At 47.2% G+C, this 143768-nt stretch overlaps 3 protein-coding genes and 2 pseudogenes across 6 annotated transcripts; 4 read left to right on the forward strand and 1 right to left on the reverse strand.

Moving 5' to 3' along the window:
- Window positions 1-25233: 25233 nt before the first annotated feature.
- On the forward strand, window positions 25234-31076 carry LOC129397506 (tubulin beta-8 chain-like). The gene is given in 4 exon segments (XM_055110849.1): window positions 25234-25385; window positions 25464-25574; window positions 26070-26150; window positions 26153-31076. Coding segments are annotated over 3 exon segments (1107 nt in total). The 5' UTR covers window positions 25234-25385; window positions 25464-25513; the 3' UTR covers window positions 27118-31076.
- A 1750-nt stretch (window positions 31077-32826) lies between these two features.
- On the forward strand, window positions 32827-91366 carry LOC117977884 (uncharacterized). Of its 4 annotated transcripts, XM_063602691.1 has the most exons (8): window positions 32827-33435; window positions 37167-37713; window positions 42227-42292; window positions 47147-47342; window positions 53941-54028; window positions 84909-85018; window positions 86063-86194; window positions 89489-91366. In XM_063602691.1, exons 6-8 carry the CDS (start codon window positions 84909-84911, stop codon window positions 90027-90029), a joined length of 783 nt encoding a protein of 260 aa, XP_063458761.1. In that variant the 5' UTR covers window positions 32827-33435; window positions 37167-37713; window positions 42227-42292; window positions 47147-47342; window positions 53941-54028; the 3' UTR covers window positions 90030-91366. The 4 variants fall into 4 exon arrangements, 2 of the variants coding, with proteins under 2 accessions (XP_063458761.1, XP_054966823.1); XM_055110848.2 differs by lacking the exon at window positions 42227-42292 and having other exon boundaries at window positions 32829-33435; XR_010111500.1 differs by lacking the exons at window positions 42227-42292; window positions 84909-85018; window positions 86063-86194; window positions 89489-91366 and adding an exon at window positions 54685-56109 and having other exon boundaries at window positions 32854-33435.
- Window positions 65300-70822, forward strand: LOC129397524 (putative uncharacterized protein FLJ46235; annotated as a pseudogene).
- On the forward strand, window positions 72326-73872 carry LOC117977883 (putative uncharacterized protein FLJ44672). The gene has a single exon (XM_055110850.1). The coding sequence runs from the start codon at window positions 72744-72746 to the stop codon at window positions 73443-73445; it is 702 nt and encodes a 233-aa protein (XP_054966825.1). The 5' UTR covers window positions 72326-72743; the 3' UTR covers window positions 73446-73872.
- On the reverse strand, window positions 74013-77982 carry LOC129397505 (protein capicua homolog; annotated as a pseudogene).
- Window positions 91367-143768: the final 52402 nt, after the last annotated feature.

The following is a 143768-nucleotide window of genomic DNA, read 5'->3' on the forward strand; positions in this document are numbered from 1 at the left end:
GTCTTAAAAAAAATAAAAATAGGCCAGGTGTGGTGGCTCATGGCTGTAATCCCAGCACTTTGGAAGGCGAAGGTGGGTAGATCATCTGAGGTCAGGAGTTCGAGACCAGCCTGACCAACATGGAGAAATACCATATCTACTAAACAAAATTACAAAAAATTAGCTGAGTGTGGTGGCGCATGCCTGTAATCCCAGTTGTTTGGGAGGCTGAGGCAGGAGAATCGCTTGAACCTGGGAGGCAGAGGTTGCCGTGAGCCAAGATCACGCCATTGCACTCCAGCCTGGGCAACAAGAGCGAAACTCTGTCTTTAAAAAAAAAAAAATCCTCCTTCCCTTCCCTCTTACCTTGCTGCCTAGGTGTCCATTCTTCATCGGAATCTTCTGTGTCATCCACCTGGAGTTTGATGGCCTGCCTTCGGTGACACATGAAAGCTGGTCGAGTGGCTCTGAGACCTGAAAAGAAGCAAAAAATTTTGCTCTGAAACGGAAGAGCTGGGAGGAGGAACAAAGGGCAGTGGCAATGGAAAGCACCACAAAGCCGGTGCTGCTCAGTCTGATGAGCTGGGAGAGTCTTGAACAAGGTCAAGATGTGACCTCTGCATGGTCAGTATCCACACACAACCCTGCACTGATGCAAAAGAACAATATTTCCCTCCAGATTTGTCTCCGTGCAAAAGGGAATTGTGGGCAGATGCCGCCACCTGATAATTAAAATAATATAGGGACCAAAGACCTGTTTTATATCGCCCAGGCTGGTCTGTGCCCAGCACTTCCTGTTACCTATAGTAATCAGTGCATTATAGTTCATTTTCACATTCCTATAGCGAGTTTTCCCCCAGTCTCCCATTTCTGCCCATTCTTCCTTGGTGAAGTATATGGAAATGTCTTTGAAGGCATCTTTGACCTAGAGGAAGTAACAGATTCCATCAGTGATTTACTAATACACATCGAGCTGGTCCTTTTCCTCTACCCTGTGTGTAGGGCATAGCCTGGGGCCTCTGGGAGTCTCTGTGAAACATAAAGACCTTCCCTCCTTCTCCAGATTGTGTCCTGTTTAACTGAGCAGACACTGAGCATTTTCCTAGCTCTCTGCTGACACAGAGCAGTCGCTGATGCTAGTGTTCTTTTCTCCCCCATGTCCTGGCCAGGACCAGCTGCCCCCATTCCATGCACATTCAGACAGAGTCACCCAAGGGTACAGGCCAGGAGTCTGCAGCACTCCAGAGATCAGCTCCTGCTGGGAGTCTGGCTTTGCCTCCCCGACTTCTCACCATGGGCTTCCGCTCTGTCCTCTCTGTGTCTCCTTCTGGGCTCTCCTCTTGGGACCTTTCAGGGCTCATGGTGCTGGGACTGTCTAGAAGGCCCTGCTCCAATCCTGCGTGTGGGAAGGGCCCCTGAGTCTCCCAGCTCCTAGGCCAAAGGCTCCTGTGGAAGGAGAAGGTGCTGAGATGGGGCAACAGCCCTGAGCACTACCCAGAACCAGGCTCTGTCTTCTCCATCTGGCTGGGGTGTTCAGAGCAGGAAGACTGGGTTCCTGGTGAGGTCTCGAGCACCCCAGGGAGGTCTGGGGGTACTGATGGGATGGGAAGGCCTCCGCTGGCCATGAGCTGCCACCTAATGTAAGCTGAATTTTGTTCTTTTAGTTCCCCTGCGCTTGGCTCATTTGGAGAAGGGTGGCACAGGTGCCTGGAGGGTTGTAGCTACCGGTGTTTGAGGGGAGTCCTGAGGTGTGAGAGCCAGAGGAGTCCCAAGGAGACCTTGAGGCCCCCTGACTGCTGGGACTTGGGTCACACTGAGGAGCAGGGTTCTGTTTTAGCGAGGCAAAATGAACATTTTGCATAGACAGGATTTGGGGATCTCTACCTGGGGATTCTAGAAAAATCCAGGAGTAAAGCAGTCTGCATCTCTAAGGGGAAGCTATCTCTCAAGTTGAGATTTGGGGTCCCTCAGGCTGAGGGGATTTGAGATGTCTTAGACTGAAGAAATTGGGATTTCTCAGGTTGAGGGAATTTGGGGTATCTCGAGCTGAGGAGCTTTGGTATCCCTCAGGCTGATAGTATTTGTGGTTTTTCAGGATGAGTTTAGGGGTCTTTTAGGCTGAAGAGATTTGGGGTGCTCTAGTTGACAGGATTTGAGATTCATCAGGTTAAGGGGATTTGGGGTTCCTCGGGATGAAAGGATTTGGGATATTTGAAGCTGAGGAAATTCTGGGTCTCGGGTAAAGGAGATTTGGGTCTCTCATTAATGGGTTTTAGGGTGTTTGACACTGAGGTTATTTGGTCCTTGAAGCTGACGGGATTGAGTTGTCAGGCTATTTAGGTTATCTGTGGTTGGGGAAATTTGGTCTCTCTGAGATATTTAGGGTTCCTCAGGCTGAGGTATTTGGGGTGCCTTAGGGTGAGGGAAATTGTGGCTCCTCAGGCTCAGAATATTTGGGGATCTAAGCATTAGGAGATTCGATGTTCCTCTGGGCGAAGGGATTTGGGGTGTCTGAAGCTGAGGTACTTTGGGGGTTTCATGCTGAGGGGATTTTAAATCCCTCAAGGTGGCAGGATTTGGGGTCTTTTGAGGCTGAGAGGATTTGGAGCTTCTCAGGGTGAGGGGATCTGGGGTCTCCTAGGCTAAAATTTGAAGGTCTTGGGATGAGGGTTTACAAGGGTTTCACGCTGCACGACAAAGGCTCCCCATGCTCTTCACAGTCTCCCGTTTTCTCCTGCCGCGGTGTTCACCCTGGCCGGGCGTCTTCTCGGAGCCGCTCAGGAGGTGAGACGCGGTGGGCGCCAGCCTGTAGTGCTGCCAGCCAATCAGCGTTGAGACCAAGGCGAGCCCGCCAATCGGCAGTCAGGAGGTGCTAAAGGGAAGGGGAGTAGGGCGGAGCCTTGCCTGTCAGTCATGGGCACAACCCGGTTTTGGGCTCAGGAGGTCGGGGAGGGGCCTGGCTTTTCCCGCCCCTGGGGAAGGTCCCACCCCTGGGGAAGGTCCTGCCCCACCCCGCTGGGATTGCGTGCAACCATCTGGAATCCTCCCGCGCACAGGCGCAGTTTCGCGGTTTTATTACTTGGTTTTCCCCAACGCCGGTGTTTGCGACTGAGCCGGGAGTCGGGGCTGCTCCTCACGTCCCTCCTCAGGCCTGGGTCTTCTGAGGGGACACTGTGTCTTTTTGAATTGCCAGAGTTCTTGCACTGACTCTCATCTGGGAGGTAACTGTGGTGTAAGTTGGGTATTGTCAGCTGGCTTCGTTTCTGGATGCTTCAGAGGGCCAGGGTTCTGTACAGGACCCTTACGGGTGGGTGAATTGTGCTTGGTTTCACAGATGTTGTATTAGCTGGCCAATTTTGGTGTTGTAGTTAGGGCTGTGATCCAATAGATGGTGCTTAAGAGGAACGGCTGCTATCTCCAGCAGCAAGGTTCTTTTGTACTTCGTGTTCGCAGGTGTGCTTTGCATTGAGACGGGAGAGCGATAGCCCCTCATCAGCTCCTGGACCTTGAGGGGAGCCTCCTGTGATCACTGGCGCCTGCCTGCGTTTCTTTTGTTAGGTGTTCTGAGCTGCGGGGCTCCCTAGGGCAGAGGCTGCATAGGTCGCCCCCTTTCTGGACTGGCCCTCTGGAGGGAGGCATGCCTCGCTCCCTCGTTGCCCAGGATCCCACATGTCTCACCTCTCTCAGTGCTCTGAGAGTGGGGGCTCCTCCTCTGTTCGAGTGCTGGCCACAGATCTCCCCCTCGGTATCCCTAGCTACGTGCCACAGCCCTGGGGACACCAGGAAGTCCTATGGCTTGGGGTTGGGCTCTTGCTGCGCTGGGGAATCCAATGTGCTCCTGGGTCACGGGGAAGGTACTCAGGTGGAGCAATGCACTCAGGCTGGGCTGCAGAGGCTGCACTGTGCACCTACTCTTGCAGAGTGGCTAGGCATGGGCCCTGGGAGGGGCCAGTGGACAGGAGGACTTGCAGAACGGAGGCACCCAAGTCCCACAGGGAAGCTGCCACTGCTGTCTCCTGGCTCAGACGTCAGCTGCTGCCAGAGTCTCCTTCAATTAAAATTGATTTAATTAGCTTATTGTTCTGCGGGCTGTACAGGAAGCATGATGCTGGCACCTGCTTGGCTTCTTGGGAAACTTACACTCATGGCTGAAGGCGAAAGGGGAGTCAGCACTTGACATGGCCAGAGCAGGAGGAAGAGAGAAAGATGGGGAGGTGCTATACACTTTTAAACAACCAGATCTCACTGTACAGTTCCAAAGACGGATGGTGCTAAACCATTCATAAGAAGTTTGTCCTGTGATCCAATCACCTCCCACCAGGCCCGACCTCCAACACTTGGGATGACATTTCAACTAAGTTTTGGACACAGATCCCAACCAGATCATTCCATTCTATGGAATGCTACCGTGTAATGCATCATCTATTATCATTAATTCAAAATAAATTAAAGACTGAAATGTAAGACCTAAAAGTACAGAACTCCAAGAAGAAAAAAAATAAAATCTTTATAACATTGTAATGAACAATTACTTCCTGGATATGACACCAAAAGTATAAGCAACCAAAGCAAAATTAGATAGATGGGAGTACATCAAACTTAAAAACTTCTGTGTAGCAAAGGAAACAATCAACAGAGTGACAAGGCAACCTATATAGAAAGGGAGAAAATATTTGCAAATCATATAACTGGTACGGAGTTAATATCCAGAAACTTATAAAAAAAAGTCTTATAACTCAACAACAAACAATAACTTGACTAAAAAATCAGGTGGGGTGCAGTGGCTTATGCCTGTAATCGCAGCACTTGGGAGGCCAAGGAGGGAGGATTGTTTGAGGCCAGGAGTTTCACGTTAGCCTGAGCAACATTTTGAGGCCTATCTCTACCAAATTATGTTTTTTTAATTAGCTGGGTGTAGTGGCCCATGCCTTAAGTCCAAGTTACATGGGAGGCTGAGGTGGGAGGTTAACTTGAGCCCAGGAGTTCAAGACTAGCCTGGGCAACATAGGGAGATCCCAACTGTACAAAAAATTTAAAAAATTAGCTGGGTGTGGCGGCACTTGCCTGGAGTCCTAGCTACTTGGGAGGCTGAGGTGGGAGGATTGCTTGAGCCCAGGAGTTTGAGCCTAAAACGAGTTATGGTCACACTTTTCTGTAATGTCACAGAAATGGGATCACACATTATGTGATCTTTTCAGAGTGGCTTCTTTCACTTAGCGATGTGCATGTCAGATTCATCAATGTCTTTGCATGGCTTCATAGATCACCCCTGTTTCTCGCTGAATAGCATTCTATTGCATGGATGTACCCAACTTGGTTATTCATTCACCTATTGAAGGTCATCCTGACCCCTTAAAGTATTTGGCCATTATGAAGAGATCAACTGTACATAACAGCATATTGGCTTTTGTTTGGACTTAAGTTTATAAAGTTGTTATCTAAATACCTAGTAGTTGGCCATGCGCAGTGGTTCACACCTGTAATCCTAGCACTTTTGGAAGCCGAGGTGGGTGGATTGCCTGAGCTCAGGAGTTTGAGACCAGCCTGGGCAACACGGTGAAACACCTTCTCTACTAAAATACAAAAAATTAGCCAGGCGTGGTGGTGTGTGCCTGTAGTCTCAGCTACTTGGGAGGCTGAGGCAGGAGAATGGCGTGAACCCAGGAGGTGGAGGTTGCAGTGAGCCAAGGTCGCACCACTGTACTTCAGCCTGGGTGACAGAGCGAGACTCCATCTCAAAAAAACAAAAAACAAAACAAAAACAAAACCAAATAAACAACAACCAAAAAAAAAAAAAACCCAAAAAAACCCCCCAAAACCTAGGAGTGCTTCTATGGTGAAGCATGTTTAACTTTAATATAAACTGCTGTATTGTTTTCTGAAGTTGCTGTATCATTATGCATTCCACTATCATTGAATGAGAGTTCCTGTTGCAACTTATTTTAATTTTATTTATTTATTTGTTTTTTTGAGAGAGAGTCTTGCTCTGTAGCCCAATCTGAGTGCAGTGGCATGAACATTGCTCACTGCTGCCTCTACCTCCCAGGCTCAAGCAATTCTCCCACCTCAGCTGGGATTACAGGCATGTGCCACCAGGGCTGGCTAATTTTTTTTTAATTTTTGTTAAAGATGAGGGTCTCACTATGTTGCCCAGGCTGGTCTTGAACTCCTGGTTTCAGTTGGTCCTCCTGACTTTGCTTCCCAAACTGATGGGATTACAGGCATGAGCCACTGTGCCCCGCCTCCTGTTGTAATTTTTATTGCATTAAAAAAAGATTTTAGTCAGTTTAGTAGATGCTCAGTGGTATACCATTGTTGCATTAATTTGCTTTTCCCTCTTGACAAGTGCCATAAGCGTTCTTTTGGATGCTTGTTTGCTGTCTTATATCATTTTTAGTGAGGTGTCAACCTTTTAGTTGTGTTGTTTTCTTGTTGAGCATTAGAATTTCTTTGTATATTTTGCATATAAGTCCTTTTCAGGTTTGTTTTATAAATATTTTCTCTCAGTCAGTGGCTTTGTTTTTGATTCTTGTAACAGGATGTTTCACAGAGTAGACATTTCAAATTTTAATAAAGTCCACATTATCAATTTCTTTTTCTTTTATGGACTAGCTTTTGCTATTGTATCTAAAAATTTACCACCAACCCAAATCCATGTAGGTTTTCTTCTATAACTTTTACTATTTTATATTTGGAAATTTAAGTCTATAGATTATCTTGAGTGATTTTTTGGTTGACCCGTGAAGTTTGTGTCTTTGTTCATTCCCCCACTATGGTTTCTGTTGTGCTGTCACCACTTGTGGAACAGACTTTTCTTTCCCCATTGAATTGCGTTTGCCCCATGACAAAATCAGTTAACTGTATTTATTCGGGTCTTTTGGGTTCTCTATTGCGTTCCATTTATCTTTTTGCTTATTCCGTCACCAATATCACTCTTCATTACTTTAGCTTTGTGGTAAAGATAACAATAGTAAGTTATTGTTTCTAAACGAGGACTATCTGCATTTATTTATATATTTTTTATTCCTCTCAACCATGATTCAGTTTCCTGAATGCATATTTGTTTGTCTTTTGTTAGATTTATACTCAATGAATTGAAATTTTAAAGAGTATCATTTACAATAGCACACCCAAAATTTAATTCATTAAGTTCAAATTATTCCTATACATTATTGGTGATATAAAAAAAATCAGCTAGGGCTGGGCGCGGAGGTTCTCGCCTGTAATCCCAGCGCTTGGGTGGCTGAGGCGGGAGGATTGCTTGATCCTTGGAGGCGGAGGCTGCAGTGAGCCAAGGTCATGCCACTGCCTCTCCAGCCTGGGCTACAGAGCAAGCCTCCGTCTCTAAAATAAGAAAGAGAAAAAGAAAAAGAAAATCCATTGACCTTTGTCTACTGGCCATCTTCTTTACTTGTTAAAAATCTCCATGCGTTCTGATCAAGGCATGTGATGGTGGGCTCGATGTCAGTTGAAATTTCCAAAATCATGGCCCGGAGTAATCTGGAGGCTGAATTTCAGAGATTCCCGAGGGCTGCCGCGAGGGGGCGCCCAGCGCCTGCTAAACTCGAGCGCTGCGCGCTTGAGCCGTATCTGATCCGCAAGGCGGCGTTGCGGGGCGTTTACCGTGAGGACAGAGCTTCCTCCCCTCAGGACGCGGCTGGGAGAGGCTGCGGCCTCGGGAGACATGGGGACACTTGGGGCCGCGTCCACAGTGAGACAGGGAGACGCTGCTGCAGCTTCGGGACACCTGGGGCCGCCCAGGCGAAGATGAGGAAAAAGCTTCCTGTTGCCGTTGAGTGTAGCGGCGGGAGCGCGGCCGTGTTTCCCTGTCCGCCGTTTGTAGCGGGACCTCACTTTATATTAATAAAAGCGTCCCCTCATGAGGGCTTGGGCTGGTCACCCCCAGCGCAGGCCAAGATGCAGGTTATGGATGTGAGTTTGTTTCTGGGGAGAGACCCTGGTACCAGGAGAGGAGACGCGGTCAGGAGGTTGGGGACGGGAAGGCGCCACAGCCTGAGGCCAAGAAAACAGGCGCCCCCGGATCAGTGCTCGTTTTTTTTTGTTTGTTTGTTTTTTGTGTGTGTGTGTGTGTGTGTGTGTGTGTGTGTGTTTTGAGACCGAGTTTCACTCTTGTTGCCCAGGCGGGAGTGCAGTGGCGCCATCTCAGCTCACTGCAACCTCCGCCTCCCAGGTTCAAGCGAGTCTACTGCCTCAGCCTCCCGAATAGCTGGAATTACAGGGACCCGCCACCACGCCCAGCTAAGTTTTTGTATTTTTAGTAGAGATGGGGTTTCACTATGTTGGCCAGGCTGGTGTCAAACTCCTGACCTCAAGTGATCCACCTGCCTTGGCTTCCCAAAGTGCTGGGATTGCAGGCAGGCCTGAGCCACCATGCCCGGCTGCTTTTTTTTTTCTAAATTAAAAAAAATTTTAGGCTGTCTTTGCTTTGATAAAATACATAGGAGTATTTTGTGTGAAGTTGCTGTAACTGCTGGGGAATCCAAGAGAAGGGATAAGTTAAACTTTGCTATTGCAATATTCCTAGAAGAAGGAAATTATTGTAAACTATAAACAACCACATTAATACCTTGTCAGTAAAGCAGAGACATCAAACTTCATTATAGAGGCCAAACCAATCCAAATCCAGGTCAGTGGAAGCTGTATACCAAGCGCCCTGCTGTCATGTCAGTATTGCGGCTGTCATATCAGTATTACAGGTGTCATATGAGTCTTAGGGGTGTCATAGTACTCTTGTGGGTGTCATCAGTATTGCGGGTGTCATGTCTGTATCGTGGGTGTCATATCACTGTTGCAGGTGTCCCTTCAGTCTTATGGGCAACATATCAGCCTTATGGGTGTCATATCATTATTAAGGGTGTCATATGAGTCTTAGGAGTGTCATGAATCTTGCGGGCTTCACATCAGTTTTAAGGGTGCCATAGCAGTCTTGCAGGTATCATCTGCATTGTGAACGTCACAGCACTGTTGTGGGTGGGTATTACGATATGCCATGATATGTTATACCAGTATGACACCTCTTCTGAAAACAGTTATACCTAGACATAGTGCTTTGTTTGTTTGTTTGTTTGTTTGTTTTGAGACGGAGTCTCGCTGTGTCGCCCAGGCTGGAGTGCAGTGGTGTGGTGGAGTGGTGTGATCTCTGCTCACTGCAAGCTCCACCTCCTGGGTTCACGCCATTCTCCTGCCTCAGCCTCCTGAGTAGCTGAGACTGTAGTCTCAGCCACCATGCCCGGCTAATTTTTTTGCATTTTTAGTAGAGACGGGGTTTCACTGTGTGAGCCGGGATTGTCTTGATCTCCTGACCTCATGATCCGCCCGCCTCGGCCTCCCAAAGTGCTGGGATTACAGGCCGGGAGGCGGAGATTGCAGTGAGCCGAGATTGCACCACTGCACTGCACCCTCGGTGACAGAGCGAGACTCTGTTTTGGGGGGAAAAAATAAACTCATACATGGAAAATTCCAAAACATTGCTGAAATAAATTCAAGAAAACTTTTGGCGGAAATTCACAAGCTGATCCTATCATTTATATGAAATTTCAAGGGATGCAGAATAGCCAACATAGTGTCAAAGAAACCAACTCAGAGGCTCACATTTCCAAATTTCAAATCTTACTAGAAAGCAACATTAACAAAAACAACATGATTTTGGCATCATCAATGGAATAGATCAATGGAACTGAATTCTGAGTCCAGATAAACCCATACTCCTATGAGCAATTGTTTTATTTTTTGAGGCAGGGCCTCACTCTGTCTCCCAGGCTGGAGTGCAGTGGCACAATCATGACTCACTACAACCTCTATTTCCTGGGCTCAAGTGATCCTCCCACCTCAAACCTCCCAAGTAGCTGGGACTAGAGGTGTGCACCACCACAGCTGGCTAATTTTTTTTTATTTTTTTCAGGTAGGGTCTTTCTCTCCTGCCCAGGCTGGCCTCAAACTCCTGGCCTCAAGTGATACTCCTCTCTTTGTCTCCCAAAGCATTGGGATTACAGGTGTTAGCTACCATGTCCAGCCTGCTGATTTTTAAAAATGGAATTTCTTTTTCCTTTCTTTTTTTCTCTGGGCATGGTTTTGCTCTGTTGCCCAGATTGGAGTGCAGTGGTGCGAACGCAGCTTATTGCAGCCTCAACCTCCTGGGCTCAAGCAATCCTCCCTCCTCTGTCTCCTGAGTAACTAGGACTACAGACGTGCACCACCACACCTAGCTAATTTTTAAGTTATTTGTAGAGAGAGGGTTTCCCTGTGTTGCCCAGACTGGCCTGAAACTCCTGGGTTCAAAAGATCCTCCCACCTCAGCCTCTCAAAGTGCTGGGATTACAGGTGTGAGCCACCACCCCTAGACTGGAATTTTTTTCATAATTACATTCTCACGTTGTTTGTTTCTAGTGTCTAGAAATATAGCAGATTACTGTGTATTGAGATTTTGTGTTGTAACTTTGCTTACTTTACTAGTTTTAATAATATTTTGGGGGTTCTTAATGATTTTCTGTATGTAAGATAGATCATGTGATCTGTGAGTAGACAGTTTTGCTGTCCCCTTTCACATATGAGTGCTCTTTACTTCTTTTTCTCTCCTATTTGTTGTGGATGGAACTTCCCATACAGTGTTGAATACAGTGATGAAAATGAGCATTGATGCCTTGGTGGTGATCTTAGGAGTAAAGCACTGGGCCTTGACAATGGAGATGGTGCTGGAGGCCGATTGTTGTGTTTAGAAAATTCCTATCTCAAGGTCAGGGGTCAGGGTCAGTGGTCAGGGTCAGGGGTCAGGGTCGGGTTAGGGTCAGGGGTCAGGGGTCAGGGTCAGGGTTAGGGTCAGGGTCAGGGTCAGGGTTAGGGGATAGGGTCAGGGTCAGGGTCAGGGTCAGGGTTAGGGTTAGGGTTAGGGTTAGAGTTTAGGGTTAGGGTTAGGGTTAGGGCTTTGAATAAACTTATATGGTAGCCAAGTTGTGGTTACAGTGGGCCTTGGGTGAGACCAAGTTCTATGCCTACTTCAAGTGTGAACCAGCACAGTCTCAGTGGTGATGGCCTCAGGGGTACTTATGTTACCCCAACTCCAGCTCCACATGCCTCAGCACAGAAAGAGAGACTGCTGGTTTCAGAGAAAGAAAGGGAAGAGAACAAGAATCTCTACTTGATAAATCAAGAGAATTTTTCTTAATGTTAATCCAAGGCCACCAAAGCAGTACCTCTACGTGTTTGCTACTGTGTTTTTGGGCTTGGGACCTAAGTGTCTTTGAACACCTGGAAAATGTTCCCAAAACTAATTGGCATAAAGAAGCCCAGACTGTGAAGACTACAATAAAGACTGAACTCTTCAATGCCCAGATATGGATGAACATCTACAAGTATCAAGGCCATCCAGGAAAACATGACCTCACCAAACAAGCTAAATAAGGCACCAGGGGCAAATCCTGGAAAAATAGAGATATGTGACCTTTCATACAGGAAATCCAAAATAGCTGGTTGAGGTAATTCAAAGAAATTCAATATAATGCAGAGAAGGAATTCAAAATTCTATCAGATAAATTTAACAATGAGATTGAAATAAAAAGAATAAAGCAGAAATCCTGAAGTTAAAATGCAATTATCATACTGAAGAATGCATCAGAGTTACTTAGAAAAATTGATCAAGGAGAAGATAGATTTAGTGAACTTGAAGTCAGACTATTTGAAAAGACAAAGTCAGAGGAGACAAAAAAGAATGAAAAATAAAGCATGCCTACAGAATCTAAAAAATAGCCTCAAAATAGGAATCTAAGAGTTAGTGGCCTTAAAGAGGTGGTAGAAAAAGAGATAAGAGCTAAACATTTATTGGCCCGGTGCAGTGGCTCACGCCTGTAATCCCAGCACTTTGGGAGGCTGAGGCGGGTGGATCACAAGGTCAGGAGATCAAGGCCATCCTGGCTAACACGGTGAAACCCCATTTCTACTAAAAATACAAAAAGAAATTAACTGGGCGTGGTGGGGGTGCCTGTAGTCCCAGCTCCTTGGGAGGCTGAGGCAGGAGAATGGCGTGAACCCAGGAGGCGGAGCTTCCAGTGAGCCGAGATCGCGCCATTGCACTCCAGCCTGGGCTACAGGCGAGACTCTGTCAAAAAAAAAAATTAAACATTTATTTAAAGAAATAATATTAAAAACAATTCCCCAACATTTGATATCAACATTCAAGTACAAGAAAGTTACAGAACATCAAGCAGATTTAACCCAAAGAAGACCACCTCAAGGCGCTTAACTGAACACCCAAAGGTTAAGGATAAAGAAATGATTCTAAAAGCAGCAAGAGAAGAGACACAAATAACATTCAATGGAACTCCAATACATCTGACAGCAGACTTTTCAGGGGAAAATTTACAGGCTGAGAGAGTGGCATGACATATTAAAAAAGCTGAAGGAAAAAAAAAAGACTTTTACTTTAGAATAATGTATCTGGCAAAAAGTCCTTTAAACTTGACAGAGAAATAAGAACTTTTTCCGACAAACAAAAACTGAGGTATTTCATTAACACCAGACCTGTCCTACAAGAAATGCGAAAGGGAGTTCTGAGCCTGAAAGAAAAAAAGTGAATGAGCAATAAGAAGTCATCTGAAGGTACAGAACTCAGTAGTAATAGCACATGGAAAACCACAGAATATTATAACATGGTAATTATGGTGTGCAAAAATCTCAAACAGAGTAAACAATAAACCAATAAAAAATAACTACAACATATTTCCAAGACATAGACAGTAAAATAGGGAAGGAAGAGAAACAACAAAAAGTTTAAAAGAATGGCAATAGAGTTAAAGTGTAGAGTTTTTATTAGTTGCTTTGCTTGTTTCTTTGTTTATGCAATCAATGTTAAATTGTCCACAGTCTAAAATGATGTGTTATAAGATATTATATTCAAGCCTCATGGTAATTTTAAATCAAAAAAGCGTACCACAGATGCACAAAAAGTAAAAAGCAATAAATTAGATAATATTAAAAGATAAATCACCTTCACTAAACGGAAGACAGGAAGAAAGAAAAGAACAATGAGAGGACAAAAATCAATCAGAAAACAAGTAACAAAATGGCAGGAGTAAGTGCTTATCAATAATAACATTGAATGTACATGAACTAAATACTCCAATCAAAAGACAAATAGTGGATGAATGGATAGAGAAGCAAGACAATAATCTATGACCTACAAAAAAATACTTTACCTGTAAAGATACATTTAGACTGAAAATAAAACAATGGAAATAGTTATTCCATGCTGATAGAAACCAAAAAAGAGCAGAAATAGCTTTACTTATACCATACAAAAATAGATTTCAACAAAAGACTGTAGGAAGATATTAAGAAAGTCATTATATAATAATAAAGAGATCAATTCTTCAAGAGGATATAATAAGAAATATATATGCACCCAACACTAAAGCACCTAGATAAATGAAGCAAATATTATAAGAGCTAAAGAAAGAGACCTCAATACAATAATGGCTGGACACTTCAATACCCTACTTTAGTCATTGGATAGACCTTCCAGACAGAAAATCAACAAAGAAACATCAGACTTAATCTGCACTGTATAACAAAGGAACCTAATAGATATTTACAGAAAATTTCATTCAACAGCTGCAGAATACACATTGTTCTTCTCTGCACATGGGTTATTTTCAAGGATAGACCATATATTAAGTAACAAGTCTAAAAACATTAAAAAAAATTGAAGTAATATCAAGCATTTTCTCTGACCACCATGGAACAAACTAGAAATCAATTAAAAAATGAATTTCAGAAACTATACAAACACTTGGACATTAAACAATATGCTCTTTAATGATCAGTAGGTCAATAAAAATGTTAAAAAGAAAATGGAAAAATTTCTTGAAACAAATAATAGAAACATAGCATAGCAAAACCTGTGGAATATGGTAAAAGAGGTACTACTATAAAAGGAAAATTTATAACTGTAAGTGCCTATATAAAAATCAGAAAAGCTGCAAATAAATAACCTAACAATACATCTTAATTCACTAGAATAAAAAGGCCAAACAAAACTCAAAATTAGAAGGAAAGAAAGAATAAAAATTAGAGCAGAAATAAAATGAAGAAAACAGTGCAAAAGATCAATGAAACAAGACGTTGGTTTTTTGAAAAGTAAAACAATTAATGAATATTTAGACAGCTAGCTAAAAAACAGAGATGATACAAATTAATAAAATCAAAGGTGAAAAAGGAGACATTACAAGTAACATTTCAGAAAATCAAAGGATCATTAGTGGCTACTATAAGTAATTGTATGCCAACAAATTAGAAAACCTAGAGGAAATTAATTCTTAGACACACATAACTTACCAAGAGTGAACTAGGAAAAAATCCAAAACCTGAATAGACCAATAACGAGTAACAAAATTAAAGCCATAATAAAAAAATGTCTGTAGGACCAGACTGAAAAATAGAGAAGGAAAGAACATTTCCAAAGTCATTCTTTGAGGCTAGTATTACACTGATATCAAAACAAGACAAAGACACATTTAAAAAGAAAACTACGAGCCCATATTTGAGAATATTGATGCAAAAATTTGCAAAAAACCTAGCAAACTCTATTAAACAATACATAAATAGGTAATTCATAATGACCAAGTGGAATTTATCCCAGAGATACAAGGATGGTTCGACATGCAAATCAGTCAATGTGATATATCATATAAATAGAATGAAGGGGCCAGGTGCAGTGGCTCACACCTGTAATCCCAGCACTTTTGGAAGCAGAGATAGGCGGATCTCCTGAGTTCAGGAGTTCAAAACCAGCCTGGCCAACATGTCAAAACCCCATGTCTACTAAAAATACAAAAATTAGCCAGGTGGAGTAGTGGGCACCTGTAATCCCAGTTACTTGGAAGGCTGAGGCAGGAGAATCGCTTGAACCCGGGAGGCAGAGGTTGCAGTGAGCTGAGATCATGCCATTGCACTCCAGCCTGGGTGACAGAGGAAGACTTCATCTCAAAAAAAAAAAAAAGAATGAAGGATGAAATCCATATAATCATTTGCATTATGCTAAAAAAGTATTTGATAAAATTTAATATTCTTTAATAATAAACCCTTTGAAAACTGGGTATGGAATGAACATATCTCAACATAATAAAAGTCATATATGACAGACCCCCAGCTAGTATCATACTAAGTGGGGAAAAACTAAAAGCCTTTCCTGTAAAATCTGGAAGATGACAAGAATATCCACTTTTACCACTGTTATTCAACATAATTCTGAAATTCCTATCTGGAGCAATCAGACAAGAGAAAGCAATAAAAGGCATCCCAATTGGAAAAGAAGTCAAATTATTGTTTTTGCCAGTGATATAATCTTATATTTGGAAAAACGTAAAGACTCCTCTGATAGGGTTTTAATGTGTGTCCCCTCCCAAATTTAATTCTCAATGTTGGAGGTGGGCCAGGTGAAAGGTGATTTAACCATTGGTGTGGATTACTCATAAATGGCTTAGCACCATCCCACTTGGTACTATCTTCATGATAGTGAGTGAGTTCCCATAAGACCTGGTTATTTAAAAGTGTGTAACAACTTGCCCCTCTGTTTTTTTGCTCCTGCTTTTTGCCCTATGATGTGCAAGATTCTGCTTCAACTTTTGCCATGACTGTAAACTTCCAGAGGCCTTCCCAGAAGTGCATACCAGTGCTGTGTCTTCTCTACAGCCTGTAGAGAAAAATAAATTACCCAGTCTCAGGTATTTATAGTGATGGGAAAAAAGCTTAATACAGAAAATTGGCACAAAGGAGTGGAAAATTGTTATAAGAATACCTGAAAATGTAGAATCAGCTTTGTAATTGGGTAAACAGGCAGAGGTTGGAAGAGTTTGTAGGATTCAGAAGAAGACAGAAAAATGAGGGAAAGTTGAGATTTTCTTAACTTTGAATGGCTTTGACAAAAATGCTGATAGTGATCTGGACGGTGAAGGCTGAGCTGAGGAGGTCTCAGATGAAAATTAGAAACTTATTAGGATCGAAGCAAAGGTCATTCATTGTTGTCTTAGCAAAGTGGTTGGCTGAATTTCTGTCATGCCCTAGGGATATATAAAAGTTTGAATTTGAAAGTGATGATTTAGGGTTTCTGTTGAAAAAATGTCTAAGCACTAAAGCATTGAAGATGTGGCCTGGCTGCTTCTAACAACCTATGCTCACATGTTGGAGCAAAAAAAAGTAAGTTGTAATTTATTTTTACTTGCAAGGGAAGCATAGCGTAAAAGCTTAAAAACTTTGCAGCCTAGTCATGTGGCAGAAAAATAAAAAGCTTTTACAAGAGAGGAACTTGAGCAGGCTGTGGAGCAATCACTTGTTAGAGATATTTGTATAACTTAAAAAAAAAAAAGCAAGTGTTGATAGCCAAGACAATGGGGAAGAGGAATTGAAGGCATTTTAGAAATCTAAAAGGCAGCCCCCCATCACAGACCCTGAGGCCTAAAAGAAGAGAATAGTTTCTGGGATCAGGCCCAGGAACTGCTGCCTTGGGTAGCCTTAGAACATGGCTCCCTGCATCCTGGCCACTGCTCCAGCTCCAGGTGTAGCACAAATTGGCCCAGTTACAACTCCAGTCACTGCTTCCGAGGGTGCAAGCTATAAGCCTTGGTAGCTTTCATATGTTGTTAGGCCTGTGAGTGTACAAAATGCAAGAGCTGAGACTTGGGAGCCTCCACCTTTACTTCAAATAATGTATAAAAAAGCTAGGGTGTGCAGGCAGAAGCGTGCTGCAAGGGTGGAGCCCTCATGGAGAACCTCTACTAAAACAATGCAGCAAAGAAATGTAGGGTTACAATCCCCATGTGGGTTCCCCACTGGGGCATGGCCTAGTAGATCTGTGAGGAGAGGATCACTGTCCTCCAGATCCCAGAATGGTAGATCTAGCTACAGCTTGCACTTTGCACCTGGAAAAGCCAGAAGCACACAAAACCAGCCAGAGGCACACAATACCAGCCCATGAGAGCAGCTGTGGGGGCTGAACCATGCAAAGCCACAAGGTCTAAACGTCCCAAGGCATTAGTGTGCCCTGGAAATGGGACATAGAGTCAAAAATAATTATTTTGGAGCCTTAAAATTCACTAACTCCCCTTCTGGGCTTCAGACTTGTATGGGTCCTGTGGCCTCTTTTTTTTAGCTGATTTATTCCTTTTAGAATAGGAGTATTTACCCAATGCCTATGCCCCATTTGTATCTTGGAAGCACTTAATTTGTTTTTTATTTTACAGGCTTATAGGAAGAATAAACTAGCTTTGTCTTAGATGAGACTTTTGACTTTTGAGTTAAGGCTGAAATGAGTGAAGACTTTGGGGATTATTGGGATGTCATGATTGTATTTTGAAATATGAGAAGGATATGAGATTTGGAATGGCCAGGGGCAAAATGATATAGTTTAGGTATGTGTTCCCACCAAAATCTTATATTAAAACGTAATCCTCAATGTTGGAAGTGGGCCTAGTCGGGAGGTGATTGAATCATGAGGGCAGGATTTCCATGAACAGTTTGGCATCATTTCCTTGGGTGCCATTCTCACAATAGTAAGTTTTCATGAGAGCTGGTTATCTACAAGTGTGTAGCACTTCCCCCCTGCCCTCACACTTACCATGTGATGTGCAAGCACCGGATTTATTTTTCACCTTGATTGTCAGTTGTCAGAGGCTTCACCAGAAGCAGAAGCCAGTGCTATGCTTTCTGTACAGCCTGTAGAACCATGAGCCAATTAAACCTATTTCCTTTATAAATTAACCAGTCACCGATTGTTTTTACAGCAATGTGAGAATGGCGTAATATTTCCATCAAAAAACTATTAGAAGTAATAACTTGAGTAAATTTGCAGAATACAAAATTAACATATACAAATCAGTAGGATTTCTATATGCCAACAGTCAACAAACTGCAAAACAATTCAAAAAAGTAATCCTATTTGCAATAGCCACAAATAAAACAAAATGTGTGGGAATTTACCAAAGAAATAAAAGTTCTCAACAATTAAAAATGTAAAACACTGATAAAAGAAATGAAAGAGAAGACAAAAAAATGGAAAGTTATTTCTATGTTCACATATTGGAAGAATCAGTATTTTAAAAAATGTCCATATGATCCAAAGCAATCTATACATTTCGTGCCATCTCTATCAAAATAACAATGACATTCCTCACAGAAATAGAAAAAAAATCTGAAATATATATGGAACCACAAAACACCATAATAGTCAAAGCTATTCTGAGTATATAAACCAAAACTGTCGGAATCCCATTACATGGTTTTAAATTGTACTATCAAGCTATAGTAATTAAAACAGCATGACACTAGAATAAAAAGACATAAAGACAAATGGAATGAAATAGAGAACTTAGAAACAAACTCATACAGCTAAACTAATTTTCAACAAAAGTGTCAATAACATACAACAAAAAACAAGAGTTTCTGTAATAAATAGGGCTGGGAAAACTGGCAAGCCATAGGCAGAAGAATGAAACTAGAACCCTATTTCTTGCAAAATACAAAAATCAAATTAAAATGAATTAAGGACTTAAACCTAACACCTCAAACTATCAAAATTTTACAGGAAAACACTGGGGAAACTCTTTAGGGCATTGGTTTGGGCAAAAATTTCTTAAATAATGCCCCATAAGCACAGACAACCAAAGCAAACATGGACAAATGGAATTACAGCAAGTCAGAAAGCTTTTTTAAAGTGAAGGAAACAATAAAGTGAAGAGAAAACCCACAGAATGGAAGAAAATATTTGTAAATTACCCATCTGAAAAGCAATTAATAGCTACATGATATGGTTAGGCTTTGAGTCCCCACCCAAATCTCATATTGAATTGTAATCCCCAGGTGTTGAGGGAGAGACCTGGTAGAAGGTGATTGGATCATGGGGTTGGTTTCCCCCAGGCTGTCCTTCTGATAATGAGTGAGTTCTCATGAGATCTGATGGTTTTATAAGGGGCTCTTCCCCCTTTGCTTCACATACATGCTCTCTCGCCTGCCATCATGGAAGAGGTGCCTGCTTCCCATCTGCCATGATTGTAAGTTTCCTGAGGCCTCCCCAGCCACGTGGAACTGTGACTCAGTTAAACCTATTTCCTTTATAAATTACCCAGTCTCGCCAGGCGCAGTGGCGCATGCCTGTAATCCCAGCACTTTGGGAGGCTGCAGCGGGTGGATCACGAGGTCAGGAGTTCAAGACCAGCCTGGCTAAGATGGTGAAACCCCATCTCTACTAAAAATACAAAACTTAGCTGGGCATGGTGTCAGGTGCCTGTAATCCCGGCTACTCAAGAGGCTGAGGCAGAGAATTGCTTGAACCCAGGAGGTGGAGGTTGCAGTGAACCGAGATCATACCAGTGCACTCCAGCCTGGGCGACAGAGCAAGACTTCATCTCAATACATAAATAGATAAATAATCCAGTCTCAGTTTTTTTATAGCAGTGCAGAAACAGACTAATACACTACAATATATTGAGTTCAAAACATTCTACAGAAAAAATATAATCAATTAAAGAGTGGACAAAAATTTAAATGGACATTTATGAAAAGAAGACATACAAATGGCAAATAGGCAAGTGAAAAGGTGCTCCACATTACTGATCATTATAGAAATGCAAATCAAACCCAAAATGAGATATCATTTCACCTCAGTTAAGGTGGCTTTTATCCAGAAGTCAGTCAAAAACAAATGTTGCTAATAGCCAAGATTTGGAAGAAACCTAAATGTCCATCAACAGATGACTGGATAGAGAAAATGTGGTACATATACACAATGGAGTGCTATTCAGCTATAAGAAAGAATGAGAGTCTGTCATTTGCAGTAACAGAAATGGAACTGAAAGTCTTTATGTTAAGTGAAATAAGTCAGGCACAGAAAGAAAAATGTCACATGTCCTCACTTATTTGTGGGTGCTAAAATTTGAAATAATTGACGTCATAGAGAGTATAAGGGTGGTTACCAGAGGCTGGGAAGGGCAGTGGGGGAACAGGGGGTTAGTGGGGATGTGAAATGGGTACAAAAAATTGTTAGAAAGAATGAATAAGACAGTATTTGATAGCACAACAGGGTGATTATGGTAAAAAAATTTAATTATATATTTTATAAAAACTAAAATAGTATAATTGGATTGTTTATAACACAAGCTATAAATGCTTGAGGGGACGGATACCCTGTTTTTTATTATGTATTACTCGTTACATGCCTGTATCAAAGTATGTCATGTACCCCCATAAATATATACACCAACTATGTACCCATAAAAATTAATTAAAAATTACAGTTAAAACCAAAGGGAGGAGAGTCTAACGAGGCAGGTGTGACCCATGGCTTGAACTAGCTTTTCAGAGTAACTTTGGAATGTCCTTATCCAAGAAGGGGGGTCCATTTAGTCAATAGGGGCTTAGAAATTAATTTTTAGTTTGTAAGTGGAAAAAAGAGAATTTTTAATCCTGAGCCATAGCTCTCAGTCAGTCAGTCCCTGCAGGGAACCCTGTTCTTTACTCTGGAGATAAACACTATTTTTATTTTCCACTGAATAACACCACATTTCAAAATGAGGGGAAACATCTTGAAACTAAGAGGTATGGCCTTATTAAATTTGATTTGGTTTCCATTGTAATTAATTTAATCACATGTGTTCTAGAGTTTGTCCTCAGTCTTCTCCTACTTTAGGCTCATGATCTGTTGAATTTGCTCAGCTCCCTGCTCAACAGCAGGAAATCAGAATTATTTAAAAGCCTCATTGTGGCTGGGAGCAGTAGCTCATGCCTGTAATCCCAGCAATTTGGGAGGCCAAGGTGGGCAGATCACTTGTTATCAGGGGTTTGAGATCAGCCTGGCCAACAGAGTGAAACCCCATTTCTACTAAAGATACAAAAATTAGCTGGGTGTGGTGATTCATGCCTGTAATCCCAGCTACTTGGGAGGCTGAGGCAGGAGAATCACTTGAACCTGGGAGGCGGAGGTTTCAGTAAGGCAAGATGGTGCACTGCACTGCAGCCTGGGCAGTAGAGCAAGACTCTGTCTCAAAATAATAATAATAAATAAAAATAAAAATCTCATTGTGTTTCAAACAAAATTTCTTTTGCATATCAACTGTGTCAACTTGCATATTAACTATAATCATTTTGTTTACTTTATATCCAATCTTGAGAAATCTTTGAGGACTAATTTCACTCTTTTCTGCCATTTTGGTAAACATACCAAATGCCACCATACAAAATGCACAAAATTCCTGAGAAATACATTTTCTCCTTGAGGAGTAGACTTGCTGTGTTAGAGGAACTCATGGTTATCAAGCTTCTAGTTTAATAAACATGACTAGAATTCTCTATCTTAATATGAGTAGCTAGGTACTCACAAGGCATCTAGAAGGTTAATACCTATAGTCTGGAAATAGCCACATTTTTTTACTGGCCACAGATTACAATTGCAGAATATTTATGGCCATACAAGACATCTTCCACCAAGCCTGAAAAATGTATAAATGTCCTAGGAGTGCAGCATTTTTTGTTAAAGATAATATTAACGAGCTAGCTTAGGTTAACGGGTTAATGGTCACTGTTAAAACCAATAGCCCCGACTTTAGTGAGTACATCTGCACCTTCCAAGTTTAATTATAACTCTTTCTCTTTATAGTTAGAGTACAGACACTAACAAAAGACAATGCATTCCTGCTCTTGTTTTCTGAGGATGTCCAACTCTGTAATGGAGTCATTTCTAATAAACTTGCTTCTTTCACTTTGCTCTCTGACTCACCTCAAATTTTTTCCTGCACAAGATCTAAGAATCCTACTCTGTGGTCTGTATCAGGAACCTCTTTTCCAGCAACATCTTTCAGCAACACCATGAAGGGACACCAAGACAAGACCCCCACTCCAAGGAAAACAATCCACATAGAATCAATCAGCTGGCAAGTGGGCTGTCTTTTAGAGTCGCGAAGCCATTCAGGTTGGCAAGAATGATTACCCACTGTTACTTAAGTGAGAGGCCCTAGGGTATAATATTAGGGTGAGAGACTTAGCCCAAAGTTAGAGACCTGGGGGTGTCATACTCAGATTAGAGGCCAAGCCCACAGGGTTAGAGGCCCTGGGGAATATTGAGAAGAATGGATTTGGCTAAACAAGATGTTTGCCACTTTCTCTTTTTGGACTGTCCACCTTGTGCTCTTTGTCCCTCACCTGAGTGCTCTGCATATTGTTGCCTTTCTGCTCACCGCCTCCGTTTTGCAGTAGCCTGGAGGCTGCCCCAGGAAAGAGGCCCCAAACAGTTTAGCTTTTACTTTCCTCAGCAATCCTCTGACTTTTAGCCTTGATGTCTTAGAGCTATTGCTGCTGCCACTTTTCTAGTTGGCAAAGCTAATAAACTAACATTAGAACAGCACCTACAGGTTTTTGACCCCACACCAAGGGAAGGTGGTCCTAGAAGCTAAAGGGCAGCAGTGGATAATAGGAGAATATTTATGAAAGTGTGAGGCCTTATTGCTAGACCGACCCTCCAGACATAACCCTTAAAGCCTGGCAAACCATAAACCCAGCTACTTACCTGTCAGAGTCCACAGGTGCTCCCAGCCTTTCTGGCATACAGGTTGTATTAGTCTGTTCTCACGCTGCTAATAAAGACATATCTGAGGCTGGGTAATTTATAAAAAAAGAGGTTTAATTGACTCACAGTTGCACATGGTCGGAGAGGCCTCACACTCATGGCAGAAGGCAGGTGAGGAACAAAGTCACATCTCTTACATGGCAGCAGGCAAAAGAGCTTGTGTAGGGAAACTCCCCTTTATAAAACCATCAGCTGTAATCCCAGCACTTTGGGAGTCCAAGGCAGTGGATGACCTGAGGTGAGGAGATTGAGGCCAGCCTGGCCAACATGGTGAAACTCCATCTATACTAAAAGTACAAAAATTAGACAGGCATGGTGGTGGGCACCTGTAATCCCAGCTACTCGGGAGGCTGAGACAGGAGAATCGCTTGAACCCGGGAATCAGAGGTTGCTGTGAGCCAAGATCATGATAATGCACTCCAGCCTGAGCAACAGAGCAAGACTCTGTCTCAAAAATAAATAAATAAATAAATAAACCATCACATCTCATGAGGCTTATTCACTGTCACGAGAACAGCATGGGAAAGACCCATCCCCCGATTCAATTACCTCCCACTGGGCCCCTCCCACGATATATAGGAATTATGGGAGCTATAATTCAAGATAAGATTTGACTGGGGACACAGCCAAAGCATGTCACAGGTTATGAAACAAATTTATTCTAGCAGGCCAGACGTAGGAGAGATGAGCCCCTTGACCATCCCAAGGCAGAGTGGTTAACAGATGCAAGTTGTTGTATGCATCAGGAAAACAGGAGGGCTAGATATGCTATTAGTAGTCAGCACAAGAGAATCAAGGCACAAGCCTTGCTGGCCTCGACCTCAGCTCAAAAAGCTGAGTTAATTGAACTTACTAGGCCCCTGCAGTTGGAAAGGATTTAAAAGTTAACATTTACACTGATTCCAAGTATGATTTTTTAGTGCTTCATGCTTATGCTGCAATTTGGAATGGGTGGGGACTCCTGACCCCAAAGGGCTTTTCCATACAACATCATTCAGATTTTGAGCTTGTTAGAATGCTGCTTTGCTGCCAAAAAGTGACTATAATTAATTGCAGAGGAGATCAAGAGAGACTGACCATGTAAAAGGAAATGCCCTTGTAGATGCCGCAGCCAAGGCCCCTGCACTGAAAGGGCCAATGAAGCTTGTGGGCGTGCTGGTCAGCATACATAGAACTGGGCCGGAATACCCTGAAGAAGAACAAAAATGGTCCAGGGATTGCATTTCAGTCCAGGGCCTCTCGGGCTGAATGATGGTAATAAATTACTAATGCCAAGTACCAATCACAGGAGTATAACTCAGCACTTTCATGATTCTTTTCACCCTAGAAGGGATTCTTTGTTTCTGTTAATGTCTCATTTGTTTATAGGGGTAAATCTTTTCAAGACACTAAAACAGGTGACTCAGCCCTGTGAGCTCTGTGCCTGACATGACCCAAACGGCCAGCAATTTTCTCCTTCTCCAGTTAAACCTGTCCAAAATTGAGGAACCTATCTACATGAGAACTGACAACTCTAATTTACCCTGAAGCCTTTCTGCAGGAGATTCAAATATTTGCTAATGCTTACTGATACCTTCACTGGTTAGATCGAGGCATTCCCCACCCCATCTGAAAAATGTTTACCAGAAGAAATAACTCCTCAGTTTGGGTAATCCAAAAGCCTGCAAAGTGACAATGGCCCATCTTTCACAGCAGGCATAACCCAACACCTATCCTCAGCTTTAAGAATCCAATATGACCTTCACTCTGCTGGAGACCGCAGTCCTCTGGAAAGGTGAAAGGGCTAATCCTAAAGAAGACTCTAGCTAAATGAGAGGCCTGACTATCTCTAACACCCATAGCTTACTGCGGGTTTGAACTGCTCCAAAGTAAAACGTATAATTAAGTCCTGTTGAGTTAACATGTGGAAGGCCTTTCCTAACCACAGATCTCCTAATAGATGAAAAGACTCATCAATTACAAAAATATGTCATCAATCTGGGACAGGTGCAAAGGCACTCTGTGAATATGGAAACAAGAGTCTTCCCCTCCCACATGGGAGGAAAATTCAGTTTCAGCTCAGCTAGGGATTTAGTCTTACTAAAGACGTGGGAGGAAGTTCTTCAGCTGAGCAGCTTTCCCCAACGTGGAAAGGACCATAGCAAGGACACCTGAGTTCTCCAACAGACGTTCAACGCCAAGGGATTCACAGGTGGGTGCACCTGTGTGGAAGTAAAGCTGTTGCTTATTCTGGGAGCCCAATCGGAGGCTGGGGGAGGTGGACGCGGGGCTATTGAAGCGTTAGCGGAGGGCGGGCTGGGTCGCTGCACCTCTGCTCCTCCTTCTCGCGCTTCTGTTGCTGCCCTAATCCTGCTTTGGCCATGAGGGAGATCGTGCTCACGCAGGCCAGGCAGTACGGGAACCAGATCGGGGCCAAGGTTGGCAGCCGGGGCTCTGAGGGCCCAGCCCGGGCCTGCCGGGTGGCCGGGGAAGATGTTGGCAGTGGTGGGAGCGGTGCCCCTGCATTGTGGCCCCTGGGCTCCCTGCCGGGGATGGTGGAACTGGGTGGCTGGCGAGGTGGCTGGGGTGGACCCCAGGGACAGGGCGGCCTAGGGATGGGGGTGCGGATGAGGGTGGGGGTGGGAGAGGGGCTGGGGCGCCTCCGTGACTCAGCCCCGGCCTGTCTGGCCCCTCCTGTTCTGGGAGGTGATCTCTGATGAACATGCCATCGACTCCGCTGGCACCTACCACGGGGACAGCCACCTGCAGCTGGAGCGCATCAACGTGTACTACAACGAGGCCAGCGGTGAGACCCTCGTCCTTCCCCCACTGCCCTCCTGGGAACGTGGCTCTCCCCTCGCTCATGCCCTCCCGCCCCACGCAGGTAGCAGGTACGTGCCCCGCGCTGTGCTCGTGGATCTGGAGCCGGACACCATGGACTCTGTGCGCTCGGGTCCCTTCGGGCAGGTCTTCAGGCGAGACAACTTCATTTCCGGTGAGCTGCGGGCGAGGACCGGGGTGCGGCTCCTTAGCCAGGGCAGCTCAAAATCTAGGAACACCCCAAGGTCATCCTGTGGGAACTGTGGCGCCAGGGCCCCTGAACACCCTCCTATCCGCCGAGTCGAGTCGCTCAATCTGCCTGTCCTAAACGGGCTTCGGGAGGAAGGCCCGGGTGTCTCCTCAAGGTGAGGAGCTACTGATGTCCTTGCCGGGAGCTGAGCTGGGGTCGTGGCTACTGCCTTTCCTGAGAATGGGCAGGAGCCACCTGCAGCGAGGTCTGTGAGCCTGTCTCAGGTTTGACTCCTGTCTTAATTTCTAACAGGGGAAGCTGCTGTCCTGTAACTCTGGGGGAGCAGGTTTCATTTGCTCCACCTGCAGGGCGAATGGTGCTTTCACCTCACATGTGACACTTGGCCCTTTCTGCATTATGGTGGTGACCACTGATGACCGTATACCTGGCCGTCGAGTGACTGGCTGTACTGTCTTACAGGTCAGTGTGGGGCCGGAAACAACTGGGCCAAGGGACACTACACCGAAGGCGCAGAGCTGATGGAGTCAGTGATGGACGTTGTCAGGAGGCTGAGAGCTGTGACTGCCTGCAGGGTTTCCAGCTGACCCACTCCCTGGGTGGGGGGACTGGGTCTGGGATGGGTACCCTTCTCATCAGTAAGATCCGGGAGGAGTACCCAGACAGGATCATAAACACATTGAGCATCCTGCCCTCGCCCAAGGTGTCAGACACCGTGGTGGAGCCCTACAACGCCACCCTCTCAGTCCACCAGCTCATGGAAAACACGGATGAGACCTTCTGTATAGATAACGAAGCGCTATATGACATATGTTCCAAGGCCCTAAAACTGCCCACACCCACGTATGGTGACCTGAACCACCTGGTGTCTGCTACCATGAGTGGGGTCACCATGTGCCTGCGCTTCCCGGGCCAGCTGAATGCTGACCTGTGGAAGCTGGCCGTGAACATGGTTCCGTTTCCCCGGCTGCATTTCTTCATGCCCGGCTTTGCCCCACTGACCAGCCGGGGCAGCCAGCAGTACCGGGCCTTGACTGTGGCTGAGCTCACCCAGCAGATGTTTGATGCTAAGAACATGATGGCTGCCTGTGACCCCCATCACGGCCACTACCTAACAGCAGCTGCCATTTTCAGGGGTCGCATGCCCATGAGGGAGGTGGATGAACAGATGTTCAACATTCAAGATAAGAACAGCAGCTACTTTGCTGACTGGCTCCCCAACAACGTAAAAACAGCCGTCTGTGACATCCCACCCCGGGGGCTAAAAATGTCAGCCACCTTCATTGGGAATAATACGGCCATCCAGGAACTCTTCACATGTGTCTCAGAGCAGTTTACAGCAATGTTCAGGCGCAAGGCCTTCCTCCACTGGTACACAGGCGAGGGCATGGATGAGATGGAATTCACCGAGAGCAACATGAACGACCTGGTGCCTGAATATCAGCAATATCAGGATGCCACGGCGGAGGAGGAGGAGGATGAGGAGTGTGCTGAGGAGGAGGTGGCCTAGAACTCTCCTTTTCTAGGTAAAGGGGGGAAGCAGTGTGGATTCTTTCCTGTGTTCTGACAGCCATGTGTCACTATGCGCTTGTTCATTTGTGTCTTCACATCTCCTGCTGCATTTTAAAGCATTTGTATAGTATGCGGTTTTGCCTAATAAAGTGTTCTCACAGCATCTGGTTTCACCTCCATCTTCCATGGGCCCTCTGGCTACTGCTGCCAGATGCACACAGTTGTCCTGCAAGGCGGAAGCTGTCTGGGCTTATCACATGCCCAGGAACAAGCATTCCAGTGGCTCCAGGAGGGCTCGGCATGGGCGGTGGACATGGCAGGCAGGCTTCACGCAAACTTGGGGATGCCCTGGGCCTTGGGCAGCGACGTGGTGGAAAACTTGTTCCTGAAGAAAAGCCTTGGCTTATCCCATGTACCAAACTTCTAGGGGACCAGCTGGCCATGTTTTGGAACTTTGTCCACCAGGGTCGCTGACCCCTTTTAATGTCCCCAAAGTCCCATCTTGGAGTAGGAATGTGGTCAGACAGCTGGCTCTGAACCAGCAATGAAGGGTGTGCAAGTTGGACCCCAGCCACTCCATCACCACGATGGCCTGGGTGTGATTGTGTGGCCTCATTCTCTTAATGAGGTGGGCATGGGATATCTGGCAGGGACTAGGCAGGAATCGAGCCCAGTGTTTGCTAACATGCACTGAACCCTATGTAGAAGGGGATTAGGTCCTGGGGGCTGCAGATGTGGTTGCTGGGCCTGTGACATGCACTGAACCCTATGTAGAACCCTATGCAGCCCCTTGAAACTTCCCAGGATGGCTGGTTTTGGGGGTTTATCACCTTATTTTTCTCCCTCTGGTTTTAGCCACTGTAGGCCAGTTTGTTCACAGTTTGTTCACCAACTTTGGCTCATTTCATTACCTTATCAGAGGTGGGAATTCTGAGGTCCCTAAGCCAGAGGCTTTCAGGGATGTGGCTCCCTCTGCCGCCCTGGCAGGGAGGGCGCAGGGGTCCCAGGTGGAGCCTCTGACCTAGAGCCTTTGGCTCTAGAGCCTGGAGCCTTACCGCAAGGCTGCCTGTGGGTTTGGCGTCGGGAAACAACCCAGCCTGGAGCCCAGGCTGCTGGTTATCTGGAGACAGCCTCCCCGTAAGATTTCTCTGAGACAAGAAACAATTATGCAAATTATCCTAATTCTGTTTGAAAGAATAGAGAGATTGATTGCAGAGACAAACCATTTAGGCAGGCAATGTAGAAGGTGTTTCCACGGCTAATCTGCCTTCAAAGGAGAGGGATTTTGTTTGTAAACTTCAGACCCAGAAAATTGATTGTTCTGTCAACTTTAGATAATTATCTGTCCTCCCTGAGGCCCTAAGCTTAGCAGAAATGTTCTTTCTCTGAATCAGTACTCAGCTTTGGATCTCTGTTGGGTTCCCTGTGGAGTGCTAAATCAGAGATTCCCCCAAAGCAGTGGATCAGGAGCCTTCCTCCAGCCACAGTGCCCATCCTGCCTGCAGAAGAATGGACAGAGGGATGGGAGGGCTGCAGAGCTGGCACTGTGTCCCTGGAGGGGCTGGTGGGGACTCACTGTTCGGGGGACAGGGGAGGCAGAGTCCACACTCAACTGCTGCGTGGAGATGGGCATGAAGGGCAGGCAGGTCTGGCCTTGGCCTTGCGGTTTGTTTCCATTAAAGACCTTCAAGACCAGAAGGGACCAATAGGGCCGGACTATGCAGGGAGAGAAGAGGTTCTAGGGAACTGAGTTCCGAAGTCTTCGTCTTCTCACTGTGCAATGGGGTTCACCTATAAAGCAGGCTGCTTGTCCTCGGGAGAGCTCATTGTGGAGAAACATCACTGGACAGAGCCCCTCCTTATCTGCATCAGACTCCTCTGGTCTCCCCGGTTGCCTTTTTCTCTGCCCCTAAGGGCACCTGTCCCTGGAGAGGCTCTCAGGACAGTATCCGGGACACCCCCTGCCTGGACACCCCTTGCCTGGCACCCCTCCTCTCCACAATGTCGTCAGAGAGCTCCACCTGCCCTTCTAGCCCCCTGGTCCAGCACTGCTGGTCATGAGGTTTGGGCCCTGTGACCTGCCCAGATCCAAGCTGTGGGGAAAGTTTGCTGAGACCAGTTTGGGGAACAGAGGGGCCTTGTTGTACCATTTGTTCTGGGCACAGGGGACCTCCTGCATCGTCTATCTCCTCCATGAGATGCTAGTTTCAGGGATTCCTTGGGGACACTGGAGAGCAGGGCTGGCTCAGGCAGGGGCCTGACCATAGTCCAGACAGTGCAGACCCTACCTGAGGTGCCACACAGGCCCTCATCAGTCTTCTCTTCACACAGTGGAGTCACTCCTGTGCCTCCCCTGTCTGCACTCCATTGAGCCGGGAAAGGCCTGCAGTAGCCAATGCCCACATTTGAGTTTCAAATGTGAATATACCCAGGGATTGCAATTTACCAAAAGATGAAGGAAAAGGCCTCTCCCAGTACTTGGTCAACATTATTCTGTGGTATTTTTCAGATGAAATTAGCATTTAAGCCAGTGTACTTTTAGTAAAGCAGATTATGCTCCATAATGTGGGTGGGTCTCATCCAATCAGTTGAAGGCCTTAAAGGAAGAAATACTGACCTCCCAGGGGAAGAGGGAATTCTGCCCCTGGACTCAAGCCACTCTTCCTTGGATTCTAGCCTCTGTAATTACACGAGACAATTCTGGACATCTCCTCCTCTCTTTTCTGTTTCTCTGGAAAACCCTGACTAATGCAATTCTTGTTAAGCTGCTTTTAAGAAGTGTGAAGAAAATATTAAAAAGATGTAACTAAGAATTTTGAGTGGACGATCTAATTATTTCACACTGGCTGAGATCTCCCTGATGTTGACATTGCAATGACACTGTGCACTTCTTGGGGTAAGAAAAAGTGCAGTCTCAGTATCCCTCCCACTAAATAGGAAGGCAAATTGCCATTTCCCGAAAAGTCCAGAATAGTAAGTAGGTTGACGAGTAACTCTTGAAGTTACATAAGACAAATCAGTTGCAACAGAGGATCATAAACCCCTCGTGTACGGAAGGAAAACAAGTTTGTCAATGTGCAAACTGTAAGTCTAAGTTCCTACTTCTGTAAAAAGTAGAGTTTCCTCTTCAAAGACTTTCCTTCCCATCTCATTAGAAATAAATAGTAACTTCTCTTAGAAGCAAAATTTATTCAAAGACCTGTGCTAACATTCTTAAATATCTGCTAGCCCTAATAAAGAAATCAATGTACTTTATGTTCTTAGCTCCCACAATTTAGCCTAAATATTTGCCCTGGCATGCTTATACTAGTCCAAGCAAGCTTTAGGTCATTGCCTGTTCCTCTTCTTTATTCGAAGGTGTTTTTACTTTTTTCAGCATTCCACAAGTTACTTCCTCCTTCCTTTGTTCTCCTCTGCCTTTTCCTCTCTAAAAAAGTTCTAAGTTGCTAGCCAATCGGAACAAATACAGAATGTGAGGTCCCGTTCCAGCCGCTGGAAACTGGACACAGCAGTAGGGTGGATGCCTCAGGTTATAAATGACCCTGTCTCCTTTGCTCAGTATACTCTTGTGGCAAAACTGCTGGTGAGTGTACCCTTTCTGCAGAAATTAAAAAAAAATAAAAATGGCCTTGCTGAGGAAATTAAATTTACATTCAAGTGCTATTTCTTTACCGCACTGGGAACAAGCATGTCAAACAATTTCAACCCTGCTGGACCGCATCAAGTGAGGGCCGGGATGGAAAAGCGGCCGTGCCGAGGTGCCCCGGAAGCAGCCTCCAGAGTGTGCGTCAGAGTTTCTGGCCATTTCAGCTAAGACTTTTCTTCTGACAGACTAGAAGTGAAAAAAAGAATTATTTACTTTGTTGGGAAATGTGACAAAAGGTTAAAATTCTACTAGTTCATAAAATATTTGAAGCTAACTTTGTTTTTATAAATAAAATTGTATTTACAATTTAAGTTTTAGTTCTCATCCTTGCTGTTATAAAAGTTATTCTAAGTTATGTCAGTCTTTGAGGGTAAATGTAGAGTATTTAAAATAGCCTATATTTGGAAAACTGAACAGTGTTTGTTGTCATGATTTTACTTTGTTCTTGACCACATTGGTCCCAGAGAAAGTCAAGGTCTTCACCCACGGATTCAAGATTCTTGTGGCAGCTGCTGAATTCTTTTCCAACAATGCTTGGGCCTCATAAGCGTCATGTTTGTGCACTACCCCAGCCCCAACCACAGACATGGGCAGGAGGAACAGAGCTCTACTGTGTAGCATCACTGCCAGTAAGAGTCTGGCTCTCCCATGAAGCATTACTCTTCCTCTGCATGTATCTTAGAATTTCAAAAGCCATTTGGCCTCCATTTCTTTAGATTGTGGATAAGATCCATAAACTTGTACTGGGGTCACTGTTCCTCCAGCCTCTTTAGCACGTATCTGCAGTCTCATTTCCAGGCTGTTTCCTCTATGGGCCACTGCCTGCAGAATTCCCAGATGAATCCATTGCCCATTCCCTGTAGCCACATCTCCAAATCCACAGCCGTTCTCAGCAGCTGCCTGTACACTCACATCCCAGAGGTCAAGTTGCCACAGCTGGTGTGTGTTTCCAGCCACTAGGCAACCCCAGGTCTTCATCTGAGCACCCAGGGCCAGAAGTCTCACCCTGTCCCCCATACCATCCCTTCCCAGCCAGCCACAGTTTCCTTCCTTCTGTTGCTCACACAGTGCTCTCAGCCCCAGATGCCCTTCCTGACATTTCCTCCCAAGGAAACCCAAGTCCTCCGTCAGGGTCCACCCAAATGTCCACACTCTCTGGTAGCCTGCCCAGCCCCAGAGGCTCCCTTGAGCTCCCTTCCCCCATTAGAGCCTACAGAGGCAGTGCTGCCCAGCAGACATCTCGGCTGGGAGTCAAACAGAGCAAGGCTATTTTGGTCCCTCTCTCCACTCTATGTGACCCTGAAATGTGCCCTGGCCTTAGGAAACATTCAGCTACATCAGAGAACGTGAGTATGCATGTGGTTTGTATAACACAGGCAAGACATGGTTTTTAGATACGTTCAGAATAGATAGTTACAGAGAACAGGTATGTTACATGTGGGAAGGAAGAGACACAAGGGCCAAGAGATACTTAATATGCATGAGGCTCCTGGGCACTAAATGTTCAATTCACGATGTGCCTTTATACAAGAGACACCTAAACATGCAGAACCATGGGGCCTTCGTTCACCACCATTCCTGGTGCCCATTCTGGTCGCATGCGTCCTCTGCCCAAGAAACACGTAGAACCCATGGCAGTGCGACAGCTGCTTCTTGGCAACTCCACCATGATCAGGCACACTTGTCCCATGTCTGTCCCATTGAGCTGGTGTGTGTCATAAGCCCTTCAGCTGTGAGCACTCTTGCCCAGACCTCAGCTCTGGTCCTTGTGGTCACACCTGAGGGGGTGAGGTTGACTAGCAGAGAAAGAAGAGAACCGATGAATGTTGACAGCACAGGAATCAGGTCATACGGCCCTCCCATCTCCTTCCCTCAGCTTCTTGCTGTGTTTTACGAATGGATTTTATAAACCTGTGATTCGAGCATCCTCAGTTGCTTCTCGAGCCTTTCCGCTCCATGAACTCTGGGACAGCTTGCCTGGTACTGCAGCTGGAGGACATCACTGCATCCAGAGAGCTTCCCACATGACAGTCTGTGAGCAAGGGACTTCGCCTCCCTGGATGGTGGTTTTCTTTTATGTAAAAGATGTGATCGTAGTCTCTATTTCTCAAGGGTGCTGTGAGAAACACACAGAATAAGTCACGTGAAACTGTGTGGCAGGTAGCGGATGCTCAGTAAAGTGAAGCCTGCCCTTCCCGTAGCCTTTCTCTTCCTCCACTGGGTCTAGACTTCACATTGTCCCATGGTTCGAGATCCTTGGTTCATCCCGAGTCTTATCATCATACCAGAAGCTTGGAGGGAGCTCCTGGGGAAATCCAGCTTCACGGTCCCACACTGATCACTTCCCCTGGGCATGGCCTGGTAAATGCAGCTCAGATCCGCTCCCCAGGCAAGTCAAGGAAGTTGCTGCCCAGAAACCAAGTGAGGACATTTACAAGAACCAGCAGCAGCAGCAGCAGCAGCAGCAGCAGCAGCAGCAGCAGCAGCAGCAGCAGAAGAAGAAGAAGAAGAAGAAGAAGAAGAAGAAGAAGAAGAAGAAGAAGAAGAAGAAGAAGAAGAAGAAACTGGATTTGCTTTTTCACCAGAGGATCCAGATTTCCCTGTGGCCTCGCAAACAAAAAGAAGGAAGACGGAGCAGCACAGTCATCCCTTTGTGAAAAAGGCATTCAGGTAACTGAGTGACTCAGCAAGCCTGGGTCTTGGGGAAATTACGAATACCTGGTTGAAGGGCAGTCCTCAGGCAGAGCCCCTGAGACCTGTTGAACTCTAGAGTGTGGGAGCAGAGGAGATTCAGGGCCTGCCCAGGGGCAGTGTCCACAGGGGCAGAGTGCCCCCAGGACTCACCCTGGCTCAGTTAAGGACTCCCCTCAGGATCTGCAGAGGTGCAAGGCAGGGTGCAGCTCTGCCTGGACTGAGCTGGAAATGCAGCCGTGTGGCTGAAGTGGCCACTTCCTGCTTTCTGTAAAGCAGCCACAGGGACCTGTGAACAGGTAAGACCCTTACTCTTGATTACTGAAGAACTAGAACCCAGGCTCCCTTGACCTTCTCTCTGAAAACCCAGATGACACGAGGACCCTCTCCCAGCTGAAGGGGCAGATTCATGCTTTAGAGTGTGGGGAGTCAGCGTGGGGGCACGTGAGTGTTTAGCTTAGGTGTGGGCCTCACAAAAGAGTCAAAACAAGTCAGCCAGGACTCCAGCAGCCTTCATTGTGTGAGAGATGCCAGCACTGTGGCCACAGCCTGACAGCTGCGCAGGCCACATAATGTGTGGGGCCGAGTGGAAAACGTGGGGTTTTTGTTGTTGTTGTTGTTCAAAATCATGAGCTTCCAGGGGCGGCAGCAGAACTTTAAACTACTCTGGGGCCCTTCTGAGCACAGGACTTGGTATGACTGCACAGGGATACCTGGCAGGCCAGGTGCAGGGACAGAGCGGTCTGCCCAGAGGCCAGCAGGTCCCCAGTCAGTGTCTGGCACCAGCTCCCTTCATGACCTGGGCTGGCTCAGTTCCACGGGACTCCCAAGGCTGGAGGCTTCCCCGGAACATCATCCTCAGGGATTTTCCAACAGGAGCAGCCTCTGGCTTCAGATCTGTCCTTGTTTGACTCATAAATTATCACTCAGACTGAGAAAATTAACACTCGGTGATTCCTGAAAGGGTGCCCAGTGCAATAGATAATTTTCAAAGTGAGTTCATCGGGGGATTTAATAGCCAGGCAATGTCCATTAAAACAGCGACAAACATGGGGAGAAAAGGAAAAGTTCCAACTGGAAACTCATGCTGGCTTGACAGTTGTTCTCAGGGAGCAGAACAGAAGTGGGCATTTTCATTCTGGTTACACCATCAGCGATACCTCCACGGAGCCTCTCAGCTGGTTCCTCCTGGGTCTGGGCCACAGGCCTCCCAGTATTGCCGGTCTCGGAAGACATCTGTGGGCAGGTTCTGTAGAGGGAATCTGAGGCTGTGTGGGATGAGCTGCAGGACCCCATGTGGGGAAAGGCAGGAGGCAGCACCAGCTCCTTCACCAGGACCTGAGGGTACTGTGGCTCATCGGGGGCCATCGAGGACATGGAGACCCTGCACAGTGTTTGAGGAGTCCTGCTACATCAGTTTATTCTGGTTTAGGTGGTTGAGGGGAGACTCAGTGAAGTCTTGGGGGTTCAGGGCTACACTGCCAGCCTCTGGGACAGCAGCCCCAGTGTCCCCCGACCCAGGTCTTGCTCCTCCCTGCTGATGAATGCCCACTCTGCTCCCAGATGCACACCTGTCCTGAAGACACCCGGTTCTCATGCTCTTCTCTGCAGCATCTGAATTGGGCATTCCTGGGTAAAGTAGTTTAAGTTACTTTCACTTTTATCCACCTTGTTTCCGTTATTTCAACCATGCATGTCCCTTGTGTATGTAGGATAAAGGTGTCTAAGAATAAAGGTCCATGATTTAAAGTTTTTTCCTCTTCTTTCCCTGTCCTGACCACCTGATCATAAACTTGTAGAAATAAAGTGGATCTCATGTTGTGTATCTTTCGATGCATCTAGAGAGATGGTTATATTCATATAAATAAACGGGCACATCCAGCACACTATTTCTAGTTGTCGTCTGCTAATAAGTTTACATCTGGTAAATGCCAGTGTTTCATCAAATGGCTGCATTGCACATGAGTCAATCTGTGTGACAAAGAATATGGCAGGCTTTGTACAGCCTTTGTAAAGACATTCTTCAATGCTGCCTTTTAAAATAGAAATGTTAAATCCTGTAACTAATCAACCTATGCCTTGTTAGAGGGCTGACATTTTCAATAATTCCTTTACAAAGGGTAGTGAGATGCATCAGATCCCCCAGTGGCCCCCAAGTAGGGACAGTGACAGTCAGCAGTTCTTTACGGACCTCTGCTCCATGGCAGGTTCTCCGCTGGCCCTGGCTGCGGGCGGCCGTCATCTAACAAGATGCTTCGGTCCATGGGTGGAGGACAAAGGCCTATGGGCTTGGGGAGCGAGTTCTTTCATCTCCTACATGACCTTCATCTGCTCGCGTTTCCCACGAAGTGCATCTGGGTTGGAAGGAGATGGTGGTTTCCCACAGAAGTCTGGTCCCTAAGTGACGCCTCTGCTGCCTACATCAGAATCTCCCAGGCTTGCTCCACAATGGTCCCGTCACGTGGTGCAGACTCAGCCGCGGTCTTGTGTGTGCAGAGGCAGGCTTGGTCTTGTGTGCTCTTGATCATGCACCTAGTCACATCTGTTCTACAGTGTTGCATTCTTCTAATTTCCATGCACATCTTTGCATAGGCGTGTTCCCATTGTTCCCATGCCAATAAGTGGTGTGCAAGGTTCCAGAGTGCACCAGTATTTCTTTAGTCGGTGTCATGCTGTTGGATATTCAGGTTTTTTAACCTAGTGTAAATAACATTCACATTTCTAAAAACCAGAAGAGTGTTTGTGATTAAGATATCATCTTAGTGGATATTAAATTGCTGCATCTGATTTCATTTCTCTTTCCCAAATAAAGAGTCAGTTGTGTGAGCTAGTCTCACTCTGAAACTGCACACTCCCATCCCAGAGGTAGAAAGCGAGATCTCCTGCCTGCATTTCACGGAGCATGTGATTATGGAGGTGTCCAGTCCCAGCAAACAGACCCTACATTCTTTTCCTTCAGTGACTCAGACGCAATATGTGGACAGTCCCAGACAGTATCGCTCCCTCACGTTCATTAACCTCCAGAGATTAAACATCACCTGATACACAGAACTGTGGGCTCCCCATTTGGCTAAGCATCAGGTGCAGCCAGGTTCTTACCTAGGTGCACTTGACAAGGTGCTGCCAGATGCCACCAGCGCAGACAGTCAGCGAGCCCACCTCATGAGAGGGCACATGAGATCCCCAAATGAGAAAGAACTCTAAGGAGCCAAAATCTGCCAAGATGGGTACATTAAAGCTTGCAACTTTGCACGTGAGTGCACCCTCAGACTCAGCCAGTTTATTCTCCTTTGCAGTCCGTTCTGAAAAGTCCAGCCAGATGATGGCTAAAGAGTAGAGAATGGAAGGTGGAAGGCGGTTGCTGCTTGCAGAAGAGGCACGCTGGCAGCATTGGCAGGGAGGAAGAGACTGGAAACTGAGTAGCAGATCCGAGAAACCAAAATGTTCAGCAAATGAGGGCAGGTGGCATGGAGCTACTTCCCTGGGTCCAAGAGCCTAATTACGTTATTGTTCCATAAGTTCATGGCCTGCGGTCATCAGGGAAAATAAAACACTGACTGGGGGTCGGTCTTTTCTGTTTAGAGGAGGCTCCATGAAACCTCCCCCTCCCGGGTTCAAGCGATTCTCCTGCCTCAGCCTCCCGAGTAACTGGAACTATAGGCGCCCGCCACCACTCCCGGCTAATTTTTTATTTATTTATTTTTTTGTAGAGACGGGGTTTCACCGTGTTAGCCAGGATGGTCTCGATCTGCTGACCTCGCGATCCGCCCGCCTCGACCTCCCAAAGTGCTGGGATTACAGGCGTGAGCCACCGCGCCCGGCCTCAGCTGGTTTTTCAAAAGCCATGGCGTGTAATTGTCAGAACAGTGAACTTCGGAGATTCACCGGAGGGGCGAGGCCACAGCTCGACCGCGAGCACCTGAGCATCCTGCACCGCCTGCGACGGCCGTCAGGGGGCGCGATGCCGCCTCACAGAACCTCAAGAGGCGCCCGGGTTCCGGCACAGACGCCCTGCGGCTCCAGGGGGCGGAGCCGAGCCGCCTCCTCAGGACCTACGCAGGAGACGCCTCCATCCCTACAGGGACACCTGAGAGGACCCAGCCTCCTCCTCCTCAGGACCCACTCGGGAGACGCCGCTGGCTCTATAGGAACACCTGGGGACCGTGGCCAGGGACGACCCAGCCTCCTTCTCCTCAGCTCCTCAGGAACGACTGGGGAAGCTGTGGCTTCATGGTCCCCGAGGCTGCCCGAGGAAAGGTGAGGAAAAAGCTTTCTGTCCCGGCTCAGTGTTGAGGAGGCCGCGCTGCCTCGCGCTCCACTTTCTCAAGTTGTATTTATTTTATTTTACAAAGTGGCCCATCATTAAGTGGCTTTGTTATTCATTATTACAGCATACCTGAGTTGTTTCATTTTTTAATTTTTGACCAATTTGGGTTTGTTTGGGGTGGATCCGGGACAGAGAAGGGAGAAACCCTGAGGGCAACATGGAGAGCCCCAGGGAGACGCGCACCCCACGACTTGCTTTTATTTGCGCTCCAGTGGCTCGTTTTTCTTAGAGTGTTAAAGTACTTGAAAAATATTGAAGAGCAGATGTAGATGTGAGTTTTCACAACCGTATTTTCAGTGTAAATACTGGACTTTGTCTGTTAAAAGGATTTTAGGTAAAATAAATTTAAGCGGAGTTTATTTCAGCAAAGGAATGGTTCATGAATCACACAGGAAGCACCAGAACGGAAATCGGCTTGGGGCTTTGAGCTCTTAGGGTGGCCCCTAAGTGAGGCTCCTCAGTGGCTCCAGCTAGGCGACCGCCTGTTGTGGGGATGGTTCCCTCAGCGTCCCTAGTCATACAGCCAACTGGCTGCTGAGCTTTTTGGCATTGACTGTGGTTGGTTTGTTAATTTTTTTAAGTCAGTTCAAATGCCTCCAAGTTCGGTTTCTGTTTGCTTAGGGAAGGCCTCAGGCTAACCCCCGCCTTATTTGCTTTAACATGTCAAAACCATAATTTATTTTTCATTTTACTTTCCTGGCATTAATAGAAGTAAATTCACATTTGTGCGTTATTCAGAAAGTCGGTTTAATTGGCAACCTATTTGTGATGGTGCATAAAATAATGTTTTTTAATCATTGGCATCTTAGATTAGATGAACTATGTTAACTCTCTTAAGCTTTGTTATTAACCCATAACAAGAGTTAAGTTTCTTTTTTTCTCCTAGGCTTTGACCATTTAAAGTACACTCAGGCATCTCGTAACGATGTTATACTTTCTGAGAAATCTATCCTTAGGTGATTTCATCTTTGTGTGAACACTGTAGAGTGTCCTTATAAAACTTAAATGGTGTAGCCCACTCCACACCTAAGTTACATAGTATAGCCTATTGCTCCCAGGCTACAAACCTGTACAGCATGTCTCTGTACTGAATGCTGCAGTCAACTATAACACCATGGTGATTGTAGATTGTGATCCCAGAATATCTGAGACAGGTCTCAGTCAATTTAGAAGGCTTATTTTGCCAAGATTAAGGACACACCCTTGACACAGCCTCAGGAGGTCCTGACGACATGTGTCCAAGGTGGCCAGGGTAGAGCTTGCTTTTGTACATTTTAGGAATAGATGAGACGTGTAAGATATACAGTCATTTGGCCCAGTAAGGCGGGACAACTGGAAGCAGGAAGTGGGGGTGCTTCCAGGTCAGAAGTAGGTTGGAGACAAAAGGTTGCATTCTTTTGAATCCTTGATCAGCCTTCCACTGAATACACAATTTAGTCTGGCTCAATGAATCTGCATTTTTACATAAATAATAGGGCAGAGGAAGCAATCAGATATGCATCTGTCTCAGGTGAGGGATGACTTTGAGTGCTGTCTGTCCTTTGTCCAAAAGGAAATTCTTCGTGGGCAAATTGTGAGTGAGGTATGTAGCTTTTTATCTTTGTAGCTATCTTAGTTAGGAATAGAATGAGGGCAGGTTTGCCTGACCGAGCTCCCAGCTTGACTTTTCCCTTGGCTTAGTGATTTGGGGGTCCTGAGATTTATTTTCCTTTCATGGTATCAAAACAGAGAAAAGGTAATGCTTTGAGCCATGAGCTTATGACAAGATGGCCAGGAAGGAATTTTTCAGCTCCATTTTTATCTCATGGGACCACCATCATATGTATGCAATGCATGAGTGTAAAATCACATTTAGTTAAGTCAGCTTACACTAAGCTATGGACCCAGATGGTCCTGGGGCCTTTTTCCACTGGGAGATCTTTAAGGACCTTTCTTAGCTTTTCTATGCTAATTGGTATATTCATAGTTGCCTTATTTCAGTGCCCATTTTGTTAATGTGTATTTTTACTAGGAAATCACCCATTTTTTCTAGGTTTCCAGTTTGATGCAATTATTTGACTTTTAATTTCTCCTCTGTTTTTAGTTTTGTACATAATTTTCCTATCTACTTTTGCACTCTTTTTTCCATCAACAATATTTTTAAAAAATACTTTTTAGCTTTTTTTGAAGAATTGTTATGTTTGACAATTTTTTATGACCTAATCATGACCGTAAATGATTTTTGATTAATTTCAGCTTAATGTCTTTTGTAGGGCACAACTGTTAAAATACAAAATTACAACAAATGTGCGTTTGCAGATCTTAATTGGCTTTTTTTTTGTGGTTCTAGAATCAGGCAGCAGTCCAGACCAAAAATGGTTCAGAATGATCTGCCACACAATATGTGCAGGTTAAATTTATAGCCAGAGAAAAAAAGTGACATACAGAAAACAGAAGTGAGGTATAGAGGTGGCTGGATTGGTTACAGACCTGGTTACAGCCCGGATTTGCCTTCTTGGAACTTGTTTTGAACAGCTGGCTGCCGGCCATTGACTGACACTCGGCTGATGTGATTGGCTGAACCGCCGCTATTTGTAACAATGATACATTCCCAAGTCAGGTTTTCAGTTTGTTTCTATAGTAAAGTAGGTTGCGATTCTTCTTCTTCTTCTTCTTTTTTTTTTTTTTTTTAGGCGGAGTCTCGCTCTGGAGTGCAGTGGCGCGATCTCAGCTCACAGCAAGCTCCGCCTCCCGGGTTCATGCCATTCTCCTGTCCCGGCCTCCCGAGTAGCTGGGACTGCAGGCTGCCGCCACCAAGTCCCGCTAATTTTTTTGTATTTTTTTTTTTAGTAGAGACTGGGTTTCACCTTGTAAGCCATGATGGTCTCGATTTCCTGACCTCATGAGCCACCCGTCTCGGCCTCCCAAAGTGCCGGGATTACAGGCGTGAGCCACGGTGCCCGGCCGCGACTCTTTACAAGGACTCATTGGGAGGCTTCTAAAGCCCAAATGTTGTTTGATGTAAGAATTCCTCCCTTTTGGTCAGCCTCTCAATTTTGAGATACTGATCAAAACTTTGGGCATTGGTGTCACTCTTTGTTATTGTTGTAAGTTGAGTTATTAGGACTTATTTGCTTTCAGTGTGGCATTTTCAACTTTTATTTGGTCTCAGTGCCCTCTGGGCAATAGCAGAACACTGTGTTGTGTAAGGCGGAAATAGAGCAATAGAAAATAACAACTGATTTGTTAATATCAGATTACTTCAAGTTACTTGTTTTGGTAAGAATTAAAGCAGAGGGGACTTCTTTATGCTGACCCAGGTAGACTGGAGTCTCTTCAGGGAAAAAGGGAGCTCTTTTGGGATCTATCTACTTCCTTAAAATTTCAGCTTCGTTGTGTGTCATTCAGCGTGAGTGTCTCCATTCTGGTTTTGCCTGCTCAGTGTGGCCTAATGCAGGAGTTGTGACCAAAACAATGACTTCCCGTAATTTGTTCAACAGTTCTCCCCTTTTGGTTAGGTTCCTACCTAGGTGAGGGTGTGACTAAAAACTTAGGGCATTAGCACTATTCTCAGTAACTATCATTTTAGGTTTCCGGTCTCAACACATCATTTAAGAAGTCAGTAAAGCTTTCTTCTATTGTGACAGCATATTTAATACTGAGAAGGAAAAGAAAATTTTTATCTTGCAAATGTGAGCTTCCTCTAAATTATCAGGTCCAGAGAGGTGTGGGAATGAGGCAGCAGTCACGTCCCATTTCCCGCTTAGCTAAATAATCATATCTTGAAGCCGCTTGCTATGTAGACTAGACTGACTGTCATCAGCTATAGATTAACCTAAGAGTGTCTTTGAATATTTTTTCCAGTGGCAAATATTTGCTTCTGTTGTATCGTAGCTGAAAGAAATGCTGGGAAACAAAATAAAGGCAAGCATTCATTAGAATAAGTGATCCAGTCACAAGGAATCAATTTGAACTTTTTTTTTTTTCACAAAGTCATACTTTGAAAACATCCAGCCGTAAATTGAAATAGTCTCCAAAATGTGAATTTTTTTCCCTGGTTCTAAGATGACCAGCTTTCTTAGAGAGTGAACTACACCATAAGAAAAATGATACGACCATGTTTACACATATATGTTATCTTAACATAAAACATGTAAAAGGGGCGTTTCTTTGAAAGTATGTATTAGTCTGTATAATTTACTTTGCAGTATCATGAATGCTCTTATTTTTAAAAGTAGGAGTAGTTACTGCCAATTATTAATTTTTAGTAGAAATAATTTAGTAGATATCTGAAAAAATTATAATTTTTAAATAGAGGTTTTATTTTAAATTAGTTTTAGATTCATACAGAAATTGGGAAGAAAATGCAGATTTCCCATGTAGACGCAACCTAGTTTCCCCTCTTTTTAACATATCAACATGTATCAGATAGGTTTAACATCTTTTTTTTTTTTTTTTTTTCAGACAGAGTCTCAACCAGGCTGGAGTGCAGTGGCGTGATCTCGGCTCACTGCAACCTCCGCCTCCCAGGTTCAAGCAATTCTCCTGCCTCAGCCTCCTGAGTAGCTGGTTTTACAGGTGCCTGCCATCACGCCCGGCTAATTTTTGTATTTTTAGTAGAGATGAGGTTTCACCACGTTGGCCAGGCTGGTCTTGAACTCCTGATCTTAGGTGATCCGCCCGCCTCAGCCTCCCAAAGTGCTGGGATTACAGGCATGAGCCACCACTCCTGACCAACATCTTATATCATTTCTTGTCATAGTTAATGACTGGATATTACTATATTATTAAATAAGCTCACATCTTATTTGGTTTCCCTTAGTTCTGCCTTTTTCTCTCCCAGGATCCTATCTAGGATCCCATAGGACATTTAGTCATCATGTCAGGCTCTTCTTGGCTGTGGCAGTCTCTCAGACTTTACTTCTGAGGACCTGGAACAGTGTTAGGAGGATTGGTCAGGTATTGTGTAGAATGTCCTCCATTGTGGTTTACTTGGGGTTTTTCTCATAATCAGCCTGGGTTTAGGGGTTTGGGGGAAGCAGAGCAGATGTGTAGTGTGTCCGCAAAAAGAGTCAAAGACCATAAAATATTTGAAGAGATGTATTCTGAGCCAAATATGAGTGACCATGGCCCATGACACAGCCCTCAGGAGACCCTGAGAACATGTGCCCAAGGTCGTTGGGGTGCAGGTTGGTTCTATACATTTTAGGGAGATAGGAGACATCAATCAAGTGTATTTAAGATATATATTGGTTTGGTCCAGAAAGGTGGGACAACCCAAAGGATTAGGGTGGGGTGGGGCTTCCAGGTTATAGGTACATTTAAAATTTTTCTGATTGGCAGTTTGTTGAAAGACTTACTATCAATAGAAAGGAGTGTCTGGGTTATGATAAGGGGTTATGGAGACCAAGGTTTTATCATGGAGATGAAGCTTCCAGGTAGCAGGCTTCAGAGAGAATAGATTGTAAATGTTTCTTATCAGATTTAAGGTCTGTTGATGTTAAATGCTGATTGGCTTTTCCTGAATTCCAAAAGGGAGGAGGGCATACTGAGGCATGTCTGACCACCTCTTTCCCATCATAGCCTGAACCAGTCTTCCAGGTTAACTTTGGTGTCCCCTGGTGGAGAGGTGGTTGTGGGAAAGATCTTTGAATTTTATTTTTGGTTTGCAAGTGCTAGTCTAGTCACTTCATGCTCTCAAGATGTGTTATCACCATTAATGTTAACTTTTATCACTTGGTTGAGGCAGTGTTTTCAGGTTTTTCACTGTGAAGTTACTTTTTTCCCATGTGTATATTGTATGTATGCTTTTGGAGGAAGTCATCATGCAGAGCTCATACTTAAGGAGTGGGGAGTTAGCCCCACCTCCTTGATGGCTGAGTGTCTATATCAGGTATTTGGAATTCTTCTGTATAAGAGATTTCTATTCAGCCCATTTGCATATCTGTTTAATCATTTATTTATACCAGTATGGATCCACAGATAGTTACTTTAATCTTTTGGTTGTTGTCTAATTCTATAGTATTTTGTTGCTCTTTGTTCATACCTGTGGCCATTGGTAGCTCTTTCCACTGGCTCCTTTTACATAATTTCATGTTTTTTTTTTATAATTTATTTCTGTTACTTCAAAAGTACCCTGGCTCATATATTTTCTGTCCCAGTCCTAGTTTCAGCTATTTCTTCTAATAGCCCTGATTTCTTTTGTTAGAGAATGGTATGAAAAACTTACATCTGGACACTAAATGTGGTCATTGCATCATGACACTTACAGCTGACAGTGCAAAGAAATATATGTGTGTCTTCTAACTTATATGTACCCACTTAATTATAAAGGTTTCTATGTGGAACCATCTGTGTATATGTTAAGCTAAATGTGAGTTTATACTTATGTTGTATATATATATTCTGACTCATTATGACAGAGATCATTCTAGGCTTCCCTATTTTTTATCTGTAACTTCTCACTGTAATAGTGAGGAACCTGGCTCCTACTATCCATCTGCCATTTATTTCATCCCTTGTACCATTGGGAACAAGGAATTCATTCTTGATCAAGATTCCAGGTTGGGACTTAATAAGAAATATATGTTTGGTCTGTGTCTGCAGTTCCTGGTACAGAGCTCCTAAAACTATTACAATTTCCTGAACAGTAGGAGCATCTTGTGTTCTAATATTTGGTCTTTGGCCCTGGTTCCTGACGCAGAGTTCCTAAATCTCTTGGAATCTCCTGGATAATAGGAATGGCTTCTGTTCTAATAAGGACACTCTGTGGGTTCCTGGATGGTTTCAGGATGGGGATGGTCACCAGGAAGACCAAGCCATGATAAGAAGGTTGTAACTTTTAGCTTAACATGCAATCCTTTGAGGGTGTGAAGGGACTGGAAATTGAGTTAATAATCTGTCATGTCTACATGATGAAGCTTCCATAAAAATTCCTAAAATATGGAATTTGGAAAGTTCCAGATCAAGGCTGACAGATTTGATGTCTAGTGAGGGCTCATCTATCATAGATAGTGCCTTCTAGCATGTCGTGACATGGCAGAATGGGGAAACGGGCTCCTAGACGCTTTTATAAGGGCACTGGTTTCATTCATGAGGACAGCACCCTCATGATCCGATCACCTCTCGGTTACCTCTGAATACCATCCCTTTGGGGATTACATTTCAAAATAGGAATTTGGGGTGGGGGTGTACACACATTGAGACCATAATAACTGGTAAACATAAGTAAGTATTTCCTAGTTCCATAAGCCATCATAGCAAATTGTCAAACCTGAAGAGGGGGTGTAGGAATGCCTAGTTTCTAGCCAAGTTATATAGAAGTTTGGGTAAACTGGGGATTCATTACTTGTGATTGGCATCTGAGGTTGTGGACAGTCTGGTGTTACTAGCCCTTAACCTGTAGGGTGTATACTAACTCCAGGTAATCAGTGTCACAGTTGAATTACAGGATACCCAATTGTTTTCCAGAGAGTTGGAAAATTGGTTGGTGTGGGAAACACCCCCCCCCCCACAATTTGCTGTTAAAAGTGGAATGTTGATAGTATAGAGGAAAATCATGGTTATTTTTCTTTTTACAGATATAGTGGTTTCAAAATTAACTATTATCCCTATGGGAAATAACTTTATAAAATAGAGTCCACTGTTCATGTATATAGTACATTTTGTTTTTAGTCTATGGATTCTACTCATTTCCAGCTCAGCACCTTTGGCCCACCACTTGCAACATACATTGGTAATACAGTTAGATTCTTGGTTGCACTCTGTATTTTGTCCTTAGATACTTCCACATCCTAAATAATTTAATTTGTGTAGATTGTGATTTGTTCTTTGTGCATTAAAATTCTGTGGGTTTTATCAAATGCATACTGTCAGATATCCACTACTGAAGTAGCATACAGAATACTTCAAATCCCCACCCCAGACAGTCACTGATCTGACTATCATCTCTTTGGTTGTGCTTTTTCCAGAATGTCATATGAATGGAGTCATATAATGTATAGCATCTTCATACTGCCACCCTTTACTTAGCAACATAAATGCAAGATTCATTCATTTCTTTTCATGGATTGACAGTTCATTCCTTTCTGTTGGTGAATGGCATTCCATTGCATGGTTGTACTTCAAATTGATTATGCATTCAGCTATTGAAGAATGTTCTGATTGCTTCAAGTTTTGGCCATGATGAGTAGAGTGGCTCGTATATAATTACATGCTAGTTTTTGTTTGAACATAATTTTTCAAAGCAGCTGTCTAAACATACACAATTTAGGGGTGCATTTGTTGGATTGTAAGGTAAGACTTGTTTATCTTTGGGAAAAACTGTCAAACTGTTTCCCAAAGTGGCTGTACCCATTCATGCATTCTGCCAGTAATGAATGGCCGTACCTATTGTTCTTCAACCTCCAATTGTTACTGTTGAGCTTTTTTAAGAGTCCCACAGTTGTACTAGGTGTGCAGTGATATCTCAGCATTATTTTAATTTCCAGTCTCCTAATGAGATATATTGAGTGTCCTTTTGTGTGATTATGTGCTATCTGTATATTTTCTTTTTTTCTTTTTTCTTTTCTTTTTATTGAGATAGAGTCTCGTTCTGTCACTCAGGCTGGAGTGCAGTGGCATGATCTTGGCTCACTGCAACCTCCACCTCCGATGTTCAAGCAATTCTCTTGCATCAGCCTCCCAAGTAGCTGGGATTACAGGCACCCACCACCATGCCTGGCAAATTTTTTTGTATTTTTAGTAGAGAGAGGGTATCACTGTGTTGGCCAGGCTGATCTCAAATTCCTGACCTCAGGTGACTCACCCGCCTCAGCCTCCCAAAGTGCTGGGGTTATAGGCATGAGCCACCACACCTGGCCTGCTATCTATGTATTTTATTTGGCTGGATGTCTGTTCAGATATTTACCCAGTTTTATTTGGGTTTTTAGTTTTCTTAGTGTTCGTTTGAAGAGTTGTTTGTGTATTTTCAATACAGTTTTTAAAATCACGTTTGTATTTTGTAAATATCTTCTCACAGTGTGTCTTGTCTTTTTGTTCTCTGAATAGGGTTTTTCATAGTAGAAAATTTAGTTTTATAAAGTCTGTTCTCAGTATTTTCACGAATTGGCACTTGATGCTGTGTGTTAAAACTCAACACCAAATCCAATGTCTCTTAGGTTTTCTTTTAGATTATTTATAGTTTTGCATTTCAAGTTGTAGTCTCTGGACTATTTTGAGTAGGTTTTTGTGTTTTAATTTGTGTATAGAGTCACTTCATTCTATATGGCTTCCAAATAATTCTTCCATCACCATTTATGCGAAAGGTATGGATATAGTGGCCTTTATTTCGGTTTGAATTTCCAAAATTATGACACTGAATAAACTGAATATTGAATTTTATAGGTATTTCAGGACAGCCAGGAGGGGGCGCACATCCGCCGAGAAACTGTGAGCAAGAGCGTCTGTGCTGAACCATGGCTCCACCAGAGGGCGCGCGATCCCGCGCCAACCAACTTCCCGCTGAGGTGCCAGAAGCAGCGAGGAGCTTCAACTTCCTCAGGGCAGCACGAGGGTCATGTTAATTTGGTGTTCTTCATTGGTGAGTAAAACGCTCCTGTCCACGGACCTGAGTGCCAAGGAGTGAGTCTTTAGAGTACTCAGCAGAGGAAGAAAATAATCTAGAAAAATAAAACCCCCAAATCTCACTGTTTGGAGTATACCCTAGTATCATGGTCAACGTCCAAGACACAGTGGCTGCTAATATATATTCTTACAGTGGCCTCTAATATAATAATCACACTGTGCTCTACATTACTATGATATCCACACCGTGCCCTAACACCCATATAATATTCGCACCATGCCCTAACACTGATGTAATCCACACCATCGCTTCCAATACTAATGTAATAATATCCACACCATGCCCTATCACTGATCTAGTCCACACCATCGCTTCCAATACTAATGTAATAATATCCACACCATGCCCTATCACTGATCTAATCCACACCATCGCTTCCAATATTAATGTAATAATATCCACACCATGCCCTATCACTGATCTAATCCACACCATCGCTTCCAATACTAATGTAGTAATATCCACATCATGCCCTATCACTGATCTAGTCCACAACATCGCTTCCAATACTAATGTAATAATATCCACACCATGCCCTATCACTGATCTAATCCACACCATCACTTCCAATACTAATGTAATAATATCCACACCATGCCCTACCACTCATCTAATCCACACCATCCCTTCTAATACTAATGTAATAATATCCACAACATGCCCTATCACTGATCTAATCCACACCATCGCTTCCAATACTAATGTAGTAATATCCACATCATGCCCTATCACTGATCTAGTCCACACCATCGCTTCCAATACTAATGTAATAATATCCACACCATGCCCTAACACTCATCTAATCCACACCATCGCTTCCAATACTAATGTAATAATATCCACAGCATGCCCTATCACTGATCTAGTCCACACCATCGCTTCTAATACTAATGGAATAATATCCACACCATGCCCTATCACTGATCTAATCCACACCATCGCTTCCAATACTAATGTAATAATATCCACACCATGCCCTATCACTGACCTAATCCACACCATCGCTTCCAATACTAATGTAGTAATATCCACATAATGCTCAATCACTGATCTAGTCCACACCATCGCTTCCAATACTAATGTAATAATATCCACACCATGCCCTATCACTGATCTAATCCACACCATCACTTCCAATACTAATGTAATAATATCCACACCATGCCCTACCACTCATCTAATCCACACCATCCCTTCTAATACTAATGTAATAATATACACACCATGCCCTATCACTGATCTAATCCACACCATCGCTTCCAATACTAATGTAATAATATCCACACCATGCCCTATCACTGATCTAATCCACACCATCGCTTCCAATACTAATGTAGTAATATCCACATCATGCCCTATCACTGATCTAGTCCACACCATCGCTTCCAATACTAATGTAATAATATCCACACCATGCCCTATCACTGATCTAATCCACAGAATCACTTCCAATACTAATGTAATAATATCCACACCATGCCCTACCACTCATCTATTCCACACCATCCCTTCTAATACTAATGTAATAATATCCACACCATGCCCTATCACTGATCTAATGCACACCATCGCTTCTAATACTAATGTAATAATATCCACATCATGCCCTATCACTGATCTAATGCACACCATCGCTTCCAATACTAATGTAATAATATCCACACCATGCCCTACCACTCATCTAATCCACACCATCCCTTCTAATACTAATGTAATAATGTCCACACCATGCCCTACCACTGATCTAATGCACACCATCGCTTCTAATACTAATGTAATAATATCCACACCATGCCCTAACACTGATGTAATCCACACCATTGCTTCTAATACTAATGTAGTAATATCCACACCATGCCCTACCACTCATCTAATCCACACCATCCCTTCTAATACTAATGTAATAATATCCACACCATGACCTATCACTGATCTAATGCACACCATCGCTTCTAATACTAATGTAATGATATCCACACCATGCCCTATCACTGATCTAATCCACACCATCACTTCCAATACCAATGTAATAATATCCACACCTTGCGCTATCACTGATCTAATCAACACCATCGCTTCCAATACTAATGTAATAATATCCACACCATGCCCTAACACTCATCTAATCCACACCATCACTTCCAATACTAATGTAATAATATACACACCATGCCCTATCACTGATCTAGTCCACACCATCGCTTCCAATACTAATGTAGTAATATCCGCATCATGCCCTATCACTGATCTAGTCCACACCATCGCTTCCAATACTAATAATATCCACACCATGCCCTATCACTGATCTAGTCCCCACCATCGCTTCTAATACTAATGTAATAATATCCACACCATGCCCTATCACTGATCTAGTCCACACCATCGTTTCTAATACTAATGTAATAATATCCACAGCATGCCCTAACACTCATCTAATCCACACCATCGCTTCTAATACTAACGTAATAATATCCACACCATGCCCTAACACTGATCTAATCCACACCATCGCTTCCAATACTAATGTAATAATATCCACACCATGCCCTATCACTGATCTAGTCCACACCATCATTTCTAATACTAACGTAATAATATCCACAGCATGCCCTAACACTCATCTAATCCACACCATCCCTTCTAATACTAATGTAATAATATACACAGCATGCCCTATCACTGATCTAATCCACACCATCGCTTCCAATACTAATGTAGTAATATCCACACCATGCCCTATCACTGATCTAATCCACACCATCGCTTCCAATACTAATGTAATAATATCCACACCATGCCCTACCACTCATCTAATCCACACCATCCCTTCTAATTCTAATGTAATAATATCCACAACATGCCCTATCACTGATCTAATCCACACCATCGCTTCCAATACTAATGTAGTAATATCCACATCATGCCCTATCACTGATCTAGTCCACACCATCGCTTCCAATACTAATGTAATAATATCCACACCATGCCCTAACACTCATCTAATCCACACCATCGCTTCCAATACTAATGTAATAATATCCACAGCATGCCCTATCACTGATCTAGTCCACACCATCGCTTCTAATACTAATGGAATAATATCCACACCATGCCCTATCACTGATCTAATCCACACCATCGCTTCCAATACTAATGTAATAATATCCACACCATGCCCTATCACTGACCTAATCCACACCATCACTTCCAATACTAATGTAGTAATATCCACATAATGCTCAATCACTGATCTAGTCCACACCATCGCTTCCAATACTAATGTAATAATATCCACACCATGCCCTATCACTGATCTAATCCACACCATCACTTCCAATACTAATGTAATAATATCCACACCATGCCCTACCACTCATCTAATCCACACCATCCCTTCTAATACTAATGTAATAATATACACACCATGCCCTATCACTGATCTAATCCACACCATCGCTTCCAATACTAATGTAATAATATCCACACCATGCCCTATCACTGATCTAATCCACACCATCGCTTCCAATACTAATGTAGAAATATCCACATCATGCCCTATCACTGATCTAGTCCACACCATCGCTTCCAATACTAATGTAATAATATCCACACCATGCCCTATCACTGATCTAATCCACACCATCACTTCCAATACTAATGTAATAATATCCACACCATGCCCTACCACTCATCTATTCCACACCATCCCTTCTAATACTAATGTAATAATATCCACACCATGCCCTATCACTGATCTAATGCACACCATCGCTTCTAATACTAATGTAATAATATCCACATCATGCCCTATCACTGATCTAATGCACACCATCGCTTCCAATACTAATGTAATAATATCCACACCATGCCCTACCACTCATCTAATCCACACCATCCCTTCTAATACTAATGTAATAATGTCCACACCATGCCCTACCACTGATCTAATGCACACCATCGCTTCTAATACTAATGTAATAATATCCACACCATGCCCTAACACTGATGTAATCCACACCATTGCTTCTAATACTAATGTAGTAATATCCACACCATGCCCTACCACTCATCTAATCCACACCATCCCTTCTAATACTAATGTAATAATATCCACACCATGACCTATCACTGATCTAATGCACACCATCGCTTCTAATACTAATGTAATGATATCCACACCATGCCCTATCACTGATCTAATCCACACCATCACTTCCAATACCAATGTAATAATATCCACACCTTGCGCTATCACTGATCTAATCAACACCATCGCTTCCAATACTAATGTAATAATATCCACACCATGCCCTAACACTCATCTAATCCACACCATCGCTTCCAATACTAATGTAATAATATACACACCATGCCCTATCACTGATCTAGTCCACACCATCGCTTCCAATACTAATGTAGTAATATCCGCATCATGCCCTATCACTGATCTAGTCCACACCATCGCTTCCAATACTAATAATATCCACACCATGCCCTATCACTGATCTAGTCCCCACCATCGCTTCTAATACTAATGTAATAATATCCACACCATGCCCTATCACTGATCTAGTCCACACCATCGTTTCTAATACTAATGTAATAATATCCACAGCATGCCCTAACACTCATCTAATCCACACCATCGCTTCTAATACTAACGTAATAATATCCACACCATGCCCTAACACTGATCTAATCCACACCATCGCTTCCAATACTAATGTAATAATATCCACACCGTGCCCTATCACTGATCTAGTCCACACCATCATTTCTAATACTAACGTAATAATATCCACAGCATGCCCTAACACTCATCTAATCCACACCATCGCTTCTAATACTAATGTAATAATATCCACAACATGCCCTAACACTCATGTAATCCACACCATCGCTTCCAATACTAATGTAATAATATCCACACCATGCCCTATCACTGATCTAATCAACATCATCGCTTCCAATACTAATGTAATAATATCCACGTCATGCCCTAACACTCATCTAATCCACACCATCGCTTCCAATACTAATGTAATAATATCCACATCATGCCCTATCACTGATCTAGTCCACACCATCGCTTCCAAAACTAATTTAATGATATCCACACCATGCCTTATCACTGATCTTGTCCACCCCATCGCTTCTAATACTAATGTAATAATATCCACACCATGCCCTAACACTCATCTAATCCACACCATCACTTCTAATACTAATGTAATAATATCCACACCATGCCCTATCACTGACCTAGTCCACACCATCGCTTCCAATACTAATGTAATAATATCCACACAATGCCCTATCACTGATCTAGTCCACACCATCGCTTCCAATACTAATGTAATAATATCCACATCATGCCCTATCACTGATCTAGTCCACACCATCGCTTCTAATACTAATGTAATAATATCCACACCATGCCCTACCACTCATCTAATCCACACCATCCCTTCTAATACTAATGTAATAATATACACACCATGCCCTATCACTGATCTAATCCACACCATCGCTTCCAATACTAATGTAATAATATCCACACCATGCCCTATCACTGATCTAGTCCACACCATCGCTTCCAATACTAATGTAATAATATCCACACCATGCCCTATCACTGATCTAGTCCACACCATCCCTTCTAATACTAATGTAGTAATGTCCACACCATGCCCTATCACTGATCTAATGCACACCATCGCTTCTAATACTAATGTAATAATATCCACACCATGCCCTAACACTGATCTAATCCACACCATCGCTTCTAATACTAATGTAGTAATATCCACACCATGCCCTACCACTCATCTAATCCACACCATCCCTTCTAATACTAATGTAATAATATCCACACCATGACCTATCACTGATCTAATGCACACCATCGCTTCTAATACTAATGTAATAATATCCACACCATGCCCTATCACTGACCTAATCCACACCATCACTTCCAGTACTAATGTAGTAATATCCACATCATGCCCTATCACTGATCTAGTCCACACCATCGCTTCCAATACTAATGTAATAATATCCACACCATGCCCTACCACTCATCTAATCCACACCATCCCTTCTAGTACTAATGTAATAATATCCACACCATGCCCTAATACTCATCTAATCCACACCATCGCTTCTAATACTAATGTAATAATATCCACACCATGCCCTAACACTAATGTAATATCTGCACCGTTCCCCAACACCAATAGAATATCCACACCATTCCCTAACACTAATCTAAATGTCCATACCATGCCGTAACACGAATATATTGACACAATGGCCTCTAATACTAATAAATATAATAATATCTAGTAACTGGACCCTGTTGACATTGAGACTTTTTTAAGGGTTTTACAGCTTTGGCTGAACTATAGCCTCTGTAATGGATTTTGATGATGTGTCTGCTTTGCTGGCATGGTATTGACATGGTTGTTTTAAAAAGTAACTTACTTTCCAATAATGTCATATTTCTAAGCAACTTCCAGTAGTAGTACAAAATACAACTTGTTTCTTCCCTTAGATTCCCCAACAGTTATTGCCGTACCAGATTTGCAGTGTCGCACAAAATACTGCAGTATATTGCACTGAAAGCATGGACACTCTCCCAGGTAACTACCACATAACCCCTAGATCAGGAAATCAGCATTGTTCCTACATGATAATTCGGTCCACAAACTCACTTCACTTTTACCTCGTGCCACACTTGGGAGTATAATGTGTTTTTTTTTTTTTTTCATTCGGATCCAGTTTTCTTTTCCTGGAACTGTTCCGCAGACTTTCCTGCATATTTATGACCTTGACACATTTAAAGAGCACACAGGTTTTTGTTTGAACAGCTGTTTTCAGGTCTTTGGGGTATATACCTAGGAATGGAATCATTGAGTCATATGGTAAATCTATTTGTAACTTTATGAAGAAACATCAAATTATTTTACACGTTGGCTGCACCATTTTGTCACATATTGTCACATATTGTCACAAGCAGTGTTTAAGAGTTCAAGTTTCTGCACATCTTTGTCAACACTTGTTATTTTTTAGTATAACTCTTCTTGTGTGAGTTAAGGGTTATCTCTTTATGGTTTTAATTATGGTAATGATGTTAAGCATCTTTTCATGTGCTTGTTGGTGAAGTGTGTATTAAAGTCTTTTGTCAATTTTTAGATTGGGTTTTCTTTGCTGTGGAGTTGTAAAAGTTCTTTATACATTCTGGATAACAGACACTAATGAAGTATCTAATGTGCCGAAATTTTCTTCCATTTTATAGGTTGTTGGAACGTAATAAGTGTTAATGTGTGGTCTCTGCTGCAGTGTCCTGAAACAGAGCGCTAAGCCTCGGGAATGTACGAAGTAATGTGTCTTTCGTATGCTAATGAAATGATTGATGGCTGGGGGCACCTGGATAGCCTCAGTGGGGCTGGCTGCCAAGGGAAGCAACCTTGTCATTAGAGGATTTGAAATTTCTTCCCCCGTCCCATCTCTGTGAAGGGGAGAGGTGCTGATGGTTGAGTTGATCACCTATGGCCACAGACGTAACCAATTTGCCTGTGTAATAAAGGACAGGGTTGGGAGAGCATCTGTGTTGCTCTCCCAACACAGGAGATACTGGGAGGATCATGTCTGGTGAGGGCATGGGAGGCCTGCATTCCTTCCACATACCTCACCTTGTGCATCTCTTCGTCTGGCTTTTCATTTGTAGCGTTTAAAAGATCCTTGGTAATAAGTCAGGAATAGTAAGTACACTGCGTTCATGGGTTGTGCAATGTGATGTAGCAAATTGCTGAACCCAATAAGGGTGTTGTGGGAGCCTCCAATCTGTAGCAAAGTCAGACAGAAGGTAACCTGGGAACCTACTGTTTGTGGTTGGCACCTTAAGTGGTTACAGTCTTGTAACGGAGTACCCATATTTTCTTACAGAAGAAATGAATTAGTTTTACCATTTTGCTGTTCCTGCACTTAGCTCTTTAGGAATGCAATTATAAGCTTTACTGTCTCTCCACCAGACACTTCCTATACTGCAAACTTTTCCAACTGTGTGATAACTTAAAAGTTCCAGGGACCAAACCTTGAAACAAACTGGCACTTCCATATCTCTCCCCCACCAGGAGATTGGCAGCAGACAACAGTCAATTTACAACCTGGCTCTGCCCATGGTGGTGCTAGCAAGATCACCTAATGGAGAAAATATCAGAGCATGTCCCATAGACCCTGCACCTCCTCACCTCATCCCCTGCGTGCCATTCTGGCAAGTCCGAAAGCCCTGCTTTCTGCCCAGAAAGTGGAAGCGCTTCCCTTAAGGCAAGAGCCTGTATGTTCCCTTCAGCTAAGCTCTGGCATAAAGTCACTTTCTTTTTACCATCCTTGTGTTTGTCATTTAAATTTGCAAGCAACAAGGGGCATGACGTGTATTCCTAGGACTGAGTCCTTAGCCTGTGGGGTCTGATGCTTTCTCCATTTACTGTCACAATTGGGTTGCACTGTAGGACACCCAGCTGGTACCCAAGATTTGGTCTGTGTGGGGAAAAAACCGATGTATCTGGTAACAGAAGTGTTCTGTGTTGAGTGTTGAGAGTATACTATAAGACAGTTGTTTTTCCTATTATAACATTTTGTCTTTCAACTTTTTTCTTCATGTCTTCTGAGACGTAAAAGTTGTAAAATTTGAGGAAATAAATTGATTTATTTTTCCTTTTGTGGTCTGTGCTTTTGGTGTCAGATGTAAGAAACTATTGCTACATGTAAGGTCATGAATGCTTAACTGTATGTTTTCTTCCAGAGTTTTTAGTTTTCACCTATTTTTGTCTTTGAGCCATTGTAGGTTAATTTTTTATGTGGTATGAGGTAAGGATACAATTTCATTTCCCTTTATGTGGATAGCAAGTTGCCTTACATCACTTGTTGAGGACAGGATTCTTTCCCCAATTTACTGGTAATGGACCCTGTCTAAAATCAGTTGAGCATAGAGGTATTGTTTTCTGTCTGGACTCCCAATTCAATTCAGTTGATCTTTCTGTTTATTCCTGTGCGAGGATCCCACTGTTTTTATTACTGTTCCTTTGTAATAAAATTTGAAATTGGGATGTGATCAGGATCAGCTTATCCACTTCTGTCCCAAGGCCTTTGGGATTTTTGTAGGAATAACATTGAATCCACGGATTGCTTCGTGTACTTTGGGAAACTTAACAATGTGGTCTACAAATCCACAAATAAGATAAGTTTTTACATTTATTGGGAGTTTAATTTCCTTAAGTAATGTCTTATAATTTCCCTCATCTAAGTCTTGTCATTTCATTCCATTTATTCCTAAGTATAATATTGCTATTGGTATTTTTTAAGGTAGAATTTTAATAATTTGGTTTAGAGATTATTCATTCCTAGCATATGCATATAAAATGGAATGTTTGGCCAGGCACCGGGGCTCATACCTGTAACCCAAGCAGGTTGAGAGGCTGAGGAAGGGTTAGGGTTAGGGTTGGGGTTTGGGTTGGGCTTGGGGTTGGGGTTAGGCTTAGGGCTTAGGGCTTAGGGATTAGGGCTAGTGCTAGGGCTAGGGTTAGGGTTACGGTTAGGGTTGGGTTAGGGTTGGGTTAGGGTAGGGTTAGGGTTAGGGGTTAGGGGTTCGGGTTCAGGTTAGGGTTCGGGTTCGGGTTTGGGTTTAGGGTCCATGTGTTCTTTTGGAGCAAGTCACTATGCAGAGCCCACAGTTATGGAGTGAGGAGTTGGCTCCACCTTCTTGGTGGCTGAGTGTCTACATCAATTATTTGGAATTCTTTTGCAAAGGAGATTTCTATGCAACTCCATTTGCTTATTCACCTAGGTATACAAATACAGACACCTAGATAATGACTTTAAGCTTTAGTTATTATTCAACACTACAGTATTATGTTGCACAATTCATTCCTGTGTTGGCCATCAGTAGCTGTTTTTATTGGCTCTTATTTTTCTTTGATATATTTTAAATTTTTTAGTACTTACTTACTTTCTGATACTTCCAGATTATCCTGGCTCCTATATTTACTGTCCCAGTTCTAGTATCAGACATTTCTTCAAAGAGCCTGATTCCTTTCAGAATGGTAGGAAAACTTACATCTGGCTGCTGAATGAGCACATTGTATCTTGTCCCTCATTGGCAATGCTAGGAAGTGTATGTGTGTGTCTAACCTACCTATACACACCTAATTATAAAGTTTTCTATGTAGAACTGTGTGTATCTATATTAAACTAAACATAAGTTTACGTTGATGTCTCCACCTCTGATCTACTATCACATGAATCATTCTAGCCTTCTTGCCTTGCTAATTTGTAATCTCCCACTTCAACAGTGAGAAACCTGGTTCCCACCATCTGTGACTTATGTAAGTCATTGTTTTATTCCAGATACAGACACTGTGGTTTTACAATTGTTCACAATTGCTTTTGTTGGAAAGAACTTTATAAAGTGGAATCCAATGATGAAGTATAGTTCATGTGCCTTCAGCCTACAGATTCTGTTCCTTTTCAAAGTGACTTAGGTCAACACCATTTTCCCTACACCTTCAGTGAGTTTTTACCTACATTTGTGTCTTAGTCCATTTCGTGGTTCTGTAACAGAATACCTGAGGCTGCGTAATTTATAAGTAAAAAAGGTTCATTTGGTTCACAATACTGGTGGCTGGAATGTCTGAGATTGGGCAGTTGCATCTGGCGGGGCCTCAGTCTTTTTCACCTCATGGTGGAAAGTGGAAGGGGAGCAAGGGGTGCCCCAGAGATCACATAGCAGAAGTGAAAGCAAGAGGGAAGCCAAGGAAGCCAGACTCTTTTTAATTACCTACTCCTGCAGGAATTATCTATTCCTGTGAGAACAGAACTCACTCACCCCCATGGAGGACATTAATGTATTCATGAGGGATCCGTCCCCACGACCCAAACACCATCCACTAGGCCCCACCACCCCACACTGACACAGTGGGAGTCAAATTTCAACATGAGTTTTTGTGGGGACAAACCACATCCAAACCATAGTAATTTGTAGCATAAATTCTTTTTCACATGATGTATTCTGTCCTGGGATACTCCATATCCTGAGTAATTGTATTTAATTTGAATAGAGTTTGCTTTAACCATTTGGCTGTAAAATTCTGCATATTTTGACAAATGCATTGTGGCAGATATCCCACTATTAAAGTATCATATGGAATGCTTCAAACCCCCACCCCATGGAGCCAATGGCTTCCCATCTGTATAGTTTGCCTTCTCCAGTGTCTCATTAAATGAGATCACATTGTGTGTATCCTCCTCAGACTGTCTTCTTCCATTTAGCAATGTGCATGCAAGATTCACTCATGTCTTTGTGTCAGTTGATAGCTTGTTCCTTTCTATGGCTAAATAGTATTCCATTACATGAATGTACCACAATTTGGTTATGCATTTTGGGGAGCAGAACCTTCCTCTTCTAACTTTGTTCCAGGGTTGGAGACCTTCAAATTAACTGACAATAGATACATTAGTAGGAGAGACAATACTTGGCTTCTTGTTCCCCAAGTATCATTGTGGGACAAAATTCATCAGATGGCAGGATCCAGTTTACAAAGGGGTAAAAATAGCCCAGAAACAAGAAACAAGACTAGAATCTGATAAGCTATAATGGCTATAGTTTTCCTTTAAAAAAATTTTTTTTGAGACAGGGTCTGGCTCTGTCATCCAGGCTGCAGTGCAAAGGTGCAATCTCAGCTCATGGCAACCTCTACCTCCTGGGTGCAAACGATCCTCCCTCCTCAGCCTCCTGATTACCTGGGACTACAGGCAGATGCCGTCATGCCCATCTAATTTTTGTATTTGTGGTAGAGACGGGGTTTCATGGTAGGTTTTGATTGGAAATAACATCAAAGTAGTTGTCAAAATACTTAGGAATGTTATTTTTGGATTGTAAGGTTATTACAATGGTTTATTACAAAGGTTATTACAAAGGTTATTAAATGGTTATTTCCTTTATAGATGTAAATTTTCCTTACACAAGTAATTTCTACTGTGTTTTCACAACTTCCTTTGTTAGCATTTTTTTTCCCAAAATAATTAGCTTGGAATAATTCTTAAGCCAAAGGGACATATTTTGGGGTTGCATATTCTGGTTTCCTACCATTATATTTTGGGGTGGCATATTTTGGTCTTATATTTGGTCTTATATTTGGTCTTATATATAGACCAGCTGTGCTTTTTATGGTTTTCAGGTCTCTAGTATGTTGAGCATCTTTTTGTAAGTGTACTTGCCATCTGTAGATCTTCTTTGTTGAGGTGTCTGTTCAGATCTGTGTGCATTTTTAATTGGGCTGTTTAACTTATTGTTTAGTTTTAACAATTTTTAATATATTTTGAATACAAATTCTCAGATCTGTATTTTGCAAATATTTTCTTCCATATGTGGCTTGTCTTTTGGTTCTCTTAACAAGGTCTCTTCCAGAGTATAAACTGTAAATATTAAGATATCCACATTGTCATTTCTTCTGTGTATATCAACCTTGTGTGTCATTTGTTAAAATTCATTACCAGACGCAAAGGCACATAGCTTTTCTTCTGTAGTTTCTTCTAGAAATTGTATAGTTTTGCATTTTTAGTGTAAGGATGATTTTGAGTGATTATTTGTGTAAGTTGTAAAGTTTTCATCTACATGCATATCATTTCTTATGGTTTCCAATTAATCATTCCCTGACTATTTTTGGGAAAGACACAGGATAGTGGGCTCTGTTAGAGGAGATAGCTAGACATGAACAGGAGGGGGAGCTCCTGGAAAAGGGGAAGTCTGGGAAGCCTCACCTGGAGGGACCCCAAAAATGCACATATTAGTAGCATCTCTAGTGCTAGAGTGGATGGGCACTTGTCAATTGTGGTTAGGAGGGAGAAGAGGTACCTACGCAGAAACACCCTAGAACTTCTCTTAAGATGCCCCAATCATCATTCACTCTGCAATAAAAATGTCAGAATATTGCTAGCTACATGCTGATAAGAAGGACAAAGGGGACATTCTTAAGAGAAACCTGGCACCATAAGTACAGATTAGGGCAGAGAAAGACATTCAAAAGAGGAAGGTGCAGTAGATACAAACGTGACCGCTGTCAGCCTGCCTGGGATGGCGGGAAGGAGGCTGGTGCCAGAGTGGATTCGGATTGATCACCACACATGTACCTCAATCAACAGTAAGGAGGTCCCACAAGCCTAAGTGGGGCAAGTTGGGGACCTAAGGCAGTAGCAGGAGAACCAAAGAAAACAGGCGGAGACTTGAGACAGAGGCAGGAATGTGAAGTCCAAAATAAAATTCCCCGCACAGGACTCAGGCTGTTTTCATGCACTATCAGCCCACTCCTCCCTATTTTTCTACAATAAGCTCTTTACACTGTATTTCTTTTGAATGAAGTTGTCTTCCATCTTTGCACTGCCTCTTGGTGAAAATCTTTCTTCCGAGTTAATAACTGGGACATCAGCTCTTCCCAGTAATAGCTCCTTTTCAGTTTTAATTTACAGAACTGATGGGGATTAATAACTGGCGCTCTGACTTTAAGTGGTGCAGGAGGCGGCCAGTAGGGGACGCCAGCCATCACACCGGGAGCAAGAGGGCCCTGCCTAGTCCCCATCTGCCTGCAGGTGGCTTGCAGCCACGACATTGCCAGCAAGAGGGCCTGGCAGTGTCACTGGCTGCCAGCAGGGGGCGAACGACGACTACACTGTGAGCAAGAGGGCCCTGCAGTGTCCTTAGCTGCCAGGAGGTGGCGTAGGGGCACCACACCATGAGCAAGAGGACCGTGCAGTGCCCTGGTTGCCAGCAGGGGGCGTGCTGCCACTACACTGTGAGCAAGAGGATCCTGTAGTGCCCCCAGCGGTCAGAAGAGGGCGTGCCCTGACTACACTGCAAGGACGAGGGCCCGGCAGTGTCCCCAGCTGCCAGCAGGCGGGTGTGCTGCCACTACAATGTGAGCAAGAGGGCCCTGCAATGTCCCTAGCTGCCAGCAGGCGGCGTGCCGCCACTATACTGCAAGCAAGAGGGCCCTGCAGTTGCCCTAGTCGCCAGCAGGGGGCGCAATGGCACAGCACCGTGGGCAAGCGGGTCCTGTAGTGCCCGGGTGCAAGCGGGGGGGGCCCGAACCGGGCTGTTCAGATTACTCAGGTTCCACCCGTCTCTGCGCCCCGCCGCCGGGGACGTGTCTCTGCGCCTGCACCGCGCCACCCCCGCGCTCCCGGCCTGGCGGCGTGCGACTGTGCGCCTGCAACACGCCCCGCCACCGTCAGCTCAGCGACGTGCGTCTCTGCGCCTGTGCCTGCGCCGCGCCTCACTCCCGATCGCCCAGCGACCTCTCCCCTCCGGGGACGCGCCGGCGTGCCTCTATGCCCTGCGCCGCATTTCCCCAACAGCGCCGCGCCGCCCCTCTCTGCGCCTGCGCGGGCCCGCCGCGCCGCCCCTCTCTGCGCCTGCGCGGGCCCGCCGCGCCCCCCCTCTCTGCGCCTGCGCGGGCCCGCCGCGCCGCCCCTCTCTGCGCCTGCGCGGGCCCGCCGCGCCGCCCCTCTGCGCCTGCGCGGGCCCGCCGCGCCGCCCCTCTCTGCCCCTGCGCGGGCGCGCCGCGCCGCCCCTCTCTGCCCCTGCGCGGGCCCGCCGCGCCGCCCCTCTCTGCCCCTGCGCGGGCCCGCCGCGCCGCCCCTCTCTGCGCCTGCGCGGGCCCGCCGCGCCGCCCCTCTCTGCGCCTGCGCGGGCCCGCCGCGCCGCCCCTCTCTGCGCCTGCGCCGGCGCGCCGTGTCTTTGCGAGGGCGCATTTGCGTTCTCCTCAGCACAGACACGGAGAGCATCGCGAGGGCGGAGCTGCTTTCTCCTCTGCACAGACTTCGGGGGTACTGTGAAGGCGGAGCAGAGTTCTTCTCAGGTCAGACGCGGGTGGGCGGAGGGCACTGCGAGGGTGGAGCTGTGTTCTGCTCAGCAGAGACCTGGGGGGCACCGTAAAGGCGGAGCAGCATTCTCAGCAGAGATGTTGGTGGCACTGCCTGGCTTTGGGACAACTTGGGGCCACATGGACGGTGAATAAAATCTTTCACGGTCGCAGCCCTGAATAATCAAGGTCAGAGACCAGTTAGAACGGTTCAGTGTGGAAAACGGGAAATCAAAAGCCTCTCTCAATCCTGCGCACCGAGATTCTCCCAAGGCGGGGGGCTGCATTGCTGGTTCCAACTGCAGCGTCGGAACACAAATGTAGCATTCCTAATGCACACATGACACCCAAAATTACATGAGTAATATGGTTAGGGTTAGGGTTCGGGTTCGGGTTAGGTTAGGGTTCGGGTTGGGGTTGGGGTTAGGGGTTGGGGTTGGGGTTGGGGTTAGGGGTTGGGGTTGGGGTTAGGGTTAGGGTTAGGGCTAGGGCTAGGGCTAGGGGTTAGGGTTAGGGGTAGGGGTAGGGGTAGGGTTAGGGGTCGGGTTGGGGTTGGGGTTGGGGTTAGGGTTGGGGTTAAGGTTAGGGTTTTAGAGTTAGGGTTAGGGTTAGGGTTTTAGGGTTAGGGTTAGGGTTAGGGTTTTAGGGTTTGGGTTAGGGTTAGGGTGTTAGGGTTAGGGTTAGGGTGTTAGGGTTAGGGTGTTAGGGTTAGGGTTCGGGTTCGGATTAGGTTTATTGGTTAGAGTTAGGGTTAGGGTTCGGGTTAGGGGTTAGGGTTTAGGGTTAAGGTTAGGGTTATTGATTAGGGTTAGGCTTCGGGTTTGGGTTCTGGTTGGGATTGGGGTTTGGGTTCGGGTTAGGGTTAGGGTTAGGGGTTAGGGTTAGGGGTTAGGGTTAGGGGTTACGGTTTAGGGTTAGGGTTAGGTTTTTTGGTTAGGGTTAGGGTTCGGGTTGGAGTTGGGGTTTGGGTTAAGGGTTAGGGTTAGGGTTTGGTGTTAGCCTTAGGGGTTAGGGTTAGTGTAGGGGTTAGGAGTTAGGGGTTAGGGTTAGGGTTTTGTGTTAGGGTTAGGGAAGGGTTAGGGTTAGGGTTAAGGTTAGGGTAAAGGCATTAGGGTTAGGGTTAGATTACAATTTCTAACCTGTTTTATTTTGTTTTTTTTTTGAGACAGGGTCTCCCTCTGTTGTCCAATGCTGGAGTGCAGTAGTGCTATCGCAGCTGACTGCAGCCTCAACCTTCCAGGCTGAAGCGATCCTCCTACCTCAACCTCCCACGTGGCTGAGACTACAGGTGCTTGCCACTATGCCCAACTAATATTTGGAATTTTCGTATACGTGGATTCCAGAGGGGTGACAGCGAACCGTGAGTAAGCATGGATTTTGGTATATGCAGAGATGGGGTGCTGGAACTAATTCTGTATACGGAGGGACGACGACTGTATATGTTTTTACAATTACGCTGTAGGATATATTCTGTTGCATAGCCTTGAAAATAATAATTTTTAATTGAGTGGAATAATAATAATAATATTGCTAAAAGTAGCAGCTGGCCAGGTGTGGTGGCTCACACTGGTAATCGCAACACTTTGGGAGGCTGAGGCAGGAGGATGGCTTGAGGCCAAGAGTTTGCGATAGGCCTTGGAAACGCAGGGGGAGTCACCATCCGTACAGAAAAACACATGAATTAGCCTAGTGTGGTGGCATGTTCCTGTAGTCCCAGCTACTTGGGAGGCTGAGGTGGGAGGATCACTTGAGCCCAGGGAGGCTGAGACTGCAGTGAGTCATGATCAGGCCTCTGCACTCCAGCCTGGGTGACCGAGTGAGACCCTGTCTCAAAACAACAAAAAAGTAGCCACTAACATTAACTGAACTTTTATACCAGGTGCCTATTGATACCATAGTTTAATTTCTTAGAACTGTTTCTTATTTCACTTACCAACTCTGTCTTCAGTTACTCCCAGATTTTTACTGTGTGTGTCCAGATGACCTTTTGTTTAGATTGAATTGTCTCCCCAGAAGTAAGATTACTGTGAGTCATGGTGAATGGACATTCTCATTACCCTTGATGTAAGTTGACAGGGTTTTGAGTGCCTCCCAGCTATAATCTTAGCACTTTGGGAGGCCAAGAGAGGAGGATTGCTTGAGGCCAAGAGTTGGAGGAGGCAGTATGGCAGTATGGTGAGACCCTGTCTCCACTATTTTAAAAAATTGACAGGCTTTACCCTGGAAGGCTTATACACAATTTAAACACCCCTCATAGTATAAGAAAGTGCCCATTTCACTGCACCTTTGCCAGCACAGGGTATTATAATTTAGTAAGTCATTTTTTGTTGGATTATTTTAAAAGACCTCATGTTACTTTACTTGTCACATTTCAACATCTTTCCTTAGCTTATTAGCTCTATCTCTTTTCTGTCTGTAAATGGTTGTTGTTGTTGTTTTGTTCTTTGAGACAGGGTCTTGCTCTGTCACCAGGCTGGACTGTAGCGGCATAATCATGCCTCGCTGCAGCCTTGACCTCCCAGGCTCAAACTTCAGCATTCCGAGTAGCTGGGACTACAAGTGTGCACCACCACTCCCAGCTAACTTTTTTCTTTTTTTTTTGGATAGAGACAGGGTCTCACTGTGTTGTCCAGACCGGTCTCTAGCTCCTGGCCTTAAGCAATCTTCCTGCATTAGGTTCTCAAATGGCTGGAATTTCAGGCACGAGCCACCATGCCTGGCCTGGGCTAGTCCCATATTCTCTAGAGTTCTCTTTACTTTGTGCTAGCCAATCTCTCATTGTGCTGTTCACCTGTTATAATGAATAATTCTCTGTATTAAATTTTGCCACTTTAAACTTTTGAGTGGTTTATGCTTCCTGATTGGACTCTGACTAATATGTTAGGAAGGGTCCCAGGAGGTAAACCCACACAGATGGGATTTGGGCATAGGTTTGGTTTCCCAGGGGGCAGTGCTGAGCTCTTTGCCAGTGGGAAATGGGATGCTGGTAATTTCCTGTAGGTGACCTCACAGTGACTCAAGCTACCACTTACTGTTGATTGTGACGAAATGCCAGCTGAGGCACATGCCTTGGGAGCTAAGTGGTTTCTGCCCTTGACCACTGTGAAGACTGTTTTGGGAAGGGTCGCTTTGGATGCAGTTGAGCAGGGGTCCCCAACCCCTGAGCCATGGAGCCGTAAGGAGCCACACAGCAGGAGGTGAGTGGTGTCGAGTGAGGGAGTGAGGGAAGCTTCGTCTGTATTTACAGCCACTCCCCTTTGCTCACATTCCCGCCTGAGCTCCGCCTTCTCAGATGAGCAGCAGCATTAGATTCTCATAGGAGAACGCACCCTGTTGTGAACTGTGCATGTGAGGGATCTAGGTTGCGCTGTCCTTATGAGAATCTAATACCTATTGATCTGTCACTTTCTCCCATCACGCTCAGGTGGGACCATCCAGTTTCAGGAAAACAAGCTTAACACGCCCACTGATTTGACATTATGGTGAGTTCTATAATTATTTTATTATATATTACAGTGTAATAATGGAAATAAAGTGCCTAATAAATGTAAATGTGCTTACATCTTTTGGCCCAGCTCCTACCTCCCGGCAGCCTCTCCAGGCCCAGAACTTTCTCCAGTCAGTCTCTACAGACCAAGCTCATGACTCACAATGGCCTATTTAGGCCCATACCCTACATCACGGCAGTATCTGCAGATGAGGCTACTGCCTCACAACAGCCTCCACAGGCACAGCTCCATCGTTACAATGGCCTCTTTAGACCCAGCTCCTGCCTCCCAGCCTTCTCTCCAGGCCCTGAACTTTCTCCGTAAGTTGAGGTAGCTGGGACTGTAGGTATACATGACGATACTTGGGTAATTTTTAAATTGTTTTGTAGACATGGGGTCTCAGTTTGTTGGCCAGGCTGGTTTCAAACTAATGGCCTCAAGTGACCCTTCCACCCCTGCCTCCCATCCTCGAGGTATTTGCCACCACAGGGAGCACTTGTTCAATTTTCTAAAAAAGAAATATCTAAAGTAAGGCTGTGGGATGATGGCAAGAAGATAAAAGAAAAACAGAAGAATAAGTTAAAATGACTTATTCACACATATTCTTTTGACAGCAAGAAGAACTTTTAGTATATACATTCCTTACAAACAAACAAAAGGCAGGTAAACAATGTTGTATAGGAACTTCAACACACACTGTACAGTATTCCCACTTTGCTGACATAAGTTATGGAAATTTCGTAGTTTACTTGAGTGTCGCTACCAGTATTTTGCTTCTCTGATGATTTTTATCAACTTCCTCATCTGTTAACTTCTCTCCAAGGTATGTCATGTCACGACATACTGCCGCTGCACGAACATGGCCAGTGTCTTCCTATTCAACATGTAGAATGCTTTCCTAATTTCTCTTTTTACTCTCTGTCTTTGTGTTCTGCATTTTCCTTAATTTTATTGTCAGAAGCTCCAGAAAGTCAATTGTACTAATTTATCATGATTTGCTTTATTAATTTATACTTTGCTTATATGGAATTTTGCCCAGCAGACCTCATTACAGTTTCTAACCTGTTTTATTTATTTATTTTTTTTCTGAGACAGGGTCTCCCTCTGTTGTCCAAGGCTGGAGTGTAGTAGCGCTATCGCAGCTGACTGCAGCCTCAACCTTCCAGGCTGAAGCGATCCTCCTACCTCAACCTCCCACGTGGCTGAGACTACAGGTGCTTGCCACTATGCCCAACTAATATTTGGAATTTTCGTATACGTGGATTCCAGAGGGGTGACAGCGAAATGTGAGTAAGCATGGATTTTGGTATATGCAGAGATGGGGGGCTGGAACTGATTCTGTATACTGAGGGACGACGACTGTATATGTTTTTACAATTACGCTGTAGGATACATACTGTTGCATAGCCTTGAAAATAATTTTTAATTGAGTGGAATAATAATAATATTGCTAAAAGTAGCAGCTGGCCAGGTGTGGCTCACACTGGTAATCGCAACACTTTGGGAGGCTGAGGCAGGAGGATGGCTTGAGGCCAAGAGTTTGCGATAGGCCTTGGAAACGCAGGGGGAGTCACCATCCCTACAGAAAAACACATGAATTAGCCTAGTGTGGTGGCATGTTCCTGTAGTCCCAGCTACTTGGGAGGCTGAGGTGGGAGGATCACTTGAGCCCAGGGAGGCTGAGACTGCAGTGAGTCATGATCAGGCCTCTGCACTCCAGCCTGGGTGACAGAGTGAGACCCTGTCTCAAAACAACAGAAAAGTAGCAGCTAACATCAACTGACCTTTTACCAGGTGCCTACTGATACCATAGTTTAATTTCTTAGAACTGTTTCTTATTTCACTTAGCAACTCTGTCTTCAGTTACTCCCAGATTTTTACTGTGTGTGTACAGATGATCTTTTGTTTGGATTGAATTGTCTCCCCAGAAGTAAGATTACTGTGAGTCATGGTGAATGGACATTCTTATTACCCTTGATGTAAATCGACAGGGTTTTGGGTGCCTCCCAGCTATAATCTTAGCACTTTGGGAGGCTAAGAGAGGAGGATTGCTTGAGGCCAAGAGTTGGAGGAGGCAGTATGGCAGTATGGTGAGACCCTGTCTCCATTATTTTAAAAAATTGACAGGCTTTACCCAGGAAGGCTTATACACAATTTAAACACCCCTCATAGTATAAGAAAGTGCCCATTTCACTGCACCTTTGCCAGCACAGGGTATTATAATTTAGTAAGTCATTTTTTGTTTGATTATTTTAAATAGACAAAAGACCTCATGTTACTCTACTTGTCACATTTCAACATCTTTCCTCAGCTTATTAGCTCTATTTCTTTTCTGTCTGTAAATGGTTGTTGTTGTTTTGTTCTTTGAGACAGGGTCTTGCTCTGTCACCAGGCTGGACTGTAGTGGCATAATCATGCCTCACTGCAGCCTTGACCTCCCAGGCTCAAACTTCAGCATTCCGAGTAGCTGGGACTACAAGTGTGCACCACCACTCCCAGCTAACTTTTCTTTTTTTTTTGGATAGAGACAGGGTCTCACTGTGTTGTCCAGACCGGTCTGTAGCTCCTGGCCTTAAGCAATCTTCCTGCATTAGGTTCTCAAATTGCTGGAATTTCAGGCATGAGCCACCATGCCTGGCCTGGGCTAGTCCCATATTCTCTAGAGTTCTCTTTACTTTGTGCTAGCCAATCTCTCATTGTGCTGTTCACCTGTTATAATGAATAATTCTCTGTATTAAATTTTGCCACTTTAAACTTTTGAGTGGTTTATGCTTCCTGATTGGACTCTGACTAATATGTTAGGAAGGGTCCCAGGAGGTAAACCCACACAGATGGGATTTGGGCATAGGTTTGGTTTCCCAGGGGGCAGTGCTGAGCTCTTTGCCAGTGGGAAATGGGATGCTGGTGATTTCCAGTAGGTGACCTCACAGTGATTCAAGCTACCTCTTACTGTTGATTGTGATGAAATGCCAGCTGAGGCACATGCCTTGGGAGCTAAGTGGTTGCTGCCCTTGACCACTGTGAAGACTGTTTTGGGAAGGGTCGCTTTGGATGCACTTGAGCAGGGGTCCCCAACCCCTGAGCCATGGAGCCGTAGGGAGCCACACAGCAGGAGGTGAGTGGTGTCGAGTGAGGGAGTGAGGGAAGCTTCGTCTGTATTTACAGCCACTCCCCTTTGCTCACATTCCCGCCTGAGCTCCGCCTTCTCAGATGAGCAGCAGCATTAGATTCTCATAGGAGAACGCACCCTGTTGTGAACTGTGCATGTGAGGGATCTAGGTTGCGCTGTCCTTATGAGAATCTAATACCTATTGATCTGTCACTTTCTCCCATCACGCTCAGGTGGGACCATCCAGTTTCAGGAAAACAAGCTTAACACGCCCACTGATTTGACATTATGGTGAGTTCTATAATTATTTTGTTATATATTGGATATATAATAAATATATATATTTATTATATATATTAACATGTTAAATATATTAATATATTAAATATATTATTATATATTGTAATAATGGAAATAAAGTCCCTAATAAATGTAAATGTGCTTAAATCTTTTGGCCCAGCTCCTACCTCCCAGCAGCCTCTCCAGGCCCAGAACTTTCTCCAGTCAGCCTCTACAGACCAAGATCATGACTCACAATGGCCTATTTAGGCCCATACCCTACGTCACGGCAGTCTCCGCAGATGAGGCTACTGCCTCACAACAGCCTCCACAGGCACAGCTCCATCGGATATTGGATATATCCAATATCCACAGCCCACAGCTTCCTCAAGCCAAGCTCCCCAGGCCCAGGTCAGGCCTCACGGTGGCCTCTCCAGGATGAGCTCCTGCCCTCCGATGGCACCTGCAGGCCCCAAATGGTCTCCGGTCCGTGGGCTCCTCCACACCAAGCTTGGGCCTCCCGGCGACCTCTGCAGGCCCAAGTTGTCCTGAAGTTGGCATCTCCCGGCCGCGCCTCCCAGCAAGTAAGCAAGCTCTTTTGGCTCAACTCCTGCCCAGCTCCCAACCGCCTTTGTGGGCCCCGAACTTTCTCCAGCCAAGTTCTTCGGGCCTAATTCCTGCCGCCCGGTGGCCTGTACGGGCCCAGCAATGGTTGGAGAACAGCCTATGCAGGTCCCCGCTCTTGCCTCCCAGGGGCCTCTCCAGGCCCAGCTCTTGACCCCACGGCGGCCTCTCAGGGCCAACTCCCTGCCTGCCTCCCAGCAGCCCGCGTGCGGCCCAGCTCCTCCCTCACGGTGGCCTGTTGATGCCCATGCCTCTGGCACCCTGCCCAGAGGCATGATCCCCTGCCTCACACCGGCCCCTCCCACGCTGAGAGAGGTCAGCATGAGCCCTTGCCTCACACTGGCCCCTCCCACGCTGAGAGAGGTCAGAGTGAGCCCCATGCCTCACACCGGCCCCTCCCACGCTGAGAGAGGTCAGAGTGAGCCCTTGCCTCACACCGGCCCCTCCCACGCTGAGAGAGGTCAGCGTGAGCCCCTTGCCTCACACCGGCTCCTCCCATGCTGAGAGAGGTCGTGAGCCCTTGCCTCACACCGGCCCCTCCCATGCTGAGAGAGGTCAGAGTGAGCCCCTTGCCTCACACCGGCCCCTCCCACGCTGAGAGACGTCAGCCTGAGCCCTTGCCTCACACCGGCCCCTCCCATGCTGAGAGAGGTCAGCGTGAGCCCCTTGCCTCACACCGGCCCCTCCCACGCTGAGAGAGGTCAGCGTGAGCCCTTGCCTCACACCGGCCCCTCTCACGCTGAGAGAGGTCAGAGTGAGCCCCATGCCTCACACCGGCCCCTCCCACGCTGAGAGAGGTCAGCGTGAGCCCTTGCCTCACACCGGCCCCTCCCACGCTGAGAGAGGTCAGCGTGAGCCCCTTGCCTCACACCGGCCCCTCCCACGCTGAGAGAGGTCAGAGTGAGCCCCATGCCTCACACCGGCCCCTCCCACGCTGAGAGAGGTCAGCGTGAGCCCTTGCCTCACACCGGCCCCTCCCACGCTGAGAGAGGTCAGCGTGAGCCCCTTGCCTCGCACCGGCCCCTCCCTCACTGACAGAGGTCTGCCTGAGCCCCTTGCCTCACACCGGCCCCTCCCTCTCTGACAGAGGTCAGCCTGAGCCCCTTGCCTCACACCGGCCCCTCCCACGCTGAGAGAGGTCAGCGTGAGCCCTTGCCTCACACCGGCCCCTCCCACGCTGAGAGAGGTCAGCGTGAGCCCCTTGCCTCACACCGGCCCCTCCCACGCTGAGAGAGGTCAGCGTGAGCCCTTGCCTCACACCGGCCCCTCCCACGCTGAGAGAGGTCAGTGTGAGCCCTTGCCTCACACCGGCCCCTCCCACGCTGAGAGAGGTCAGCGTGAGCCCTTGCCTCACACCGGCCCCTCCCACGCTGAGAGAGGTCAGAGTGAGCCCCATGCCTCACACCGGCCCCTCCCACGCTGAGAGAGGTCAGCGTGAGCCCTTGCCTCACACCGGCCCCTCCCACGCTGAGAGAGGTCAGCGTGAGCCCTTGCCTCACACCGGCCCCTCCCATGCTGAGAGAGGTCAGCGTGAGCCCCTTGCCTCACACCGGCCCCTCCCATGCTGAGAGAGGTCAGCGTGAGCCCCTTGTCTCACACCGGCCCCTCCCACGCTGAGAGAGGTCAGCGTGAGCCCTTGCCTCACACCGGCCCCTCCCACGCTGAGAGAGGTCAGCGTGAGCCCTTGCCTCACACCGGCCCCTCCCATGCTGAGAGAGGTCAGAGTGAGCCCCATGCCTCACACCGGCCCCTCCCACGCTGAGAGAGGTCAGAGTGAGCCCCATGCCTCACACCGCCCCCTCCCACAGTGAGAGAGTTCAGCGTGAGCCCTTGCCTCACACCGGCCCCTCCCACGCTGAGAGAGGTCAGAGTGAGCCCCATGCCTCACACCAGCCCCTCCCACGCTGAGAGAGGTCAGTGTGAGCCCCTTGCCTCGCACCGGCCCCTCCCTCGCTGACAGAGGTCAGCCTGAGCCCCTTGCCTCACACCGGCCCCTCCCTCGCTGACAGAGGTCAGCCTGAGCCCCTTGCGTCACACCGGCCCCTCCCACGCTGAGAGAGGTCAGTGTGAGCCCTTGCCTCACACCGGCCCCTCCCACGCTGAGAGAGGTCAGCTTGAGCCCTTGCCTCACACCGGCCCCTCCCACGCTGAGAAAGGTCAGCTTGAGCCCCTTGCCTCACACCGGCCACTCCCACGCTGAGAGAGGTCAGCGTGAGCCCTTGCCTCACACCGGCCCCTCCCACCCTGAGAGAGGTCAGCGTGAGTCCCTTGCCTCACACCGGCCCCTCCCACGCTGAGAGAGGTCAACGTGAGCCCTTGCCTCACACCGGCCCCTCCCACGCTGAGAGAGGTCAGCGTGAGCCCCTTGCCTCACACCGGCCCCTCCCACGCTGAGAGAGGTCAGGGTGAGCCCTTGCCTCACACCGGCCCCTCCCACGCTGAGAGAGGTCAGCGTGAGCCCCTTGCCTCACACCGGCCGCTCCCATGCTGAGAGAGGTCAGCGTGAGCCCTTGCCTCACACCGGCCCCTCCCACGCTGAGAGAGGTCAGCGTGAGCCCCTTGCCTCACACCGGCCCCTCCCACGCTGAGAGAGGTCAGTGTGAGCCCTTGCCTCACACCGGCCCCTCCCACGCTGAGAGAGGTCAGCGTGAGCCCCTGCCTCAACAGGCCACCGTGAGGGAGGAGCAGGGTCGCACGTGGGCTGCTGGGAGGCAGGCAGGGACTTGGGCCTGGGAGGTCGCGGTGGGGCGAGAGCTGGGCCTGGAAACACCCCTCTGAGGCAACAGTGGGGCCTACAGACTCTGTTCTCCAGCCGGAGCTGGGACTGTTCAGGTACTGGGAGGCGGGATGTGGGTCTGAAGAGCTTGGTTGCCGAAACTTCGGTGTCTACAAACGCAGGTGGGAGCTGAGCCAAAAAAGCTTGTTTCCTGGGAGGTGGGAGATGCAGCCAAGAGAAACAGCTGTGCCTGCAGAGGCCGCCATGTGGGAGGCTGAGGCCGGGCCTCCTCAAATCGGCCTCTCCAGATGCACTTGCAGCCTCCCGGCGTCCTCTCCGGGCCCAGCTCTTCCTCCCGGCTGTGTCTCCAGGCCTGACTCTGGCCTCCCAACAACGTCTTTGGACTCAGCTCCTGCCCAGCTCCCAGCGGCCCTGGTAGGCCCACCACTTCCCGAAGCCAACCTCCCCAGGCCCAGCTCAGGCCTCACGGTGGCCTCTCCAGGCTCAGCTCCTGCCCTCCGATGGCAAGGTCGGTGGGCTCCTCTAGGCCCAGCTTGGGCCTCCCGGCGGCCTCTGCAGGCCCAAATCGTCCTGAAGTCGGCCTCTCCAGGCCCAGCTCCGGCCTCCCGGCGGCCTCTGCAGGCCCAAGTCGTCGTCAGGTCGGCCTGGAATTGGGCCTGGAAGAGCAGCAAGTCGGCCTTCCCGGGCCCAGCTCCGTCCTCTCGGCGGCCTCTCCAGGTGCAAAACTTCCTCGAGTCAGCCTCTCCAGGCCCAGCTCCTCCTGCCTCCCAGTGGCCTCTTTCAGCCCAGACCAGCTCATGGCTCTTGGCGGCCTTCCCAGGCCCTGCTTTTGACTTTTGGTGGCCTCTTCAGGCCCAGAACTTGACCTCCAGTGGGCCTTTGCAGGCCCGGCCTCCTGCCTCTTGAAGGCCTGCATGGGCCTGGACTCACAGCGGACTCACAGCGGACTCTCCATGCCCAGCTAGCCCTTGCCTCATTGCGGCCTCCCGAGTCCAAAGCTCCTGCCTCTCGGCCGCTTCGGCAGGCCCAGCTCCCGCCTGCCAGTGGCCTCTTTAGGCCCAGCTCATTCCTCACAACGGCCTTCCCAGGCCCCGTTTTTCCCTTCCGGCAGCCTCTTGGCCTCTAATTTGTTTATCTTTTGTGTATAAATCCCAAAATATTGAATTTTGGAATATTTCCACCATTATGTAAATATTTTGGTAGGTGATTTATTTGGGGTGAGTTTCTGCACCAAGCCCGAATTTTTTATTTTATTTTACTGATTATTTGGTGTTAAACAGGTTTAATGACGGTCATGGCAACTTTTTGGCACAATGAAAAATATCGCCCATGATCAACGTGTTCTGTTCTGGGGAAGGGGGCAAAGGCAGGGTGAATCACTTTCTTAAAAAGTATAGCTCAAGTTGGGAGTGCAGAGGGAATGGGGAGAAAACCCTCCCGCTGCCTGTGTCGAAGTGCAGGAGCCCCCACCCCCATACTCACCTGAGTCCAGCCCCCCTCTGCCCCCCGGGTGGCTCAGCCCAGCTCCTGCCTAGGAAAGCCTTAGTGTTGGGAGGGACCCTGATGACTGAGGAGCCTGGTAGCTCCAGGTCGCCCACACTTTCAGGTCTCTTGCCCCAGAAGGTGGCAGGATCCATTGGGAGGAAACAGGTCGCCTTGGAAGGCGTCCGTGGGTCCCCATCCCCAGGGGTAGGGGCCATAGGGGGCCCGCTCTGCTGCCTTGACCATACTCCTGGGCTTTGAAGGATCCTGGGCCCAGTAAGAAGGAGGTGGGTGCCAAGGTTGAGGAGGAAGCATCCGAGTATGTGTAGGGGGAGGACAGGGTGGGACCATAGACTTTGCCAAAAGCTGCAGGTGGATCGGGGGACCCTGGGGGCTCAGGATCCAGCAAGGGGCGGCAGGAGTAAAGGAGGAAGGAATGACAGGTGCAAGTACCTTCCCACCAAAGCCCTTGTTGCCCTCTGGCTCCTCCCCAGAGTTGTCCCCACTCTCAAGTCAGTCACCCACTCCTTGAACTTGAGATCAGTGTCAGTGGTGCTAAAGCCATCATCAGCAATGACATCATCACCCCTCCTCCTCATGGATGACCGTGTGCTCCTCGTCACTCGCTATGTCCTCACTGGCCATGTGCTGGGAATGAGCATCTCAAGTGGGCAGCAGCAGGGCTGCCCACTGGTCACCTCCCTCACCAGGGGCTGCGAAGTGGCCTGGAGCTTCATACTGAGTAGAAGGCTTTGGGCCAGAGTATGATGCAGTGCCAGACACCACCTGTGTCAGTTCCCGTAGTGCCTGACGGTCTATTTCCCTGCCGTCCAGGCTGTGTACCCCCCTGTGGGAGAAGGCTTGGGCCAGGCTGAGCCAGGTTCCCTGACTGTGTGCAGCCGTTCTGCCCCACAGAAGCTGCTCCTTGGTATCCGAGCTCTGGAGTGTTTAGGCTGCAACTGACAGGAGTTCAGAGGACACCCCAGGGGCAGTGGCAGTGCCCGTCTCTGATATGCTCCGCTCCCACGAGCCCTTGTTATACTCCTGCTAGCCCCTGGCTTGTGGGCTTGGCCTCTGAGCTGGACTTCTTTCGGTCCTTGTTGCAAGTGGGCCACCTTCACCTGGAAGGCCAGGTCGTGGTATTTCTGCATCTCATTGGGCCCCAGGGTGTACCACTGCTCGCTCAGCATCTGGCTGACGGTCCGGATATCCTGGTTGGAGTGACCCTGGTGCGCCCTGCCAGGGCCTGGTGCCGCTTGCTGAAGATCATGACCGCCACTCATGGGCCACCGGATGTGGTCCTTGTCCCATTTGTTGGGGCTGCGTCCATCCTTCTCAGAAGATGAGTCCTGTTCCTTGCGCAGGGCACTGAGGGACTGGGCCTGACATCATCTGAGTGGTAGAGGCAACTGGGTGTCAGGAGACATGATGGAGAGGAAAGCATCATCATGGTCATTCTCTGTCTCACTGTCCAGCAGGGACTCCCCTGAGGGGCCCAGGGCTCCTCCTCCATGGTGGGAGGTGAGCTTTTACCAGGTTCCACCACCCCCAAAGTGTGTGGGGTTGCGGGCCCTGGGCTTTCAGGGCAGGTGGCTCCAGGGGGCCGCCCAGGGTCAACACTCCCTGTCCCACCTGGTGGATACTCATGAGCAACAGCTGCCAACTTGGCAGGTTGTTTTCTCTGGTTGGAGGCCACTGAGTGACTGGCAGGTTGCTGGGCCTCGTGTGGCTGCAGGGAGGGGTGAGGAAGGGGATGGAGTACCAGGGGAACATGGCCACAGAGTGACCTTCCACATTCCTCCACACGAACATGCTGACGCCACGGGAGGCCTCACTGAACGCAGGCCTGGGGGCCGAGTACTTGGTCCGGGTGGGGGGTTCCTGGCAGGGGCTCACACCTCGCCCCCTCCTCAGCCAAGGTGGCTTGGGCCCAGAGAAGGGGGGGTTGGAGAGAAGCAGAAGGCCAGGCCTCAAGTTTTGTTTTTTTTGTTTGTTTTTTTGTTTTTGAAATGTAGTCTGACTCTTGTCACCCAGGCTGGAGTGCAGTGGCACGATCTCAGTGGCCTTCATACCTGGCTAATTTTTTGTATTTTTACTGGAGGTGGGGTTTTGCCATGTTGGCCAGGCTGGTCTTGACCTCCCGACCTCAGGTGATCCACCCACCTCAGCCTCCCAAAATGGGATTACAGGCATGAGCCACTGCTCCCAACTTCATTCATGTTTACTTGAAAAACTCCGTTAAGCATTTTTTTAAGGTAGACCTAGTGGTCCTGAATGCCCTCAGCTTTGTTTGTCGAGGAAGCACGTTATTTCTTTTTTCTTTCTGAAGGACAGCTTTGTCAGACATAGTATTAGTTGCTGGCAGTTTTTTTCTTTCAGCACTTTGAATGTATTACTCGATTCTGTCCTGACCTGCAAAGTTTCTTTAACTTTTGACTATTTGATTATATTGTGACTTGGTGAGTATCTATTTGGTTTGAACCTCTTTAGGAATCTTTAAGCTTCATGGATTTAGATGTCTAAATCTTTCCCATGATTTAGGCAGTTTTCAGTCATTCTTTAAATAAGCTTTCTTCTCCTTTCTCTACTTTCCTTCCCAAACTCCCATAACCTGACAATGGTTTGCCTAATGGTGTCTTGTTGGCTTTCTTTTCTCTGTCTTTTTTTCTTTTTCTTTTTTCTTTTTTTTTTTGAGACAGAGTCATGCTCTGTCACCCAGGCTGGAGTGCAATGTGTGGTCTCGGCTCACATTGCACTCCAACCTCCACCTCCTGGGTTCAAGCGATTCTCCTGCCTGAGCCTCCCAAGTAGCTGGGACTACAGGTGTGTGCCACCACACCCAGCTAATTTTTGTATTTTTAGTAGAGATGGGGCTTTGTCATGTTGGACAGGCTGGTCTTGAACTCCTGACCTCTTAATCTGCCTGCCTCGGCCTCCCAAAGTGTTGGGATTACAGGCTTGAGCCACCACACCCAGCCTTCTTTTCTCTTTTTTATTCTTTTTTCTTTGTCCTCTGACTGGATAATTTCAGAAGATCTATTTTCAAGTTTACAGATTCTCTCTCCTGTTGAAGTTTACTATTGTGTTATATCACCCAGTCTGGTCTTGAACTCCTGGGCTCAAGAGATCCTCCCACCTTGGCCTCCCAAAGTGCTGAGTTTACAAGCATGAACCACTGTATCCAGTCAGTCCCAGCACTTTGGGAAGCTGAGGTGGGAGGATCACTTGAGCTCAGGAGTTAGAGACCAGCCTGGGCAACGTACTGAGAACTTGTCTCTATATAAAAAAAAAAAAAAGTCCTTGGGAGGCCAAAGCAGGAGGATCACCTGAGGTCAGGAGTTCGAGACCAGCCTGGCCAACATGGCAAAACCCCATCTCTACTAAAAATACAAAAATTAGCCAGGTGTGGTGGCACACGCCTGTAGTGGTGGTGCATGCCTGTAGTCCCAGCTACTCAAGAGGCTGAGGCAGGAGAATTACTTGAACTGGGAGATGGAGGTTGCAGTGAGCTGAGATCGCACCAGTGCACTCCAGCCTGGGCAACAGAGTGAGACTCCATCTTATAAAAGGAAAAAAGAAAGAAAAGGAAAATTCCATATCTGAGTGTTTACTCCTGAGTTTTTGAGATTGTTATTAAGATCGTGCTGTACTGTGATGATTTGGGTTTGTTTGATAATCAGAAAAAAGCATATTCTTTTAGGTGTTCAGCCACACTGCTTTGGTGTCACAACTGCACATTGGTTTCACAGCTGCAGGACAAGTTCGAGCATCTTGAAATGATTCAACAGGAGGAGATAAGGAAGCTTGAGGAAGAGAAAAAACAACTGGAAGGAGAAATCATAGATTTTTATAAAATGAAAGCTGCCTCTGAGGCACTGCAGACTCAGCTGAGCACTGATACAAAGAAAGACAAATATCGTAAGAAGCAATAGTTTCTCCTACTATTCTGAGAGCCTTATCATTCTACATCCCATCTTCCTGTGAGTTTGTCTTTGTAGCACTTAACTCTAATTGCGGTTCTCATTTTAAAAACTGGCTTGCTTATTGTATATTTTCCCCAACTAAAGCGTGAACTCCTAGCAGGGCATGGTGGCTCATGCCTGTAATCTCAGCACTGTGGGAGGCCGAGGTGGGTCGACTACCTGAGGTTAGGAGTTCGAGACCAGCTTGACCAACATGATGAAACGCTGTCTCTACTAAAAATACAAAAATTAGCTAGGCGTGGTGGCTGGGACCTGTAATCCCAGCTACTTCGGAGGCTGAGGCAGGAGAATCACTTGAACCCTGGAGGTGGAGGTTGCAGTGAGCACAGATCTCACCATTACACTCCAGCCTGGGTTAGGGTTAGGGTGAGGGTGAGGGTTAGGGTTAGGGTGAGGGTGAGGGTGAGGGTGACGGTGAGGGTTAGGGTGAGGGTTAGGGTGAGGGTGAGGGTGAGGGTTAGGGTGAGGGTGAGGGTTAGGGTTAGGGTTAGGGGTTAGGGTTAGGGTACTGTAAATAATTTCACATTATTAGTAATAATAAATTATTATTTGTATTACACTATTACATAATGTAAAGGCTATTAAGACATGTTTGTCTTCAAAGAATGGCCTTGGTTTCTGTGGGCAGTGCCTCCTCATGGAAGGGTAATGCATTCCTGCTAAATCATGGACAAAACGGGCTTCCAGGAGCTACAGGCTGCAGCAGCAGCTTCTCCTCTACGTCCTTCACTGCCTCAAACTGTTGTTGACTTTGAAAGCTTCTTTCAGTCTAGTTTTATCAACAGAGCTAGTATTTCATGAGGTTCTACTACATACCAGGTTCCAGAAAGCTAAATGCCTTTTGTTTGCTATTATTCACTAAATACAAATCACAACTCTCTCCTCATTACTCACACAACAAAATTTAGCTGAGGGAGATTGAGTGACTTTCCCAGGGTCACATAGCTACTAAGAGCAGAGTCATGTTTAGATTCATGTGGGAATATTGAACACAGAAATGAACCAGTGGAAACATCCTATGTTCCAAAAGCCTACTCAAGCCATTTGTTCTTATTTTAAGGAAAATCTTTATGTTAATTTTAAACTCCAAATACTTATGAATGGCAGAGATCTACAGATTTGATTCTGATGTAAGAAATGATGGTCACCAGCTGGTTACTGCTACCACCCCACAACCCCGAGCATACTGGACGAATGTCTAAGCCTTGTGGTTAGTGGGGACAATGCTGGTGGAGTCTGAAGTTGTCATGCAGTGACTCATGCAAGCTTAGGCAGATTTGGTGATATATGACACAGAGATGCAAAGAAATGTTGTAGCTGACACACACAGGCTGGCTCTGGGAGATGCAGAAGGAGCACGTCACCCAAAATAGAGCCAGAGAGACATCCTTAAGGAAGGAGCAAAGGGGCTGCATCTTAAAGAATGTAGAAAGGATTTGTCATGAGAGATGGGGCAGGAAGTTCTTGAGAGGCAGAGGGAGAGCATGAGAATGTTGGGAAGGGAGGAGAGATTCTCGCACATCTGGGAAGCTGACAATCCATCAGCATGGCCAGAAGGAAAATAAGGAGGAGGAGCAGAAATAGATGAGGCTGGATATAGAAGCAGGGCTGAAGCTGTGTCGATTGTGGTAAAGAGTTGTGATTCTATCCAGAACGCAATAGGTAGCATTCTAAACAGAGATCTTTTAAAACAAGAGTCAGCAAGTATTTTCTGCAGGGGGCTAAATGTTAAATATTTTAAGTTTTCCAAGCCATATGGTCTCTCTCTCAATGACTCAGCTCTTCCATTATACCATGAAAGTAGCCAGAGACATTATGTAACACATGTACTGGCTGTGTCCCATTACAACTTTACTTACAAACGCAGACTGTGTCAGACATGGTCCATGCATGGTAGTTTGCCACACCCTGTTTTAGAAAGCTCAGGTTTATGATGTGATGGAGAATGCCTACAAGAGCTCTTGTTTTAAATGGTAGAGTGAACATACACTGGAATTCTATCCTGCTTGACCCAAGCTCTTGATAGCGAAAGGTAGAAAAGATAGATGGTAAATAGATAGATAGATAGATAGATGGTAAATAGATAGATAGATAGATAGATAGATGGTAAATAGATAGATAGATAGATAGATGGTAAATAGATGATAGATAAAGAAAATACATAGCTGTTCCAGAAAACAGAAATGGATAACTTCATGAATCAAAAGCAGAGTAATATACTTTAGAAAGGAAGCAGGCCGGAAAACCCACAGTTGCAAAACAAATAGAATTTCCAACTGCCTCTTGTAGCCCCTTCCTGGAAGTAGTCACAGCCCAGGGTGTTCGACTTCTTCCTCTATTTTTTGTTTGTTTGTTGTTTGCTTTTCTGTGGGGTTTTTGTTGTTGTTGTTGTTTGCTTTTTTAAAAAAAAATTCCCTTTCCCTGCTTTTTGGTCACAGCAGCCTTTGTCACTTCAAACACCGCAAGTGTTCTTTAAAAAAAATTATATCAACCTTTCAATTAAAATGCAACATGTCTGAAACTTGGTATCTGGAGAGGTGAGTTGGACAAAGGAGCCCTTGTTACTGCACGTTTTCATTCTTCAAATTTCACCTTGCACGCAGTAACAGACAGTGCACAAAGCCACTTCCTTATGGACGGAAATTCTGAAATCCTTTTATGCCTGGCCTTTCCATCCTTCAACTTCCCCTCTCCCATGCTGTGAATGATTGTATTGGACATTTTTGTTTTAATGTCAGTGACAGGGGAACACAGGTAGCTCTAATATAGCTGTGACCCAGATGCTTCTGTTTCTAGCATGTATTTATTTTGCAGCAAACATTTACATCCATGATGTTTCACTGTCTTTTGAAAATAATTAGGCAATATCTCATCTGAGGTAGGATGTTTCTAGGGGTTGTGTTCTGAGGGAGGAAAACTAATCTGTTCTCTTTCCACTGCATTCTAGGAACAGTAAGAGGACCTTGTGCATGAATAATTTGTTTCCACACTACAGAGTGGGTAATAAGCAGATTAGTAAAAACAATTCTGCTTCACTTCAATAACAGCCTCCTCCAACTCATTTTTTCTCAACAAACTTATTTTTCCAGCAGAAGAATCCCAGACTTCTTAGAGAGCCCAGTGACTTTTTGCACCTTAAATCTGTGAAATCCTCATGTTTTCTTCTGCCGTATCCATAGTTCAAACAAAGATGAGGCAAAGCTAGACGCATTCCTGAAGGAACCCAAGAAATTCCTCTCTTTCTTTCTCTGGAATGAAATGAATTCTCTAGACCACCAGTTCTAACCTTCAAAAACCAAACCTGTTTGTGAGATCTCCTTCAAATACTACTGTAGACCCCAGTGTTTATTCATTAAATTTTTTAAATATTTGTTTTATTTGGAATCCATGTATTTGTAATTTTAGTGTTTGCATTAATATCAGGGAGAAATGTTTAAATCTGTCTATGCCATATGTGCCTCTGGCTTATTGCCCAATTAATTGTAGTCTCAGGCTAAACTTTGGTTTCTGTCTTTAATTTTTGTCAGAAGAAATATAACTGATCTCAAAACATCTGCTTTTATTGTAGGGGCTCATGCTGCCATCTCCATTCCTCTCTCTTTTCTTGCAATCTGGGTGGAAGTTCTTTAATATGAACATTTCAACCACCTTCATTCTACCATGTCCACTATCAGCACATTCAAACTGATCCAGCCAAGGCTGTCATCTTAGGCCAGGGATTTTTTAGGAATCTATTTTGCTGTGATGCGGCTGGCACCCCTTTGACTCACTGTATCACCCCAGGGTTCTTTCCATTTCAGAAGCCCAAGAGGGCAGAAAAAGAAGTAGGTGAGCAATTAAACACTCTGAGTCAGGAGCGTCTCCCCTTGCGTTAAGCAATGTTGTAGAACATCGATGTTCTACATCGATGTTGGCGACCTTGGTACCATTTTGTCCACTTGATTGGAAAAGCCAGTCAATAATTTCAGGTCACTGTTGGCCTTAGAAGAAGAGCCCAAAGGCAACAAGCAAAGGCGCTGGTGTCCAGTCGCCTTCTAGAAGCATTTTCACTTTCCCTTAAGGTTTCCCTTGATAAACATAGAAGTACTGTATGTAGAATTGACCCAGTGCTGCCCTGGCAACTTTGTATATTAGGCCAAATTTACATTTCTTACCTTTATGAGAGGCACCCTGGTAGGCTAGTGGAGTTACACACAAAGTCTGATCTCAGCTGTACTGTCCAGAAATGCAACACGGTGCAATCAAATAACATTCTCTGAGCCTGTTTCTTTAGCTGTGAAAGAAGAATACCATACCCATCTAAAAAGGCAGCTTATTGTATTTGATTGGTCTTTTATTTTCTATGAAACTGTGTTTAACACAGTAATTATTTTCATTTGTGTACTACATTTGTGTTGTGTTTTTGGTTTTGGTTTTGTTTTTGAAATGGAGTCTTTTTTTTAGTGGTTTTTTGTTTTGTTTTGTTTTGTTTTTGAGATGGAGTCTTTCTATTGTCACCCAGGCTAGAGTGCAGTGGCGTGATCTCCACTCACTGCAACCTCCACCTCCCAGGTTCAAGTGGTTCTCCTGCCTCAGCCTCCTGAGAAGCTGGGATTACAGGTGCCCACCACCATGCCCAGCTAATTTTTTAAATATATTTTTAGTAGAGATGGGGTTACAACATGTTGCCCAGGCTGGTCTCAAACTACTGACATCAAATGATCCACCCGCCTTGGCTTCCCAAAGTGCTGGGATTATAGGCATGAGCCACCGCGCCTGGCTTGTTTTAAAATAAGGGTTTCTTGGCTAGGCATGGTGGCTCACACCTGTAATCCCAGCACTTTGGGAGGCCAAGGTCAGTGGATCACCTGAGGTCAGGAGTTCGAGACCAGCCTGACCAATATGGAGAAACCCTGTCTCAACTGAAAATACAAAATTAGCCAGGTGTGGTGGTGCATTCCTGTAATCCCAGCTACTCAGGAGGCTGAGGAAGAATTGCTTGAACCCAGGGGGCAGAGATTGCAGTGAGCTGAGATAGCACCATTGCACTCCAGCATGGGCAACGAGCAAAACTCTGTCTCAAAATAAAAAAAAGATTTCTTAAAATGATATTTTCAGTATTTTATAGATGATGTGTAAGCAGCAATCTTAATAGGATGTTACCCGACACTTTGCGAGACTGGCAGCTGATTTGATCCAGATGTCTCTAATTCTTTTTTCTTTTTCTTTTTCTGTTTTTTTTTTGTTTTGTTTTGTTTTGTTTTTTTTTGTTTTTTGACAGAGCCTTGCTCTGTCCCCCATGCTGGAGTGCAGTGGCACGATCTCGGCTCACTGCAACCTCCACCTCCCGGGTTCAAGCGATTCTCCTGCCTCAGGCTCCCGAGTACCTGGGATTACAGGTGCGCGCCACCATGCCCAGCTAATTTTTTGTATTTTTGGTAGAGACAGCATTTCACCATGTTGGCCAGGCTGGTCTCGAACTCCTGACCTTAGGTGATCTGCCTGCCTCGGCTTCCCAAAGTGTTAGGATTACAGGCGTCAGCCACTGTGCCTGGCCCAGATGTCTCTAATTCTAACATGAGATGTATTGCAGGATCATAGCAGAGTGAGTTGCTGATGTATCCAGAAGAAAACGAGCATGGAACTCTCACGACAGCTGTCCTGAGAAGTGTGTGTGTGCTGTGCTTGAATATCTCACTGCTCATTCATACACAGGCTTTCTGCTGACTGAGTTAACAGTATCTGTTTCATAAATAATGTAGCCCTCTTTCTTTCTTTCTCCCTCTCTCTCTTATTTTTATTTTTATTTTTTTTTTGAGACAGGGTCTTGCTCTGCTACCCAGGCTGGAGTGCAATGGTGCAGTCTCAGCTCACCGCAACTTCAGCCTCCTGGGTTCAAGCGATTCTCCTGCCTCAGCCTCCCAAGTAGCTGGGATTACAGGCATGTGCCACCACGCCTGGCTAATTTTTTCTTTCTTTTTTTTTTTTTTGAGACAGTTTCGCTGTTTTTGCCCAGGCTGGAGTGCAATGGCACAATCTCGGCTCACCACAATCTTTGCCTTTTGGGTTCAAGGGATTCTCCTGCCTCAGCCTCCCGAGTAGCTGGGATTATAGGCATGTGCCACCACACCCAGCTAATGTTGTAGTTTTAGTAGAGATGGGGTTTCCCTATGTTGGTTAGGCTGGTCTCAAACTCCTGACCTCAGGTGATCTACCCGCCTCGGCCTCTCAAAGTGCTGGGATCACAGGCATGAGCCATCACTCCTGGCCTAATTTTTGTATTTTTAGTAGAGAGAGGGTTTCACTCTGTTGGCCAGGCTGGTCTCGAATTCCTGACCTCAAGTTATCTGCCTGCCTCGGCCTCCCAAACTGTTGGAATTACAGGCGTGAACCACCATGCCTGGCCAGCTCTATTTCTTTAAGCCTACATGTTTTGCACTTGTTAAAAGTATTTGAACATACAATTACTCAGCTTCCCTTGTTTACGCATGAATTTTGTATAATCTTAAATATTTTTTCCAATCTAAGCTTTATTTTATCCCGTTTCTTCTATATTTGTATAACTTTAGGAGGCTATCTTCATTGAAAGTTTTTTCTCAAAAGCCTTAAGATAGAACATAGTTCTTGGCAGCAATTTGAAAGTTATTTGAGGAGAAGGGGAGACTTACAATGATGATTCAAATGAAGGAAACTAAAAAGTAATGAAGCAAGGCAGAGGAAAAAGCAGTACTCACTTGAGCACATCCCAAAAGAATAACATTTCAAATGTAACTAGAAAAAAGTATGCTGAAGTTCGCAATACAGAAATAATTATTAATAAGATAGCTTTAAAGCCCTGCTCAGCTTTTGAATGTTGGGAATTGACCCAGAGGTGGCTGTAACCTAAGATGGTTCCTTCAGTAATGACCATTTTTTCTTTTTCAAGATGATGATTATTCCCCACCTTCTAAGAGACAAAGACCAACGAGCCACCACAGCCACCAGTCCCAGAACCCGCCAATGCTGGGGAACGGAAAATGAGGGAGTTCAACTCTGGTAAGTTCTCAGCGAAATCCATGACCTTTTCCTTTATCTTCTGGACTCTCAATGTGACTGATGAAAGTTACCACATGCTCTGCAGGGGGAAATGGTTTAGCATGTGTTACTACATCTTAATCACATCTTTGTAAAGCCAGGAGCATTTTACAAGTCACGTTACAGACATTGTTTAAACATAGTCTGTATTTACCAAAGTATGGGACATTGTATCATCTCATATTAATTAGTTAGTTGGCTCAAAATTAGTGCTAATGACTTAGTAATTCAGTGATTTCTGTTAGCTTTAAATCCTTTATTTCAGAACTATTTCACCTCTTGGTTTTCATTTTTGCTGTGTGTCACTGCCTGCCAGCTGCTAATTAACTCCCAGTGAATCATGTGTCCTGTGAAGGGACTGAATATTAGTGGCAATTTATGTTGATGATTTGTATTTTGAATAAATAGTTTGAATACATAGAACATTAAGCTTGTATACATTTTGAAAATAGTATTTTAATATTCTACTCTGTCATAGTTACAATGATTGGATATATATTGAATTTATATGTACTTTAAGTTGTTATATGTTTATGGTCTTTAGCATTCTAACGTGCAATTGTATATCTGTTAAGTCTTTTTATTTTTCAAGATTAGACTGATTTATTGAGGCATCTGTTTGATGCCACATTAAGTGGCCCAGGCTTTGTGTAGGGGTTGAGGTTAAAGCAGGAAGAAGGGTGGTGAGAGGCGGGGTACCAGGATTAGGTTGGAATACCTGGGGGTACTCTGAGGCTCCCCAAGTTTCCCTGGTCTTGGCCAGCTGTGCTGATGGGCCTGCAAGGGTGGTCCAGGGGCTAGGGCAGGGACTTTGGAGTCACGCCGTTGGCTTTGAATCCAGACTCCTACACTTGGTAGCTGTGAACTCTCCATGCCTCAGGGACCTGCAGAACTGAGCTGTCTGAGCCAGGTTCCATCCAGGCACTGCGCATCCATCCAGAGGGGCACTGCTTCAGGCTGCTCGCTATTCACTGCCTTCTCAAGCAGACCCTTGTCTCCTTCTAGGCCCTCACAATCCAGTGGAGGAGACGAAACTCATCTGCCTCTGTCCCTCTGGGCACGCCTCATGCCAGGTGCATCTGTGGACAGGGGCCATGCTCCTGGGCTTCCAAAGTTGGAGAAAGCTGCCAGGCTCAGGTGGGTACATCACAGCAGCTGCTGCCCTCTGAACACAGTGACAAAAGAACACTGTGTGCCTGGAGCCCTGGTCTGGGGCATTGGGCAAGGCTGTTGCACTTCTCTGATCCCATTTCCCCATCTGGAAAGTGCGCTGATTGTATCTCCCTGTGGGCACTGAGGGCTCAGTGTTAGTTTGAGAGCCAGCATCTGGGGTTTGGGCTGTAATTCCCCATCAGCCCCATAGCTGCGGGGAACCAGGGACTTTGTTGGGATTACCCTAGGCATCAGTTTAGCTTCCTGCCCCTGGCTTGGGCTCAGCACCTGAAGTAGTCTAGGGGGTAGGTGGTCCTGGTGGGGGCTGGGGCTTTTACCCAGACTGATGTCACACCCAGAGCCAGAAGTCTTGGTGCCTGCTCTGGGCAAAGGTGCCAGCCTGTGCGACAAGAGCGAAACTCCATCTCCAAAACAAAAACAAAAAAGCTTGCATCATTTCAAGGGGCTCACACCTCCCTAAGGGCCTGGTAATTGGCTGGCTCTGGCCTGCATCTGGCCCCAAGGGTGTAGGTAACACCCCACCTTACCTGGTTTCTTCCTGCCAGGGCCAATCTTCAGACCTCAGGACTTTACAGCCTATCCCACCTCCCCTCTGGCCAGCCTTGAGCCCTTGTGGGTCCAGCACTTTTTCCAGGCTGTCTCCTGGTTGTCCTTCTGCCTCGAGGCCTGGCTCATGCTGCTCCCCCTCCCACTCTCCAAGACCCACAAGGACCACTCCACACCCAGCTCAGCCCCATCCCCTCAGATAGTCCTTTCTCTTTCCTCAGGTGGCCAGGTGTATATCTTGGTGTGAGGACCTTCGCTGTATCTGGGAATGCCTACTGGTTACCTCGGTAACAGAGAACAAGGCATTTACTTGATATGAGTGTCTTGGTTCACTGTCTACATGGCTAGGGAGGGAATCAATAATAGGCTTTTCACTTGCTGCAAGGGCCAGTTCTCCTGGCCCCATGGCTCTAGGGATGGAGGATGCTGCAGGAGATGCACCGCTCACTTCCCAGCTGAGGACTGTGGGTCATCTCAGGGCGATTTCACAGTCCCCACATGCCCCACCCCCTCAGCTCTGCAAATACCAAGCAGTGCAGCCTGCCTAGGGGATGATGGGCTTGAGAGTGCCCAGGTAGTGCCCAGAGTGCCCTTGGCAGGCCCCTCACCTGGCTGCTTCCACAGCTCTGTAGCAAGAGTTCTAACTTTTTTGACCGCGAAGCCTGCTGAGAATAAGAGCTGTGGACTGTTTTCCCAGAAAGGCATGTACATGCTCTCCACACAAAACCTTTCATTGTGGCCAAGCACAGTGGCTCATGTAATCCCCGAACTTTGGGAGGCGGAGCCAGTCGGATCACCTGAGGTCAGGAGTTCAAGACCAGCCTGCCCAACATGGCGAAACCCTGTCTCTACTAAAAATACAAAAAATTAGCCAGGCGTGGTGGCAGCCACCTGTAATCCCAGCTACTCCAGAGGCTGAGGCAGGAGAATCACTTGAATCTGGGAGGCGCAGGTTGTAGTGTGGTGAGATCACGCCACTGCACTCCAGCCTGGGCGACAGGAGCGAAACTCTGTCTCAAAAAACAAAACAAAACAAAACAAAACCTTGCATCCTTTCAGGGGGCTCACACCTCCCTAAGGGCCCAGTAATTAAACCCTTTGGGCCTGAGGGTGAGAAACTTTGTCTCAGTTCTTCCCCAAGTGATCAGCCCAGGGGTCAGGAAGGAGAAGCCAGAAAGCAGGACCCATGAGAAGGGCCCCCTCCTGGAGTTTGAGGCCCACTCCCTCCTGCCCTGCCTCTCCTCTGTCCAGGACTCCTCCCTGCTCTGCCCCACTCCTGGGGCCATAACCATGGGGAGCTGTGGTTTTCTACAGGCCCCTGGGCACAAAGTGGGCAGGCTCACCTGGAGGTGATCAGAGTAACATGGCAGGAAGTGAGGGGGAAAGCCGCCCTGGAACTGCGCCTCTCTGCCCCCTGACGTCACTGGCATGCACTCCTCCCTCCCCTCACTCAGGCAGTGGCATGAGTTCCATGTGAGCGCTGTCCTGCTCCCTCTGCTGCCTCTTTTTTTTTCTTGGGGCTGCCATAACACTTTCCCTTCCCCAGCCCTGCCAACCTGGTGGGACATTGGGCTTCCCTCTCACAGGGTCCTGGGGACAGGCCCATCTTTTATCATACCCACAGAGAGACCGTTTTTTTCTTCAGGACCTGGGGAGCAGCCAGGTTCCATGAGTTAAATGCAGATCTGAACCAAGCTGGGATTGGGGTACACACTCTCCTCTACTGAAAAGTAGCTAGGGATTCCAACTAGGTGAGGAGAGTGGGGCAGAGTCAGACCAGACAAGGACTGATCACCTGGAAAAAGCCTGCCATCAAAGGTCTTGGCAAATGCTGGGTGCAGTGGCTCACTCCTGTAATACCAGCACTTTGCGGGGCTGAGACAGGTGGACTACTTGAGGCAAGGAGTTCGAGTCCAGCCTGGGCAACATGGCAAAACCGCATCTCTACTAGAAATACAAAAATTAGCTAGGCATGCTACACTCCTGTAATCCCAGCTACTCAGGAGACTGAGGCAGGAGAATCACTTGAACTGGGGAGGCAGAGGTTGAAGTGAGCCGAGATTGTGCCCCTGCACTCCAGTCTGGGAGACAGAGTGAAACTGGCCTCAAACAAAAAAGAATATGGCCTTAGCAGAGAGGGGCCAGCCCAGCAGTGCCTTCCCTTGGGTTTCTCCTGGTTAGGCCTCTGCCATGAGAAGGTGCTTCCTTCTGCCTGTCCATGGCCCACAGCAATGGAATGTCTGCTTCTGGGGGTTGGGTGGGAGACTGCTGGCAGAACTGGAAACCTTCAGGTGGGGTTTTTTTGTTTTGTTTTGTTTTCGAGATGGAGCGTCGCTCTGTCACCCAGGCTGGAGTGCAGTGGTGGAATCTCAGTTCACTGCAACCTCCGCCCCCCTGGGTTCAAACAATTCTCCTGTCTCAGCCTCCTGAGTAGCTGAGATTACAGGCATGTGCCACCATGCCCGGCTAGTTTTTGTATTTTTTGTATAGATGGCATTTCACCATGTTGGCTGAGCTGGTCTCGAACTCCTGACCTCAAGTGATCCACCCACCTCGGCCTCCCAAAGTGCTGGGATTACAGGCATGAGCCACTGAGCCCAGCCCCTTCAGGGGGGTTTTGAGGCTTCACTACAATACTAGTTTCCTGTGGCTGCTGCAACAAATTACCACACACTTAGTGACTTAAAACAACCAAAATGTATTCCTTTACAGGTCTGAAGGCCAGAATTCTACAGTAAGTCCTACTGAGTCAAGGTGGGAGCAGGGTCGGTGGCTTCCGAGGCTCTGCGGGAGAATCCATTTCCTGGCCGTAGAGGTGGCCTGCACTCCTCAGCTTGTGCTGCCCGTCTCGAATGACTGGAGTTTCCTGCTTCTGTTACTACACCTCCCACCCTCTCCATCACCTGCTCTGCTCTTACAGCAGAGCTCTGCCCCTCATTCCCCGGCCTCACTCACAAATAGCCTTCACCCAGACAGCCTTCGCCCTGTGCACCACGGCTGGGGCTGGAGGGGAGGCAATGGCCGTCTCCCGTGTGTGCACTGGACGCCCGGAATCTCAACAGCACTCACAATGGAACTTGAAGGTGCCCCGGGGAAACCCACGGAAGCACAGTGGTGCCTCTGGCTGCCTGGAGCCTACCCCAGTTCCTCCCTGGCAGTGAGAGAAAGCTGCAATCACCCATCAGCAGGCTTTATTACAGAAAAGGAAATGCAAATTGGGCCTCCCCTCCTGCTGGGAAGCATGGGAACATAAGGTCGAGGAAGATGGAAGGGGGAACAAAGAGAAACACTGCAGACCGGCTGCAGCCAGAGGCTGCAGCTGCAGGGCTGAAACTGAATCATCGCCATGCCAGCAGGAGTGGCCTGCCTGGAGTAACCCACCCTTCCAGGGAGCACAGGCTGGGTGCCCTCCCCAGGGCCCCGGCAGGCCCCTCCTCTGGGTCTTGGGGCCCCCGTAAGAGCAGGAGTTGGAGAGGGTGGGCTCCTCGCCTCCACTTTCTCTGTCCTGTTAGAATTCTAAAGGGTGGGGCATTTTCTGTGTTAGGGAATGCTCCAGAAGACTTATGTGACCTCAACTTCAGCTAAATTTCTAATAGGAAAAGTTGGTAAGCTGAACAAAACCCTAAGCCCCCTAAACAACTGAAAGGGGCCCCAGAGAAACCTGAAAAGCTGAGTTCCCAGCCTCGATGGGAAGGGAGGTCCGCCACGCTTCATTACGCTCCTTCCCTTTTGCAGCTTAGATGCAACCACGGACCAGCATTAGAGGTCATGGAGATCTTAAGACTGACAGACAGACTGTTTGTGGCAATAAGATACCAAGTTATAAACAGGACCCATGCAGGCAAGGGTAAAGTCACACCTGCAAGTCATCATCTTGCTACACAGCTTCCAAGTTTTAGACAGATCCTTCCTCCTCCAACCAAATGCAAATTAAAGAATCTCTGAATCCACCGATGTCCTGTAAGCCCCAGCTTTGAGATGTCCCTCCCTTTCAGCTCAAACCAATGCCGACCTTCTGTGCACGGCTGTATGCCTTTGCCTGTAACTCCTGCCTCCCTGCAATGTTAAAACCAAAGTGCGGCTGGGCGCGGTGACTCACGCCTCTCATCCCAGCACTTTGGGAGGCCGAGGCAGGTGGATCACCAGGTCAAGAGATCGAGACCATCCTGGCCAACACGGTGAAACCCTGTCTCTACTAAAAATACAAAAATTAGCCGGGCGTGGTGGCAGGCGCCTGTAGTCCCAGCTACTCAGGAGACTGAGGCAGGAGAATCTCTTGAACCCGGGAGGCGGAGGTTGCAGTGAGCCGAGATTGCACCACTGCACTCCAGCCTGGTGACACAGCGAGAATCCATCTCAAAAAATTAAAAAAAAAACTGCAACCCGACCTCAGGTCCTTTCTCAGGACTCCTTGGAGCCTGTCTCCCAGGCTGTGGTTACCCTTGTTGGCTCAGAAATAACCTCTTTAAAATATTCTACGGAGTCTGGTTTTTCCATCAGCAAGTTTTACTCTAAAGTGGACATTGTTTTCCTTTCACAAAGGGCTGGGGCTTCCCAGATGATAATGAAAAAATTAAATTTAAATGTTATTTAAAATACATTTCTTCTTTCATTATGAAAGTAACAAATGGAAGAACATGTTTCCAAAGCCATCATGGTTAGTTAATTTTTAAAACCGATGAAGATAGGTTAAAAAAGTGAGCAAACATATTTTACATATATTTTTAACTTGAAAACTTATACATATTTACTCATTAATTTCTATAGTAAACTTATTGAGGTATAATTTTCATACAATTGAGAAAAGGAAAGAAATTGTGCTGAGGGATGATGCAAGTCCTTTTAAACGATCAGGCCCAGAGAGGCAGTCAAGTGAGGCGGCAGTGACTTCCCACTCCCCGCCTTGGAGCTGTGTATTCGTCTCTTGAAATGCTGGCTGTTGCCTCAGGTTAACCTAGTGCAGCAGCAGACACTGCAACTCACACCCTATGGCTTAACAATATAGAGCCAAGCAATAGATTATGTTACCTTAACATAAATCCTTGGTCAACAACTTGGAACAGCCTCTTCTTTCCCTTGAAAAACCCACCTGTAACAGCTGCTAATAGGAGGTGTATTCAGGGCAACTTGAATCTACGCTTCCGGGCAGCAGTCCTCAAGCTTCGCCCAAACTCCCTCCTTACATGAATTTTGCCTCAGGTCTTGCCTTTGAGTCCAATTCAATGTGATGTTCAGTTTTCAGTCATACAAGTTGACAAGTTGTGACCAATGTAAGCCATGCATCCACCGTCCTGGTCAAGATGCATGAGGCTTCTGTGACTCCAGAGAGGCCCTCCCACCCCTTCCTAGCCAACGCCCCAGTCCCATGCCTCCAACCCTCCCTCTGGTCGTCATCACCATCTGGCCACTTCTCCATTCATGAATATTCCCACCCCTTCCTAGCCAACGCCCCAGTCCCAGGCCTCCAACCCTCCCTCTGGTCATCATCACCATCTGGCCACTTCTCCATTCATGAATATTCCCACCCCTTCCTAGCCAAAGCCCCAGTCCCAGGCCTCCAACCCTCCCTCTTGTCGTCTTCACCATCTGGCCACTTCTCCATTCATGAATATTCCCACCCCTTCCTAGCCAACGCCCCAGTCCCAGGCCTCCAATCCTCCCTCTGGTCGTCATCACCATCTGGCCACTTCTCCATTCATGAATATTCCCACCCCTTCCTAGCCAAAGCCCCAGTCCCAGGCCTCCAACCCTCCCTCTAGTCGACATCACCATCTGGCCACTTCTGGCTCCATTCATGAATCTATATATTTCCATATAGGGACAAGCTTGTATTTAGCATTGGTCTGCTGATTGAAGTTCTTCTTCTTCTTTAGTATAAACCCCAGGCTTAACTCTCCTTCCTAGCTACCCAATTTCATATTTTTTAAAGTGGACCAAGAAGTTGGGCACATTTTAAGACAATCTAAGACCAGAATTTCTCCAAACGTTCACCACTTAGTTTTCATTTTTAAGAGTCATCTTGTCTAACCCTAACCCTAACCCTAACCCTAACCCTAACCCACACCCTAATCTTGTCTATACCTCATTTCATCCAGCCCCTATTCAAGATGGAGTCGCTCTGGTTCAAATGCCTCTGACACTAGTAAGGATCACAGGTGGCATCAACAGGTTTGGAGCAAACCTGAGTGTCTCCCGGTTGGTCATATCTCAACTGATGAAATCCACAACCAGCAGAGAGCAACCTCCTTGCCCCCTGTGCTCACTGAGTCATCCAGCCCATTTTGACCAAGATTATGTGAGTTGCTGGAGCAGAGGTTGGTTGAGGGAGCTCCCACTGTATGTAATCACAGTGTCTTGCACAAAATAAATAGAAAACACAAGAATACACTCTTATGCATGATCCTACAGCCCAGAGGCATCCACTTCCTACATTTTGCATATCGTTTTCCAGTGTCTAACAAATACTTTAATGTACTTACAGTCAACATCATTGCAGGGCTAGAGGGAACCGTAATCTACAAAACTGTCCTCAATTCTGCACCAGTTACAAGGGTAGGGGTCTCCAAGACCACCCTCAGGTTTGATAATTCGATAGAAAAACTCACTGAAAGCTGATATACTCATGGTCATGACTTAGCACAAGGGTAGGACACAGATGACTATCAACCCAGGGATAGGCGCTCAGGCCGGAGTCCAGGAAGTTCCCACCTGCAGAGGGTCCTTCCCCACAGAGCTGTGGGCAGTGTCACTTGGGGCATCCAGGTGAGATCCCCCAAGTTTAGTGTCCCAGAGCCTTTGCTGGGGCCCCATGGTTGACTGCCCATGCAGATGGAGGTCTCCAGCTCACTCGAGGGTGAGCTCATCGCAACCCCTACCTGAATCACACTTTAGGCCTCCTGGTGTGGTCCAAAGGCCCAGGCAAACCAAGACCGTCCCATGTGGCTTAGAGACCACCTCTCAGAAGCTGGGGGAAGAGGCCAGGTCTCTCTGGGCAAGGTTCAATTCTTTATTACACCGTCATACATAAAGGATTTATTTTTCTTTCCAAAAGTTGGATTGCACTACACGCTTTGCTTTGCAATCTGCTCTCAGGCTCGTGGCATGACCGTGTGCCACACGCCGCTTTGTTCACTGAGGCGGACTCAGAATTCCTGTCATCGTCCTCTGCGGCTCACCTGGCCATCCTCGGCACCTGGGTGGGAATGGAATTTGAACACTGGCGTGATTGTGGGTTGGTATCTCAGTCTGGGGTTCTAGAAGCAGACCCCAAGACGAGGATTTGTGTGGAAGCAGTGTAAATGATGTGTTCCCTGGAAAACCCCATTGTGGGAATGGGGGGTGGTACTGGGTGGGGAGGAGGCCGCACGCTGTGGGGGTCACTCCAGCTCCATCTCATGGAGGAACTGGGAGGCTGCTTGTCACTGCTCACAGGTGTGCCCTTTGGTTTGGGGGGTGCTCAGGTGCTCTATGTCTTATCTGTCATTCACTGTCTGAGGGTTATAAATTCCCAGACAGCGTAGCCCTCCAGGAGCTCAGCGAACCCCAGGGAAGAGGTTCCTGTGGCCAGAGGGCAGCCCCTGCAAGATTCAGAAGCTGGATGCTGGGACTGAGAGACCTGGGGCTCGGGGGCCTGCAAGATTCAGAAGCCGGATGCTGGGACTGAGAGACCTGGGGCTTGGGGGCCTGCAAGATTCAGAAGCCGGATGCTGGGACTGAGAGACCTGGGGCTCGGGGGCATAAAAATGGTCAGTGGATACAGAGAAATGTGGGCAGAGTCCTCACGGCATCTGCTACGAATAAAGTCTGAAGGCGCCACAGCACTCAGAAGGGCCGGGTGTGATTCTCTCCTGGGTAAGTGTGTGCTCTCGGTGGGGTCAGCTGACGGAGACCGGGACAGAAGCTTAGTGGCCGCTCACCACGGTTTCGTCCCTGCCGCGTTCACCTGGGTGTCAGCTCCAGCAACCTGGGCAAGGATGGGGGAAGAGCATTCTGTCCCGTGGGTGCCGCATATGCTCAGGCCATCAGCTCTACCCCAGTGGGTGCAGGCTCCCTCCTCTGCACTGAGCACCTCGCCCCGTCGTCCTGAGCCCTCCATCGTCTCCACTTTGGGCAAAGGCCAGGGGCTGTTTGGCAGGGTCTTGAGCAATGGAAAGGGACCAGCAGGCTGATCGCTTTCCCTCCTCCCTACCTTAGACCAACTCAAGGTGCAGGGGCCCCCACGGCCTCCCTGAGACACCCTCATGAGCCATCATTGGCTGTTTTCTTTGTGATCTGTGGTAGCTCAAAATAAATGCATAAATAAATAACACATAAACAGAGCATCACTCTGAATTTGTCCCGTTTCTTCCCTATCTCCGTGCCTAACCCCACTCCTGCTTCCCTGGGCTTGCGGGCCACCCCCCATCCCCACCCTCACCCTCACCCCCACCCCTAACCCCCGACCCCCACCCCCACCACCACCCTCACCCCCACCCCTAGCCCCCGACCCCCACCCCCACCACCACCCTCACCCCCACCCCTAGCCCCCGACCCCAACCCCCACCCTCACCCTCACCCCCACCCCTAACCCCCGACCCCCACCCCCACCACCACCCTCACCCCCACCCCTAGCCCCCGACCCCCACCCCCACCACCACCCTCACCCCCACCCCTAGCCCCCGACCCCCACCCCCACCACCACCCTCACCCCCACCCCTAGCCCCCGACCCCCACCCCCACCACCACCCTCACCCCCACCCCAACCCCCGAGCCCCACCCGTTGTGCAGATCTGGCTTCTGGACTTCCTTCTGCTGTCCAGCCCACCACTGCCCAGCTCCTCAAGAAAAAGGGCTCCAGGTCTGAATCCTTCCCTCGGGGGCGGGATGTGTGGCTGGACCTGAGGTCAGAAGCGCGGCTGAGGCTCAGACGTGTGCACAGAGTAAATGTGTTGAAATACTTTACTGCACGTGTTCCCTTTATACTCTCTTTTCACACTAATTTCAGGCCTGCAGTCTTTGTGCATCTTTGCTTACAGGATTTTGCCGTATTGTAAATCAGAATTACCCTGAAGTTTACAGCTAAGCCAGACTCTTATGGAAGAAGAAGCTAGGTGTCAGAGATGGTGGGGGTGGGGGATGCAGGGAGAGGGCTTTTGGGAAGCGCTGGTCTGAAAATCTTTCCAGACACAACCATTTCTTACCTCCACCATCAGCACTCTGATGGAGCCACTGTCACCTGTGACTTCTGTACCTGTTTTGTATGGCTGCCATGCCCCTACCACCCACCTCCAGTCTACAGACAGAAAGGCACATGGATAGATAGAAGGATAGATAGATAGACAGAGACACATAGATAGATGATAAATAGATAGATGATAGATGATAGATAGATAGATAGATAAATAGAGATGATAGATGATAGAGACAGATAGATGATAGATAAATAGATGGATGATAGATGATAGAGGATAGGTGATAGATGATAGAGACAGATAGATGACAGATAGATAGATAGATGATAGATGATAGATAGATAGGTGATAGATGATAGATAGGTGATAGATAGATAGCGACAGATAGATAGATGATAGATAGATGATAGAGACAGATAGAGACAGATAGATGATAGATAGAGACAGATAGATGATAGATAGATGATAGATGATAGACAGATGATAGAGACAGAGACAGATAGATGATAGATAGATAGATGATAGGTAGATAGGTTAGATAGATAGATAGGTGATAGATGATAGGTAGATAGATAGATAGATAGATGATAGATGATAGATAGATGATAGATGGATAGATAGACAGAAAGATGATGATATAGGTCTCCTTCTCCCGCTTTCTGTTCTGAGGTAGCAGGCCACACTCAGGAATGCTGGAATGTGGGTGTCTGGTGAAAGTGCTCTGTGAATGAACAATATACATGAGCTGTATCTATATCCAGTCTAGTCTCAACACAGCAGCCAGAGGTTTCTTCCAAAAATACATGTCAGCTCAGACCCCTCTCAGCTCCCATCTCTCCAGCAGGTCCCCATCCAGCTAGGTCAGGAAAAGCCACCTTCATGATGGCTATGGAGGCCCCCAGGGATGTCCCGCACTCACCCCCAGAAGCTTGAGTGTGATGAGAGGCCGCCCTGAGGCACATTGTTCTCTGGACAGTTGGCCTTAAATGAGGGAGGTTATCCTGGGTTCTGGGGGAGCCCCGACAGCAGAGAGCATCCTCTGGATGCAGGCGGAAGAGGGTGGCAGAGAGGACTCGGCGTGAGGAGGACTCAGGGTGCCCTTGCTGGCTTTGAGAAGGTGGAAGCAGCCAGCCTTGAGCTGACAGCCCACAGGGGAGTGGGGCCTCTGTCCCTCAGCCACAGGGAGAAGTCCTCTAGCCCCCAGTGAGCCTGAAGCATGTTCTTTCCTTGAGCCCCAGACAAGAGCACGGCCCACTGGCACCTTGACTTTGGCCTATGAGAGCAGAGTACCCCGCTGAGCCAACCCTCTCTGACTGTGATAATACATGGGTGTTGTTCAAGCTGCCACATTGTCCGGGGGCTGTAAGAAATGAATACTGTGGTCTGCAAGTCCCCCTGACAGTCTCCCACCCTCCTCCCTGGTCCCTCAGACACCCTTGTTCCTCCCGTCAGAACCACAGGCCTCATACTCCCTCTGCCAGAGGCCCTTCCCCAAAACAGAGGAGTGAGTGGAGCAGACAGCTGCCAGCTGGGTGTGTTCCAAGCCTCGGCGGATGCTTCAGAATAGAAGCGCCCACGCCGCTTTGCAAAGTGTAAGTGACCGCGTGGCTCACAAACAAGCCTGTTTTCTGTGAGTCCTGGCCCTTCCTGGAAATGGTGGGGAGGGTGGCTTGGTGAGCTGCCCACATGGTGTGTGCAGGAGGTGAGCTGATTACTGGGCCACCGGTGGCTGACGGGGGGCAGCCATTGAGTGGGACAGGAGTAGGTGACCAGCAACTGCAATAGTCAGGAGTGTTTGGCGAGGGCCTTCCTTTGGCTGAGAAAGGAGGCAGATGCTGAGTGTTCAGCAGTTTGGGAGCAAGGAGAGTCCCTTCTCCTCCTCCCCTCCCCTCCCTTTCCCTCCTGGGCCATGCAGTAGGACTGTGAACAGCATAGGAAATGCACACAGAGGAGCTCAGGATGCCCAGGAGGACCTCGAGGGGTACCCAAGCAGAGGAAGCTTGCACCCTGAGTCTGCAGTCGGCTGGGGTGGGGCCCCTGCACTGGAAGGAAGGCTGGGCCCCCGACCCAGTGGTGGCTTCAGGGCCTGGTGAGGGTCACTTTCAGGCTGGTTAGACCTGCAGCCTCCCCAGGTGGTGTGCTCAGGCAGTGCCTCTGGGCCGGCACAAACGGGAAGGTGCTGAGGCCGCGTCTACCTGTGGCTTTAAACACTGGCTTCCACCTGCTGGCCTCCGCGTCCCTCCAGCCGGCCGCCTGGAGCTCATTTTGTGAAGCTGGTTGTGTGTGAATTAGGTGATTCCCACTGTGAACAGTGGAACTCTTGCACATTCCTTGTGTAATTTTGTCCTTAGCATTGTGTTCACCTCGTGCGCCAGCTGCAGACCCTCTCAGGACCGCCCCAGAAATGCTGGCAGCTGGTGAGTGAGCATCTTCAGGCAGCTGTGAGCTGTGTGAGATGATTTTACCAATGGCAGCCTCATATCCATGCTCTGAGCATGTCTGAGGTGAGAGGGCTCAGCTATGATGCCCGGAAGATGAGGTGCATTAAATGCATTTTGACCTGGGGTATTTTTTTTCTATTATTATACTTTTAAGTTCTAGGGTACATGTGCACAATGTGCAGGTTTGTTACATATGTATACATGTGCCATGTTGGTGTGCTGCACCCATTAACTCATCATTTACATTAGGTATATCTCCTAATGCTATCCCTCCCCTCTCCCCACCCCACAACAGGCCCTGGTGTATGATGTTCCCCTTCCTGTGTCCAAGTGTTCTCATTGTTCAGTTCCCACCTATGAGTGAGAACATGCAGTGTTTGGTTTTCTGTCCTTGCGATAGTTTGCTCAGAATGATGGTTTCCAGCTTCATCCACGTCCCTGGGGTATATTAAACTTACGATGGGTTGTCAGGATGTGGCCCCACCAGTCCAGGAGCATCTGGGCTATGATTATTTATTTTGTTCCTAGAATTTCTCCAGCTTGGGCATTGGAAGCTCTTGCAGACCCCGTCGACATTCACTCCCTGAAGCCTCCAAAGCCACCGCCCTTCCCTGACATCTTGTGCAAGGCAGGAGGTGTGCGGCCAGTTTCCACAAGGAACAGGGTCTCCTCCAGGCTGTTGGTCCCTGGAGAAGTAACTTTTGCAACTTTTGTAACTTTTCTGTAAGCCTAAAATTATCTCAAAATACACAGTTAAAAAATGAGTCAAGCGATTTCACCCTGGAATCTGCAGACGAACACTAATGATAGCAGCAACAATAATAACAGTGGCCTTTGTTGAGTGTGGCAGGCAGTGTGCTAGCACCTCCTGTGCGTTTTCTCATCAAATCCTCCTTAGGAACCCAGGGTCTTCCCATCAGCATCCTGACCTTGTGCATGAGGCAGCGGAGCCTGGGAGTGCGGCGGGGCAGCTGGGAAGCGGAGGCGTTCCAGGGACGCACATCTCCGCCGCTGGCTGGCAGCCTTCGCTCTGTTAGCTCAATGTTTGCCTTAATGCACCCTTTAGAATCGCACTCCATCCTTGGAGCCTTCAGCAGCTGATAAAAAAAGAACCCTTCTGTGTACACATTGGCAACTCTACCACCCTATTCCCAGTGGAGCTCCGGGAGCTGAAAATAATCACGTGCTTTCTGTTTCATGCAGAAAAGAGGACGTGTGCACTTTATTTTGTAACACTTGCCATTTTTGAAACTCTGATTTTTCCCACATGTATTTTTTAAATGTCCTTGGAGGAAAAGACACACTGCGGATTTTGCCAGCTTCCTCTTTTTTTGTAATCCAGCCCAGGTCTATGGGCAGGTCCAGATCTTCAGGGAAGAACTCCTGGCCACCAGATGTGAAGAACGACGGGAAAGAAAGCCTTGAGCCAACACAGATGGCCATGGGGTGGACTTGCCAAGAAGTGCCAGGAGACAGCTCCCTGGGGGTCTGAGGCCGAGGGCCATAGGAGGAATGCCACCCTCAAGGGCCCCCTGTCCCTTGCAACCCAGGCCAGGGAGGAGCAGTGGCCTGCCAGGGTCTCTGCATGGCCTGTTTCCTGTGCAAGGAAAGGCCACTGGCTAAGACAATCCAGGGCTCTGTGTCCTGAGACAGGAGCAAGGGTGGTCATCCAGGGCTCTGCCTTCCCTGAGCTTTCAGCACTGTCCTCACCCCGGCCAAGCACGGCCAACGGAGGGAGGTGTTTGTGTCAGCCTTCCATCTGCGTGAAGCTCACTTGCTCCCTTTTAACTGAGTGAGCCCCACAGAGATGCATTTTGGGGAATTTCCAGTGAGCACAGAGCAGGTGGGTCATGGGAGGGTCAGGGCTGAGCACGGCATCAGAGGACGACCCTGCCCTCCGAGGAACACCCTCCTCCGAGGCCACCGGCAGGTTTTCTGGGTCAGCTCTCTCCTGAGGCTGCCAGGCCGTGCCCTTTCCCATCTTGCTGCACTCACCCTGGACCAAGGATCCCAGACTTACCACCGGGCTGATGCTTGGCTGTGAGTGAAATTCCTAGGATTCAGGGCCAGGCTAGAAGGGCAGTGGGAGTGGTGTCTGTGGCTGGAAAAGACCCATGCCTGCCTCCCACAAGGCCACACAGACAGGAGGTTAGGCAGAGAGGTGGGACATGCCCTTCAACCCCAGTGAATCTGCACAGTGCTGGAAATACGGCTTGGACTGCACAAACATACACAGTCGGTCAGCCCTAGTCCTCCCAACTGGGACTGAGGGGAGACCCTCCCAACACCTGCTGTTACATCGAGGGGAGCCTCTTGCCTTGTGCAGTCACTAGGGCTAGGCTGGTCTCATCTCCTTCAGTGATGCACCCAGCGGGTCGCACTGCAATACGACAGGAAAAGGAAATACACGGTAAAAACAATGACAACATAAATGCATAAAGTGAACACATTTCCTCTAGAAAGTCAGTAACAAATTAGAAAATGTAATACAGACAAACTTAGTTCTGTTCTCAATACTAACAACCCACACATGAACTTAGCTGGGAACTGTATTAAGAACAGTATTAAAGCAGAGGCTTCATGTGGGGAAAGGTCCCAGGCTTGCTGAGGTTAAGACAATTTACCTGTGTAGAGACATGTCATCACCCTGGAGACAAAGGCTGATGAGCAAATAGACCCATCCTCCCCTGACTTAAGAACTTATAAAGTCGAAACAAAATTATATTTGGCCCTCTTAAAACACGCTAATGGGATTCAAAAGCTTATCTGGAAAGCAACTGAGCTTGAAGAAGCACGAGCCATTTTAAGAGAAGAATATTAGGAGGGGCATTCCCTGTCAGAAATTAAACCACGGTGTGAAGCTATGATCACTGAAAACATGTGGCACAACTGCAATCATCAATTATATCAGGGAAAACATAGATTACTCTTGAAAGAATTGGAATTTATGAAATAATTGTATGTGTTTGCAACAGGGGTTAATGGTATCACATATCTCTAGAGAAAGATGTATTCAACCAGTGATCTGTGATAAAAATAAAATATGTACAATAAATTAGATCTTCTCATATCATCTTAAAATATGACAAACTCCGGAGGTGCCCAGAAAACAACTCCAATGAATGGTCTCCCCCAGCCCCAGATGAAGGCAGTGCCCTTGGGTGGCCCCAGGGAAGAGCTCTCTGCCCAGGGCCACTCTGTGTGGGTCGTGTGAGGGACTCTGGGTCTGGAGCTGTGTCACCAACTACCCTTTGGACTGGCCACTTTCTAAAGGATCAACATCCACAGATTCAGCAGGGCTGGGTGAGGAGACCCAGGCGCCCACCCAGACGGACGACCTGCAGCGGCACACACCCAGGTGCCCACTCCTCTTGGGGGGAGTCCCCATCACTGGATCTTGTCAGCCCTGTGCCACAGAGAGGCTGTGCTGCTATTGTGCGTTTTGGCAGCAGAGGGTGGACACGTCCAGGGAGGGTGGATTAGCTGAGGAGCAGAGCTGGGACCGGTGCCTCGGCAGTTCACCCACTCCCAGTCTAGAGCAAGAACAGGGTGGACCCTGCGATCCTCGAAACGAGAGTGTTTCCCTTCCTCAGACACATGAGCCAGGCAGTGGAGTTGGGATGTGTCCCTGGATGGTGGCAGGTTAGAGGGGTCCCCAGGCTCCCACAGGAGCCCAGGATCGGGGAGGAACCCTCTGCCCCTGGCAGAATGGGCACCTGCATCTTTTTTAGTGGGAGCTGGGCCCAGGGAGGGACACACTTCCTTGTCAGGTCTAAGACCCAGTTTCTGGGGGGACAGGGGTCTCCAGGCACCCAGGGAAGCTCTCCCAGGCAGAGCCGGGCCCAGAGCTTGCACTCAGGGATACAGAAGGGATACAGGTAAGGACGTAACTGGATGGAAATTTGTGACTTCAATGCAAAAATTAGAATGTCAGAAAACCTAATAATTAGTAAGCTAAGCATTTGCTGTGAATCAGGTAATAACTAGGAAAATTAATATAATGCACAATGAACGGAATGACTACAGGTAGAAGATTGAGAATAGCAGGTGGTGGCAGAGATGTGGATCAACCAAAACTGCTTCTGTTGGTCAGAGTGGATGTGAACTGTGAGGCTGTAGAATGATTTGGGAAAATTGTCTCTTCATATCTGTTAAAGCTAAATGTACGCCTAGCCTATGACTCAACAATTCTGCTCCTAGGTATATAACCAAGAAAAATCCACAAACAAGTTCACCAAAAGGCATGTGCAATACGCAGAGTGACACTATTCATGACAGTCTCCAAACTGGAAACAACCCACATGTCTACCAATGGATAAACCGTGGTCTGGTCACACCATCAAATACAACAATGGGAGTAAATGAGAAGAATGAATGAATCTCACAAACACAATGTTGAGTGAAAGAAATCAGACGCCAAAGAATGCACACCAAGTGATGCCATTAAAAACAGATCATGGAGGCCGGGCACGGTGGCTCATGCCTGTAATCCCAGCACTTTGGGAGGCCGAGATGGGCGGATCACGAGGTCAGGAGATCAAGACCATCCTGGCTAACACAGTGAAACCCCATCTCTACTAAAAATACAAAAAAATCAGCCGGGCACGGTGGCGGGCACCTGTAGTCCCAGCTACTCGGCAGGCTGAGGCAGGAGAATGGCGTGAATCTGGGAGGCGGAGCTTGCAGTGAGCCGAGATCGTGCCACTGCACTCCAGCCTGGGTGACAGAGCCAGATTCTGTCTCAAAAAAAAAAAAAAAAAAAAAAAAAAAAAAGATGTTATAATGTCATAATGCCAAAGCTCTGATCTCAGAGGTTATGGTGCCAGAAGCCATGATGCCTCAAGACCTGATGTCAGAAGTCATGATGTCAGAAGTTATGATGTCGTGATGTCAGAAGTTATGATGTAGGAAGTTACGATGTCGTGATGTAGGAAGTTATGATGTCGTGATGTAGGAAGTTACAATGTCATGAGGTCAAGAGCCATGATGCCAGAGCCCTGATGTCAGAATTGATGATGTCATGTTCTCAGAAGTGGGGACAGTGGTTATTCTTTGGGGAATGGTGATGAGAAGAGGCACTTGAGGGACTTCCAGGGGCCTGTAGCTTTTTATTTCTTGATCTGAGTATGGCTTACACCAGTGTTTTCAGTTTATGAATCTCTACATTTATAATATCTGTGTTTTATAATCCCTGGGTATGCCACACACTTTAATTTAAAAGTATGTTTAGAGAAAAGGGTTGCAGTCCTGGCCCTGTGTGAGGCTCCTCATGTGATCTTTGACAGCCCCCTTCTCCCTCTGGGCCTCAGTTTTCACATCTGCAAAGTGACGATCTGCGTGCAGCTGAAGGAGCACGGAGACTTTACGTCTCGTCCTGATGTCCAGGAGGGTGGAGGCCCTCTTTCCACCGTGTCTCTTTAAGAGGGGTTACCAATGCACTCTGCCAGGAGCCTGGAGGGGAGCAGGGTCTCTTCGAAGCCCACCCCTGGGACAGTGGCCCACACATGCAGGATGCAGACCTTGGCGGATGCCAGCACAGGGTGGAGGGGCCAGGGAGGCAGAGTCAGAGAGGCCACGGGGCCCACCGCCAGTATTAATATTAAAGGCGGTTCTGCACAAATGATCGCATCAGGCCTGGAAAACAGAGCAGCCAGCTTACATGGGAATGTTCTCACCACAGTCAGCCGTGCAGAACTCTCGTCTAATCAGTACTATTGAAACCTTTAATTTCCCTTATTTTGTGCAAGGCGAGAACTGGATATCAGAGGGATTTCTCCCAGAATCACATCCGCTCTTGCCAGTGTCTCCCCTGGGAGGCCTGATGGCCCCGGTGTGTGAGTGGGAACAGCAGCCCTATCCTCAGCGTTTATTTCCCCTGTGGCCAGTAAGAAAGGATCACCAGCAAGCCTGAGCCCAACCGTCTGCAGGCTGACCTTGACTTTGACCTTGGACCTCAAGGGGCAGGCATGGGAAGCTCATATTCCAGGCATGGGGCTAAGAGCGGAGGCCTGCTGAGCCCCAGAGCTGAGGCCCCTGTCTTTACTGGACCAGCCCGCACTGCCCAGAGGCTCTCTTGGTGCCAACAGTGAGAAGCTGGGTGCCAAAGGCTGCACCACTGCTGCCCTGGGAAAAAGCAGCTCATTTAGCTGAAGGACACCCTGGCCCCTCTTTTCCCACGCTGCTGAGCCCACTCTCTCGCAAGCTGCCTCCTCCGGGCATCACCAGTGATCCCCATCTCCTGAGGCCTCCTCCCAGCCTCAGGGGGGCGGCTGCCCCAAGTCATATTATAAACTAGCACAAAGCCTGTGTAGGACCCAGGAAGCAGGTCCCTGAGCCAGGAGTCCCCATCCCTGCACAGCATGGCCCTGCTGAACCCCAGCTAGCAGGGACTGTTCCCGCCTGTGCCTGCCCCTTCCCACCGGAGGATACACCTGACAGTGGGACCTGAGCTGCGGTTTCCTGGCGCCCGCCAGGTGGGGCTCTTCATGCGTGTGCACCTGCCCTCAGGCCACGAAGGAGTTACCATCACTGTGTCCATTTCACAGTGGAGGAGACTGAGGCTCAGAGATGGGAAAAGGATCAGGCCAGGAGGTGGGGGAGAAGGATCCTGTGACTTGAGGCCCACCCGACACTAGAGTCTGCCTGAAATCATCAGCTGTAAGATTTCGCCTCTCATAACAGTAATAATGATAACAATAGTAACTCATTGAAAATAACTTTATGGTCCTTTTCCATGTATAGAAATACAGATGCTCAATGAAAAAAAAAAAATCCAGTCTTCCCAACTCTGCAATGTGCGTTTTCTAGTCTAAAATCTAAGCCTCCATTTATTGCTTCTAAAATGCTCCTCAGGAGAGTTTTGCCGTTTCCTTCAACAACTCTGCCTTTCTCACTGAATTCCCCACCATCAGGATTTTATGTCTTTCTGCTATTGTGAATGAGATTTTCCCCCCTTTATTTTCCTGTTTTCTAAGTGGATATCGGTGACTATTGACTAGTGTTCATTTTGTTATGCTAAGTGCTCCTGTTTCTTACAGCCTTGCAGTTGATCCTCTGTGTTTTCCAGATCAATCTCAAACCATCTGCAAAATATGGGAATTTTGCCTCTTTCCCATCTTTGTAGCTCTTATTTCATGATTTTTTGGTCTTCTGTGGAAAGGAACAGGCTCAGGTAAACAGCCAGGCTGGGGCACCCTCAGGGCAGCTGCGGATCACCCTATGCCATCCCTCCACCCCTGGTACCCACCCCTCTGGGAGTGAAGGCTGCCAGCCGAGATGCACGGTTGCTGGGAAGTGCATGGATGAGGCCCACCCAGGTCTGAGACATCTCACCCTCCAAGGAGCGGATACTGCCCGCCCCCAGCAGGGGAATGCTGGCTGCTGCCATGGTGGCTGTGGGTGTGTGGTGACCGTCCAGGCCTCCCTGGGCGCTGCTGGGATGGGTGGGCCTGGTTTCAGGTTTATTTCTGGGGTTCCGGGGTCCCCCAGGGGCAGAAGTGTGATGGCACATGGTTCCGTCATGGCTGGCTGCTCTGTGGCTCACGCTGTCTGCCTTTCCTGCCCTGGTGAAGTGGTTGTTTTGTGATGTATTATTTCATTGAATTATATTGGTAGATTTCCTAATATTGAGCTTGTTTTAAAGTGCTTGGAAACCTCAACTGAAGCCGAGAGGTGGTCGTTACACGTGTGAGTCTTTAATCTGCCACATGAAGTAATGTGTGAGGACGTTATTACCGTAGCTGGTATGTTTCGTTTCATGTGTATGGGCAACTTTTCAATGTTTTGGTGCAAATATTATGCTGGAATCCTAAGAAGAACACAGGGTTTTCTTTCTTTATGCTCATGAATAGGAAATTTTAATCATATTGTAAAGATTGGTGCACCAGCATTTTGAATTAGTGAATTTGTGATTTATCTGGGCATAGAATTTCGGAGGTGAGTGGGCTGGGTTTTAATAGATTTCTCAATTTCTTCTGCAGTTAATAATAGTCTGCTTACTTTTCTATTTCCTTTTGGTCAGTTGGGGCAATTCATATTTGCCTGGGATAATCACCCATATTATTTAGAATTTAAAGTATTTGCATGGAATCTGTAAATTATGCACTTGTGTGTGCTTCTGTCGTAACTGTTTCCCATGTTGTTAGACTCGTGTGCATGTGTGTGTCCGTGCCGTCCCCATGGTTCCTGAATTAGGGTAGACACAGGCTCATTCACTGGTGAATTTCAAAGGCCCACCACACGAGCACGATTTGAGTCTCCTGCTTCAAATCACACACTTTTACCATCTTATTTTCTTCTTCTTGGTTCTTACATTTATCCTGTTCTTTTTATTTTCTTGAGTCTAATTTTGTCAGTTGAATGAATAATTTACTTGTTTGTATTTGGTTGTTGCTAACGTAATTGTTATCGCTGTGAATTTTTCTCTGAGACTGTTTTAGTCACATTGTTCGGGTTCTGATAGATCATATTCCATAATTGTTATTTGTGGTGGTTCTGAAATTTGGACTCTGTTGTCCCACTTGACCCAAGAATTGTTCAAGAGGCATTTTGTTTGCTTACTTGTTATTCAGGATGTTAGGGTTTCTGCTTCTACAATTGCTGTTATTTTGTTCCTTTTGTGGATTTTGGCTGGAGAATATGGTCTAAGTGTTCTTGGGATTTGACATAAGTTCAAGTTAAAGAAGAGGTTTCATGGCTTCTTGAAGAGAGAGGCATTTCCCACTCCAGGTGTGATGTACCTGTCAGGATCCACTCCTGGGTCTCCCAATGCGTGTTTGGGACCCTGGGTTCACAGAGGGCCGCTGAGGTCCCCACTGCTGCAGGCCGCCTGGTCATCTTCAAATGATGCTGGAATCTCCACTCACGTACTTACCTCCATTCCTAAAATAGTATCGTGTTTTTCCTCTTTATTGTTTGTGCTATTGGGGAGGAGCCTATTATCAGAGGAAATGGATGCACATCGGACACCCCGGTCTGGCTTTATCAGGTTCGCAGGCCCATCGGACACCCCGGTCTGGCTTTATCAGGTTCGCAGGCCCTTTCTTATCACCCCCTTTCCCTGCCCTTCCCCTGCCCCTCTCCACCCCTTTCCCTCCCTCCTTCTCCTTTTCTCCTCCCTTTTACTCCGTCCTCTCTCCTTCCCTACTCCTTCTCCTTCCTTCCTTCCTTTCCTCCCCCCTCCTTCCCTCCTGCCTCTCCTTCCCTCCTCCCTGTCTTTTCCACCCTCTTCCCTCCCTCGGTTTCTCTCCTTCCCTCCTCCCTTCCTCTCCCCCTCCCACTCCCTCCCTACTCCTCCCTCCCTCTTTCCCATCTTCCCTCCTCTGCTCCCCCAGCCCTTAGCTTCAGAGATCTGAGGTCCTGTTCCTTAGCACCTGGGAAAGCTGGCCCCACAGACCCTCAGGTTCTCTCCACTCACCGACTGGTCCCCTTTCCTGCCAGTGCCTCTCTTGGTTCCCACCCTTCTCCATGGGCAGCCAATTTGCTGTGTTTGACATCTTTTAGTTTGTATGTTTTCTTGAAGAATCGGCCTGACTGTTACGGGTACGGGAGTCACCGTGCTGGAGAGGACCCTCTGTGTGGCCGCGTGCTTGTCCAGGGCGGGGCCTGCCCCACTGCGGAGCCCAGCCTTGAAGCTGCCATCTTTCCACGCTCACACCGAGGGCATTCAGGTTGCCTCCCAGTAATGCTTGGTCCAAGGAGTCCCGGACCGAACAGGAAACTTTAATGCTGATTATACCACATTCATCTTTTTAAAACTTGGTTCTCACTTGCCTCTGATTTGTGCTGTTGACATGTTGTTTAAAAAGCCTTGCCTCGCTCCTTGGCCATGGTTGTATTCCCTTATATGAGGTTAAATTTGTAGCTTCACCTGTAGGTGACGGCCATGCCTGGTGTGGCTGGCTGTTGAGGTGCAGGGCGCCACCGTCCAGCAGAGGCCAGTCCAGGAGCAGAGTCCAGAGGCAGCCTGCAGCCCCTGTCCAGAGGCCCTGAGGGGTCCGGGCCAGGGAGGTGGCCTGGCTGCAAGCCCAGCAGAGCAGCCACGTGGGCAGGACCTGGCCACAGTCTCACGGGGTGGGCCCCTCCTTCTTCCCCGACGCTCCCCGCTCCCTCCCCACACAGGTGTGCGGGGCTGAGCCCCCAGTGAGTGTAGTGTTTCCAGCCTATGTGCCGGAGTCACCTAGGAACAAGCTCCTGAACTTGCAGCAGAATGTAGCTGCGGACGTTTTGAACACACCGGGGAACAAGCTCATGAATTCACAGCGGAATGTCGCTGCGGACATTTTGAACACACCGTGCAATGTTCTCTTTCTTCATTCATCCTTTTGCCAATTTACTTAACAAATATTGAATTTCCACCATGACTCAGGCACTCCAGAGTGAACCAGGCCAGACCCTGTGCCCAGGTGCCTATGCCAGAAATAATTGGGCTCTCCTGGGCCTCTAGGTCAGTTTAAAGTTAAGGGTCCGTGCATCATTGCTGTTAGAAAATTCCTAGAAAAAGTATTTGCATGTCTTTGGGGAAGAGAACCGGAGGAAAGGAATGGGTTTTCTCCCTGGACAGTGAGTGCCCTTCCCTGCGAGTGACCAGGACCAATGTGATGTGGCTGGGGCAGTGGGGCTGGAAGAGGAGTGGCAGCTGTGTTTGTCACAGGCCTGGCTGAGGAATTCTCTGAGGCTCTGAGCCCTCGCTCCTGCTCCTCAGGAGCTCCTGGCCCCTCTCCTGCTCAAAGCTTGCTCCCCCAGAGGGTCCAGGCAGCGAGACCTGGGTGTGGGCCGGCCTTCCCTGCCCTGCCAATGATGGCTGGGTGGTGGCAGAACCCCCTAAGGCCCAAGGAGTTCTGCTCAGTGCAAGACTCATCATCTGGCCACACTGCAGGTCCGCAGGGGACAAGGCTCCAGGCACAGGAAGACCCAGCTCCCATGGCCTGGCCCCCGAAGGCTCGACCCCGGGGACAGACTCTGGGAAACTCTCTCAGCTGGAGGCTTTCCATGCAGCTGGAGTTTAAACAGCCCAAGGCTCCGGGCTGTCATCTCTGCCCAGGATTAGCTGCTGCTGGAGACTTCCTCTCGTGGGCCCTGTGCTGAGGCTGTACAGCTTCCTACCTCACGCCATCTCTGTGGTCACAGGACGCTGAGTGGAGAAAATAAAACCCACGCAGGGACAGCAACCATCGTGGGGATACATGGGGCTGCGCTCAGGTCTGCAGAGGCCGAGGCCGGACGGGGTGGGCCCTGCTTCCTCGTCAGCAGCGGGAGCCCCGTGACCCCCAGCACGCGGTTCAGAGTGGAGAAACTGCCAGGTGACCACGCTGAGCTTCCCCTTCCTTCCCCTTGTCCAGGCTCAGCAGGGGCTCTGGGCTGATCCTACTCTTCCCACTGGAGGGAGCCGTGGGTGCTGGGGGCTCTGGGGGCCTCCTGGCCTCTGGGTGGTGGTGGGCTGCTGGCTTAGGGTGAGGGCACCCAATGGCCCTTCGAGCTGCCCTCCTGGCCCCCGTGGGGCCACCAGGATCCGGGCTCAGGGACGTCTGTGCCCGCCGTTCCCACTTCCCTTCGACCTCCCCCACCTGATTTCTTCTCTGCCCTCCCCTCCCTGCCGCTAAGGAGTCTTTGGCCTCTGCTGATCTTCTTTAAACTCCCTGCTGCAGCGGTTCATGGAAACTTCCCAATTACCACATGATGACACTGGCAATGGCTTCTCACATTCTCTGTGGCCAGACTGTGCTCAACACTCCAACCATTATCTCGTTTACCTCCGAAACGTCCCTAAGCTGGGGCCAGGGGCAGTGTCGTGGTGACCGTTCCTCCCTTTTCCAGGCGACTAACCTGGGGTTCCAGAGGTCGGCCCTTCTTTGTCCTGGTGGACGGCCTAAGGCCGAGGTGTGCGACCCAGGACCGAGTGTCCCTGTCACAGGAGACTGGCTGACACCTGCATGCAGTTTATTCCAACCAAGACAGCCACGCCAAAGGACCATGCTGACGGGAGGAGAGGTGGGTTGAGGTGTGCCAGTCAGGTGAGACTCAGGTGGCAACTCCACAAAATGCTGGAGTTAACAGCGTGACTCACAGATCCAGAGAGAAGAGGGCAGCCCCCTTGCAGGGCTGGTGGTGGGAACGGGGCGCTGTCTTGGACGCACACAGCCAGAGGGACAGGGGCTGTGGTCAAAGCCTTCACTGGGGTCCAGGGTATTGCCCAAGCAGGTTCCCACAGGAAGCTCTGGTGGGTGCACTCAGCCAGTGGGCCACAGCCCCACGAGGTCACACTGGAACTGGGAGGGGTCTGCTGTGGGACAGCTACACAGTCCTTGCAGGGTGTGGGGTCTGGGCGAGTCCTGTGGGCTGTCCCATAGCGGGGTGGTCACAAGGAGACATCTGAGTAAGGCAGGTGTCTGGAGGGACCACCCTGAGATACTGGGGGGAGGCAGAGAACTGGAAACTGTGTCAAGGGTGACTGAGCCCCGATTCTGGGAGGACAAAGCCCCAAATGGGTGTTGAGGGAACACGACATCGTAAGAATTCCGCACAGACGCTTCAGTGCTGCTGATGAGAGAGGGCGTCAGGCTGTGAGCGTGTCAGAGTCTGGGGGGTGTAAAATTATTGCACGTAAATAATCAGGAAACAGCTGCCTAGAATAACCTTTATATTGGAAAGTGTGCTTTGAGGTCATTATGCCGGATTTTATGGCCATTTCTTGGCTGAGCCCTGGGATGGCTTATGTCTTTGCAGAAAGGCATCATCACATTTTATGAATGACAGATGGCTTTTATCACACCTTTGCATGATCACTTATGGTAATAGGACTGCGGTGCCCTGAGACGTGGGGATCTGCGTGAGTGCCCCCGGCAAAGTCTGCTCTTCCGGCCTCGAATCTGGATCCCAGGTGAGGCCTGAGGATTTTATTTCTTCCTCTGATCTCCCTGCTGGCGGGGCCACTGTGGCAGGACAATTCGGGGCCCCGCCCCCCAGATGTGCAGGTGCAGGCCAGTCTCGGGGGGATCGGCGGCTGCTGGGGGGCTGTGGGATGGTGCCCCGTCCCAGGGCTCCCGCACGGGAGTGCTTTGCACGTCCACCCCTCCTTTCCTTGACCAAACCCGGTTCTTATCCAGTCTTGTCTTTTCCTTTCTTTTTTTCTAAGCCCCCATGACCCAAGTCCGGGCTCTAGGGTGAGGGCTGCGTGTTCTGCTCCATGCAGCTGTCTGGACACTGCTGGACGAGGGTCTGTCTCCTGTGGGCTCCCACCCATTGTGGCGCAGGTTTACCCAGCCCTGCTTCACCAAAACATGACTTTATAAAGAAGAGTTATTTCTCAAACTGGGAGAAATCACTGCATTTGGTCAAACAATTATATATATATATATATATATATATATATATTATTATTTTTTTTTTTTAAGACAGAGTCTTGCTCTGTGGCCCAGGCTGGAGTACAATGGCGTGATCTCAGCTCACTGCAACCTCCGCCTCCTGGATTCAAGTGATTCTCCTGCCTCAGCCTCCTGAGTAGCTGGGATTATAGGCGCGCGCCACCACGCCTGGCTAATTTTTGTATTTTTAGTAGAGACAGTGTTTCACCATGTTGGTCAGGCTGGTCTCGAACTCCTGACCTCATGATCCACCCATCTCGGCCTCCGGAAGTGCTGGGATTACAGGGGTGAGCCAGCACGCCCGGCCGATTTATATTTGTAAAATCAGCTCTGCTCTGCTAAACAAATAATTAAAGAAAAGGTGAACACAAGACAGTGTAGACTGTTTAGGTGGCACCAAGAGAACCAGGGCCAGGGGTTGAGCCAGGATGAACACCAGGGGTCAAGGCCACAGCCAGGAGGGCCAAGGTGGGTGCCAGCTGTTGTGGGTGAGGCCAAGCCGGAGTGGGATCAGGGGTGACACTAATCCCTGGAGGAGAGACAAAGAGGGGGATGGGGGCTCAGGGAGTTGGGCCTTGAGGGACTTGCTATCTGATGAAAGGACGGACACGACCCACCAGATGAGGTGGACGGGCCTGGTAAGTGTCTGTCAAGGGTGGTGTGGAACAGAGAGGGGGCTCCTATCTCACAGTGGGCAGCAGCCCAGCATCTTTGAGGCGGCGTGGAGATGGGCCTAGATCCTAGATGCTGAGAGGAGGTGTCCACATGGCTGAGGCAGGCCAGGCAGAGGCCATAGTGTGGGTGAAGGCCAGAGAATGGGCGAGCTCAGGGAACTGGGGGCCTCTGGGCAGAGCCCGGAGCAGAATGATGGGTGTGGGTGCAGGTGGGGCACAGGCTGGAGGTCTTGGGAAGAAGCCTGCAAGGCTGGTGCTGAGTGCCTGGCCAGCACCGAGTTCACCCGAGGAGCTCCTGAGTGTGGAGGGGAGATGGGGCTGGACTGGGACACTGGTGAGTCCATTCCTGGATGGGCAGAACTCAGCCACAGAGACCAGCCAGCAGGTTATGGGAAAGAGCCCCTGTGGAGGGCAAGGAGGGTGAGGGAGGGAAAAGGGTCTGCTTCGCTTTTTCCCGAGGATGTTGAAGGAAGGGAGAGGGCTTATGGAGAAGAGCAGGCCTCCATGTCCAGAGCAGGAATCCGAAAGTGGAATGCGTTTGCCAGATGTTCTCTCTCCTCTGTCTCTCCCACTTCTCTCTGCCTGTATCTCTGTCTCCTCTTTGTCTCTCCCTCTCCCTCTCTGTCTCCTCTTTGTCTCTCCCTCTCCCTCTCTGTCTCCTCTTTGTCTCTCCCTCTCCCTCTCTGTCTCCTCTTTGTCTCTCCCTCTCCCTCTCTGTCTCCTCTTTGTCTCTCCCTCTCCCTCTCTGTCCCTCTTTGTCTCTCCCTCTCCCTCTCTGTCTCTGTTCTCGCTGCAGGAGCCCGTCCATATCCCGCATCCAGCAAACTCCATGGCCATGCAGGGCTCCTCAGGACACTGCAGTTGTGCCCTGTTTAAAACAATAACTGTTTCTCAAGTTTCTTGGAGTGAAGCCACCATGACCTTTGCAACAGACAAAGCCTACACTTTTTCCAAGTGTGACTCAAAGGACAAAAGGTTCATGCACAAGGCAGTTCTAAAAGTGGATGGGTAATTGCTGGTTCTGCTTCCTGTAAGGATTTTGTAAGATCACACCAAACCCACTCCCTTACAGAAAACAGCTTCAAAATCTGTACACAATGCAAACAGGATGCTTGTGGGTGTTGGAGAGTGAACAGCAAGATGGACCTGGGGTGTACACGGGGGATAAAGGAGTTGCAGGAAGCACATTCTCTTTGACCGTGGCTGTTAGCCTGGGCACTATGTAGTTAGGGCATGAGGACCTGGGGATCCTCAGGGAAGACCACAGTCTTCATGGCCTGGAACAGGAGCAGAACGAAATTGGGGAAGCTGTGGCCAGTGGAAGGGGGGAGCGTCCAGAAGGGGAAACTTGGCAGACTCTACTCATGTTTCCAACTGGCCCTGAACTGCACACACCCAAAGCAGATAAAAGAAGCCCAGCTAAAGGCTGGTACAAAATGACCTTCTTTATAATGCTGGTTGTGTTCATTGTTCAATATTAATATAGCTGTTCCCCCCCCTTTTTTTTTTGACTAGTGTTAGTACAGTGTATCTTTTAAAATCCCATTAGTTTTCATGTATTTGTGAATTTATATTTAAAGTGGGTTTTGGGTAGGCAGCAATTAGTTGGGTCTTGCTTTATTATTAAGTCTGACGAACTGCCACTGAATTAGACCAATGGTTATAGATCATTTTCATCTACCATCACTGTTGATAATGGTTGGACTTAAACCACCATCTTGCTATTTGCGTTTTATTTATCCTGTCTACTTTTTGTTTCCTGTTCCTCTTAGCCAACCTTCTTCTGGACTGGGTATTTTTTAATCATCCCATTTAATCACTTCTGTTGACTTATTCCCCATAACTCTGTTTGTACATATGTATGTGTGTGTGTGTGTGTATACATTTTCGGGTTTATAGTGTGCACCTTCAACTTATCATAATCTATCTTCAAATAATATTACACTACATCATGATGGTTTAATAACCTTACAGCAGCACACTTCCATTCCCTGCCCTCCTTCATGTCCTTGTGGGCACATATTTTATTTCTCTACATGTTCTATACCCAGCAAAACATGCTTTTCCTTCCTGTGCTTCTATCGGGTCTCCTATAATGTCATTTTCCTCTTGTCCAAAGGACTTTCTTTAATATCTCTTAGTGCTTATCTGCTGGTATGATTAATATTTTATCTTTTATATGTCTGAAAAACTTGATATCTCACCCTGTTTCTACCTTTGTTGCCAGGTACAGAATCACAAATCAACAGGCTTTTCCCAGCAGTACTTTGCAGAGCTTGTTCCACTGTCCTCTAGCTCGCCTCATTTTCAAGGAGAAACCTGTCGTCATCCTTGTCTTTGTTCCTCTGTACCCAGCACGTCTCTTTTCTTCTGCCTGCTGTTAAGATTGTCTCGTTCTTACCCAGTTTAAGCAGTTTGGTTAAGATGTGCCTTCTTCGTACTTCATACTTTTTGGACTGGGATATGTAGCTTTTAAAAAGCAAATTTCAAAAGATTTCAGTCATTATGTCTTCCTTTTTTTTCTGTTTTTTTTTCTTTGTTTTCTTTCTGGGACTCTAAATGTATGAATTTTAGGCCAATTGAAGTTGCCCCCCAATTAGCTTTCTGCTCCTTTTGAAGGGGTCTATTTTCTGTCTGTGTTTCACTTTGGATGGTTTCTATTATATACCTTTAAGTTCATTAATCTTTCCTTTTGTAGTGTCTGTCTAATCTCATCATCTCATCCAGTGAATTTTCTTTATCTCAGAAATGGTTTCATCTCTAAAAGTTAGAATTCGGACTTTTTAATGTCTTTCATATCTCTACTTAACGTTATCATGTGGAATAGAGTGATAATAACTACAGTTCATCTGTGTCTAGGAATGCCCTCATCTGTGCCATTTGTGAATTAGTTTCAATTTGTTGATATTCCTCATGACATGATGTGTTTTCCTGCCTCTTTGCATACTTGGTGATTTTTTACTGTATGCTAGACATCATGTACTTTTCCTTGTTAGATCCTGGATAGTTTTGCACTCCTAAAATTATTTTAAAACTTTTCAGAGATGAAGTTACTTTACTTGGAAACAATTTGATATATTTGAGGCTTGATTTTAAGCTTTTTTGGGTGGGGCCTAAATTAGTCTAGGACTGATTATGCTCTACTACTGAGGTGATACCATGCTGAAAAAGCTTAATAAGGAGAAAAATCAATCAATAAATATTCACGTATATTCACAAAATATAATGAGGAGAAAAATCAATCACTAAATATTCACATAACCCTAAAAAAAAGTTAAGAAATGAGAAACAAAGGGGAAACTGGAGGATATGTATAGAGAGCGAGGCATAAAATTACAGACCCAAACATAACCATGTCAATACTTATTTAAATACGAGTGGACCAAAGATTTCAGGTAAAATGCAGAGGTTGTCAGAATAGATATGAAAACAAGACCCACACACATGCTGTCTTCCAAAATTGCACTTGAAGAACAGAGACACAGGTAGCTTTAAATGACATTAAAGTTAAAGCATAAACATTGGAAAAGGAGAAGAAGAACTGCCTCTTTATGCAGATATCATGAATCATGTATGAGGAAGTATCTTAAGAAACTTACAAACAACTAGCATAGGCACTGAGAAAGTGTGGTCTACTCATCAACCACAAACAGGAATGAAGCCCTAACATGCCACAATATGGATGAACCTTGAAATTGAAAACATGATGAGTGAAAGAAGACGGACACAAAGGGCCGCATGTTATGTGATTCCAGTTATACGAAATGGGCAGATCTAAAGAGGCAGAACGCGGATTAGTGGTGCCAGGAGCTGGGGGAAGGGAGGAACAGAGAGTGACACCTTGATTGATGTGGTGTCTCCTTTCGTGGTGATGCGAATGTCCTGGAGCCGACAACGTGGTGAACGCACTGGATGCCACTGAATTGTGCACTTCAAAATTGTGAAAATAGTGAATTTTATAATATGTGAATTTTACCACCATAAAAACCAAACTATTAGTACAAATAAAATTAGTTTAGCCAAGTTGCAGCATTTAACTTTCATAGAAAAATCGATTGTATGTCTTTGCTCATCAATATACTACTGTGCCACTTATGGTCCTTTTGAAGAAATGAGACAGCTGATGCTAAGATTTACATGGAAAGACAAAAGGGTTAAAATATCCAGAAACAACTTTGAAAAATAAGAACAAGGTTGTGGGGCCCACGCTACTTGATTTCAAAAATTACTATACAGGTATGGTAATCACGACAGTGTGGTTTTGGCATCAGGAAAGACACAGAGGCCAATTGAGCTGAAGGGGAAGTCAGAAAGACCCACATTTATATAGTCCTTTGATTGCTGGTAAAGGTAAAAATTTAATTCTTTCAGAACTAGCTGTTTCAATAAATGGTGCCAGAATAAGTTGATATCTATATGGAAAAACAAAATAACCTTCAAGCCTTACCTCCCACCACATGCAAAATTATCTTGAGATGGATCATGGACTGAAAATTATTAGAACTTTTAAAGTTCTAGAAGAAAACATACAGAAGAATTTTTATGACTTGGGCTAGAATAAACATTTTTTAGAAACAAGATGTGAAAGCACAGATGATAAAAAATGATAAAACAAATTCAGCAAAATTGAAAAGGTTGCTCAAAATTAAACAGAGTTAAGGGAATGCAAAAGCAGACTACAAACTGGCAGAATAATTTTACAAAATTCACATCTGACAATGGGCTTGTACTCAGAATATATGAAGATAGCTTATAAATCAATAATTTGAAAACTGCAGTTAAAAATTGAAAAGGACTTGGACAAATACATGACAAAAAAGATATATGACCCATAGGCACATGAAAAAATGATCAACATCACTTGCTATCAGAGGAGTACACATTAAAAGCAGTCTAAAGTTAAAAAGATTGACAATACTAAGTGTTGACAAGGATATAGAACAATGGGAATTTACATACAATTTAAATTGGAATGCATGAAATTTGGTTGGAATTTTAAATGGAAATACTTTGGAAAATGGACTGACACTGTCTAAGAGGTAAAACATTCACTTACCACATGACCCAGCAATTCCAATCCTAAATATTTACCCCAGGAAAATGAAAACATATGTCCACACAAAGACGTGGACACAAGTGCTCACACCAATGTTATTTGTAATACATCCAAACTGCAAACAGCCCAAATGCCCATCAACAGGCAAGTTGGTAACCTACGGTACATGCATATTATGAGATACTACCCATTAATAAAAAATGAACAAAATATTAAGCCTACACGACATGGATGAGTCTTGAAATCATCAAGTTAAGTGGAAGAGATAGAGTACTGTTCCATGTCTATGAGCTTCCAGGAAAGGCAAAGTTACAGGGACAGGAATCAGATCACTGTCTGCCTGGGGCTGGGAGCTGGAGGAGGGAATCTAAAGGGGCAGGAGAACACTTTTTAGGAGAGTGAAATGTTCCACATCTTGACTGTGGTAGATGTTACATGACTGTATACAATTGTCACATGAATGGGCTTTACTGTTTGTGAATGAAACCTAAACAAGCTAGGGAAAGAAACAGAAGGAGCATGGGCCGGCTGAAGCCGTGTCTGCAGGTGGGTGCTGGAGGCCCTGGAGCCGCGTGGCACAAGCCACAAACCTCAGGTGTCTCCCGTGGGTGGCTGGGGAAGATTAAGGCAACCCTCAAGAAGCCCACCAAGGCGCCACTGGGGGGCTCCTGTCTTGGGGCTGTGTGGGGCCAGCCTGGGGAGGCGGGAGCCTCATAAGAGTCCCCTGAAAGCTACTTCATTTCCAAGTAGAGAAGGGGGTGGGGGTGGGGGGTGCAACACAGAAGGGTCTTGATGGAGAGGGTGTCTGCACAGCACAGTGATTACAGCCCAATCAGGGGTCAGACTTCCTTCGTGGACAGCCTGGTTCTCACCTGCATTCGCTGTGTGACCTTCAGAAAGTGACCTACCGTCTCTGTGCCTAGTCTGCTCTTTAGTAAAAGATGGCTAATGAAGTGGCTACCTTACTGGGCCCTAGAGAGAATGAGGTGAGAGAATACAGGTACAGCACTGAGAGCAGCACTGGGATATAGTAGGTGTTCATAAATGGCATCTGCTATCATTATTGGTGATCTAGGAATAGGACCTTAGCTTAAACCCCACTGTGGGAAAAAGGGAAAAGCAAGGAGGAGAGGCTTGTCCAAGGCAGCAATCCCATCTTCCAGACACCAGGCCAAGAGTTCTGGAGCCCGAACACAGGCGTGGCAGAGAGCCTTTGCTGCCCTTTCCCTGCCCACGGGGTGGAGGGGAGATCTTGGGCCCCACAGCTCCTGAGCAGGGCTCAGGGGTCACCCTCAGTGCTGGCAGGGAGTGCGGAGTTGCTTTGACTCACTCAGGAGTAGGTTTGAGCCCTGGTTCCTTTCCTTATCACTCAGAGGCCGATGGCACAGTAGCTGCCTGAGGAACACACAGCCTTTGCAAGTCTTTGGGAAACAGGAGAACTGTCTTCCTTTGTCCGAGAAGCACTCAAGCTGATGGACAGTGGTGCTGCTACTTGCTGCTATTTCTCTCCAAACTTCGGGACTGCGGCCACAGCGGCGGCCACAGCTGTTATTCCTTGTGTCTGCCAAGGGTCTGAGAGTGGCCTGGCGATTCAGCTGTTCCCTGCCCACAGCCCACCCTACGGGATGGGGCCAGTGATGTCGGATCCCTGGTGGTCCTGGTTCTGGCTATCGCTGGAGGGGACACAGACTCCACCTGTGTTGAGCGTGCTGCTCCCTGTGTTCTCCATCTCCATGTTCCCATCTCTTCCTGCTCTTTTCCCCGTGCTTTCAGCTACCTAAGGGTCGCCACTTACCGTCCCTGCAGAGTGCAGAGATTTCTCTTTGAAGAAAAGGTTCTGGAGCAATCAGAGGGGTGAGTGTGGATGCAGCCAGCCCCAGCCCTATGCTGCTCCTCAGACTAATGGTGCTGAAGGCTAAGAGAACGAATAAATGGTAGTGAGCGTTTTTCTCATTAGGGTTTTAAAATCCTCCAAGTAATAGATCATTTTGTAGCATCTTACATGTCCTGCTTATCCTAATAATGTGTTATTACTGAATCTCAATAATTTTAATGGGGAAATTCTTTATCTTAAAAAATGTGAAGTGGCTATCCATTTAAAAAGTGTTAACGAGGTAACTCCAAGGGTTTCAATGAACCAGGAGGCCCATAGCTGTAGTGACCCAGTGCCCTCATGTTTTAGACACTAGCTGAGATCTGCACACTGGAGCCATGGCCGTGGAGGGAGCAGTGACCAGGACCTGCCTCCCGCAGTGGGGGGCCTTTGGTGCTCAGCCCAGGCTTCTGTGCTGGGATGCAGGGCCAGTCTGTTCACACAGACCAGGATAGGCCCTGGACACGTGCACAGACAAACCCCCACAGGGGTTCATTTTATCTGGGGTGTGGCAGGAAATCATGAGCTGAACAGAGATGCTGGATGCTGAAAACAGCCTCTGTCCCTGCCTCTCTCTGCCAGGGCTTGCTGTTTGCCTGGAAACAATCCCTCTCCTTCCTTGGCTGCAGTTTTCTCACCCATGAAGACGTGTTCGATGCAGACGTACCGAGTTTCCTCTGGGTCTTCCTGGTTGCCTGGTGTCTCCAAGTGCTCATTTCTCTTCCTTGCCTTGCCCACCCCACGGGCCCTTCCCCCGTGAGCGAGCTTCACAGACACACACAGACACTAGTGGTTTGGGGTCCTTAGTTGAGGCCATCTTAACTGGCTTCCCTCACCTCCCGAGTGGCAGGCTAGGAGGAAGCGGTGGTTTATTACAGGGACAGATCACACTGTGCCAGGGAATGCCAGGAAAATATATTCCCATTTTACTTCCTCTAATAATCTCCTATTTTCATCAGTGGGTGAGTGAACATGGCTTGTTCTTCCCAATGATGGTGCAAATGTATAATTTCTCCCAATGAAATCTGATTTTAATGAGAGACTAAATCAGAGGAAAGAGTAATTATTTAGATAGTATATGCACATGTCAGGTTAATTTAAAATCAGCTTTTAGGTCAATCTATCTTAATTATTCTATTAACCGTTTTTGACTAGCAATTCCGATAATTGTGTTTGCGTAATACTTGGCAGTGTAATTGCTTTTTGGATTCTCTTCATTGTTTTGTCAGAGTCTGTTCCTGGGCCTCTGTCCCTGGTGAGCTGTGCTTGGGTTGAGTATGTATGCATGGGTGTGCCTGTGTGCACGTGCTTGGGTTGAGTGTGTGCTTGGGTTGTGTGTGCACATTCGTGCAACTACACATGTGCTTGGGTTGAGTGTGTGTGTACAAGTGTGCGTGTGTGCACATGCTTGGGTTGAGTGTGCAGATGGACGTGCATGTATACCTGGGTTGAGTGTGTGTGCACATGTATGTATCTGCTTACGTGCTCGAGTTGAGCATGCATGGGTGTCTATGTGCACATGTGCTTGGATGGAGTGCATGTGTACATGCACATATGTGCAGAAGTGCTTGCATAGTGTCTGTGCATGGGTATCATGTGCATGTGTGCTTGGGTTGAGTGTGTGTGCACATGTGTGCATGGGTGCATGTGTTCAGGTTGAGTATGTGCATGTGCACACGTGTTTGGGTTGACTGCATGGGCATGGGCATGCAATGCATATGTGTTTGCATCATGTGTGTGCACAGAAGTGCATGTGCTTGCATTGTGTGTGCATGGGTATGCATGTGTGCACGTGCTTGTGTTGAGCATGTGTGCATGTGCTCAGGTTGGGTGTGTCATGGGTGTAAGGTGCACACGTGTTTGGGTTGACCGTGGGCACAGATGCACACATGCATGCATGCTTGGGTTGAGTGTGTGTGCACAGGTGTGCATGTGCACATGTGCTTGGGTTGAGTGTGTGCCTGGGTGTCATGTGCACGTGTGCTTGAGTGTGTGCATGGGTGTCATATGCACATGTGCTGGGGGAGGTGCTTCCCTGATTATTAATGAATGTATTTTCATGGGGTTTATTGATATCAAGGACCCCTGTCTTTATTTTTTATTTTTAAAATAAACTTCATTTTAGAACATTGTTAGATATAAAGAAAAATTGTGATGATAGCACAGAGTTCCTGTATACTCCACACCCAGGTTTCCCTACTCTTACCCTGTCACAGTATACTGTACCTTTGTCACAGTGAATTAGCCCATGTCGATACAGTAGTAGGAACTAAAGTCCATACTTTATTCACATTCCCTCAGTTTTCCCTTAATATCCATTTTCTACCTCAGAATCCAAAGTATGATGTTACAGTTGGCCCTCATGTCTCCTTAGGGCCCTCGCAGCTGTGACAGATTCTCAGACTTTCCTTATTTTTAGTGATCCTGACAGTTTTGAGGAGGACTGGTTGGGTATTTTGTAGAATGTCCCTCATTTGGGACTTGTCTGATCTTTTTCCTGTTATTAGTTTGGGGTCACGGGTTGTGGGGAGGATGGAAAGTGACCTTCCCACAGCATCACACCAAGGTCCTTGCTGTCTGCGTGACTTGTCACCGGTGATGTCAACCTCGGCGATGTGGCTGAGGCAGAGGTTTCCAGTTTTCTCCACTGTAAAGTTGCTCTTTTTCCCTTTTCATACTGTATTATTTGGCAGGAAGACACTCTGCAATGCTTATACCTTTAATTGTTTATTGATGCATAACATTTTACATATTTATGGGGCGCATGAGATGTTTGGATACGCGCATGCCATGTGTAATGATGGAATTGGGGTATTTAGGACGTTCATCACCTTGAACGTCTATCCTTTCTTCATGTTGGGAACATTTCAAATCTTTTCTTCTCGCTATTTCAAAATATACAGTATGTTGTTGTTAACTATAATCCCCTCACTGTGCTATCAACACTAGAACTCACCCCTCCTACCAAACTGTTTATTCGTACCCATTAACCACCTTCTCTTCATTCCCTCCACCCGCCCCCCACTATTTTTTAAACAGCTTTACTGGGTTATAATTCACATACCATGCAATTCACCCATTTAAAGTGTACAATGGTTTTCAGTATATTCACAGAGTTCTACAGCCATTACTACAGTCAATTTTAGAAAATGTTCACCACCTCAAAAAGAAACTCCACACCCTTTAGCTACTCTCAGCCACCAGCCCTGCCCCCATCCCCAGCCCTAAAGAACCACAAATCCACTTTCTGTATCTGTGGGTTCTGCACGTTTCTCAAAATGTAAACATATAGTGCGTGGTCTTTTGCGACTGGCTTCTTTCACTTCGCATAATGTTTTCAGGCTCATCCCCCTTGTAGCCTGTGTCAGCACTTCATTTCTTTTTTCTTTTTCTTTTTTTTTTTATAAGTACTTCATTCTTTTTCATGGCCAAATAACATCCTGTTGTACGGATACACCACATCTTCTGTAGCCATTCGCCAGTCACGTGTATTGGGGCTGTTTCCATTGTTTGGCTTTATGAGTGGTGCTGCTACAAACGTTTGTGTTCAAGTTTTTATTTGGATGTACTTTTTTGTTGTTTGGTTGTTTGTTTTGAGACAGTCTCGCTCTGTCGCCCAGGCTGGAATGCAGTGGTGCGATTTTGGCTCACTGCAACCCCTGCCTCCCGGGTTCAAGCGATTCTTCTGCCTCAGCCTCCTGAGTAGCTGGGACTGCAGGCATGTGCCATCACGCCCAGATAATTTTGTATTTTTAGTAGAGATGGGGTTTCTTCATGTTGGTCAGGCTGGTCTCGAACTCCTGACCTCGTGATCTGCCTGCCTCGGCCTCCAAAAGTGCTGGGATTACAGGCATGAGCCCCTTAGCCTGGCTGGATGTATGGTTTTAATTATCTGGGACGCACACCTAGGAGGGGATTGCTGGGCCATGTGGTCACTCTATGTTGAACTCATTTTCAGCGCCTTTTCATTGTTTTTTTCTGCACTATTTTCTTTCCCAAAGAAGGTTCCTATTTCTTAAGTCCTTGTCAAGACTATTTTCTGTCTTTTTGAGAATCACCCTCCTAGTGTATGAGGTAGCATCGCCCTGTGGTCTTGATTTGCGTCTTCCTAATAACTAATGATGTTGAGCATCTTTTCTTGCACTTACTGGCCATTCGTACATCTTGTTTTGAGAAGTGCCTATTCAAATCCTTTGCCCATTTTAAAATGGGGTTAATAACCCTTATTTTATTTGAGTTTTAAGTGTTCCTTACATATTCTGGATATGAGTCCCTTATCAGATACAGCAGGTCCCATTTACCTGGTGTCTTGGTTTCCACAGTTTCAGTTACCTGTGGTCAGCCATGGCTTGCAAATACGACATGGAACTGTGCATTGTTCTGAGTAGCACAGTGAGACCTTGCGCCAGCCCAAGCTATCCCTCCCAGCTGTGAACCATCCCTTTGTCCAGTGTATCCACACTGTATAGACTGCTCCTTCCTTAGTCGTTACACTGTCTGCTCCTGACATCCAGCCATTGCTCATCATGGCTTGGTGATCCTCCTTCCGATCATTCATCGGAAGGTCAACAGCATCCTAAGACAATGTCACAATGCCTGCGTGATTCACCTCACCTCACCTCCTCCCGGAGGCAATTCCGTCATCTCACATGATCACAACAAAGAGGGGTGAGAACAGTACAATAAGGTATTTAGAGGGGTGAGTACAGTACAATAAGGTATTGAGAAAGAGAGATAGAGAGAGAGGTCACATTCACATAAGTCTTATTACGGCATATTTTTATCATTGTTCAATTTTATTATAGTTATCCTTGATAATCTCTTCCTGTGCCTAATTTATAAATTAAACTTTATCACAGGTATATATATATGGGAAAAAACAGTATATACAGTGTTTGGTAATCTCTGTGGTCTCAGCCATCTACTGGGGGCCTTGAGATGTATTGCCTGCAGATAAGAGGGGATTACTCTAGAGGATTTGCTAATATTTTCTCCTTTTATGTGGGTTATCTTTGCACTTTCTTAATGGCATTGGTTGTAGCACAGAAGTTTTTAATTTTAGTGAAGTGTCATTTATCTCTTTTTTCTTTTATCACTTGTGCTTTTGGTGCCATATTGAAGAAATCATTGCCAAACTCAGGCCATAAGGATTTCCTCCTATGTTTTCTTCTAAGAGTGGTTTTGTATGAATCCATTAATATTCTGTATTACATTGATTGGCTTTTGGATATCAAATCAACCTTGTGTTCCTGGGATAAATCTCATCTGGTTTTGCACATAATTCTTTTTATATGTTGCTGGATTTGATTTGCTAGTATTTTGTGGAGGATTTTTGCATTTATATTCTTAAGGATAATGGTCTGTGGTTTTCTTGTAATGTCTTTCATCTCAAAGTATTTTCTACTTTCCGTTGTGATTTCTTCTTTGATCTGTTGGTTATATAACAGTGTGTTGTTTATTTTACACATTTTGGTGAATTTCTCAAATTTCCTTCTGTTATTGATTTCTAACTTAATTCCATTGTGGTTATGGAGCCCACTTTGTATGATTTCAGTCCTTTGAAATTTATTGAGACTTTCTCTGTGGCCCAACATGTGGTTCTTCCTGGAGCAAGCTCCAGCACACTTGAGAAGTGTGTGTGCTCTGCGGTTGCTGGGTGAAGTGCTCTGCGGATGCGGTTGCTGGGTGGAGTGCTCTGCAGATGCCGTTGCTGGGTGGAGTGCTCTGCGGATACGGTTGCTGGGTGGAGTGCTCTGCGGATGCGGTTGCTGGGTGGAGTGCTCTGCGGTTGCTGGGTGGAGTGCTCTGCAGATGCCGTTGCTGGGTGAAGTGCTCTACGGATGTGGTTGCTGGATGGCGTGCTCTGCGGTTGCTGGTGGCGTGCTCTCATGCTCTGCAGATGCCGGCCAACTGATCCAATCTCACATTTCTTTGTTGATCTTTTGCCTACTTGTTCTACTCATAACAAAAGTGTGTTATTGAAATCCCCAGTTTGTTGCTGAACTGTAGTCTTGCCTTTTTCCTCAGACTTAGAATCTGTGTCGAAACTTCTTGATGGGAAACATGTGATTGGCTCTCAGGTCTCAGCCTCTGCTCTCCCCATTACATGCCTGGAACATCCTGAGGGAGCTCAGAGCAGACAAGGCCCCGGCTTCACGCTTCAGATATGCTTCCATTACTCCCACCTTATAAATGAGGAACTGAAGGGCAGAGGGGTCCAGAGCACTGCTGAGGACAGCTGGCTGGCTCAGAGCTGGACTCGAACCTAAGGCAGCTCAGTCTCAAATTTATGCCCAGCTCCATGTTGGTGCATGCCCTCCTGGGGTAGCCAGAGAGTGTCATGATTACACCAGAGATGAAGTAGTCGGAATATGGACCCACTCCTAAGCTGCTGTGTGGGGAGTTCCAGAAGCGCACTCACCAATGGAAAAATTAAATGTGGATTTTTATGGTATCCCATCTGGCTTCTGCCACCTCCCAGGCGTGGATCTGCTCACAGCCAAGTGACCTCCCATCTGCAGGCTTCTCCCAACGCGGCTCAGTGGTGCCTCATCTGGACCACGAGTCCTCTCCACCCCAGGTGCCCTTCCATGGATGCCCTTGGACTCTCCTGCCTGGTCTTCCCACCGTTCACCCTGGCCTCTCTCCAAAATCCCCCATGGCTGCCTTTCTCTATCATCTGGCCTCAAAACCTCAGTCATTCATTCAAAGCCCTTTGTAATCCAGACCTGACATGGGTCACAAATCAGCAAGTGTATCCATGACACCAGTGACCCTCAGGCCCCACTCTGCGACTTTGGTAAGTGACAGATGACTGTTGAGTGACTAAGCAATGGTGCAATTGAAATTCCAGGGAATGAGACCCATTTGGAATTTCGTGAAGAAACAAACCCCCAGGCACAGGAAAGAGGCATCCGTGCATGTTTGGCTCCCTTTTGCCTTGAAATCCACGGAGCTCCGAGGCTCTTTCCGGCATGCTGGCTGTACACAGGGCCTTTCAAGGGCAAGGAGTCCTCAGCTTTCTGGACCTCCTTAATGAGCCTGAGGCCTGCTGCCTCCAAGTGCGGCCCCTCTGTGCTTTTGCTGGCTGTTTGTGAAGTCAGCCCTGCCTTTAATAGGCCTGCTTGCAATTAACATGGAATATAATACTGAAGAAAATGCTGTAAAGCACTTGGCCTCTCAGGAGCATAGCACTAAATGTTGATGCGCAAAGGCACTAAACAACCTGCATAATTAGGCAAATAACTCTCCCCTAGTTTCCAATGCAGAAAAAGGAGGGAAGTTAAGGAGGGTGTGTGTTCAAGCCTGTTGGATCAGTGATGCTTGGGAGAGGCCTGGAGCTGGCTTCCTAGGGCCCAGGGTCCCGTGAATGACTGGGGTGAAGCAGCCTTGCCATGTGCCTTTGGAACACCCTCAGGGAAGGGTCACAGGGAAAGGGCACACCTCAGTTCCTCAGGCAGGTGCAGCTTACAGCTTTCTAGGCTGATCTCTATCCCTGGTCAGAAGGGAACGGCAGACCCAGAGAGGGAACAGACCTGCCCAGGCCCGCGGAGATGGAAGAGACTCGATTCTCCTGCAGATGAGGCTTGAATCTGTTGGGTCCTTTGGGAAAGTAGGTCTGGAGAACTTCAGGGTGCAAACAGGACACAACCATGCAGTTACAGTTTTTCTCATAACAGGGTGTTGGATTTTCTCAAGTCCTTTTTCTCTATCAATTGAGACAGTCGTGTAGTTTTTGTCCTTCATTATGACAGTGTGGCAGGTTATCTTGATTGATGTTCATATTTTGAGCCATCCTTCCATTCCAGGAGTAAATCCCACTTGGTCAGTGAGTGTAATCCTTTAATGTGCTACGGAATATGGTTTGCTAGTATTTTGTTGGGGATTTGGCATCAACAGTTATCGGGGAAATCGGTCTGTAGTTTTCTTTTCCTGTAGCTTTCTTGTCTGGGCTTGGTATCAGGATAATGCTGGCCTTATACATTGAGGTTGGAAGTGTTCCTCTTGTTTAGCTTTTCAGAAGAATGTGAGGAGGATTGCTGTTAATTATTTAAATCCTTGGTAGAATTCTCCGGTAAAGCCATCTGGTCCTGGGCTTTTCTTTTTTGGGAGATTTTTGATGACTAATTCAATCTCTTACTAGTTATAGGTCTTTTCAGATAATTGTTTGTTCATGATTCAATCTTGGTAGGTCGTATATTTCTAGGAATTTTTCCATTTCTTCCAGATTACCCAATTTGTTGGTGTATAGCCGTTGTTCATGACATTCTCTTATAATATTTTTTATTTATGTGGCATCAGTTGTGAGGGGCCTCTTTCATTTCTGATTTAATTGAGTCTTCTCTCTTTTTTTCTTAGCTAATCTAGCTAAGAGTTTCTGTTAATTTTGTTGATCTTTTCAAAAATCCAGCTCTTCAGTTTGTTGATTTTTCTATTGTTTTCTATTCTCTATTGTGTTTATCTCTGTTCTAATCATTACCATTTCCTTCTTTCTGCTAATTCGTGTTTAACTTGTTCTTCTTTTTCTAGTTCCTTGTGATGTAAAGTTACGTTGTTTATTTGAGATCCATCTTCTTTTTAAATGTAAGTTTTCACCGCTATGAATTTCCCTCTTAATACTGCTCTCATTGCATCCTATAAGTTTTGGTATGTTGCGTTTTTGTTTTCATTTGTCTTGAGATATTCTCTATTTTTCCCTGTGGTATCTTCCTTGATCCTTTGGTTTCTTAAGAGTCTGTTTTTAAATATTCACTAATTGTGAAGTTTCCAGTTTTCCTTCTGCTGTTGATTTCTAGTTTCATTTCTTTGTGATCAGAACATATATTTTCTATAATTTCAAACTCTTACATTTGTTAAGACTTGTTTCATGTCCGATCATATGGTCTCTCTTGGAAGATATTCCACGTGCCCTTGGGAAGAATGTATTATATATTCTGCTGTTGTTGTGTAGAGTGTTCTATATACGTCCGTTAGGTCCAATTGGTCTATAGTGCTGTTCAAGTCCTTTGTTTCCTTACTGGTCTTCTATCTGTTTCTTCTATCCATTGTTGAAAGGCGAGTATCGAGGTCTCTTACCATTGTTGCGTTCCTGTTTATTTCTTGTAGACAGCATATAGTTGGATCTTGTTTTTTTTTTCTTTTCATTTTTAATCAACTCAATCTGTCTTTTGATTAGGGAGTTTAATTAATTTACATTTAAAGAAATTACTGGTAAGGAAGACTTACTACTGCCAATTTGTTAATTGTTCTCTGTATGTTTTATAGCTATTTTGTCTCCCTTTTTCCTCCTTACTCCTTTCCTTTGTACTTTCAAAATTTTTTATAGGCCAGGTGTGGTGGCTCACACCTGTAATCCCAGCACTTTGGGAGGCTGAGGCAGGCAGATCACGAGGTCAGGAGTTTGAGACCAGCCTGACCAACATGGTGAAAACCCATCTCTACTAAAAATACAAAAATTAGCCAGGCATGCTGGTGCACACCTGTAATCCCAGCTACTCAGGAGGCTGAGGCAGGAGAATCACTTGAACCTGGGAAGCAGAGGTTGCAGTGAGCCGAGATTGCACCACTGTGCTCCAGCCTGGGTGACAGAGCAAGACTCTGTCTCAAAAAAAAAAAATTATAGTGACATTCTTTGATTTCTTATTTCCTTTTGTATATCTTCTATAAATATTTTCTTTATATTCACCATGGGATTACATAAAATATCTTAAAGTTATAATGATCCATTTTAAACTGATAGCAGTTTAACCTCAATTGCACTCAAAAACTGTACTCTTTTACATCTTCATTCCCCTACACTTGGCTATTGATGTCGCAGATTATCTCTTTTATATTGTGTAACCATTGACAGAGTTCTATGATTATTTTAAAATGTTTTCATCTTTTAAATTCTATACAAGAGTTAAAAGTGATTTATATACTAACATTATGATAGTACAGGATTCTACATTTGTCTATATATTTACCTTTTCTAGAGAGTTTTATATTTTCATGTAGTTTGGGATTGCTCTCTAGTGTCCTTTTATTTCAACTCAAAGAACTCCTTTTAGCATTTCTTGTAGGAAATATCTCGTGGTGTTGAATTCTCTCAGCTTTTGTTTATTTGGGATGATTTTTGAAGGATAATTTTGCTGGATATAGTGTTCTTGGCTGACAGTTTTTACTCTGGTAGCACTTTGAATATATCATTCTACTCCCTTCTGGCCTACAAAGTTTCTGCTCAGAAACACACTTATAATCTTATGGGAGCTCCCTTGTACTGATGAGTTGCTTTTCTCTTGCTGTTTTCAAGATTCTTATTTTGTCTTTGACTTCTGACAGTTTGATGATAATGGGTCTCTTTGGATTTATTCTAGTTGAATTTCTTGAACGCTTATGTCCATTCTTTTGCTCAAATTTGGGAAGTTTTCAGCCATGATTTCTTCAAATAGGCCTTCACCTCTTTCTCTCTCTATTCTGGAACTCCCATAATGTGTGCACAGGCATATCTTTTATTATTGTGCTTTGCTTTATTGCACTTCACAGACATTGTGGGTTTTTTTGTTTGTTTGTTTTTTTGAGATGAGGTCTTGCTCTGTCTCCCAGGCTGGTGTGCAGTGGCGTGATCTTGGCTCACTGTAACCTCCACCTACCAGGCTCAGGAAATCCTTCCACCTCAGCCTCCCAAGTAGCTGGGACTGCAGGTGTGCACCACCACGCTTGGCTGATTTTTTTTTTATTTTTTGTAGAGACAGTGTTTTGCCATGTTGCCCAGGCCGGTCTCAAACTCCTGGACTCCCACAATCTGCCTGCCTCGGCCTCCCAAAGTGCTGGGATTACAGGCATGAGCCACCGTGCACAACTGACATTGTGTTTTTGTTTTGCAGATGGAAAGTCTGTGGCAACTCTGCATCCAGCAAGTCCACCAGTGCCATTTTTCCAACAGCATGTGCTCACTTCTTGTCTCTGTGTCACATTTTAGTACAATTTATAATAATAATTTTAATTTTCATTATTGTTATATATGTTATAGTGACCTGTGATTGGTGATCTTTAATGTTACTATTACAATTGTTTTGGAGTGCCATGCGCCTTGCCCATACCATATCAGATGGTGAACTGAATCGATAAATGTTATGTATGTTCTGACTGCTCCACCAGCTGGCCATTCCTTCACCTTTCTCCCTCTCCTTGAGCCTCCCTATTACCTGAGACACAATAATATTGAAATTAGGTTAATAGCCCTACAATGACCTAAGTGTTCAAGTGAAAGCAAGAGTCACACATCTCTCACCTTAGGTCAAAAGCTGGAAGTGACCTTAGTGAGCTTAGTGAGGAAGGTGTGTCAATAACCAAGATAGGCTGAAAGCTAGGCCTCTTGCTCCAAGTAGTTAGCCATGTTATAAATGCAAAGGAAAAGTTATTTAAGAAAATTAAAAGTGCTCTTCTAGTGGACACATAAATAAGAAAGTAAAACAGCCTTGTTGCTGATACGAAGATAGTTGTAGTGGTCTGTGTAGAAGATCTAATCAACCACAATATTCCATTAAGCCAAAGCCCAATCCAGAGCAAGGTCTTAACGCTCTTCAATTCTGTGAAGGCTGAGAGAGGTAAGGAAACCACAGGAGAAAAGTTTGAAGTTAGCTGTTCATGATGCTTAAGAAAAGAAGCCATTTCCATAACATAAAAGCACAAGGTGAAGCAGCAAATGCTAATGTAGAGGCTTCAGCAAGTTCTCCGGAAGATCTAGCTGAGCTGCTTGATGAAGGCGGCTACACTAAACAACAGATTTGCAATGTAGATGAAACAGCATTCTATTGAAATAAGATGCCATCTCGAACTTTTAGAGCTGAAGAGGAGACGTTAATACCTGGCATCAATTCTGCAAAGGACAGACTGACTGTCTTGTTAATTACTAATGCAGTTGGTGATTTTAAGTCGAAGCCAATGCTTATTTACCATATTGAACATTCTAAGGCCCTTAAGAATTATGCCACATCTACTCTGTTTGCACTCTATAAATGGCACATAAAGCTTTGATGACAGCACATTTGTTATAGCACGGTTCACTGAATATTTTAAGCCCCCTGTTGAGAACTATGCACAGGAAAAAAATGTCTTTCAAAATATTACTGGTTATTTATAATGCAGCTGGTCACCCAAGAGCTCTGATGAAGATGTACTAAATTAATATTGTTTTCATGCCTGCTAACACACTATCCATTTGCAGCCCATAGATCAAGGAGTAATTTTTACTTTCAGTTTTATTATTTAAGAAGTACATTTCTGGCTGGGCACAGTGGCTCACGCCTGTAATCCCAGCACTTTGGGAGGCCGAGGCGGGCGGATCACGAGGTCAGGAGATCGAGACCATCCTGGCTCACACGGTGAAACCCCATCTCTACTAAAAATACAAAAAATTAGCTGGGCGTGATGGCGGGTGCCTGTAGTCCCAGCTACTCGGGAGGCCGAGGCAGGAGAATGGCGTGAACCCGGGAGGCAGAGCTTGCAGTGAGTGGAGATTGCTCCACTGCACTCCAGCCTGGGCGGCAGAGCAAGACTCCGTCTCAAAAAAAAAGAAAGAAATACATTTCTTAAGGCTATAGCTGCCGTAGATAGTGATTGCTCTGCTGGATCCGAACAAAGCGAATGGAATGCCTTCTGGAAGTAGTTCACCACTCTACATGCCATTAAGAACATTCCTGTTTCATGGGAGGAGGCAAAATATCAACATGAACAGGAGTCTGCAGGGATTTAATCCCAACCCTCACAGGTGACTCTGAGTGGTTCAAGACTTTAATGGAGGCAGGAACTGCAGATGGTGGAAATGGTGAGACAACTGGAATGAGAAGAGGAGCCTGACGATGTGGCTGAATTGCTGCAATCTCAGGGTAAAACTTTAATGAATGAGGAGTTTCTCCTTACGAATGAGCAAAGAAGGTTGTTTTTTGAGATGGAATCTACTCCTGGTAGAGACAAACATTCTTGAAGTGACAACAAGGTATTCAGAATATTACATAAAGCAGCAGCAGGGATTGAGAGGACTGGCTCCAAATTTGAAAGAGGTTCTACTGTGGGTGAAATGCTGTGAAACGACATCACATACCGCAGATAAGTCTTTTGTGAAAGAAAGAGTCCATTGAAGAGCAAAATTCATTGTTGTCTTAAGAAATTGTCACGGTTACCCCAGTCTTCAGCAACTGCCACGCTGATCAGTTAGCAGACATCAACACTGAGGTAAGAGCCCCCATCATGAAAAAATTATGACTTGTTGAAGGCTCAGATGATCATTAGCATTTTTAGCCAAAGAAAGTACTTTCATTAAGGTATATACTTTTTTATACATAATGCTATTGCACAATTAACAGGCTACAGTATAGTATAATCATTACTTTTATATGCGCCGGGAAACCAAAATATTTTGTGACTCACCTTACTGTGGTATTCACATTATGGCAGTGGCCTGGGATCAAACCCCCACAGCGTCTCTGGGGTAAAAAGCCTCCATTGTTCTGCCTGATGGTTTCCCGTAAGTCTCACAGGCTCTCATTACTTTCTTTATGCTTTTTTTCCCTCCTCTCACTCAATAATTTCAGATAATTTTTCTTCAAATTTGATGGTTCTTTCTCCATGATCAAGTCTGCTGTTGAACTCCTCTATTTATTTTAAAATTCAGTTATTCTTCAGTTTCTGAATTTCTGTTTTGTTCGGTTTTTATAATTTCTATCTCTGTTGATATCTCATTTTTGTTCATAAGTCGTATTCTGAATTCGTTCAGTTGTCTCTGTTCTTGTTTAGCTCACTGGGCATCTTTAAGATGGTTACCTTGAATGATCAGTTAATTCATCTCTGTGTCTTTACGGTCATTTCCTGAGATATATTTTGTTCCTTTGACTGGGCCTTGGTTTCCTGTTTCTTTGTATGCCTTGTGACCTTGTATTGATATTTGGGCATTTCAAATACATTGTGCTTCCCGCAGTCTTTGTTAACTTGCTTTGTACTTTCACTAATCAGCCCAGGTAGAGATTCTGGAACTTCTCAGCCTTTTCTGGGGATGCATCTTCTTTGGGCTTGCGTAAGTAGTTTCCCAGTTAGAGTTTTGCCCGTGTTTTTCAGGAGGCCTCTGTCCTCTGGTGTCTGTGGCTCCGCAGGATCCTTTGTGCTGAGCGAAGGTGCTTGTCTTTGCTCTCAGCAGCCCCTCACCTGACATTCAAGCTCCGCAAGTTCCCCTCAGTGCTCTGAGTCAGGTGAGGCAGATACCAGTCCCATGGGCAGCCCCCTGAAAAGCGAGAATATTGGATGCATGTTCCACTCTTCACTCTCCCTCTCTAGAGAGCAGCCAAGCATTGAGGGCATTGAGGGTTCCTATCATGCCAGGGAGCAGTAGGCACGAGGGCACAAAATGCTGTGACTTTTTTTCTTATCTGCTCAGATGTGGCCCTTCTGGGCTTTGCACTCACAGGGGGTGCTGCAACCTCCTAATTGGATTCTGGGGTTCTCACACCGGCTGTTCTGTCCATAGATTATTGCTAACCAGTGTCTTGGTGGGGGAACGAGGACTCCTTGGGGCTTCCTAGTTCTCCATCTTGCTGGTGTCCCTGTATTTAATTTGTTCTTAGATTATCTATATTGATTTATAAATTCTAGCTTATTCATTTTAATATTCCATTTAATTAGACCGTATACCATGATTTAGGCATCTATTCTGTGGAGGAATCCACATTCATAACGACAGGTTTTCATGTTTGCTGCATTCTGGGTGTGAGATCGTAACATTCACATAACAAGGCGAAGGAACCTCCAGGTCACACTGAGAGAAGGACAGACCAAGATGGGTCCTAGGCAGCTGGATTTCCTACTTTTAAGTGGCTGAGCTGTCAGAAACCTAGGGCCTAGCAGCGGTGTTCCTGCAGGAAAGTGGGAGGAGAAATAGCCGCTGGACTAGGTGAGAACTGAGTCATGTTTGAGAAGCGCTGATTGCTTCCTGCAGGACGGGAACGGACTGTGTTCCTTTAGCTCGCACGGCTCCTCTCCTGGGTGTGAATTTCAGTGCCTGTTGCTCCTTTACTATAAATCAACCTTGTGTTTTAAGGCAGCCGTCCCCAACCATTTTGGTACCAGTTTCATGGGAGACAATTTTTCCACAGACTGTGGGATGAGGGTGGGGTTGGGGGGATGGTTTTGGGATGAAACTGTTCCACCTCATATCCTCAGGCATTAGTTAGATTCTCATAAGGAGCACGCAACCTGGATCCCTCTCACACGCACAGCTCACGACAGGGTTCATGCTCCTATGAGAATCGAATGCCGCCGCTGATCCAACGGGAGGCTCTGCGGCCCAGTTCCTGACAGGCCACGGACCAGTACCTGTCCACACTTGGGGTCGGGCACCCCTGTTTAAAGGTACCTTGTTAATCTGCCCAGTCTAGTCCCAGAGAGCGCCAAACGCATGTGTTCATGCCAAATTGTGTGTGTTCATACCTGGAGACGTGCCGTGGACACCCCATCCCTGGAGGCAGGGATCAGAATCCTCTGATCTACAGGATGCTTCCAGCAGTCTGAGGGGCACAGAGCTGGCAGTGTTGCGTTTGTGAGGAGCCAGGCCAACACCGGCCCAGAGCAGCGATGGTCCTGCCAGTTCCCAGGGAATGAGAAGGAGTGAGGGCACAGGATCCTGACCACCCCCACCGTGCCTGGTGTGGGTGGCCCTTCAGGAGGCAGCCCGCTCTGCAGGGTGCTCGTACCCTGCTGTCCTAGGCATGTCCTGCCCTCAGAGTCCCAGGTTACTGGATGATAAAATCTGTAGTTACTGCATATATTTTCTTGCAGTTCTAACGTACCCTTTCCTTCTTACTATCAGATTTTATTTTTTTATTTTTATTTTTTATTTTTTCTTTTTTATTGATCATTCTTGGGTGTTTCTCGCAGAGGGGGATTTGTCAGGGTCACAGGACAATAGTGGAGGGAAGGTCAGCAGATAAACAAGTGAACAAAGTTCTCTGGTTTTCCTAGGCAGAGGACCCTGTGGCCTTCCACAGTGTTTGTGTCCCTGGGTACTTGAGATTAAGGAGTGGTGATGACTCTTAACGAACATGCTGCCTTCAAGCATCTGTTTAACAAAGCACATCTTGCACCGCCCTTAATCCATTCAACCCTGAGTGGATACAGCACATGTTTCAGAGAGCACAGGGTTGGGGGTAAGGTCACAGATCAACAGGATCCCAAGGCAGAAGAATTTTTCTTAGTACAGAACAAAATGAAAAGTCTCCCATGTCTACCTCTGTCTACACAGACACAGCAACCATCCGATTTCTCAATCTTTTCCCCACCTTTCCCCCCTTTCTATTCCACAAAACCGCCATTGTCTTCATGGCCCGTTCTCAATGAGCTGTTGAGTACACCTCCCAGATGGGGTGGTGGCCGGGCAGAGGAGGTCCTCACTTCCCAGTAGGGGCGGCCGGGCAGAAGCGCCCCTCACCTCCCGGACGGGGCGGCTGGCCGGGCGGGGGGCTGACCCCCCCCACCTCCCTCCCGGACGGGGCGGCTGGCCGGGCGGGGGGCTGACCCCCCACCTCCCACCCGGACAGGGCGGCTGGCCGGGCAGAGGGGCTCCTCACTTCCCAGTAGGGGCGGCCAGGCAGAGGCGCCCCTCACTTCCCCGATGGGGCGGCTGGCCCGGCGGGGGGCTGACCCCCTCACCTCCCTCCCGGACGGGGCGGCTGGCCGGGTGGGGGGCTGACCCCCCCACCTCCCTCCCGGATGGGGCGGCTGGCCGGGCAGAGGGGCTCCTCACTTCCCAGTAGGGGCGGCCGGGCAGAGGCGCCCCTCACCTCCCGGATGGGGCGGCTGGCCAGGCGGGGGGCTAACCCCCCCACCTCCCTCCCGGACGGGGCGGCTGGCCGGGCCGGGGGCTGACCCCCCCACCTCCCTCCCAGACAGAGCGGCTGGCCGGGCAGAGGGGCTCCTCACTTCCCAGTAGGGGCGGCCGGGCAGAGGCGCCCCCCCCACCTCCTGGACAGGGCGGATGGCCGGGCAGGGGGCTGATCCCCCCACCTCCCTCCCGGACGGGGCGGCTGGCCGGGCGGGGGGCTGACCCCCCCACCTCCCTCCCGGATGGGGCGGCTGGCCGGGAGGGGGGCTGAGCCCCCCACCTCCCTCCCGGACGGGGCGGCTGGCCGGGCAGAGGGGCTCCTCACTTCCCAGTAGGGGCGGCCGGGCAGAGGCACCCCTCGCCTCCCGGACGGGGTGGCTGGCCAGGCGGGGGGCTGACCCCCCCACCTCCCTCCCGGACGAGGCGGCTGGCCGGGCAGAGGGGCTCCTCACTTCCCGGTAGGGGCGGCCGGGCAGAGGTGCCCCTCACCTCCCGGACGGGGCGGCTGGCCGGGCGGGGGGCTGACCCCCCACCTCCCTCCCAGACGAGGAGGGAGGACGCTCCTCACTTCTCAGATGGGGTGGCTGCCGGGCGGAGGGGCTCCTCACTTCTCAGACGGGGCGGTTGCCAGGCAGAGGGTCTCCTCACTTCTCAGACAGGGCGGCCGGGCAGAGACACTCCTCACATCCCGGATGGGGCGGCAGGGCAGAGGTGCTCCCCACATCTCAGACGATGGGCGGCCGGGCAGAGATGCTCCTCACTTCCCAGATGTGATGGCAGCCGGGAAGAGGCGCTCCTCACTTCCTAGATGGGATGGTGGCCGGGCAGAGACGCTCCTCACTTTCCAGACTGGGCAGCCAGGCAGAGGGGCTCCTCACATCCCAGACGATGGGCAGTCAGGCGGAGACGCTCCTCACTTCCCAGACGGGGTGGCTGCCAGGCAGAGGCTGCAATCTCGGCACTTAGGGAGGCCAAGGCAGGCGGCTGGGAGGTGGTTGTAGCGAGCCGAGATCACGCCACTGCACTCCAGCCTGGGCGCCATTGAGCACTGAGTTAACGAGACTCCGTCTGCAATCCCGGCACCTCGGGAGGCCGAGGCTGGCGGATCACTCATGGTTAGGAGCTGGAGACCAGCCCAGCCGACACATCGAAACCCCGTCTCCACCAAAAAAATACGAAAACCAGTCAGGTGTGGCGGCGCACGCCTGCAATCGCAGGCACTCGGCAGGCTGAGGCAGGAGAATCGGGCAGGGAGGTTGCAGTGAGCTGAGATGGCAGCAGTACCGTCCAGCTTCGGCTCGGCATCAGAGGGAGACCGTGGAAAGAGGGGAGAGGGGAGAGGGGAGAGGGGAGAGGGGAGAGGGGAGAGGGGAGGGGGGACGGGGGAGGGGAGAGGGGAGAGGGGAGAGGGGAGAGGGGAGAGGGGAGAGGGAGCTCTATCTACCACACAGTCCTTCTCTGAATATCGCACTCTCTCAGCTTTAAAATTCAATGGTTTTAGAATATATAAAGTTATAAATATTCTTGTATAAGTTATAGTATTAACTGGAATGTACATACTTTTCTCACCCTTGGCAACCCTTGTTAAATTCCTCAAGGGATAGGTAAGTCTTTGGGGAAGGAATAACAATGGAATGGAAGAATGATAGACTGCCATTTTCCACTACTTTTTAGAAATGTGTCTAGCCCTTTTGTTTTCATTCTCATACTGTTCTCTTTCTAGAACTGCCACCTTGGAAACTCTCCTGGGAATATCTAATAGAAATGCATCTCTTAAGAATAAGTGTGTAACATAGTTCTCATAATAACCTTAATTAGGTACTGTATATAATTAGATCATGGAATTTGAGCAATAGAATATTTAGTAATTGTGTTTGACCTTTTTATTATTTAAACAACTTTCTTCTGCAATTAACTTAGAAGAAAGGGGCATTAAAATGAAAAAAGAAAGCTGAGTAAGTAGAAAAGATCACAAACTTATTTACTTATTGCTGAGACAACTCAGCAGGTTGAATATATTTACCTTTAACAATCTTCTTTGCACAGTCATTATACACTTGCTCTTGAGATGTGCTTGACTGGAACACCCGATCAAATGCATAAGGCTTGGACGCGATCACGACCGTGTCTTCTCCCTGAAACTTGGCGATGTACTTGTCGCCGCGGTTCACTTCAGACTCGTTGAGAGGTCTGAAGCGACACATCACTTTGATGTTGCACTCGGCCAGGTCCGCCATCTTTCTCGCAACCGGGGCCGGCGGCCGGGAGCCACTCCCCGCCGCTCAGTCTTGCAGGGAACGCGCCGGACCTGAGGGTTTGGGTCGCGAGGGCCGTGAGAGGCAGCAGTCAGCTGCGCCGCGCTGCGCTTCCCCGGGTGGAGGCGGCCGGGGAGCCGGGACTCGAAGAGCCGGCGCCGGCAGCCGTTAACCCTAACGCTCACTTCCGATCCATCATCACTATCAGATTTTAAATGTAAAAATTAATTCAAGTGAAGACAGTACCTCTGTTTTCTCATCGAGTTCCAAGAAATGAACCGAGGTGGATTTTCCTGTTCTCCCCGGAAGACCAAGAACCTTACGAGGGCCCTGGCTTTCTTCCCTTCTCTTTTCTTTCTTTCTCTTTTATTTTCTCATTTTTGTGCCTTTCTTTCAAGCTCAGTTTCATGATTTAAGACCTCAGTGCTTTCAGGTTCCAAAAATCTGGGCTGGTTCCTTGCTGAACCAACAGGGCTGTCCAGCCAGGTTCCTTCTCTTGGGGCCCACATAATCCCATTGTATGGTCCTGGCAGGTGGCCAGACACTTTTCCTGCCCTGGGGTCTGCTAGTGAGAGGATCCTCAATACAATTAATTCCCTAATCTCTTCATTCCAGCACTTTCCGTCTACGTTATTGAAAGATGGGCATTCAAGATGCTCGTTTTTAATGACTTGCAATTTTCACCCACTTGGTCACAGCTCTGTTGGGTTTTATTGTCAGCGGGTAAAACACCTGCCTCTGGGCTGTGCAGATAAACTATGGAAAACTGCGTGCTCCCACTCCCTCATCCAGCAATGAGCCCAGGCAGGCAGGGGAATTAACATGCACAACTTATTTGGATTTTCATCGTGTCCTGCTGGCTGACAGAGGAGCTCCCGTCTCTTCATGATTGCATTCAAATGCCAGGTTTAATTCTAAGACTGCAGCTTGGAAGGTGAAAGGCATTTCGCAGTAAACAGTTCATTAAGAGACACTTCCAGCCTCTCCGCCTCCTCTGAGTGTGGAGAGGGGCTTTCTGTGGAAGGGGGTTTTGATTTAATTGAGAACTCAGTGAATGCCTGGGACTGTGCTGTGGGCCCAGGACCGTTGCCACAGACGTACCGTTGCTCCCAGGACCATTGCCACAGACGCACTGTTGCTCTGCCCCATTTGCACTGGGGTTTCCGAATGCAGCCAGTTCAGATGCCCAGGACCCAGGAGCCCTCCCCAGTGACTCACTCCACGGCCACCCTGGGCCGCCACCCTGCGCACCGGGTGCTGTTGCCCCACTGAGAGAGGTGGGATCAGAGGCTGGGAGATTCATGAACGTGACTAGGGTCACCTGGCCGAAGTGGTGGAGCTGCACTCCGCTCTGAGGGTGGCTGATGGCCGGGGCCCTTCTAAATGAATGAATGAACTAGTAGCCACAAATGGGGACTCTCCTGCCTGAAGTGATGGTTGGGGTGAGCCCAGGGCTGGAGGTGGGGCGTGCCTGGGAGGACAGAAGAGTTAGGAGCAGGGAAGGTGGGAGCCACAGTCCCTGATGCGCATCCGAACCTGCAGGGTCCTGGCAGAGAATGGGGTGAGGCAGGCACCACATCTGCACGAGACAGATGTGTTACTTGTTGTGTTACTTGTTGTGTTACTTGCACAACAAGGCTGTTGTTTCCTTGCTAAAACAGTAAGTTGTTTTCCCCAGCAATTCTAACAGGCAGAAAACCCCATCTCAGCACATCAGCATCCCTTCCCTTCCCCAGGAAGGTAAGAGAGGGCTGCAGGAGGAGGAAGGAAATGCTGGAAAGTGGCTCTTCCCCGGGTAGCAGTGGTCAGTCGGTCTGCATCCTCCTGGGAGCCTGGTTCCTGCAGTTCCCACGGCCACGCTGGGTAAAGCTGGCAGGGAAGACAGACCTCTACCGGGGCAGGGCCCTGCAACTTCTTTCTCCTGTGTTAAACCGTTCTCAATGACAGAGGCTGCCACGATGGTGACACTGAAGAGCACTGGCAAACGCACTAGCTGAGTAACAGACACTGTAACCAGCTGGCTGCAGCATTCGGGATGGGCAGGTGCTGCCTGACTGCAGGGGCAGAGGGCCACCTGTCTTCTCTACACCCTCCTGGCATCTCAGAGCCCTGGCTGGAGCCTGCCTTCCTGGCCATGGTTGTGAGCAGGGAGGCCTGGGTGTACACATGTCCATGTGCGGATCAGCAGAGGGGTAGAATGGGGCCTGTGTTTTTTTACCCCATCCCACCCGATGGCCTACGTCGGAAAGTCACGTAGGAATGAGGAAGGTGAAGAGGGTTCTTGCAGCTGACACCAGGCTGCCCAGCTTAGGTTGGGCCTGACCTCAGGACTGAGCCCAGCCCCCAGGGTAGCCCCAGTGCTCGCCGTCATACCCCATGATGCCCTACTGTGTTCACAGGGGAATGAGGCAGCTCCGCACACACAGAGGGCTCCCAGGACAGGTCCTGCCAAGGGTGTGACTGATGACCTGCTCCCCGAGTCCAAAATCCTGGCTGAGGTCCAGGCAGCTGTGTCAGGGAGGGTCACATGGCACAGGCCACGAAGCCCCTGCCCATGGGGCTAGCATTTACCATCCACGAACGCGCTCCCTTTCAGGGTGCCTGATAGTGGTGAGGGTCAGATCGGGGATGATGGAAGTCATGGCCAGGGCAGGAGGTAAAGAGGATGCATGGCCTCCTGGCCTCGGAGAGTTTGCAAAGTGCCCCTCGGATCTGACACGGGCTGGAGAGCAGAGCACGCGGTCACTGCGCTTGGTGGTTCCTACCTGTGGGGGCTCCTCGCCGCTGGACTAGAGACAGCTTTCTGGGGGGCCTTCTGCTGCTCACTGATATGGCCAGCCTGGCCTCTGTCTTAGACTGGGCACTGCAGTCCCCAGACCCAGGTCCTGGCCCCTGACTACCCAACACCTAACATTGCTCTGTGTCAAGTAGCAGAGGCGCCTCTGTTCGTTACTTAAAGAATGGATTTGTTTCTGCTGACTCCAGAAACAGCAGTGCACATGAACCACTGTCATCGAGGACAAGGCCCCCCTTCTTCCAGGCTGACCACAGGTGGGCACTGCCAGGAGCTCTGATCACTGTGTTCTCTGCACATGTAGGACAAGCTGAGCAGGCCCAGCTCTTTCCTCACGACTGCATGCATGGGGTAGTTCAGCACTCTGAATCCCCTCCTGCAAGACCCTGGTGGTGCCCTGCCATCACGTCAGTGCCTGTGTGTTTCGTGGAGCACGTGGGCAGCCCTGTGATCCCCGTGGGCCTGGCAGCGGTGCCATCTACTTGTCTGCTTATCTCAGGCCATCTACTTTGTGCTGAGCCCTGAAGTGAGTTCTGGGTCCCAGAAAGGACCTGGAGGGGGGACCCCTACCCTCGAGGAGTACACAGCCTGGTGGGGAAGGGGACACGGACACCTACAAGTCAGACACGGGATCATAGGGTCTTCGAGGAGGAGGCCTGGGCTTCCACAAAGACAGCAGCGCCCCATCCTATTCGTAATCTACCCCCAGGACGCCCCTCCAAGGCTGTGTGGAGGTAGACCTGGAGAGCTGGAAAGAGTCTCCACCCCTTTCCTCGTAGAAGTGGGAACGCAGAAAGGAAAGAGCAAGGACGTGACCCCTCCACAGACCCCAGGCCCCGGGATGGCTGTTAGAGGGCCCTGGCTCAGGGGCCCCTCCTGTCCCTCAGGGAAGGGGGTGCTTTGGACTCCCCAAGCTGCAGAGAGTGGTTGGGCCCCATGAGGGTGGCAGAGGAACTGGTGTGGGGAGGAGGAGAGTGTGGGGGCTGTGCCTGGCCCTGGGGGTGCAAGCAGAACCCTCTGGGAGGGATCACAGGGAGACTTTTAGCCCTGAACGGGGAGTTGCCCAGAAGACCTTTGGGGGGCTTTAGTCTTTGCCTCGGCATCTCCTCTGGTCCCAGCCCTGACCCCAGAGATGGAAGGTGTCCAAGGTCAGCATGTCTCCGGCCTGTGGCCTCTGTTGGGCAGGCCATGCACAAAGAGGCCTCATTTATCCACAAAGACACCCTCTGTCGCCGAGACACAGACTCTTCCCTTCCAAGACCAGTGGAAAGGACTTGGGGACAGCCTCATCGAGCCAGAAAATCCGGTCATTGCAAGGCTGCTCTCAGGCCCAGTGTGCTCAGAGAATTACACCTCAGCACCAAGCTCTTTTCACTAAGGGTCCCTTCCATAACTGGAACTTGAACAAATGGCAGTAAAGTATGCAGGAGCTTGCCTACCTAGAACAGGGCTCTCAGAAGAAAGATAAGCTCCCTCAGGTTCAGAAATGGCAGCAAAGCACATTCCCCCATACTCCAAGGCCGGCACATGGTGGGTTGGCTGTGGGGCCAGGCACGTGGGGGAGGCCCCTCTCTGTGAAGTGAGTCAAGGCAGAAAAGAGGAAATGCCTCTACCTATCCTGTCCGGGGCCAGGGGCCTGGGAGGTGAGGAGGGACATGGGAAGCAGACTGGTGCCGACCCACAGGCGTGAGCCTCCCCTACCCAAGGGAGCAGGAAAGCCCCATGGGGGTCTCCTGAGCCCACAGGGTCACAGGTACGTATTCACTGCTAACCAAGCTCCCTTTAGATGGTCAGTGTGGTGACATCTGGAGCTTGCCCTGGAGTTTGAAAGGGCAGGTGCTGGAGAGCGTGGCTATCGGGAGCCGTGGGCAGATTTGTGGAGGGAGGTGGCGTGAGAAATGGCCCTCAAGATCTCTCCACCTGAGGAGGCCACCCTGTCTCCTGCCCATCCTCCACCTGTCTTGCTCTTGGTTCTGCACATTTTCTTCTCTCTTAGCCGGCCCAGCTGACTCACCACCCGTAAGACCAGGCCCACCGTGGGCCCTGCCCTGGGACTTGGCCTCCATGTGCCCCACCTGGAGACAGAGCCACTGCCCACGGAATGAGGCTCCGGACTCAGTCCAGACATTGGCTGAGCAGGAACAACAGCACCCGGCATCAGTGACCGAGGAAGGTGTAAAGACCCCATCAGACAAGGCAGGGACGAGGCTTCTGCCCCAGTGATGGTATGAACCCAGGGCCTGGGCTTATGCAAAAGCTCCTCGAAAAATAATTTAGAGAAAAATAAAACCAGCAACCTCTTTATTAAGTACCTCCACCTGGGACACTGCCACTCCTCGTGGCCAGCAGGGATAGAAGGGTATCCACTGGTTCCCTCTCATCTCCAGAGGCTGCCTGTGCTGAGCCAACCGTGGTCCCTGAGCCAGAAGCTCTGTCCCTTGGGTGGCTTAACAGGGCACTCATGCTGAGCAAATAAATCCACAAGGAAACGCCGAGAGCCTTGTCCTCCCAGCGCGAGG

The sequence above is a fragment of the Pan paniscus genome, chromosome 2 (assembly GCF_029289425.2).
Source record: "Pan paniscus chromosome 2, NHGRI_mPanPan1-v2.0_pri, whole genome shotgun sequence".
NCBI classification, from domain to species: Eukaryota; Metazoa; Chordata; class Mammalia; order Primates; family Hominidae; genus Pan; species Pan paniscus.

Excerpts from the sequence above, each read along its gene's own strand:
- LOC117977883 (XM_055110850.1), top strand. The coding sequence starts at position 72,744 with ATGCAGCCAAGAGAAACAGCTGTGCCTGCAGAGGCCGCCATGTGGGAG.
- LOC117977884 (XM_063602691.1), top strand. The coding sequence starts at position 84,909 with ATGATGATTATTCCCCACCTTCTAAGAGACAAAGACCAACGAGCCACC. Across the intron at positions 85,019-86,062 it reads AATGAGGGAGTTCAACTCTG|GCCCTCACAATCCAGTGGAG; the intron begins GTAAGTTCTCAG and ends GTCTCCTTCTAG. Across the intron at positions 86,195-89,488 it reads GAGAAAGCTGCCAGGCTCAG|GTCTGAAGGCCAGAATTCTA; the intron begins GTGGGTACATCA and ends ATTCCTTTACAG.